The sequence below is a fragment of the Lepidochelys kempii genome, chromosome 4, assembly GCF_965140265.1.
Source record: "Lepidochelys kempii isolate rLepKem1 chromosome 4, rLepKem1.hap2, whole genome shotgun sequence".
NCBI lineage: Eukaryota > Metazoa > Chordata > Testudines > Cheloniidae > Lepidochelys > Lepidochelys kempii.
In genome coordinates this window covers 35437574-35581752 of record NC_133259.1, presented here as the reverse complement: position 1 = coordinate 35581752, position 144179 = coordinate 35437574, and the positions used below count along the sequence as shown (strand labels likewise).

The 144179-nt window shown below is 40.1% G+C and overlaps 2 protein-coding genes across 3 annotated transcripts; one reads left to right on the top strand and one right to left on the bottom strand.

Moving 5' to 3' along the window:
• The first annotated feature begins 33715 nt into the window (after positions 1 to 33715).
• Positions 33716 to 40848, top strand: LOC140910322 (EF-hand calcium-binding domain-containing protein 14-like). The gene is made up of 5 exons (XM_073340977.1): positions 33716 to 33765; positions 34123 to 34300; positions 35568 to 35684; positions 37658 to 37834; positions 40764 to 40848. The coding sequence occupies exons 2-5, from the start codon at positions 34204 to 34206 to the stop codon at positions 40766 to 40768; spliced, it is 396 nt and encodes a 131-aa protein (XP_073197078.1). The 5' UTR covers positions 33716 to 33765; positions 34123 to 34203; the 3' UTR covers positions 40769 to 40848.
• A 4723-nt stretch (positions 40849 to 45571) lies between these two features.
• Positions 45572 to 117205, bottom strand: UGT8 (UDP glycosyltransferase 8). 2 transcript variants are annotated; one of them, XM_073340974.1, is made up of 6 exons: positions 116617 to 117205; positions 91493 to 92316; positions 62796 to 62938; positions 54814 to 54890; positions 50663 to 50882; positions 45572 to 47854 (listed from the first exon to the last, which is right to left on the bottom strand). In XM_073340974.1, exons 2-6 carry the CDS (start codon positions 92312 to 92314, stop codon positions 47491 to 47493), a joined length of 1626 nt encoding a protein of 541 aa, XP_073197075.1. In that variant the 5' UTR covers positions 92315 to 92316; positions 116617 to 117205; the 3' UTR covers positions 45572 to 47490. The 2 variants fall into 2 exon arrangements, with proteins under 2 accessions (XP_073197075.1, XP_073197076.1); XM_073340975.1 differs by lacking the exon at positions 116617 to 117205 and adding an exon at positions 102034 to 102119.
• Between the last annotated feature and the right edge of the window lie 26974 nt (positions 117206 to 144179).

Below are 144179 nucleotides of genomic sequence, written 5' to 3'. Positions count from 1 at the left end.
GACCCAAGAGGGGTTGGCAGTGGTGGGGGGGAGGGATTGGGGAGGGTTGGGTATTCCTCTATACAGACAGTGTTGCTCTTAGTCAGCTAGTATAACAGCACTCACCATGCTATGAAATTTGGTAAAAATCTCCTCTAGAATCTTCAGAGACCTACGAACAGCTGGGCCTCCTCTAGGTTCGTAGGAGCCTTCCAGTCCTTTATAACAGTCCGTGTCTGGGGTTAATGCACCAACCCATCATCACTGACTACATCTCTCAGGAAGGTGATGCAATTATTTGCAAACCGACTTTTGTTTCCTGCAAGTTTAAACCCTGACTCCTCAAAAAGCTTTACAATCCTTTCCATTCCTACCAAATACTCCTCTCATGGTTTATGAAAACACATGAAGTCATCTACATAGATGAGGATTTATCTAGTTCTCAAAACTTTGGTTAGATTATTTACTACCCTCTAAAACATCCCTGGTGCAGTCATGAGTCCAAAAGGCATTATGCAGAATTGAACTGTTCATAAACTGTCACAAAGGCAGTTTTTTCTTGATCTTCAGTTGCCAATGTAATCTGATGGTATCCAGATACCAGATCAAAACAACTATAATATTTTGCTAATTACATTTTCTCCAGTGTCTCTGCTATATGGGAAAGTGGCTGATAGCTATCTTGACCTGTCTGTGAATTATGTCTACTCTAGTCAACATACATCCTTAAGTCCCTTTGAATTTTTCACAGTTACAATTGGAGATGCCCAAGGTGATGGCGATTTCTCAGTCAGACCATCCTCCTGAATGTTATTTAGCTTCTCTTTCACTCCTACTGGAAACACCAGGGGAATCTAATGTGGGGGCTGTCTCACAGGAACACTCCCGGGCTTAAGCACATTTGGATATTGCACGGAAACATATCTCCCAAGGTCTTCCTTATTTCTGGGGGACACAGTGGCACATTGTAAGAGCAGCTGTTATAATCAATTTCTTTCGTTGCCTTTTTGCAGATGCTTCTGTTAGGTCAATTCCTAGCTTTTTTACTGGCTCTGCTGCTTCATAGCTCTTGACTTTTGCCCCATGAGAGGCTTTGAGACACCAGCTGCATTGGACATTGTCCCTCTGGTCTGATTTTTCCACTAGCTGCTGCATCTCCTGGTCAGTCACATAAATTACTGTTACCCAAAATTCCCCCTGTGGTTCCATTTGAAATAGAATGTTGATAAAAAGTAATCTAGGCTGGATACTCATAGCATCAAACACTCCTACAGGTTCAATGCAGAAGTCTTCTATCCTGGGGTATTATTGAACATTGACCTGGTTTCACCACAACTTTATTTGAAGACACCACAGGAGCAATTCATCTCTGTCATGCTGCAGACCTCCAAGGCCCCAAGAGTTGCTCCCTATGGTCCATACTTACCACATCCAATAGGGATATCTGTATATTATTCAGGAAAAAGTTTGTTCTATTAACGCTCCATGAATTCTTGTGATGCCTTTGGATGAAATCCTCTCCCAATACATCAGCACTAGAAATACTGGTCACCACAACAAAAGTCCATTTAATATGCAGAGACCCCAAGTTCAGTAGGAACTAAATTTCACCTGTCATCTGCAGTGGCTGGTGATTAATAGTTACTAATTTAACTCCTGCAGTATAAATATTGTTCTATTTCAGCACTGGATGTTCTCCGTGGATCAGATTTATTTTTTATCCTGGAGTCCAACAGCTTTGTGGTTTTCCAGCCGTCAATGTCTCCTGTCACATAGTAACGGGTATCTGGGCAGCTCTTAACATGAGCTATTGTATAAATTGCTGATGGTGGCCTTACTGTATCAGCAATTTCTAGTTTCTCTGATGAGGCTTCCCTCTGGTTCAGCAATTCTACACTGCCTGCAAATATCATCTGGTCTGCAACCCACTCAAGAAACAGTCTTGACAAGGGATATCTGTGAATAGCTTGCACCTGGGCCTCCTCCAATTTTTTAGCCACTTCCCTAGCAATCATTTTTTTGAATTGCTGCATCTGGTATAAATGAGTCACTGGGGGCTGGGAATTAACAGATGATTCCTTTAAGGAAACCCCAATTTCTACTTTCACATTTGTAACTCTGCATGTAATCTGGTTCATAGGTTTTTCTAGTGTGTTATCATCCTTCACCAGCAGTTTCTGAAGTTTTCCTGTTAAACCATTTATAAACTGACTTTTCGCATTGAATTCTGTCATAGTTTGCCCCTAGGTATAAGGCCCACTCTACATTGCCAATTCCAGATTTGGTGCAGCAGGTTCTTCTTGACTCACACCATCAAACAGCCAGTATCGTGCTAAGCACCATGCTGCTTTCTCATGAGGCTACTTATTTACAAAGAGCAACGGCTCAAAGTCTGTCAAATACTCACAGATTCCAGTCTCACCTGCATAAACAGTAAACTTCTACTCAGGCAAAAGTGCCTTTGCCATCTTGGATCCATAGCCACCAGTTGTAATAGTTGCTTTTAGAAATCATGGGGATGTAGTGAGACACTGCAGCAAGTACCAACTCAAGCTCACATAAGCAATACTTAACTTCTTCCTAACACCCTCACAAACTAACACAACAACATCATCTCAAAACAAGACAACAACTTAACACTACAATAAAGATACAGGAACATCTATTGGTGGAGACACTGTCTGCACTGATCATTACAATATTTTATACAGCCCTCTGGTAATCCAAGTTGGAGCCACCGGAATTTTGCTTAGGAATGGTGAGCAGGAGTTGGTCTAATGGTTCCACCTTGCAAGGTGTAAACAAGTAAGCACACATATTGATGACATGAATATTTAGCTCAATCTCTTTGGTTTTATTACTCTGATGCCTTGTATCATTAATTCAGAAGATGTTGAGAACCTACAGAAAGAAAGTACCACTACAGCCTACTGTCTAGATGTAAGTGCAGATGTTTCAGGCAGTTTTATAAATAACACATCAATGTATGTTTTTGTAGGAAAACACGCTTGAAAAACAGTAAGGAGTTTCCAGCCCGTTTTCACCCACAGAGACTCTGTCATGTTTTCTTTATCGCACTGCTGCTAACCTCCCAGGTATTTCTGAGTCTCTTTGTTCTGAAATTGCATCAGAAGTTGGAGACAGTAAAACAGAAGCAAGTTACAACACAGAAAGATGGTAAGAAAGGAAAATCATGCTATATTTTGGATTCACTTCAAATGACGGTTGTATAATTTTCTACTCAGAGGTTGAAGGGGGCTTCAAAGCAGTCTCCCATTGATTTCTTCGGGCATTATATCAAGCCCTATGTAAACTTCAAACCCTACTGCTGTGTTATGAGGCAGGGGGCTCTTTTACTTTTACACTCTGGACCAGTCTGATACAATTTTCACTCATCCTTTAATCTGGGCTGTTCTTTCTCCCCATTAAAACATGCACTACTTTCCTCTCCCCATGGGTGATCTATAGCCAAGGCCTGTGTGCTCAAGAGCAGAGAACCTTCTCCAAGGTTGCAGGGCGGTTCTGTACCAGTCCCACAGAAGCTGTGCCACAGAGCAATGCAGTATGTATAAACCACCCAACAGGATAAGACATCTCTGCATAATATCATCCCCTAAGGGTGCCACAACCTGACTCTGGATTTACAACCTGATTCCTACCAGGCACAGCCACGTGCTGCCAGCTAAACTGTAAGATATTCAATGAATGGCTTCCAGATGATAAGTTTAGCACAGTGTCCACTCCCATGGACCTAGTACTTCTCTCCCAGCTTCAGACACAAGCACTCTAGCGTAAGACACAGCTAATATGTGGGACATACATTTAGTGGATTCTGGAAGGAGCCCTCTGTATAGGGGATTCTGATGACTTAATTGGTAAAGTCCTCTGTAGTGTCTGGTCACTAGGTGGTAGAAACAAACCCGGCCTATGGTTAAACTTTTAACAGTTGAATTGAGACCACAGAAAGGACATGGTAAAAAACAGAAAGCAGCATTCTGCAGCATTTATCATTCTGAATATTATTTTAAGATACAGGATAGAAGGTAGCAAGTGTTTATGTGTGTGTGTTTGGTATTTTAGTATTTTTGGGTATCTTTTGTTTGGTATTTGAAGTTCCTAGCTACTGCACATTACATACACATGGCTCTGTGCAGACAGGGCAGACAAGTACAAGAGTATCACACAGTCTTGTTTATAACATTTGAAGAAGTCAAATGCTGAGATAGAAGCTTGCATGCTAAATCAGGTAGTCAATTCTTAATACAAAAAAGGTCAACTTATTACCATCAAATTCTGGGGTGCTAACGCTATTCTATAGCAGTTTAGCACCTCTTGTCAATGTGATATTTATCCAAGAATTTTGTCTTCAAGACTAGAGATGTTATATTTCTCCCTTACATTTTTATCAGTGAGTGTATTTCCCCCTATTTGAATACACCTTGCTTTTCATTGGAGAAAAAAACACTCCTCTATAAAATATTTAGCAATGCTTAAGAAAATAAATTAAACCCTTAGGGTAATTTTTTGATAAATTTTATTGCTTGTACACACATGTCATAATCAAAGCACAATACAAACTTCAACTATAAAGCCTCGCAGCACCCCTGTGTCATAAGTAAGAGTCATGTTATCCACATTTTTCAGATAGGAAAGCTGAGATATCGCGTGACATATTTTTGAAACTGGAGGTAGGAGGCCCATGTGCAAAGAAAATATGTGAGAAAGTTACAGTATCTGTAAAAAGAAAAGGAGTACTAGTGGCACCTTAGAGACTAACCAATTTATTTGAGCATAAGCTTTCGTGAGCTACAGCTCACTTCATCGGGTGCATTCCAAACGCATCCGATGAAGTGAGCTGTAGCTCACGAAAGCTTATGCTCAAATAAATTGGTTAGTCTCTAAGGTGCCACTAGTACTCCTTTTCTTTTTGCGAATACAGACTAACACGGCTGCTACTCTGAAACTTTACAGTATCTGTGAGAGCATTTATCACACTTAGAAATCAGAAAAACGCACACACACAAACAATTTAGGCATCTAACTAAACATTTATATGGCCAATTGCAGTAAGTGCATTTCTGCATGCATAATGTGAGCCACTGCATTTTTAGAAGTTGGGAGAAAGAAATTAAATATCTTGCCCAAAGCCAAACAATGTGTCAGTGGTGAAGCTGGGAGCTCCTAGCCATACAATGTTCTGTTATTGGATCACATTGCTTCTCAGGGGTACATTCTATAAATAATGCATCCTTTTACTATAAAAGTCATATAGTTCAGAAATACCTTATTGCTTTGTACACTCTGTTCTAAGCAAAAATAAATTCCATAGAATCTGCAGCTGTAATTTTCTGATGAATTAGCAGAATACCTCTCAAAGTAGTACAAACCAAATGCAATGTAAAAGGTGCTTAGGATCTGAGATACCAGTTTGTCGTTAGGTCCTGAAAATTAGTGGGATTAGGCACTTCACCCCCCTATTTTATCAGTTTCTCTGGGAGACGGGACCTATTTTTATTTTCTATTTCATTTGACGCCTCTCTTATACATTTATTATTTTAGTTGCTGGTATGAAGTAAACACAATTTTTATTAGGTTATTAATCTCAATCTATGTTACTGCTATTGGACTAAGTTTTATAGGAAATCTACAAAATGTGATGAGTTGCTCCTTGGAAGTCCAACTCTTGTAGCTGATGAGAATGTGAACACTACTTTTACTGCAAGGATAGAAACAAACAGCTGATTTAGCTGCATAATCGAAAGGGTATCTGTTAGAATGTTCAATCTATATATATATATAGTGTGTAGGCCTTAGTACTATGGGAATATTCTTTCCAATCAAGATGCAATCTATAGTACATCCAAACGTGCTAGGAGCATTAATTAGATGTTTCCGGTATTTATTATAGGCAGAGTTGGTAGAGCTTCCAATATGTAAGGATGCCCAGCACTTCCCATTTCAAAACTCTGTTTGCAGTTGCTGATAATTTTGCCAAACTGTAATTATACAGACTGAAATTCCCCATACTGGGTGTCTGTCACAGACTGAATTTTTGGGGTGTTTCAGCAAAAATGGATGAGCCAAGAATGAAATTAGAGATATATGTGTTTTGCCTACAGTAAAAAAAAAATCTTAAAACCGAAAGGCTGGTCTCATGATTAAGGCAGTTGAATGCTATCCTGGAGAGTTGGATTCTGTCTCTGCTCAGAATTCCTATGTGATGCTGGGAAAGTCACCTAAATTAAACTTCTCACAGGTGGCCACTAACTGTGTGCTCCTCATTTTCTGGGTACCCTACCTGAGACCCTGGTCTCTGATTTGAAGAAGAGCTGAGCACTCACAGCTGCAACTGAAGCCATTGGGAACTGTACTTTGAATACATAACATGCTATATAAAGCTAAGGACTGTAAAGTCAGACCCAGCTCATCTCAGATCAGGCCCCCCAAATGAGTGGACACTTTTTACCTTAATGTCTCTGTGCCTCAGTTCCCCATCTGTAACAATACCACTACCTCACCTCAAAGTTGTCTTGTGAAAATAAAACAATTAATGCTTGTGAAGCACTCAGAAACTATCGTGATGAGTACCATAGAAAGCCTATGAGGAAATTAATAATGTGTCTTCAGAGGATGGTTGGATGGTGTACTGGGATCACACATGGAACAATGAGGAAAAAACAAAACATTGAGTAGCTTCTCTTTCAATAAGCACTGTCCATCCTGGGCATAGACTAAGGTAGGGTCCTGTGGAAAAAGTAGTATGTGATCATGTAATTAAAGACTGGACTAGAATGCACACATGCTGCTTATCTGAACTAACATTGCACAGGCAACCTTAAATCTGGCATTTCTTAACTTCTGAGTATTGGACTTTACAACCTGGACATTCTTTTAGCATAGATGTTTATGTATAATTTATATACCACTACATTCAGTTCCGTGCACATTAATTATTAGCACATACTTAGCTCCAAAAGTATGCTTCATTTTTACAGAAAGACTTCTGTTTTCCAAGATTCGAGTCCAGCTGTATTTTCAGCACCTTCTCTTGTTATAAATGGCCTATAATTTTGTGGTCTCATCCCAGCCCTTAATCCACATTTCCAAACCACTACACATGTTGGCATAATTCTGCAAAATTAGCAGGACTCTCTCTCAAGGAAAGGCCAGGAATGGACAGAATAGGCAGTGCAGGCCAGGACTAAGGTGATTTATCAGAGCTGTGCTAGGAAACTTCAGATCCTCCACTTTGCTTATCTCCAGCGCTGATTGTGTTCTCTCACTTACACCATGCTAAATGAATTCACAAATTTAAAATAATAACAGCTGCAGACTTTTAGTTTGCCCCTGTAAATAACATTGATAAATGTGAAGTGTATATTATGAGGTGTCTGACACACTTCCAATTACACCAGAAAGTGCTAAATAGTTATGGATTCTTTGGCACCTTCAAATTCATTTAGAAGAGACTGATAATTTGTAAGCAAATACAAAATAACTAACTAGCACGTTCTGGATGAAGAACCAAAGATCTTAATAAATCAAGTTCCTCTAGGACAGTGACACTTAAGGCAATGTATGCTGAATAATAAGAACCACCAAAAAAACCTCAGATGGTAAAAACTGTCAGTGCCAATGGCAAAGCCAAGGGTTCTCAACTTAATGTCCCAACACCGTGAACATCAGCAAAACATCTATGATATCTCCTAAGCCACAAAACACCTCATTAATATTATTATAGCACTCCCCAGTGAAGTTTGTAGCCTCCATTGAACTAGGAATATGTCTGCCAGGTCAGCTGGCCACATGGTCTGTTCTAGGCTCTATTCCAGCTCATTAATCTGTTTCTGCTCCCTCTGCTATGAGGGTCTACTCTGATTTCATCCTTGTCTTCTCTTTCCTTGGTCTTAAACTAAGATCATTCCACCTCAAAAGCCCAGCAAGCATGATGGTGGACTCTGTATTCAGGGTAATTCTGAGCACCTGGTCAAACTTCTCATAGTAGGGACAGGTAGATGGGGAGTTGCAAGGTTTGCTGTTCACATCCTTTGCCTTTTGGTAGGTATCCTTGAGATTTTTAATTCTCCCCTGACACTAGATAGCCATTTGCACAGTCACCAGCCTCTTGAAGATGCTCTTGTACAAATGCTGGTTTCAGGTACATCTCCTAAAATCATGCTCTTTGCTGTACTCACAGGAGACAGCAACCCGTACCCTAGTGCGACCCTCTAGCCAGCTAGAGCACGCTACATGGAGGACCTCCTGGACAGCAACTTCTCATGCTATTCAGATGAACTAAGCTGAGCAAAAATGGAGCAGGCTGCATGAAATGAGGGGTTTAAAATGCCGACCAAGTGTATATAACCAGCAGATGGCTTCTGGCACAAAGGAGAAGAATGGGAATTGAGTAGGTAGAATGGCTGGGAAATACAGCCTCAGAAATTATATGATGGCTTTGGAGGACTGTCAAAATCTGAGCACCATATCCCAGGTTTTAGCTGCATCCTTCTAACAGAAAAACCTGGGCTCTAACCTATACCCTCAGCCATGCAAGCAAGCTGAGGTGCAAAGCACATATAAACCCAGATTTACAGGGTCTGTGTGTGGCTGATAGGTGAGTTTGGGCTAACACACAGGCAAAAGCCTGGGTTAACTCAGACATACCCAAAGTAAGAGACAGTTCCTGCCCTGAAGAGTTTTCAGTCTAAATATCCCCTCTCCTACAGTGCAGCAGTTCCTGCTTTTGCTGCTTCTGCAGCTACTCCTGCTGGCTGGAGCCTCTGACTTGTTCAATTTATAATACCCTTAATATAAAGCATGACCAAAAGGGTAAGAACTATGCTGTGGTCCTGTGCCTGCACTGAACACACCCCTTGAAGTCAGTGGGTATGTGTACACTCCAGCTAAGAGCAAGCCTCCCACCTTGAGTAGACAGACTTGTGCTAACAGGGCCAGAGCTAGCATGCTAAAAATAATAGTGTGGACATTGTGGCTCGGGCTACAGCTCAGGCTCTCAAACCCACATGACTCCCTAGGCTTGAGGCTCTGTAGAGGTGCTAAGGGTGCACCCATGTGCTTCTCATTAAAGGATTGAGACCTTAGAAGTAAGGTCAATTTTCCGGGAGAAATGCAACAGCTAACTTTTAGCAGGGATAAAACTCTCCTGTCCTTTAAATTTTCATGCCCTTTAAAATTCTCCCCAACTTTGAAAGCCATAAAATCTGGAACTTATTTAATGATGAGGTCTGGATGATAGGATACTAAATTAGTGAATTGCAAGATTGTTAATGAATCCTAACACACATCCTGAGGACCACAAATGTATCTAAGTGCTCATTATTAACAAATAAAACAAGAAAATCTTGCTGTGTAATTGTTGCAATGGCATTTTCAGCTATTATTGTGGACCCGCTCTTTTGAAAAAGAAACATAACTCTTGAGAGTTTATGGGAATATTTTTTTCTGGATTTATTTGCATGGGAAGTTCCACATTACTGTGTTAAAAAATGAAATGTTGATTATTTTTTACACTGATGTTATACTTGAAAATTCCTAATGTTCTTAGGTAGTCCAATTCAAAAGTGATCCTTGAGTTTGATACTGGATTTCTACAAGATTGTGCATGTGGAAAAAAACATATGGGTTTACTTGAGTAATGGGGATGGCAAACCATAATAAAAAGGGCCATAATTCATTTGTATAATCATAATCTTATAGGACTCCTATAATTCTGTAGTCTGCCACTTGAACAGGCACAAAGGTAATAGGCAGCAGAGTCCAATGTATAAAGACATGAGACTGGCAGTCAAGAGACATGGGGTCTAATTCTTATCTCTGCAACTGCCTCACCATGTGACCTTGTGTATCTCTCTGTACCTTAATTTTCCTATCTGTAAAATTAATATGATGAAACTTGCTCTCCTTTGTAAAGTGCTTTGAGATCTCCGGTGAAAGATTTGCATAAGAGGTAATTATAATAATAAAAATATAAAGTTTCTATGCATAAACAACTGATGTGGAAGTGCCATATATACACACCGTAATACATCCAAGGGATATGAAGAGCAAAACATCCACTCTTCTTGGATATTAATCTTTTCTCAAAGTCTGACCACGTGGCATATTTTATGTGGGTTGGTGAGAAATACAATAGCTCTGTCTCAAAAGAAGTACTATTCACACACACACACACAAAAGAGATTCTTATGTAAATGGCCATGGTTTATATTTGGTTGATTAATATAAAAACATCTTCAATAATAGATTCTGAAAAAAGACAGTATCTGGGATTCTGTTTGATGTGTCATGTCTTGGCCCTTTATAGATAGTAAGGATGTAAGAATTTTAATACCTTTGCTGTTTGAGTGCTGTAAATTTAGTTGTACTTTTCATTCTGTACAGTGCCATCTTGTGGCTGAATAAATTTATCTTGTATTTCAGAAGAAGTGCAGTGATCATTAAGACCAACATTTTTAAATGTGGGTGCCTAAAGTCATGCACTTAACTTCATATTTAAGCACCTAAATCAACTTGGTTTTCCAAGATACTTCCAATGAAGTCAATGAGAATTATAAGCTCTCCGGACACTTGAAAATGGGACATATTTATTTAAGTGTTCACCTTTAGGTACCTACGCTTGAAAATGTTGGCTTACGGGGCATGCTAGGAGCATTAACCATGTAGCATGAAGATGCAGTGTGTGACTGGGAGACGTAATGAAGAGTTTGATCATGCAATCTTTCTCTCTTTCCTGTTTGTGCAGCATCTGTGCCTGCACATTCCCTGAAATTATCAGCACACAATATCATCAAAAATACGGTTTTCCAGGCTGAAGGCCTGGCTCTGTGGTGTGCTAACTACACCATGTGCTGCCCAACAGTTGACTCCAAGTGAAGAGAAATATCAGGATCAGGATACTTGTTGATGATTGTCCAGGAAGAAGCTGGTGGCGCCCCATCCCACCCCCCATCAGCTCCTATAGAGTTGAGTGGCTGTTCGGTGAGCAAAGGAGTCAGTATCATAAAGAAAAAAATGGTTGTGCAGCATTAAGGCATAGATAAAAAGTTAGGCTTAACCTGTTCTAATATGCCAACTCATAATAGAGCCCCATAGGCATAAACCTAGATCCCCTGCCTGTACCGAATGTGCTGTAATTGCCGAGGACTGTCAGGAGATCATTTTAATTGATAATCAGATTGTGCAAGGTCACTCTGGGGGTTCTCTTGGGAACTATCCAAAAACCTTTCAGGAAGTCGCTGTGCTAAGAATCTACCTGCATTCAGATCACTGTCAGGGACAGAACGCTCATCAATTTATTCCTGGTAACGTCAGACTAGGCCAAGTTACTTGGTAATATCATATAATATCTTAAATTCACTAGGCCTGACCCTGAGCTTATTTACTCAAGTCTGATATAACGGCATTGACTTCTTTAGAGCTACTTTTGATTTACGCTGACAACTGGCTCATAGTATCATTTTGGTGTAAAATTCCAACCACTTGCATGCCAACAAATAAATAATGAACTCTGTATTCCTATTAAATGGTTTTAAAACAAGAAAAACTGCCTTGGGCTAATACAAATGGAGCCAGATCACCCATTGTCTTGTACCGCATGAGCCTAATGTGTGTGAAACCTACTAAATCAGAGTGACAACAATTGATACCTACTTTGCATTGAGCGTAAATAACTGTCCAGGTACAGAGCAACAGAAAATCTGAACCCTGGAGTTCACAATCACCCCTTTTTTCTCTGAATACTCAGAATTAAATTTTTTTGATAGATAGCTTCCCTTATGTTATAAGCTTTACTTATGTCATAAAGAGAGTTAGGTTGTATTGACTAGAAGACTTGTCAACTGACAGGGAGAGATCCAGCTTTCACTTTTTATATACTAATATGCCCTACTAGTTAGAGGGTTTTCATATTGAGAGGCTGCCCACCAGCTCATGGCTCATAGAGAGATCTGATGAACCTTCCACCCAATGCAGTTTTCTCTATGTACCCATATGTGTCAGGACTTGTCAAACACGATAGCCCTAATCCTGCTCTTACTGATAGCAGTATAAGTCCAATAGACCCGATTCTACCCCCTCAACATACAAGTAACTGCTATTGACACCAGGCTCATTGACTTGAATGGAGTTACTTCTAATTTACATTAATGCAAGAGCATAATCAAGCCTATTATGTTTCTTCTACAATGATTAGTTAAAAGAAAAACAGAGGACAGAATTCCTATGCTCTTTTCCATCTTGAACTCCATCTGATCACCGTACAGGGCCAACCACCCTGTGGGAGCCTGACCCAGGGAACAGCAACTGAATACTTAAACTGGTCAAATGCAAATTCTGAACAATCTACATGAAGTTGTTATGAGTTTTCAGAAAACCTGTAAACGTTGTGGGACACCTTCCCCACCCCGCCCTTTGCCTGCAATATGTGTAGTTTATAGGTTCACCCACTGGAAACATATTCATTCTGCTTTCTTCAGCTACAGCATAATTTTAGTCTGCCAGTGAAGTTAGCCATTTGGAAATACGTTAGTGTGGGGTGAAGTGTGGCATGGGTTGTATAATTCTTCTGCATCATCACAAGACTCAAAATAGTACCAGCTTTCAGACGTAGCCGCAGTGAACAGGTCCAGCAGTCCTTCTCTACTAAAGCCTGCTTCCCGAGATTCTCATTGTTCACTGACTATGACCAAGCAGAAATTCAAGATGGACTCTTAGAACAAAGTCAGCTTTGTGGCTCTTGTCAACAGAGCTTTATTACTGTTTTGATCCTGATGACTCTAGAAAAAAGGAGAGATCCAAGTAAATCGCATAATGAATGTAATTTAGGAAGCAGTCTGCAAAATTGCCATGAGCAAGGGACAGTGCTATTATTTCTTCTTTCCTTTTTTTGCCTTTCTGAATTATTAGTTTCACATCCCTTGCAACTCTCTGCATTAATTCCCATCAATGCAACCGCCACCTACAGAGCGGATAAAAGGGTATGAGGAAAATCCACCATTACCTCTGTTCCTGCTGTGGTTCACAGAGGCTATGAGTTCATACATTTGTCTTTCAAACTTCATAAAATCTTCCTGTGCACTTCATGGGAGCAAATTAGCAGAGGCTGAGCATGTATTTAATACTCTTTTAAAAGAAAAAGAAAAGCTTCACTGAAATGAGATGACTTCATTGAAAAGGGGGAGAATTTTTCCTTTAATTTGGAAAGAATAATGAGCTTTTGTGAGATAATTGGGTTTGTTCCAGTTTCTTATCTTATTGTACCCATTCTCCTTTATACTTTTGCCAGGTGATTTTGTCCGACCAAATCTTGTTGCCCTTACTACTTAAATAAGCAAAATTCCCCTTGAAGTCAGAGGTGGTTTATCTTGAAGAGCCACAGAATAAACACTTGAGAGTTTGGTCCTCTTTACAAAGTAACTTTTTTCAAAATGCAAATTTGTATGTTTTTTCTCCATTTTCCAAACTAGGCTTCAGTTTCAGGAAAGTAGTTTTGTACCTGCTTAACTTAAAGCAAGTGGTTGCTTTATGTCAATAGGAACACACATGTGCTTAATATTATGCACATGTTTAACTTCCTTTGTGAATTTGGGCCGAATATGAAATATCAAGAATTTTTTTTGCAACTAAGAACTGTACTCTCCATATGTATTTTCTGTGTTATATATTCCTCCCATCCCCAGCATGTATCAGTGCAGCATGGAATTGAAATATCTGACAGGTTAAATTCACATTAAAGAAAGTGTTGTCTATCCTTTCCTTACGGTGCCATCAGAACACTACACAATTTCTGGCACACAAGTGTTAAAAACAAAGGACAAACAGCTGTACAGCCTTCCTCTTAATAGAAGAGAATGTGTTAGAGCTTTAGCAGTACATATGTTTTACACAGTAGGTGGTATCCTGGGGACAATGTTAAGGAGGTTTATAACACACACACACACACACACACACACACACTGAATGACCCAAGACACAGCATTTGGATGTGGATCCAAATTTTATCCATGCTGTCAGTGTTCAGTGGTTTGGGATCCGATCCATACTTATCACACCTGATAGATTTAAATCTAAGTACTCTCCTTAAAGAGAGATTTTTTTCCAGGGGAAGTCTCTGCCAATACTGAAATGAACTATCTTTTGCTGCCTCTGCCTGATATTTAAAACATTGCAGATGATAAGCATGTTTACAGTTGACCCCATTAGTTATGTATTAACATACAGGGACAAATTCACCTAGACTCCAATTTGAAAAACACTTAAGCATGTACTTAACTTCAAGTATGCACTTAAATTTCAATGGGATTTAAAAGTCAATGGGTTTAAAAAATTAAAGTTAGAAATAGGCTAACTTTAGACATATGCTTAAGTACCTCACTGAATCAGGGTCTTAAATACTACAGTGATTGGTATATTAGTAATAAGTAGGTAGAAAGATAAATAGTACTTTTTTCCTGCCAGACCACTCAGATGTTGATAAACATTCCCTAAACCAGTGGAGCCCCTTCAAGCATGTGATAAGGGAACATGCAGTATTCTCTCTCATACTTATGTGCTGCTTTTAGGGTCTGTCCACGTTTGTCTTTTCTCCCCCTCTCTTTCTTTCTCTCTTTGTTAGCCCACAGGAGTACATAGAAACTATGCTAGCACTGAGGAATGCTGAAATCTGACTGGAAGAAAAGTTATCCCATGCAGCATTTGTGCTGTTGTTCCTTGGTGAAGTGAGGGTTGAATAACACTGTTCTGAGCTGGGTATAATGTTGTGCAAGGCCTACACAACTTTCTCTACATGTTTCTGTCAATGCATCTCAGTCCAATAAGTTATTTGTGTCCTATGCAGTTTTTTGTGATTTTTTGTTTTAAATCAGCCACACTCTATAGGGTCCTCTCACACCCTCAGTTCCAGTTTATCTGACTTTGACTTCTGCTGTGTCTAATTATTTCCTGTCGGGATCATTGATGATCATCATTCAATGTAATGTGTAGCAAAGGCTATTTTAAATTATTGTGGGAATTAAATTACTTTGGTCGGAAAAAGTTTCTGATGTGTTGGATGTTCTGTTTATTCAAGGAGAAATTTCCATATGAATGAAAGAAAAATAGATATAGTCTCTGTTACACATATGCACATGAAATTGTAAAAGCACCCTTCTTTGGATGTGAACACTTGGAACATATTAAGCTGTTCTCTCTGGTTTATCTCATATCGTTCTAGCTATAGATAAAGATTAAAAGGCTTAAATAATTCCACATGTTTATATCCATCTTGTATGGCTTTGAGAAAACATTTCTAGCTCATGCAGCATCCAATTTTATGAAAATTATTTGAAACATATTATTTTCCTTTCTTAAATAAAATATCCCCTCTAAACAACATTTCAGCTGAGCAGAAGGAGATGGAAACAAACAGCAGAGGAGAATCCAAACAAAAAGACTTGAGCCAGAAGGTAAAGATGAATTCATGGTTTTCGATACTAGATTTCTACTGGGGAATAGTTGGTTGCACAGAAGACATAATAGATGGGTGGGAAGTGTGAATGTATTTAATTAATGTAAAGGGCTTGAATCACTATGCTGGTAAAAATAATCTTCAAAAAGATCTTCAGTCTCACATAAATCAGGGTAAATCAAAGTCAAATGAGTAAAGTCAATACAGCTGCCTCTGATGAATGGAGGAGAATAAGGCCTTGCTGTAGTTGCACTGGTGATTAAAACATAATTTGAAGATATTTTCAAGGGATAGTGTATAGTACTTTGCTTCTTTCATTCTTACTGTTGGTTCTACTTTTCATTGTTTCTTAGAAGCTTGCAGATTAAGGGTTTAATTATATCTATAGGCCAGGCCGATCTTGGTGCAGCATCAAGAAGCCTTAAGGGAAGCACTAGTGGGCATTCAGAGTGATAGGTATGTAAAGGCAATGCTCTCCTGCTATACCCTTCACTGGGTGCAGCCTTGAGTGGGTGTCTGTCTCTACAGGCCAGTGCGCAGATGTTGGAGATCCAAGGAGCATCAGGAGCATCCTCTGGATTCATCTGAATTAAATTTACTTTCAGGGAGGGTAAACAAAAAGGGTTCTGTTTTTCTTATTGATACACAGGGCATTGTTCATGAAATTCCTATCGTTAATGGAAGCTACTCGACCATGTAAATTCTGTGAGTCTATGGGAAAATGGACCATCACACATACACATTCCCGCTCCCAAAGAGAGTTTAACACAGAACTCTCTGAACATCAGAATAGGAGCTCTCACACACTCTGCAAAACTGTGAAAACACACCCATGATGATCTCTGTTTCCACTGAGAAGGCCTCCATGCAATCTCAGAATCTGTGACCCTGTCTACTGCTGGCACTGTGCAACAACTTGTGTGTTGATGAATCCATCTCTAAAATTGAGAAAAGCACAACTGCCTCATTGAGAGGGACATCAGAGCCGTTAGCCCGCTTTGATGTTTCATAACAGGGAAATAATGGCTGGTAAATGTTGTTGTCAATTAGGTTGATGAATTGAAACCATCACCATCCACTCCTGAAGCCAAAGACCCCAGAAGTGACATTTCTCTTGAGGACACTGTCTCTCTGAGACAAAGAGTTGATGTGTTAGAAATGGTAAGTGACTCCAGAGGTTAGCTGATGATTTCCTCTCAAAGGACAGAAGAATCCCATGCACTGCTACAGACTAGGGACCGAGTGGCTAGGCAGCAGTTCTGCAGAAAAGGACCTAGGAGTTACAGTGGATGAGCAGCTGGATATGAGTCAGCAGTGTGCCCTTGTTGCGAAGAAGGCCAATGGCATTTTGGGATGTATAAGTAGGAGCATTGCCAGCAGATCGAGGGACGTGATCATTCCCCTCTATTCAGCATTGGTGAGGCCTCATCTGGAGTACTGTGTACAGTTTAAGGCTCCACCCTACAAGATGGATGTGGAAAAATTGGAAAGAGTCCAGCGGAAGGCAACAAAAATGATTAGGGGGCTGGAGCACATGATTTTGAGGAGAGGCTGAGAGAACTGGGATTATTTAATCTGCAGAAGAGAAGAATAAGGGGGGATTTGATAGCTGCTTTCAACTACCTGAAAGGGGGTTCTAAAGAGGATGGATCTAGACTGTTCTCAGTGGTACCAGATGATAGAACAAGGAGTAATGGTCTCAAGTTGTAGTGGGGGAGGTTTAGGTTGGATATTAGGAAAAACTTTTTCACTAGGAGGGTGGTGAAGCACTGGAATGGGTTACCTAAGGAGGTGGTGGAATCTCCTTCCTTAGAGGTTTTTAAGGTCAGGCTTGACAAAGCCCTGGCTGGGATGGTTTAGTGGGGGATTTGTCATGCTTTGAGTAGGGAGTTGGACTAGATGGCCTCCTGAGGTCCCTTCAACCCTGATATTCTATTATTCTATTACTGTAATTTTGATCCCCGGGAAATCTAGTCTTCATTTGAATTATTCCTCAAAGTGGGCTTCAGGATACAGAGGCACCAAGCAACAGGAGTTCTCTTTCTTGAAAACAGATTTAAAAATTAAGGGCCAGTTTGAGACCTAATTTCTAGCTTTATAGAAGGAGCAGGAACAGCCCTGAGAAGGAATTATAAATCAGGGAGTTACAGTTGTTTCTCTTGTTTCCCCTTGCTCCAGAGAGAAAGTTCCATACTGCAGCCATTCATTTTCTGCTTTTCTGACCAGTATCTTAGGGGAGGAGAATAGATCCAAGGCCATGGGGAGATCAGAAACCCTGTGGAGCTTTCTCTTTCCTCTGTTTTCAGAGAACTGATCCAGGCAGGCTGTGCACTAGGGCAGAGTTTGGGGCACATGTCTTCATATTCCAGCATAACCGCCTAAGGGCGAATGACAGTCTCACAGTCAGTGTTTGTTGATTGTAGTGAACTGGTGATGGAGTAGCTGAACTGACTGGAAATTATATCAAGAAATTTCCATAGTTATGAGCAATGTTGCTGATTTTTTTTTCCTTCATGTTTTTAGAGTATAAAATCCATAGAGATGATTGTTTCCCAAAAACCTGAAGAAATGAAATTAATGCTGGCTCAGCAAAACAGTGAAAATAGCTCTGAGGAAGAAATCCAGGTATTTCTTGGCATCCATACTGATTCCTTCATTAGGGGAATTGGGATTTCAACAAAGTGAATGATGTGGTTAATCCTAAACAGGCGCATAGCTCCTGCAGGATCTCTGGCTTCTCAATCGTTACACGGCCTATTATTTGCCCATCATTTATTCTCAGAGCAAGGACCTTGATTAAAAAGTGCTGGCCAATAGCTTCACATTAATGGTATTAATGAGATGTCTGGTTACATTTAGAAAAATTAAAAAATACATCATACAAAGTGCAGAGTGTAGGAAAATAAGCCTCACCTGGGAACTGATTCTTCTCTGCCTTGTACCCTAGAGTCATTTATACCTATGCTGAGTGAGCCAGGTCCTGGACCTCACTCCAGGCCTTCAATGCCATTCCAACAGGATAATGGACCATAAAACTGGCCTAAAAGGCTAACTGTGGGGTCTCCTGGCATGAGGAAAACTACACGTGGTGTAGCCTGTTCTCTTAGCCCCATACCTTATTGACAGTTCAAGCCAGGGTGCTGCTCCTTGGGAGCCATGGTTAACCAGTGTAACTTTGAGCCAGCTCAAGATGTGTAGGGGACCAAATTGGCCCCCCAAGATGGCCCTAGGATCAGATCAGGGAACTACAGATAAAGTATACAACACTTTAGTTGCCTTCTCCCTACAATTCTGAGTCAAGTACAACTCGACCAGGCTTCAGAATTGGGGCCAGTGAGTGTAGGATGCTATTATAGCAACATCCCTGGTACATGATGTCCCGATGATGTTCCATTTGTTTGGATGTGCTTTGTTACTGCTGCCAAGGCACAAATAGGCTCTGGCAGCAGACTGGTGACCTTCTTTGGCTATTGGATTACTGCTTTGTTTATATAAAATGAAAGATGCCTTTGGGTTGCCAGCCTGTATGTGTATCTTATGTAACAAAGATCAGGTCTCTCCCCAGCTCACTGCTCTTTAGGGCTGGAGCTGGGTGAATAATTTGCAGTAAATAATTTATTTAACTTATTTAGTCCTTTTTCTGTTTGTAAATTATCTGCAAACAGACTTGGATTTTTATGAATTTCTTTGTTACTCTGAATTATTCAATGACTGGTTTAATAATTATTCCTCAAAGTGGGCTTCAGGATCCACAGACCCCAAGAAACAGGAGTGCTCTTTCTTGAAAACAGATTAACACATTCAGGGCTAGTTTGAAACCTAATTTCCTGCCTTATAAAAGGGGCAGGAGCAGCCCTGAGAAGAAATTGTGACTCAGTGAGTTACAGTTTTCTCTTGTTCCCCTTTACTCTAGAGGGAAAGTTCCTTACTGTAGCCACTAATTTACTGCTCTGACAGCCTACAGATTGTTCACAAATGTCTTTCCCTGACTTTTAGTTTGCATATTCATTATTTGTGCTGTGTGATTGGTCACTTTAGTCACATACTATTATTTCTACTTCCTAACTTAGATGACTCCTAGTTTTCTAGATGGTAGTGCAAAAGCTTCCAAGAGAAAGTTATGTGAACACATATTTGAAGGAATAGTCACAAAACTCTCTAGCTACATTTTTTTATGAACAAAACTTTGCATGTGTGAATTCTTTTGGAAAGGGAATACACAAAGTTGTTTTCTGAGCCAGCAGAGCAAGTTTGACAATTTGTTTCAAATGGATGGTAACAAGTACATTATCAGCAGTACATCTAAGTCTGTTCAGCACTGCATATTCATTGTTGAGTTAAAAGCTTTCTTCTTTATTGTAACCTCTAACCTTTAAGTACACAGACTAATTCAGAAAACAAGGTCATATGCTCTCCTTATCATAACATTTGAATGTGCGATATAAAATTAATGAAGTAAATAAACTTAATTATTATTAATAATAATATTAATTACAATAATACCTAGCTCTTATATATGATGTACTTATAATACTTACCTCTTATGTATGTGAATGACACCAAAAAAATGGAAGCAGTTCAAAGATGAGGGACAAGAATGATTTAGTGGTATGGAAAAACTTGCATATAAGAAGAGAATGAAAAGATGAACTGTTAACTCTATGGAGGAAGTAGGTAGGAAGGGATATGATACAAATGAATAGTATAGAGTAGTTAGGTAGGGAACTTCTATTCACTTTCTCATAATACTAGAACAAGTATAGATTCAATTAAACTGAAAGGGAGAAAATGTAAAACCAATAAAAGGAAAAGCTTTTTTGCATATGTGGAATTCATTGGCATAAGATACCATTGAAGCCAAAGGCTTAGCAGGGTTCAAGAAAGGAATGGACATGTATATGGATAACAAGAACTTATAGTATTACAAGACTCAGGATTAACCAAAAAAAAATTGCAAATGTTATAAAACCCTCTTGCTTCGGAGCATAAACCAAAGTGTAAGTAATGAAGAAGAAAATTTCCCTGTGGGTAGATTATCCTAGAAATGCTGATGGAAGGATTCCAGAATATTCTTCTAAAGCAGCTGGTACTGGCCACTCTCAGAGACAAGACAGACTAATCATGAGGGTTGATGTGGGGTCTAGTCCCAGTTTATGTAATCTCTCAGTGGGGCATGAATCCTCATTCTAAATAGAAGATAGGAGTCTAGAATTCACTATCTCCTGCCTCCCAGCACAGGGCATTTCCACTAAGCCAAAAGACAGTCTAATGAGGGAAATTCAGCAGGGAGGAGATAAGCATTTCCCTCCTTTTTCCCTCCATTTTGTCTATGTTCTGTCTGGAATCTGTGCTGTATGAAATTTTGAAGCAAGACACCAGGGGGTGTATGTGCTGTACTAAAAGCAAGCTGTGCTATGCAAACTTGAGAGAGGAAATTGTGATTGTTGACAGCTTTTGACTTGGCAAAATCTGAATAGATTTACATGAGACTCGCAAAAAGTACCTCCCTTGCCCAGGTTTATCCCCCTGCCTGATTTTGAAGTCCCACATAAAACATGGAGTCTTTAGAGTGCTTCAAGAGTTTTTAGAATGGAAAGTGCCATGCAGATTTAACACAGATATCACTGTTCCTCCTCCTGAAGTACCGTGTGGGATTCATTCTGCTCAAGATGAAATCAGTGAAAACAGGTGCAGTCCCTATACAATGAACATGATTTTTAAAGTGTGTTTTCCCTGAAATATTTACCTTTCCCATGATATTTACAATATTGCCTATACTTAGAATGGGAATTATTATGTGAAACTTAACTATATCTGGTGATAAATGCACAACTTTTAGTGCTGCCACTTTATATATTTTCCCTTGAATCTGAAATCTTAAGACCATCACAGAGAACACCCTTCTCTGAATTCTTAATAGTTGATTATTTTACTTCCTGCAGCAGGTGGCTGTAGGGGGCAATGAAGGGTAGACACATATTGCAGGAATTTGTAATGTAAACATCTGTCACACTAGCAAACAGTGGATACTTATTTCTCTGCAAACAATTATTTGCTGAAATATCAAGCTGGCCATCCATTGCAACAAAACACCCATTTCCATTTATGTTACTTTCCCCTATTTTCACGTTAAATCTTTTTTTAAGAGAAGATTATAATTTTTTCCGGACTCAAAACAATTTAGGTAGCAATTGAGAGTGTACGCCTTTTTCTGCTTGAATTATATTTATTCATCATCGTTTTAGTTAAGTCTAGTTCCATTCAAGTGTGATAGCATTCTACATCTTCTAATTTCATAGAGAGCCACACTGTTCCCAGTTATCTAAAAAACACACAAGATGTCAAAAATCTACATTTAGAAACATATGTTCCATTTTGCTATTTTCAGGAGGAAAGGCATTAAGGAATTAGTTCAGATGTTTGCCAGTGTCCTTAACTAACGCAGATGGAAGTCTTTGGCTAATGAGCACAAAATGTTAGTAGGTAGAAGAATATTTATTTTCTGTAAGCTGTCATTAGGCATTCATTGCAGGAGCACTGATAATATTGTGAGTGTTTGGTATTCATAGAGTAGTTCAGCGCACCTCTGCAGACATTAGGCATTTGCCATCTGCAGTGATTTTTGCAATTAGAATAGTATTCCTTACATATCCCCAGTTTATTATGGAAGACGAATTCAACACAGTTCCTTTATACCATCTGTGGGGCTCTTGACAAGTAAATATACTACAAAGTGAAAACAGTAGGAAGATTGTAGCCCTTGTTCTGCTGTCACCTCACTTAGCATTTTTCATTTTCTTGGCATGTTGAGTACTGGCAGGCTCAGTGTAATAACAGGCAGGCAGTGTCATCTTCTTGTCACCATTCTTGGAACTGTCATTTCAGGTATGAGGAAACTGATGTCTGATAGAAAGTACATCTGGCACTACCCAGTATGTTCTCTCCAGAACTGCCATGTGGGTTCTGTTATCTATATCAGAAGTAGTATTGTCTCCATTTTTACAGATGAATGCAGAGAGAAGGAGAATAAGTGACTTATATAAGATCACAAAAGAAGATGGTGGCAGATCTAGGAGCTGAACATAGTTTGTTTGTTTGTTGTTTGGGGTCAAATGAAACAATTAGTTCAGACTGAAACATAACTTTGAAATTTCATTTCATTTCTGATAATTTTTAACATTTTAATAAAAAAAATTAAAGGAAATTTCAAAACAAAACGTAGTTCTGAATCAGAAAGTTTAAACATTTCATTGCAGAACTATTGACGTACTGACGATTTTTTTTTTAATTTTTATTTTAGAGTTTGGGGGGTTTTGACTGAAACAATAAAGCAAAATAAACATGAATTCACAAACTGTTTTGGTGGCACATTTTTCACCAAAAAAAAGTTTCTATTGAAAATCTCTAGTCTGGAACCCAGTCTCTGACAGTGGCCAGTACTAGAAGCTTCAGAGGAAGGTTCAAGAACCTATATAATGGACATTGGCAGCCCTAGCTGAGCTTTGCTTTTGTGCATTTGGGTCTAATCCTCGTTATTCTTTTCAAGCAGATGGGTGTTTTCCCCAAGACATCTAACAAACCCATTGGTTCAATTCACATTTCCATTCACTTTAATGCTTTCCCCCACATTTTCATGGGGTCCACGCTGGCAACTTGGGATACCTACAAAGTTATACTGTAATACTGAAAAGAAATAAATTGTTTCAGTTAATTTTGTTGCTTTTCAAAAGAGAAAATATCTAGTAAGTGCCATCTTACAGATATTTCTCTGAGGCCCATACTACATAGCAATGCCCCATTTAGTACATTAGTGCCAAAAGCCCCTACGGATCTCATCCATGACAATGGGAAATTATCATTGCAGTACCTGCCATATACACTTTGATAAATACAATGCTAAAATCTTATTGACTTAGGGCTTGATCCTACAAGCGCTCAGCATTCTGGCCCAGGCCAGAAAAAGGTGTAAGCTTGTGTTTAAGTGTGTGAGTGTTCCCAGTAAAGACAATGTAGCAACTCACATGTTCAAAGTTAAGCACTTGCTTAAATGTTTGTTGAAATGAGGCTCAGCACCTTTTAGGACTGAGTGTCAAAATGGTGCCATCTTCTCTACTGTCTTTAGGGTAGCATATTCAGATGCAGATACCCAAGATCTGGTGCAAATCTATTTTGCTGCCAAAGGTACAACCTGAGGCTTTAAATTTTGGGAGAGCTTTTTGCACTACGGACTGAATCAACCAGTAAGATTACATACTTATGATGGATTTAAAGGGGAACACCACAACTTCTTTCATGGTAAGAACTGGCTATAAGCCTCAGTGGCAGAGTATGGATCTGGACTGGGATCTGAGTCTAAACTTTCCCAGGATTTGTGTGTGTTTCCACCATTCCATTTGAGCCCACCTCCACTAATAACAAGCCCAAACCAAATGAACGTTGAGACATTGTATGCCAGGGAGATACTTTTCAAACATTTGTATGAGGTGATGAGTGTTAAAGGTACAGATAAACTAGCTACAACACATGAGATTTCTGTCATCTTGAAAGACCTGTCAAGACCTTCAGGTAGAGAAGTATGGATTCATCCAGCTTGGAGTTTTTCTCTACAAGGTGGCATCTATGTAAAAATGAAATCTATCTGATGACATTTTATTCTAGAAAGTGCTATCTATCCAGAGTAAATGAACAATTTCTTTGTAATCTATTTGGTTCATCTTGTAGACATGAAAGTACACCTTGTAAATGATGATATTACTGAAAACATCTTATTATGTTGGAACTTTTGCATTCCCTCTTGATTGTATCTGATGTGAATGCCAATGTGTCCCATTTCTTGAGAATTAAGATATCTGTTTGCCATTTATAGCCTGTTATTATCAGCAGTCTTCCTGATGACTTCTTCAGAAAGGAGCATGATGTAAATTACTAATGGAACTGAGAAGTGAACATGTCAGGGAATATGCTAGATTTGTTTTAATCAGGAATACAACAAAATATTTCTGAAAAGGTTTTGACCGCTGGAATTAATTTGACTAAATCCACAGAGGGTGCACTCAAACCAGTGTCACATAGGTAGATCCTCTAAATATTCCTATTTCATCTCAACAGTCTGAAAGTACATAGAGTATGAAATATTTCTCATTGGAACAGATTGTGCCCTGATGATCTTTGGGGACTGCACAAGGAGCTCTCATCTTGCACCCATTGTGGTGTACCCCAGGGCACAGTTTAGCCCCTGTCCAATTCCAGCTGGTTGGTGGCTGTGAACGTCTACAAATACCAAAGCCACAGAAGATACCAAAGTTGCATTAGTTTAATATACTTGACTGACTGCTAAGCACAGTGAATATCTAACTTTTGCAAATGCACTTTTTCTTCCCATCTTGACTGTTACACTGCCCTCCATCAACCATACCATTTATCTCTTGATTCATATCTTGTTTACTGTCTAAATCATAGATGGTGAGCTCTCGGGGGCAGGAACTATTTTTGTGTTATTTGTGTGTACAGCTGGTAGTAAAATGGGGTTCCAATACCTGTTTGGGGTGCTTAGACATTACTACAGTATAGGTAGTAATAATAATAAACAAAAATAATTGAAACATTTATAAAAGGGGGGAAAGGAGTTCTCCAGTTGTGCTATGCTTTATTAGTGACTGAGCAACACAGTGCAGTCTAAGGAATCAGCACTGTCTTGAGTATGGGGCTGTGAAGAGAATGACCACCTGAGAGGGAGCTGTAGGAATGACTATGCATGAGAAGGCAAAATTCCTCCCTCAACATCCCAGCATACAGAGGAAGTGCATATTCTCCAGCATTCCATTGAAAGGCATAGCATGCTTGTACTAGCATGTCTGTCCAGTTTGAATGGGATGGTACAGATGGGGACTGGGCCATGATACTCTGTGATTTGCATCCACAATATGCTAGGGGTTATGCGGAGACTGTGATTGTATCTGGCCCTTGAGTGGAAGGTACAAGAGGGAACGAAACTTTGGGCCATAAAGAGTGCCTGAGTTCACACAATGCCATTTTGCTGCAGACTGGTGTTGTACTGAGGCAATGCTTAGTTTAAATGGCTCATCTCCAATCATTCTATCATTTTCAGCATGAAATGAAGTGAAATTCCTATTTATTTTTCTGTTTAGAAAATGTTGTTAATTTTTAGATAATATAAAAATACAAGATTCGGCAAAAAGATACCGTGATACACAATGAACCAAGAACTGAGCCTTAAAGTACAAAACTGCCATGAGAACGTGAGAAAATGGTGTAAGCATTTCTTGTACAGCAAGAGCAGGATTATATGAAGTGAGATACTTAGCTGTTGGATTCAAATGCTGAATAACAATTTCCATCTTGTGCTTGAGAAGAGAATATCTCTGATATTTAGCAACCAAGAAGATAAAGTGGATCCAATGCTTCATAGGGCAATTGGGTAACATCTGTATTTCTCAAAGGATTTCCTAAATTAATGATAGAATTCCATATTCTTTCATTTAACCTCCTTCTTTCCTCCTCCCCCTTTTTTTGGTCACAGGAGACTTCTTATCTACTTGAGTGTGTTCGTAAATTGAATATGTCTACAGCAATGGAGTTCCAAGAAATGAAAGGCAGAATAACGCAGCTGCAAAACCACATGCTTAATTTCACAGGCCAGTTCCTCAATATGGAGGGAAGAGATGATTCTCTGATGCATTCTCTAAACTCACAGGTCTGTATTGTTTAGGAATGTATGCTTGAAGAATTTGACAAACATTTTTGCAGTATAATGTTAAACCCTTTTCCAGCTTGGAAGATATTTAAATTCCACACTGACAGTGCAAAATTTATTATTGATTTTGTAAATGTAAATTGTGGTTTACCTTGTACCCTGTCATTGTCCGGCTACATGAAAGGAGGACGGGAGACATTTGGTAAGGTTTTAATCAGGCCACAACTTTATTATTAGATGTCTGGGACTACCTGGCAGATAAAAGTCTACAGTGCAGTAACCCCATGTTCATTCAATAACTTCTCAGGACGCTTCTAGCAGCTCCTCCTCTTTTTCCATCCAGGACCCCTAGCCAATCCATTGCTGGGACCCATCCACCCCCACTCGTAGGAGGGCTAAGGTGGGCTATAAGATAGATGAGTTGATTGCCTGCCATACCAGTCATAGGAACCCCAAATCTCCCTCCCCCCGGGTTCCATTCCTTTAACCAACACCTCCTTTTTAAGTTCTTTACCAAGCCATTTATCTGGTCACTGTATCCCTTTCCTGTGGGATACCCACACTTGACATCTGCCCCACACTTACATAATGAGTTGTGACATACCGCCTAACTCCCTTTATGCCACATGTCAACAAAGCCCTCTCTAAACCCACTGTGGGGAGGGGGAATAAACCCCAACTCCACCTAGACCAATCTGGTGGTAAGGGAAAAATTCCTTCCCAGCCCCCCTAAAAGGGGTGGTGAGCGCAATGCCCACAACAGGTCTAGACTAAACCTGGTATTTCACCACCTAAAGGGGAGGGAAGGTAGATGCTACCTCAGCTTGCTCCATGCGAAAGGGGTCTTCACTGCATGGGCTATCCCTTTTAAACTCTCCCCCCAGCCATAAAGCACTGTTCTCTCCATTCAGCCACCCAGACAAATTCCCACCCACCCCACCCCCCGGCCGCTCAAAGGAGCAATGTGATCATTGCCTTATCCTGTACCATGACACCACAGAGAGCTGAAAATTGCTAACCCAAAGTTACAATAATAATTTAAGAATCTGTAACTAACAGACTCAGCAGGGAATTCCCATTGACTTCAATGGGGCCAGGATTTTACCCCTAAGTCTCATCTCACACCAGTGTATTCAGAAATAACTCCCCTGAAGTAAATAGAATTATATGAGCGGAGAATCAGGTCCTTTGTCTTTTCTAACCTTGATATTTTCCCCCCCGAGTGTAATCCGGGTAATGGAGCATGCTCAGGAAACATTGTTTTCTATTTGTTCTATTCTCTGATCACATTGATTGGAATGGTAAATTCTCCTACTCTCACACCTTTTGCCTTTGCTCAGGCTTGCCTTTCCATCAGGTTGTCTTTGTTTTCACCCTGTGTGGACGCCATTATACAATCTCAGAATTATAGAAATGTAGGGCTGGAAGGGAACTTAAGAGGTCATCTAGTCCAGTGCCCTGTGCTGATGCATGATGAAAAACTTCTAGACTATCCCTGATGGGTGTTTATGAACCCTGTTCTTAAAAACCTCCAGTGAGAGGGAGTCCACAACCTCCATTGATATTCCAGTGCTTAACTATCCTTCTAGTTAGAAAGTTTTTCTTAATATCTAATCTTATATGATATATGTATTTATTTATCTATATGTTAATGCTATTATGCTATAATTGGGGGTGTTTCGGTTTATTTGAGACCATGACTCTAATTTAAATAATGTCGTATTTTTCTAGTTTTTGTAAATACCCCTGTGGCGGTGTATATGTAACCCATACACCTTCTGGGTGTGGTGGTCTGTCCCATCTAGTGGCACCAAGACCACTTAGAGAGAGAGAGATAAAATGAGTCTGCTCTACGGCCTTAGCTAACAGCCAGTTGGCTTTTAGCTCATGCGGTAGAGGCTCATGCACTAAGCTCCAAAGGCACCAGGTACGATCCCACTCACCGATGACAAGGGTCTGTCAGCATTACATATGCACACCCCATCTTGTGTTGGGGTGGACAGTGGGTATACTGTCTACCAGACTGTCTTGGGCCTCACCATGATGAAGTTCAAGGGTCAGAGTCAAAGCAGAGGCCCTTGGGTTCTGGTCTCCATAGACTAATGGCCGGAGTCAACATGGGGACCCTTGAGTTCAGGGCAGCATAGCTAGTGACCAGAGTCAATACTACAGCCTCTGAGTTCAGGGCAGCATAGCCCAGTGGCCAGAGTCAATATAGCAGCCCTCACATATAAGGCAGTGTGGCCTAGTGTCCAATACCCAAGGGGCCACCACTTGGGGTGGTGGCCCAGGTAAAGCTCCCAGTACCACCCAACTCCACCAGGTCCCAACCCAGGGCCCTGACAGTGGTCATCCACTGAGTCAGTGGGGAATCCCACTGAAACGCACTGACCTCACACTGGTGGGAGATACCACTTGCTCACCCTCCCTGGGTCACTTCCTACTGCACTTCCTGAAGCTGGAGTCCATGGGGCATCAGGGTCTCTGTGCTCCTCAGTGCAGGTAATTCCCTGGGACTCCTTTGGCCACAGACCTCCAGTCTGGAACTCGGGATCTCTGGCTCCCACAGGCAAGGGCTGTGACAGCTCCTTATCTGGACCCTCCACCAAAGGTCCTTTCTCTCCAACGGTCAGCCCTGACTGAGCAGGGCTGCTCCCTTTCATACAAGCATAGCACTTGGAGCATGCCCATTATGGTCTGAGGGGCGGAACTTCCTCCACCGATACTGTGGGGTTAACCCCTTCCGGCCTGGTGAGGAGTATGCACACCCCATCACAACCCCATTGTACTAACAAACATCTGATATAGAGAACAATCATAGTATAACTGCATTTACCACCAAAAATGCAGAGACAATTGTACTGGGAGATCCTGTCTGTGATGTGAATTGCTGCAAAATTGTGTCTCAATTGCACAGTTCATTGTAATATGACTTTCCAGGTGGTTACTGTTACAGATGAACCAAAATAAGAACTTTGAATAAAAAATCCATTTGAATTGTGTGGAATTCAGAATTCAACTCCCCTGATTCAAACCTAACCCAGGTTGGATCCAACACCTGAACTGGCTACTTGTATAGTGCTGGCTTGAATGTGTCTGAAATCTCAAAAGAATGACTGATCTCATGAGACTTCCTCCATTTTTGGTTAAAAACTCACACGAAGGTCTCACGGATTTTGGTAATTCAAGTCCAGAGCTGAACCTCAGACCTCTAGCTTAATTCTACTCTGGATCTAAACACTGCGAATTGGGTGAAATCTTGGTCCCAGTGAAGTCAATGGCAAAACTTCCATTGATTTCAATGGAGCCCTTGTTTCACCCATACAATTTTATTCAGCATGTCATCTTTAAAGAAGAAGCAAACTTGGAATGTACCTCTAAAAATTTAATTTGGCTGCCCATTAGATGTCAGTATTGTTCCAATGCTATTACAGTTGCTTTTCTTGTGATATAAAGAAGCTGCACCTTACAAGAATACCTCAGAGATATATATAACCTTTACAAGAACTTTCTGAATGATTGGGAATGCTTAATCCAATGGATTTTTCCTTACCTGTAACTTTTAAAATATTGCTTAAAGGTTTTTTTTCTTTAACTCTTGCAGAATCTTTCTGAGTCTAAGATGAATGTTATGGAAAAACAATTTAACTATGCCACTGAGGCTTTGAACAGCCTTCAAAACCGCCTTGAAGAGGTTAGTTTGTTAATTTTTCAGAAATAAAATATCATTTGCAGCAGACAATAACTTCCTCTACCCAATGATTTATTTGTAACATTGCTATTTAGGAGTGGAGTGTGGGGCAGGAATATATACGAAAGTCTCAACACAGCAACTGTCATCAAATATTTATGTATGCAGTGTTGTTGTAGCCATGTTCCAGGATATTAGAGAGAAGGAGGTGGGGGAGGTAATATCTTTTATTGGACCAACTTCTGTTGGTGAGAGAGACAAACTTTTGAGCTTATGCAGAGTTCTTCTTCAGGTCTGGGAAACTTAATCAGAGTGTCACAGCTAAGTACAAGGTGGAACAGATTGTTTAGCATAAGTAGTTAATACATATTCTAAGGGACCATTCAAGCTGAAGTGACCCATTAATACCACTCCAGTTATAGTGAGGAAAGTAAGATTTGGACCCTGGGGTGTTACCAGAACATAAATATTCATTAATAATAATGCTTAGATATATTTTAGCGGTTATATGTTTTTTGTCTATGGATGAGGAATTATAACTTTAATTGAATCTGTATGTATTTCTGGTCAACATTTCCTTAAGAAAGAACCCAAAACTGTACTACTAATAGCCTAGGACACTGAAACGTGAGGATATGTCTACACTGAAGGAAAAAAAAAAAGAACAAAACAAACCCTGTGGCATTGAGTCAGAGCCTGGGTCAAATGACTTGGGCTTGCAGGGCTCTTGCTATGGGACTAAAAACAGTAGTAGACATTCCGGCTCTGGCTGGAGCCCTGGCTCTTAAACCCAGTGAAGGAGAGAGCCTCAGCTATAGACCAAGCGGAAATGCTATTTTTAGCCCCATACTGAAAGCCCTGCAAACCAAAGGCATGTGACCCAGGGTCTACGTTTCAAGGCCACTCGTTGTTTTCTTTTTCTTTTTTTTTCCCCCCTTGCAGTACAGATGTACCCTCAAGCTTCAGGGGCCTGGACTATTAGCAGTATAGGTTTGGATATGCATGATTTTGACCTAGCAAAAGAGTGTGACTACTTGCATGAAAACTTTCAAATGAAATGGCATGGATTCTGAACCCAGGAAAAGAAAATACCATTGCTCTCTATCCAGTCCCAGCCAGTCTTTTCTTAGAATACACTGGGGATATGTTCAAAGATGCTTTTATGTAAAATGCAGGGTAATACTGAGCACTGTCTGTGACTGAACACAAGGCAGCAATTCAGTGAAATGCTTCTGTGGATGTCATAAAGCACAAAAGCCCAATTCAAGTAGAGCAGCTGAATCTCTGGGCTGAAATTGTAGCCCTTGTGTTCTGCCTAGGATGGGGGCTTGTTTTTCCAATATACCGCAGCACCATAGTGTTTCACATTTTGGATGCCAAGAGAAGGAAATGTGGATATTGTGAATGGATACTCATGACAGAGGCAGAGGATATAGAAATAAATACTGGATATTCAGGTGGCGATTTATTTTGGGTAGGGAAATTGCTCACACACACACACAGTTCCCTGTTCCCAGTACTTCACATTATGAAAGGAAGACAAACCTATAGGGAAATTTCATCAAGAGGGACAGTGGCTAAACAGGCAGTAGCCCCCTCCCTCCCTCTCCCCCCCCCCCCCCCCATGTTCCAGCTATGGTACTTTCTGTAAAATGTCCACATGAGTGATGGTATACATAGAAAAGGAGCTGTTTCCCTAGAACATAGCAACATGTTCCCCTGGACAAAGAGCATGTGCTAAGCAGAAAATGATAGTAAAGTTAAAGTTGCTTAAAGCTCTTGCTGAGTACTCTGTCCTACTGTCAGAAGAGTCAGAGTACGCAGCAGTGCAATGAATAGCAATGACTTGGGCAGCCTGGCCTGGCTGATGGAGGTATCAGAAGGGATTAATTTCAGATTAGTAATTCCTAAGGTCTGGTCTACACTATGGAGTTAGGTCGACGAAAGGCAGCTTACAGCGACCTTACTATGGAAATGTCTACACTTAAATTTTGCACCTGCTCCACTGCACCGACTTAATGACTCCACCCCCACGAGCAGTGCAGAGTCAAGGCTGATGTCATTATGCTGACGCAGTGTCAGCGTAGATACTGTTATGTTGACTGTTACTGGCTTTCGGGAGCTATCCCACAGGGCCCCACACTGATAATACAATCAATACAAGCACTCCTGGTGAGGCCACACACTGCCAACACATGGAGCAAAGAGTAGAAAAAGCTCTTCCGCTGACATAGCGCTTTCTACAGGTGGGTTTAGGTTGGTATAACTGGGTCACTCATCGATGTAGTTATATCGATATACCTCGGTAGTGTAGACCAGACCTTAGAGTGTTTTAGCTAAATACAACGTGGAGCAGATCAGTGCTGTATATGCACAGAAAATACACAATCCTTGCCCTGAAGGGATTAGAATGTCTAGACACACAGATGAAATCCAGGGGATGTGGATACAACATAAAGCCAATGAGTACGGTAGAGAATTAACACAACTCTGTTAGTTCCATGGATTGTAGTTTATGTTTTCATTGGAGTTGGGAAGGGAGTAGGAAAAGGACAGAAGGTGAAGAAGAATAGTCACAGCTGGTTCCCAGAGTATTTATCATAAGCAGACCGAGCTTTGCAGAATTAGCTTGTTCTGCGGATGAGGTACGTGAGTGAATTTGTTGGCTCAGATTCTGTTCCCTTATGTTGTTAAGTTTACATAAAACATATGGAGAGGGGGAGTTTCTTGCCACAAAAACAATCGATTAAATAGACCCACATGGGCCTGACAACCAGCTCACTTGGAGCCTGTGCCTGATTGTACTTAATTTCCAATCAAACAAAAGGATTTGGAAGATGTTCTCCTTTGCAGTTTAATGAAATCCAGTGCAAATTTAATGAAAAGGCAAAGAATTACCTTCACCACTAGATGTCACTGAAGCCCTAAAGATTTTTCAGAACTTGGGACTTGTAGCCCTTTAGTCATTGAAATTAGTTGTGCTCAAAATACAAATTCAAGACAGTGAATGTTTCAATCATTTGCATTCAGAAGCAGCAAATAAACTAGTACTATAACATATTGTCTGCAGGAAAAGGCTCAGTCCAGTTGTTGCATCATGCCCACTGTAAACAAACGGGGACAGATCATTAGCGGGTATAAATTAGCCATACTTCACTGAATGGAACCACATCACAGTTGTCTCCCCTGTTGGCAGTCTGAACCAAGAGGTTAAGGACTGAATGGGCATGATGACTGTCACTTGCAGAGGTGGTCAGGATTGAGGAATACGCCTGGCTATGTAAGGAACTTCTGTTAGCCATGCTGTATTCGTTCTGTTGATAAATTAAGTCAAGGCATTCAGGTCATCACTCAGGCAGTTTAAGAGGCCTTAGTGTAAATGAGAATTGGGCTCAAAGTCTCCAGAACTTTAACCCAGCACCTTCTGTGAGCATTGAACTCATGATATAAAGATGTTTAAAGTCTACTTTTGGGTAATTCATTTTTCAAAATAAAAAGAGCCATGATTCCAGCTCTCTAGACTCACTACGGTTTGATTTCTAAATAGTTTGTGCAGAAGTAGGGTCTGCTTTATAGTCACTCCAAAACTGCTCAACAGAAAAATCCCAAATAAAGTTACTATAAGTGCAGTGAGTTTCTTCATCCTATTAAACAGGTTTCACCATCAGGCTTGTTAGAATTACACAAGGAAATAGAAGTATGCCCTAGTAGTTGATGACAGAGTCTCAGTACCTTTCACTCAGTAGTTACAACCTAGCTCGACTGCCTGAATTCAAACACTGCAAGAGGTTAATTATTCTATTGAATGAAAATGGGGACTAAATTTTGTGTCTGCTAAACTTCTTTGAACTTGCTAAGAACCCTGTGGGCAAGCAATGATCCTGGGGTCTACACTGAGTCAAGCCCATTCAGGAAGAGGTAAACCAAACAAAAATGGCAATTGTCAAACTGTAAAAGAAGTACAGTAGAGTGCAACACCACTTTAATATTAATCTCTAGTGAAAGTCTATTGAAATCAATGTACTTACATTACAAATTTGACCACAACATTCTATTTGTATTTGATGGAATAATAAGGAATAGTTTGGGGAAAATATAATATTTAATTCTGAGAGGCAAAGTTTTCCTGATTTTTTTTCACTTTTGCAGGGCACAGTCCAAATAATTTTGCATATGCATAAAAGAAGCCTTTGCATGATATGTTGTTTTAGAGTTGGTAAAGTATTTCATGGACATAATACATGGCCTATCTATTAACGGTCCTTTATTTGACAGGGATTGGATTCAGTGTTCCTTCAGATCTCTCAGCTTAAAGATGATTTCTATTTTATTGAAAACTTCTTGAACCACACAGATATGGGAAACTCAAAGTCTTATGTGTCCACATCTGAACTCTTAAAAGAAACAGAAGAAGATACACTTTCAACTCTGTCTCCATCTTCCCAAAATTATGGTGGGTCATATACCTCAGTCCAGACTAACATTTAAACCCATTATTTATACTCACTATAGAGATACATTTGGAAAGATAAAGATAAAGCAGATTGACAGGAATTGGATGAATTTCAGGCAACCTTGTATTGAGTTATTGTACATGCTGATACAATCTTTAACAGAGGAATGCACTTGGTGTTTTGAAGGAAGACAACAACACTATAGAACGTACCAGTGTAATTTTGCTTTGCTGTACATGGGGGAGAAAAAACTCTTTGATTTCCAATTGTAATTGGTTTATGACTTGAAACTTGAAGTTAAATTACCCATTACATTATTTTAACTTCATAGCTACAAAATACAGTTTGTTGTTCAGCCCTTTAAAAGTATTTCACAGTATTTGTGTTAGTGACTCTAACTGGTTAACTATACATTGTGTCAAGGGATGTTTTCTTTTACTGATTCTAACTTTACTTCCCTTTCTGTTCTTCTATTACTCACCTAAACCTCTAATTCAATGTGGAGACTTGTCTTGCAGAAGCTATACAGTAGCTAATTAATATCCTCCAAGTAAGAAATATACAAAATACAACCCCACACACATACACACACAATTGCTTGAAAGAGACATAAAGATACTCAATAACTTTTCTTCATGAGCCCTATGCTTTTATTTCAGCATAAATGAGTAGTCAACACAAACAGTAAAGAAAAGAGTAACCCGCCTTGGTCTGTTCCAACATGCCAGCTGGATCCATAGTTACTACTAATATCTTTCAAAATACTGATCAAGAAAGTTACAAGCCACTGAATGGAAACTATGTTTCATATTTTGACCAGCATGCCAATCATCTGAATTGCCATTAGTTTCACATCAATCTGCATGTCATTATTATGAATTACAGGCCAGATCCTCAGCCATTGTAAATGGGCAGAGCTCTGTGGACTTCACTGAATCAAAGATTATTCATATCTGCTGAGAATCTGGCCCTACTGTTTTAATGCTTACTGACAGCTATTAGCAATAGCCACATACCACGTTGGATGAAGAATAAAAGAACATAGTAGGGTCAATGTCCCTAAACAATGATTGAATAACTTCAGAAAACAAAAAGAAGCTGGTGAGAGTGTACACTGGGTATAGTTGTTTTTCAGTATCAGAATTATGTCATTTAAAATAAATTATGCAACAGTTGTCTTTCTGCCATTAGTGATAATAAGTAATAAGTAATAATTTCACATGAGTTTTGATGTAATGAAAGAATTTGCTATTATGTCCACTGTAGCACCAGTGAAAGACCCAACACACCCAGTTCTTCTGGATCATCAGACACAAGTCATGGAGCCAGAGACAGTGGAAGAGAAGCACAAAATAAACATCCCTTTCATAAAGAAACTTACAGGTGAGATCCTTGTTGTTGGAAGACATTATTTGCAATCAAGCAGAAAGAAAAAATGTCAGGAGCCTACAGGGATCCCACCTGGAAGGTATTCACCAGGGCTGAAGTTCACCCGGACAAAAGGCACAAAAACACCTCAAAATAGGATTTACGTGGTGCATAGATCTTGTGTAGGCCCTACCTCAACAAGCGTGAATTTCATTCCAGATAAGGAGGTAGTGTCTGGGTGAGTTACATCCCCAGCAGCTCTGCACAATGCAATTTTATTTTGAAGATCTATGTATTTGAGTTTCAATGAGTTAATGAGTTTCAATGCAAGACAGTGCTTAGAGTATTCCTGTAGATGGTATAAATGACCTTGAACAACAATGAAAATGTTGGTGAGGTCATATCTTTTACTGGACTAACATACTGGTGTAAGAATATTGTATATTGTGAGAATGTTGTTGTAGCTGTGTTGGATCCAGGATATTAGTTCCAATAAATTCCACAGGTCAATTATATGTTGTGCAAAATATTTTATTTATTTTTAGATTTTTAAATTTTAAATTTGTGGCTTTTTAATTTTCTTGGTTGTTTCTTTGTTCTTGTATTATGAGAAAGGGAACATGGGCAAGTTCACTTTTGCTTCCCTACACCATTCATATTTTCAGATTTCTTTTATCATGTCAACTCTTTGTTATCTCCTTTCTATATTTATTAGATATTCCTGATTCTGATATCAGGTCAGTTTTACACTGGTGTAATGTGATTTCTTCAATTCTAATACTAAAATACTATTTTTAAAAATCTTTCCTCAGATAGAATTCCCTCCATGCTTCTAAACCTTTTATTTGTTCTTTTAAGGGCCTATTCTGTTTCTGCTGTATCATTTGGGGGTGGCCAGAGATTAATAGAGAAATCAAAGTGAGCTCATACCACTGATTTTATTTGGTTCTTGATTACTGCTGTGCACTGAGCAGATATTTCCATTGAGCAGTCCACAGTGATGCCAGGGTCTTTTTCCTGACTAGTCATAGTTAATGTGGAAATCATCAGTGGTTCAAACTTTCCATTCTAATGTACATTGCCTTGTACTTGCCATGTGGTATATTGAATATCACCTGCCATCTTGTTGACCAAAGTCCTAGCTTTGTTATTATTTGCTGTAGTTCCCCACAGTCATCTCTAGTCTTAAATAACATAAATAATGTAATGTCATCTGTACCTTTTACCACCTCGCTGTTTATGTTGACAGGAAAAATGTGTTAATACCATGCATATGTCTATAGAACTCATCATTCTATAATTAAGATAATGTACATGATCCTGAAGTGGCTTTATTTCATCATATAGTAATTTATCCTCTCTCATAAGGACACTAGAAAGTAGAACAGATTCATTTATGTTCTTTTGGGGGCTGCATCAACCAGTTGCAATCAGTCATTTGCAGGAGAAAACCTGACAGCTTTGTTTTATTTTTGTTGATTGTTCTTTTATCTAATTCAGTAAACTACCTGGTGACTGGTTTGTAGAATGGAGAGGATATTTATTAGGAGAATGAAACAAAAGAGGGATATGATAAAGATGGATCAGAAGCCATATGGATGGTGTAAATGGCTAGTGTGTTTACTCGGGTTCTTTTAACTCATCATGCATGGAGTTACCACCAGCCAGTGGACTCCACTCGACATGGGTAGAAATGCACAATCCACCTACTGCAAGGGTAGAAGAGCTGCTGCAATAGTATTTGCTCCACTGGAGCCCTGCAAGGAATTTTGGTCAAATAAATGTGCCCTATCAACAGCCTGGACTGTGGCTATAAAACCCTAACCTTAGCAACATGGTTATCTATTGCATAATGATAACTGAAAAGAGTGATTGGCTAGGAATCCTTTGAGGCTCCATCCTTGATTTTGAATGGATTATTCTGGTGTAAATTCTAGGTGAAAATGTAAAAGATTGCACATTTTGACATACTGTTTTGATTCAAATAGACCTCCAAGTCTTTTTCTATGGTGCTGACAAAAATGCAAATGGATACCTGACATTAACTGAGATAGAAAAGGTCCTGGGAGAAGATGCACCTCAGAAAGAGGAATTGGAAGAATTTGATGATGATAACAATAAGATGTACTCCTACCTTGAATTGAGAAAAGCCCTTGAGCTGACAGGTAAGTATTTTTTAAAAAACAATGAGGTTTATTTCTTAACTAAACTTTTTTCTCCCTTCCATCCAAACACTTCTTCCTCTTTCTGAAAGATGGAATTAGGGCTTGTCTACAGTTCAGAATTTGCTGAAATAGCTATTCTCCAATAATTACTTCAAAATTAGCCCTCATGAGGACACTTTTATTCTGGAATAATCATTGCAGAATAGCTATTATAGGCCTGGTCTACACTGTGAGGGGGGATCAATCTAAGTTATGCAACTTCAGCTATGTGAATAACAGAACTCCTTAGATAATTTGCCCTCCAAAAATCATTATGCTCATCAGGGGGCAAAGATAATAGGATCCTTACTATAGTTTTTGCTTTAAGATTCTCCCCTCCAGTTCTTACTGCTATAAGCATTTAATTATTTTGTTAACTGACATATAATAATAAGGATATTAAATAAAACCAATAACACGCTGCAGGTAGTGCCATTATACCTCAGACCTACATGTATAGCTTGCTGCCTTTGGCCTTCTTTTTCACAACACATTGGTATCTTAGTCATGTGAATATTACAATTCTGTTGCCATTTATGATACATATGGACTACTCCAACTCTTAGTCAAGTGATCCTCCATCCAAAATGTTCCAAATTCCCACTGACGTCAGTAGGGCTATTTATGTAAGTAGGAATTGAGGAGTTGGGCCATAATGATGCTCTAAGGCCATCCTAAAACACAAAGGTTTCCTATTCTCTCAATGTTGCTAGTTTCTGTTTATTACAAAATGATATATAGTACTACAAATTTGTCTACATTGTTCTAATAATAATGTCTGTTATGATAACTGTCTCACATGACCATCTCATGAAGAAATCAGGGAAAGATAGCCCAGATGAACCTAGTATAAGGTAGATGCACGACAGGTTGGAAAACCATTCCCAGATGGTAGCTATCAATGATTCATAGTCAAGTTGGAAGGGCAAGTGGGGTCCCCCAGGGATCTGTCATAGGTTCAATTCTACTCAGTACCTTCCTAAATGATTTAGATAATGGCATAGAGAGAACGCTTACAAAGTTTGCAGATGATAGTAAGCAGGGAGGAGATGCAAGTTCTCTGGAGGACAGGATCAGACTTCAAAATCATGTCAAAATCAGAAACTGGAGAAATGGTCTAAAATAAATAGGATGAAATTCAAGAAGGACAACTGCAAAGTATTGAACTTATGAAGAACTAATCAACTGCACAAATAGAAAATGGGAGATGACTGCCTAGAAAGGAGAAAAGGATCTGGGGCTTTGTGATGGGATGTACTGGCCCCACACTGGAGAGAAAGGGGTTAAGGCAACACTCTGAGCAGCAGAAACCCTGCCCCCTCACCTCTGCTGGGCATGCTCCAACTGCTGCTGCAGTATAAAAGGGAGTTGCACAGCTCTGTCAGGGCTGACCACTAAGGAGGGAAGATGCACCTTTCTGGCTCCAGATGAGGAGCAACCAGGAGCCCAGACCAAGGGAGCAGGAGATGCTGCAACCCAGGCAGGCACCCATAGAGTCCCCAGAGAGATTATAGGTATCTGCAGCACCCTGAGACCCTGAAGACACCCAGACTCAGCTACAGGAATCAAGATAGGAAGCCCAGGGAGGGACCAGCCAGTTTCCCTGCAGTAGTCGGTGTGTTATGGGTGGATTCTCTGATGAAGTGAGCTGTAGCTCACGAAAGCTTATGCTCAAATAAATTGGTTAGTCTCTAAGGTGCCACAAGTACTCCTTTTCTTTTTGCGAATACAGACTAACACAGATGTTACTCTGAAATCTGATGACTATGTGGCAAAACCTATAGCCACTACCAGGGTCCTGGGCTGGGACCTGGTGGAGCAGAGAAGGCCTGGGTCCCCCTACCTGGCTGCCCTGCACCCCCCGGTTCTGGGGAGTGGCCCACCAACTCTCCCCCCCCCCGCCCTCCTTCTACTGCCTCTGGCCATTGGACAGTGCTTCCCTGCAGACAATGGGAGCCCTCCTCACTCTGGCCATTGGGCTGTGCTTCCCTGAAGACAAGGGGAGTCCCACTGACTCTGGCCACTGGGCCACGTGACCCTGAGACAGGGTGCAACCCTAGTGGCTGTACTGTGGGGCTATCATGCCCTCGCCCCACCCCAGGATACTGGCCCTGTGACAGGGCTATAGTGTATCACAAACTAAATCTGAGTCCACAGTGTAATACTGTTACAAAAAAAGTAAACATCATTTTGGATTCTATGAGCAGGAGTGTTGTAAGCAAAACACAAGAAGTAATTCTTCTGCTCTACTCAGCACTGATAAGGCCTCAGCTGGAGTACTGTATCCAGTTCTGGGCCCCACAGGTCAGGAAAGATGTGGACAAGTGGAGAAACTCCAGAGGACAGCAACAAAAATGATCAAAGGTCTAAAAAACATGACCTACAAAGAAAGATTGGGAAAAAAAACTGGGTTTGTTTAGTCTGGAGAAGAGAAGACTGAGGGGGGACATGAGAAAAGTCTTCAAGAACATAAAAAGCTCTTATAAAGAAGAGGATAAATTGTTCACCTTAACTACGGAGGCCCGGACAAGAAGTAATGGGCTTAAATTGCAACAAGGGAGATTTAGGTTAGACATTAGGAAAAACTTCCTAATTTTAAGGGTAGTTAAGCACTGGAAAAAAAATTACCTAGGACATTGTGGTATGTCCCTCACTGGAGGTTTTTAAGAACTGGTTACAGAGGGATGGTCTAGATAATACTTAGTCCTGCCTCAATGCAGGGGACTGGATTAGATGACCTATCAAGGTCCCTTCCAGTCCTACATTTCTCTGATTCAGAATAGCTACATTAAGCTGAATTCACCATAAGAAAAACTTATAATTCAAACTTCTGTGTTTCAATGTGCTTAAGATATGACCCCATCTAATAGTGAATCTTTTTGTATTACAGAGTAATTAAGAAGACTAATTACAAGGCTGAGAGATGCATGCAATGTTCTGGATCTTTATTTTATTTTACAGGAAAGAAAATCACTTACAGGTTTATTTTTTAATTGGTCATTCTTTTGGAACAGCAAAATATCAATTATATAATGATAAAATGCCCCTTATTCCAATATGCACACCATATTTACCATAGATGCCATGTATTGCAGAATAGCTAGAGAAGGAGACTTCTCAAAATGTTTAACTCACTTTGTAATTGTAAGTACATAGACAAAAAAGGAAGACAAAGGAAATATTATTGATCAAAATGTTTTAAAACCATGGATTTAGTATTAAAAATTGTTATGCAACTTAAGCATGTCTTTTTAAAGTTTTATTTACTTCAGTATATAACTTCTACTTTATTCTTCCTTAAGTGCTCTAACAGATAGTCGATGATTACTCGTTTACACCCCCCCACCACCATCAGTTAACACCGTAATACTATTTACTTGGCATATCAAAGAGTGAAATCCTTCCATCATCCACATAATAGATCTGGGATATGGAACAGAAATTACTACATATTTTGATCACAATGTGTCAGGTGTGGCTTCTTCGGATGTTTGCATGTTCCAAATGGTGATTTACCAACACCCAGTGATGTGCTAGAGAGGACTCTCAGAGAGTCCTTGCGACTCCGGGTTCAAATTCTGTCATTATCAAATTGAAAGGAGTTGTGGAATGATTTATTTGCCTCTGATGCATTCACCCTCTTTCTGTATACAGCTACATTACTCCTGCTAGAGACTGCTTATCTATATGCTTGTAATGTTGTTTCAGTCAGCATGTTTCTTTTCCTTTGGAATGGACCAGATTGCACCAAATATAATTAGCATTTTAAAGTCTTTTCCTGGGGTAGATACCTACAGACTGCATTACTCCTATGAGTTCTTTAATACAACAGCTACAAATTGAACTCTGTGCTTTACTATCAGCTTCCACAGTATATTTTTCAGAAACAAAATACAAATATTTCAGCCAAGTGCAGTATAGTAGGTTTGGGCCTGGTAGTGTGTCTACAAAAATGTCCATACCTGACTTGACTCACAAAAACGGTTGCATTAACTTCAGTGGGACTTCTGATATGTTTTCGCTGCTGGGCCCTTTGTTGAGATGTTGCCTTCTTCCTTATTTATGAGAGAGCATTTGCATTTCAATGAGAAATGAATGAATATTCGTCAGTCCATCCACCGCAATGCACCCATACACCCTAATATATACAGGAAATTCTGGGGATCCTCTTGTTAAAATATTGGAAGAACATCATAGTATGTACCAAATCATAGAATCATAGAATATCAGGTTGGAAGGGACCCCAGAAGGTCATCTAGTCCAACCCCCTGCTCAAAGCAGGACCAATCCCCAACTAAATCATCCCAGCCAGGGCTTTGTCAAGCCTGACTTTAAAAACTTCTAAGGAAGGAGATTCTACCACCTCCCTAGGTAGCGCATTCCAGTGTTTCACCACCCTCCTAGTGAAAAAGTTTTTCCTAATATCCAACCTAAACCTCCCCCACTGCAACTTGAGACCATTACTCCTTGTCCTGTCCTCTTCTACCACTGAGAATAGTCAGTCCTTTACTTTCTAAGTGCAGGGTACTGCATTGTGATTTTATTGTACTATTGTGATTTTATTGTACCTGTACTATTACTGAATACATTTGACCAAATTTGGCCCTGATTTATGTGCCTTGCAACCCCCAGGAAATCAGTGGAGGATTTGAGGGCAGAACCCTAATGTAGTCAGCGGGACTCTAAACAGGCAGACGCAATTGCAGGATTGGGGCAGGAATGCCCAATCCTTCGAGGTACTGAACACTTCCTAGAAGGTTCTCAGTGTGTGCAATACCTGCCATCTACAGTGGGTACACTTGAAAAGTTCATGCTTGTTCTGGAGGTATTACTAGTTTGAGACGTATTCTCCTTGTTAAGCAAAGAGAATATCGCCACAATCTATAGTATTTTGAAAACTGGCAAAAAAGTGAGGCCACTGTATATATTGAATGGTGAGTACTCAGCATATCTACCAAATCTGGATACACATACTTACCCATTTTAATGTTCTCTTCATTTTAGATGTGCAGATTTGACTAATAATAATTAATACCTTACACTTGTTTAAATATATAAACTCAAATCAGAAAAATAAATAGACAATAGTTCATGGAATTCCAAATCCTTGTAACTTGTATGTCAAAAAATGTCATGAACAGGAATAGATGAGAGAAACAATATGGTGCACTTTTAATTTTCTAAAATAAATTTTGTGGGGGGGAAATGGGCAGTACAGTTATTTTCTATTTCCTCAAAGTTAATATATTTTAATATCCATCTTCCAAAGCTACTTCTATGGGAGATCTTACTGGAAAGAAAATCACTTACAGGTTTATTTTTTAATTGATCAAACAGCCACATTTTAGGCAAGCAATTTAGCCTCTGACTGTTTTATTTATTTATAACCAAGTATCACTGGGATTTTTTAAGGCACCTAAGAGAACTGGTTGCTCAAATCCCTTTTCAGTAGGATTTGGATAACTAATTCTCCTAGGCTTCCTTGAAAATCCCAGCCCACGTGAATACCATGTGCTGCTGTCACAGTGCCTACCATGACTGTTGCTAATTCTACCAATGGAGAATTTGTAGTGGGTTTCCCACCTTGGCCACAAAGTGCAAGGTACCTTTTACCCTATACAAGTATTTAGAAGGTGCTCAAATGTGGGAGGAGTTCCCCCCCATGAAAGCCAGTATGAAACATTTTAATTAAAAAATAGGCAAAACATGCACTTCTTAGGGCACATAAAATATCAACAAACACAGAAGCATATAAAGTTCAGCATACATATACCCTGTATTTAAAATTGAAAATTCTGCTGATGCCAGGAATGCCTCTAAAATTAAAGTGAAATTTCAAGTGCGCCCTCTATCTACAGCAGGTACTGAGCCCCCTCAACTCAGCTGTGACATATATGGCAGTTGAGGCCACTTACAACCTAATGACCAAAGTCTGCCCTTCAAAACATGTGTGTGATCACTACAGAAGTCAACGAGAGTTGCTTGCACATAAGCAAAGTACATGTCAGAAATAAACAGGGGGAACACATCACAGCAATTTCAGGGCTGAACTCATTCTTGGAGGATCTGCAGTTTTTTCTGACATCCTCAGAACCTCTCAAGTATGGTATGTGTTCATATTCTCTCGAGGAGCGGGAAGGGAAGTAAGGAGCAAACTCTACAGATGGCAGTATGTCAGTCCCTGTCCTTCATTAGCTCAGGTGGTATTTCTTTCATTTATTTTTTGCCTGTAGGATCTCCTTCCCACATATTCTGCCAAGTTATGGTAGGAGGCAATCAAACACTTTGGAAAGAGATTTAATTCCTCAATTTCTTTTGTCAGCCTATGCAAATATCACCACTGGTTAGCATAGTAGCCAAAAGAAACTCAAATACAGTTTCCATCCAAAGATTGAATAATTAGCTATTTATTTGTCTTTCAATCTCTCTACTTCCTTTTTAAGATTTCCCTCCTTCCCCTTCCTTCTGAAAGCTTCCAACTTCTGCATCCCCTATATATCCTTCATTATATATAGACATTTGCCTCTTTTCTCAACTTCCCTCTAGATAATACCATGTTATTTCTGCGTAATGAGTTTGGTTCTGATTGTCCACAACCTGAGAGCTCATGTAATTATTTATACCTATGCAAAGTGAATGTAAAGGGCTCCAAATAAGAAATCTCCTTAATTACATGGATTGTAGCGGTTTAAACCCACTTTGTACTCACTTTGTATAGCTGTAAATACTACACAGTATGCAAGGCCAGGGAGGGCCAGACCCTTTTTACTACCCTGTGCCAGCAAGAGCTGAGAAGAAAACTGATTAGACTCACACCAGTTTCACACTGTTACTATTGCCAGAGCTGCTTTCTGGAAGAATAGTACAACTGGTGCAATCAACCACTAAGAGTTTGTCTGATAGGAAAGCTTGTAATGGGGGAAGATGGGTGTATGAGGAAATGCAAAATACCTTCAGCCTCAGACCAAATGTAGACTCCACACTGAAACACTGTTTAGTTAATCAGAGAGCAACCCCTATACATTTTAATAAACACCTCTGTAAAACAAATATATTTCCCCCTATATCTTGTTAAACTTTATAATTTAACATAGTCAGTCCTACTCAGTGCAAAAGACTAGTTCAAAGGAACACATTAGCAGTGGTTTGGTATAAAAGTCAGTATTAAATGAATGTCTACACTACAATAATAAATTAAATGTGTTGATATATGAAGACTTTGTTATTTAGAAAATCAATATCTGATTTTATATATTATTATCACTCTTTTTTGGTTTGCCCTCCCCTACAGATGGCCAAATAAAACCAAGTTATTTACAAATAAAATATGCTTCAGAAAAAAAAAAACACCTCTTTCTTGCAAACTCTACATTATTGGAGAGTTTAGTATAAATGTTGGAAATTCTTAGGCTACTGCATTTTTAATCTGGCAGGGGATTCAGTTAAAATCAATGCTATAATCTTTGTCAGTATGGGCTTTTTACTATGAGGAAACAGAATAATGCTCACAAAACATTTATGTTTGGAGTTTCACATACATACCATGCCCTTGAGTGTACATACTGACCAGTGCAGTATATATGTATTTTAATATACATATATACAGTTATACATACACACATTGAGTGAGTTAATGCATATACACAAAACCAGACAAATATGAATCATCTGATTAAAAATGTACTTCCAACAACAGTATTTCTCTATTAAATCCATGTTTATTACATAAGTTTTATCACAGTGAAGATTAAATTATGCTTAATCATCCAGTAAGTGCTTTTGTACTTTCACTAAACCAAAAACAGTAAAAGCAACTCATCATACACTCAAAATCCTGTTACCATCCCACCATTCATCGCCTCGATGTGTTCCTTTAGTTGCCATGTACTGATAAGATTGTAAAAAGATATATGTAATTGGCTTATTTATAACACCATTTTCTTCAAGTATTCGGAAAGCAGTACAAATGACTGTACCATATATTAGAAACATTTTTGTAATGTTATTTATTGCTATAGAAGAGAGGCTCCTGATGGAATGATAATGAAATATAATGTCACTGTGTATGAAGATGATCTCAGCATTCTGTCATTTTCACAGTTCTTCCCATGTTAGTGAACAACACAAGATAAATGGGCTTCTTTCCTTCCTCTGTCATTCATGGGATTTCAAACTATAAATAAACAATGCATACACTCACAACATGTGTAGTACAAATTCCAAGTAAACAGAATGACATGGAAATAAGACATAGTTGCCAACTGTGGTTCAGCAAGACAGCTCTAATTTCATGACCAGTGCCCTGCATCCCCACTCTTCATTCAAAAGACAGAGAAGTCGCATGTCAGCTCGATGATTGACAGAGACTGCTGAGGGGTGGGGCCATAGTGGGGAGCAGAAGAGACAATCTCTATGAACTGTGTTTGGTTTGCTAGGTTTAATGTCATACATGACATAAAACCTCTAAACATGCATTGGTTACCACCCAGAGAACCCATCCCATGTTCAGAGACTTTAGTGTTGGCAACTATGTCAGGAACGGTGTGGTCCAGACCAATATAAGTTAATATTTTTTCCAGATAGAACTGTTTAAAGAGAACATCTACAACACTGTGATTTAGAAAAAACTTAATAATATAATAATAATTATTAGGAAAGACATTCAACTTTTCTTAAACAAACCCTACATAGTGGTTTGATTCTGCATTGCTCAAGGGCCATAGCAAACCTTCTACACTGAGCTCAGGGCCAAAACATTTTTTTTCTGAGTTTCATTTATTTTTCTTAATTATGCATTCTACACACACAGCCATTTTATTCATTTAATTAAAACTCCCCTACATTTCTTCCAGTGGAATAAATTATTTATGTAGGGAAAGGCAAATAACCCCACAAAATAAAATAAAAATAAAACATACATAAATATAAAATTTACAACTTATCCCAGATTGATCAAAATCCCTTTCTCTAAAGCAACGGCAAAGAACAGAAGAATTATGTAGCCTATTGGGGGGGAAAGCAGTACATATTTTTACCTTTTTTCTTCAATGTTCAGTTTTGAGAAAGTTCTTTTTTATGGCTGCATTCTCAATCTGCAACTTAATTGCTGCGTGTCAAACACTGGGAAAGATGACTTTATTGAAACATCATTCTTAAGCAACATGTCAAACCTTTAACAAATAGAACACAGAGCTAGCTCTAAAATACTCTCAGCTAAAAGAGGGGTATATATATAAAATAAAAAAAGAAAATCTTTGCAAGTTAAAGGAAACCTTTCCTTATCTGGGACGCACACATTCAGGTTTAAAAACTGGAAAATCATAAATACGGTCATTTAATTACTTCAGAGAATTAAGGCTTCTAAAAATGTCAGTGCCAAAATACCCTCTCTGCATCAGTATTAAGAATAAAATACATTTTGCATTTTAGGTTGTGTTTTTTGTTTTGTTTTTAAAGATGTTTCTTAGTTCTGTAGAATCTCATCATATAAGGTTACATACTGTAGGGGAGTGTTAGAACTGTTTACTGATGTTTTACTTTAAGTAGTTGTTAGATTAAGTTACAGCGATAAAATTCAATTATTGATCTGATTCATTACTGTACATGGGGTAGTTGGCTCATTTCACCTTTTTTTCATGTTTAATATGACCATTTCTTCTATATTTGCCATTTGGTATCCCGTTGTGGTAATGTCCATTAATGGTGCTATGTTCATCATTTGACCAAAGACGTTTGCTTTGTTTGTGGATAAACTTTGCTATCCTGGCCAAAATGTAATAAAATAAGGCAGCACCAAGTAGTACAACAAAGACAATATCCAATAAGAAATACTGATAAAAAGAGATGGTGTAAACAGCAGCACGTAGATGTTGTGCTCCGTTGTGTCGGAGGATATAATTAATCCAGTACACTGTCCGATTAACAGGATGTCCGGGTTGGTCCTTGTGAATTTCAGACAGCTTTCGGGCCCGTTGCCTGTAGCTGCAGGAAAGAAACAATGTGACAAATTAGGAATATTATCTTGCTCTCAAATGACAAGTATCCATGTGAACACAGAAATGTACTTGAATTTCTCCATACTGAGTGGGGTATTTTGGTAGGAAAATGACAAAGAACAGCAGCTGGCAGGTGTTTGAGATGCACTATAGGACAGGTGAGTCCTCTTCAATGCAATAGTAAAAGTATTCAGAGAAAAATAAATATTGACAATAGTTGTACCTACATTTATATCTGTACATATGTTAATATGGGGTAAAATTCACCCCATGCAGAGAGCCAGCAGAAGGGTTTAAATGGGACTTTAGTGATGCATTGCTCTTCTGTTGGCCTTCTGCATGGGGTGAACACTGAAAATTAAACATAACAAATTAGAGACATTTTCCCCTCCCACTAAACTAGGCACATTCTCTGTCCAACATATTGTTCATTTATACTCCTGTCCAACGAAATATGGAAAATAATGTTGCCTATTATCAGAGAGGTGTAGAATAAAGTGATATGCCCTGTTTCTAATATAGTCTGAACAGATTTTTATATTGTTTGACACTAGATCTTTCGTGTTTGGGATGCATTTTTTAAATTTATTTTTTAATATCAGAATGCCCTGATCATGGGGATTCCTTCTTCCCTTTATTTCACGACAAACAGATTACTAAAGCGGACCTCCCCTCCTCATATCAGATAATTGTACAGTGGAAGTCTGATGTAAGTGGGGTTCATGAGATTTCCTTTGCAACTTCCTACATAGGTATTTTTCCTTCATTAACATCCTACTCCTACTGACTGTTTCATTTACTCATAGCATTATCCTGCCCTAAGCCAATAAAAGTGTCACCCACAGACACTGTCCCTATCAACCCGATAAGTTGTGTCCAAATCTCCAACAGTGTAATCCACTAGACAACTAGCTAGAACATTGACTTATTTAATTTAGGAATAGTCTATGTGCTACAAAGGATAACATGCATTTGGATTAAGGATTTAATACATAAATATTCCTCCTCTTAAGTACCATGATTAAATACACTAATCACTGGGTTTAGCAGTTGATTTTCTTACATTCGCTACAGTGTGAACCCAGACACACTCCATGAGAATGTGTGCTGTCACCAATGGCAATAGTCCTGATGACAGCATGAATTTGTCACTATAACAAGACTAAGTGAAATCTCTCACACAACCATATGCTATAAAACCAACATGCTTTTGTTCACCACAGGTTGCTAACAGCTTATAGTAATTTATTATCTGTTAATGTGACTTCTCCAGGTTCCTTTCTGCAAGCCCAGAGTGGGTGTAACTTCTTCTACCCTGCAGATGGAGACAGAATAGAAGCCATATGCTTGGTGGAACCCCCAGATATAAAGGTCTCTAAAATCTGGAAAAGAATACCTCTCCCTTCCTGTTTGTTTGGGAAGCCATTAGGGCCCTTTCACAGATTCCACATTTTTGACAAATCATCACGGATGTGAACTGATGATATTCCCGTCCTCCTGACTGGCAGTGACTCTGAATCAGTCAGTGTGTCTTAGAATGCAACAAGACTCACTCAATATAAAAGGTCAATAGGAACAGTTAATTCCTTCTGTGCACAAGAGACAGGGTAGTCTTTGGCTGCCCCATCAATGTTCTTCATGCCACTCTGTTTACAGTGTGCCTCTGTGGTGCTATTATGTCTTTGGATCCTTAATATCATGCCCTTCATCCTGCCACTGAATAGTAATAACATGCCAGACCATCCAGTCTCCAGCCTGTCAAAAGAGAAAGCTCTCTCTGCTACAAGACTAGTGGACACTTCATCCAAAGTGTCTGTCATGACAAATTAAGGGGACATCCAAGAGCAAATTCAGCCATAAAGACTTGTCCTCTAGCCACGCAGTGAGAGAGGACTTCAGATATAAGAGTAATGGTAAGCAAACAGAATCAGACTGAAGTGACTAATACATGTGCCAAATTAAAGTGTCTGCAGATGAAAACATGACAATTGTAGTTCCAGACATGCCAACATAGAAGCCAGCTTATGAACCCAGGCTATTATTGAGTCCAGGTGAATTATGAGAGAAACTCAAGACCTCAGATTCATAATCCTTTGTAGAGATGATAATATTTTACTGATCAGCCTGAATGACACACCTCTGCACCAAGATAAATCTGCTTCTGGGATGAGAAAAGAGAACTTTGTGTTTATTCTAAACCGAGCAGACAAGACAAGGTTACTCTTTTGTATCCGTTATACCATAGGACCCAGACAACAATTTTGGATCAGCTACAATTTAAATATTCCAGCTGCTGGAGCCACGTATATGCATAAAATATATTTAAATCTTTCTGTCAACACAGCAAAAAATGACCATTCTACATGTTACTACTGATTCATAGTGATTCCATCAAGACAGATATACAGATGTTTTGCTTTACAGAGAAGGATAAAGTGTGTGGGGAAAGGGCCTGTTGTTGTCCCTGAGAAATATAGGATTAATGGTCATGGATCTTCACCTGGTGACTGAACGTGCTAACAAGAAAAGTAAATGAGGATAATGATTTTTAATATGGCAGATAGAGTACTAATTATTTGAAAGATTTGTCTGCATTATGTATAGGGCCACGTTTTAAAGGATTGACTTTTTGTGTATCCATGATGCCTACATTTCTTTGTGCATACTGGACAACCAGGCAGGAACACAGCTGTGTGCAGAAATCTCTATTTGCATAAATATTTGTGCATTCAAATCCTCATCTACATAAAGATTTAACCTACAATGACAATTCAGAAAAAAAACATTTCCTTACCTGGGATCATTAATGACTTTCACCAGTGCTTCATATAGTTCATCCTCAGTAATTGTCTTCCAGTTTAATAATATTCCCATGCCTTTCGCCTGTACTCGGGTCATAGTATCATAGTGGTCTCCAAAGAGGGGAATTCCCACCACAGGCACTCCATGGTACATGGTTTCAAAAATACTGTTCAAACCACCATGGCTAAGGAAGGCTTTAATGTTAGCATGACCTACAGAGAAGAGAAGTGAAGTAAAGGAAAGAAAATGCTTTACAAACATGTATATTATGTATCATAAAATTACTGAAATTAGAAATAGAAAAGACCAATTACCACATTCAGCAACTCTTCCCAATCAAGTATTATTTGAATAGTGTGCTGTTTTAAACCCTTTCCCAGTTCATTGGTGAAATGAGTACACAAAACCAGCTCCCTGTTAGATGCCTCTCTCTGCCAAATTAATATATTGCCATTTATCATTATCCTTTGTTTCCAAGCCTCTGTTTTTGTCTAAACCAATTTGAACGATTTTTTCAAACAAGATTTTGTGAGGCACAGTATAAAATGGTTTAATAAATCTGAGTATATTGCAGCTCTTTTCAAGTTTCTATGACTTCAGTTCAGGAAAGCGCACGCAATTGCTTGAAGTTACATGTGTGTTCAAGTAACTTCTTGCATTTAGGCCTTAGAAATTTTGCAATCGATGTTTTCTCATTCCTTATAGTCCAACATACAAGATGGGGTATATTCAATAAAATGAAAATCTCATTTCATAACATGGTTTTAAATAACTAATATAAATGGTAAGTGTGATATTGAGGAATTCTGACTAAGTCAACTCCAGCAGACCCTGAAGTTATGTTCACATGGTAACCGCAGAGCAGCACAAAGATGCACATTCCAGGTATCCTTTCCTCAGATTTCTGTTTAGAGTGGAAAGTATTACTGAGTGGTTTCAGGTTACATTGATTTGTTGGAAAAGTTGAAGGAATAATAGGATTGAATTGGAGCATCCTGTAAAGCCTTGTGTTTATTTTTAACTAAATAAAACATCAGTTTCATGAGGGACCAAAGCTGATTACTTTTAACTGACTGTTGTTGATTATTACCATTGGTACATACTAACTTAGCATTATAACCGAAACAAGGAGAGAACCCTTATTCCCAAGAATTCATAGAATCATAGAATATTAGGGTTGCAAGAGACCTCCGGATGTCATCTAATCTAATCCCCTGCTCAAATCAGGCCCAACACCCACTAAATCGTCTCAGCCAAGGCTTTGTCAAGCGGGCCTTAAAAACCTCTAAGGATGGAGATTCTACCACCTCCCTAGGTAACCCATTCCAGTGCTTCACCACACTCCTAGTGAAATAGAGTTTCCTAATATCCAACCTAGACCTTCCCCACTGCAACTTGAGACCATTGCTTCTTGTTCTGTCATCTGCCACCACTGAGAACAGCCGAGCTCCATTCATAAAAAATAGGAGTCTTTAGTGTCAGAATAATTAATTTCTTTGGGGTAAAATGGTCTGACTGTAACAGTAACAATATATTATTGTATTAAATAAAAGAATTTGACTCACTCAGTGCAATGTGGTTACCACAATAGAACTACTTTAGTTAAAACTCATTTGCCTCATCACTGCATTATAATTAATACTCTCTCTCTCTCTCTCTCTCACCCACCCACACACACTTACTTACTTGCTTTTTAATAAGTTACTCCTCAGAATGAATCTTTAGACTGGCATTGTTTTGAAAACAGCTTCTAGATAACCTAGAAGCAACCATAAGCTTTGACTGGGTCCTAAGCTCACCAGGGTTTCATACACTGTTGACACAAAGTGAAAAAGCTCATGGGAATAAATCTAAAACATTCTTTACAAATAAACTATTATGTCTGAGATACAGTTGTTTGACTTCTTATTTCTCAGGTGCTTAGATAACCCAGCAATGGTTTAATATCCTGATAAATAAACTGAGAGAGGTTATCCATTTGTAATCCACATCCTATGCCTGAAAATGCTTCTGTAGGAACAAGCAGCAAATATATAACTATATTGCCACACATACACATTCCTGAGGTTTCAATCAAGTGTGTGTGTGTGTGTGTGTTTCTGAATTTTCACTGAAAACATCAGCAAAGACTGCATATTTGAAGTGTTTGCTGGTAAAGCAAATATCATATAGTACTCAACTTACTAATAGTTATGGGTCAGCAGTGTTCCAAGATAGCATGATTGTAGCAAATTTCTACATAAGTAACTTCTTTTTTTAAAATATTATCTCATGATTGCATAGCTTTTGCAGTTATAAAGCTTTCTTCAGTGCAGTTGTCCCATTTATGAAGGCCACAAAGTATTGATTTTTTTAAAATCAGCTATGAAACTAAAAGAAATGTGAAATAAATCCTCTCTCTCTCAGCCCTCTTGGAGGTGGACTAATGAAGTTCTATGAATGATCTATAGTTGGCCATCTTAGTTTTAATAGAACCAACCATTAGGGAAAGAAATAGAGCTGAGATTGGGGAAGGAGAGAAGGACAATGATCTTAAAGACCTCAGCGACTCTGACCAAGAGGATGGTCTGGACTCAAGACAGAAGCTTTAAAGCAGACTCCACTGGGGTTCTCTTTCATCCCAACTTAAGGAAGGAATCTGTGTCTTCTCTGTTATATTATGTACATATAGGTTTCCCCTTGCTCAGATGTGGCCTGATCCACAGCCCATTGAATTCAATAGGAGTTTTTCTACCAATTTCAAAGGCTTTGGATCAGGACTATGTTTCGTTGGAATGATAAAGGGATTTATACTGAGCTAAAAGGAATAAAGCAAGTAACATATTATAAGCTCTTTGGGGCAAAGAATATAATTTGGTTTTGTGCTTATATAGAGCCCACCTCTAGCCACTACTCACTACCACAATACAAATAATAAATGCATAAATAAAATTATAATAATTTATTGATTTTCACTTTATCTGACTAGGGAAGACAGTGAACAGCCACTGTAGATACACCTGACTTAGTTTAGCCCTTGTATTTAAGAAAAATAATTGTTTAATTTTGAGGAACAGCCATGGCCACGTAAAGGGTGGTGACTTTATACAAGAGTCCAGGCACATGCATTTGGGGAGGAGTTAAAAAACATAGGAGATGGGGAATGTTTTATGTAAGAGAAACTGCCAGCTGACTGAAAGGATGAATTTAATGAATTCATCAAATTTTGTGTTTGGGTATTCCTGGGTGGTTTTCCAAGTGGTACAAATTCTCTTGCAGAATTTTGGCCAATAAAAGTCACTGACTGAGTCAAAGCCATGACTTTTTTCAGTTGTTGACCTGTTCATTGGGAACATCATTACTATCTTTGCAGCAATCCAACTGTCAGACACCACAGATGTTGTAAGTGCTTAACTAAAGATGACACAGTCTTTGGTTCCTTTGGAGTCCCTAATTTCAAATAATTTGATTATTTAACCAAAAATGAATAAGCCTTTCAACTATTATGACAACCAAATTATAATAATAACCAATTTACCTTAGTTAGCACTTTATATACTCAAAGAGCTGTACAAACATTAACGAATCAATTACCACTTTAGTGATGGGGAATCTGAGGAAAGATAGCAGGACCTTGTCTTTAGTGTCATAGTGTTCTGAAAAAGATTTCCTTGAGATTTTAAACACTGAAATCAATTAGGTTTTGGTTTGTTGTAAATTATTAGCACGAGAAGTCCTCCAGATAAGTGGCATATTTAAATTTTCAAATTTTAAAGATTTGGATTTTGTTGAAACTCCCCCACCCAAAAAGCAAGCAAACATGTAAAACAAGCAAACAAACCACCATGGAAAATTTACAGCTGGAATGGAGAATTTTTCAGAAAGTTGTAAGCAACTGAAAATGGAAGTCTTCAGTTATGTTCTTAATACATGACAAACTTCACTAATTAGCCAGGATTATTACTTTTCTTTTGCACTCAGAGCATAAAAAGTGGCTTAATTACCTTCAGATTATTCTGAGTTCTACATTCTTGCAGCACTATTTCTGGTACAGAAGTTTATTGCTTTAAAATAACAAATGTTACAACACTGTCAACTGCATATACCTTTTTTTTATTTTTTTATTTTTTTAAAAAACAGGCTTTCACCACATTGTGTACTCACCAAGGAGGTCATTTTGTGGTAACCATTCTCTGAGTTTTGTATTGTTTCCTAAATTCCTTGGCTTGCTTCCTGAAAACCTAAAATGCACAGCAGACAGCAATCTTTCAAAATAAATTCTCAAAAGTTCTGAAATTGATAGACTTGAAACACACATCCAAACCAAATGATCCCTGAATATTACAAAAAAGTCAGTCACATGGGGAAAGGATTTATTTATGTACCATTACATGGAATTGGAGTTGTGTCAGCAGGTCAGATAGTTCCAATGGTACAAAGTAATGATCAATAACTACAGAGTAATTTCACAAAAAGAAAAGGAGTACTTGTGGCACCTTAGAGACTAACCAATTTATTTGAGCATAAGCTTTATTATTGGCTTTAAGCTTATGCTCAAATAAATTGGTTAGTCTCTAAGGTGCCACAAGTACTCCTTTTCTTTTTGCGAATACAGACTAACACGACTGTTACTCTGAAAAGAGTAATTTCAGTGTGGGGGGGTGGAGGGTGAGAAAACCTGGATTTGTGCTGGAAATGGCCCACCTGTTGATCACTTTAGATAAGCTATTACCAGCAGGACAGTGGGGTGGGAGGAGGTATTGTTTCATGATTTCTGTGTGTATATAAAGTCTGCTGCAGTTTCCACGGTAAACATCTGATGAAGTGAGCTGTAGCTCACGAAAGCTCATGCTCAAATAAATTGGTTAGTCTCTAAGGTGCCACAAGTACTCCTTTTCTTTTTGCGAATACAGACTAACACGGCTGTTCCTCTGAAACCTTCAGTTATTTAGTTTTCCTACACTCTGGCTACCAGATAGATATGTATGTCTGATTTGCGTAATGGCAGTATAGTTTTTTATTTAATACCCATACAATCGACAAATCCCTGTGTGATGCTGTATGACTGAAACATGTCCATTTATATAATTGATCTTGCCACTGTTAGACAGTTGCAACAAATCTTGTACAAAGTACGTCATGTAAGGTGTCAATAGAAAAGCTATGATCTGCTAAAGATGACCTGTTCAAATCCATATATCTTCTCTGTATCTGAAGTTATGAATATTGGCTATAGATCTATATCCCATATGTGTTTGTTCCAGGGGGAAGACCCACCAGGTAAAATCTTCATTGAAGCCAGACAGCTTTGTGTTGATAGCCATTCAAAAGCAATTGACTCTCACAAGGTGCATAGGAGAAGCTCATCCAACCCAGCAAATCTTCCTGTGGATGCCTTAGCCTCCAAGTGGGCAATGGCTGCTCCTGTGAGCCATCAAAGCAATGTAAGAGTATGTGACTTGACATGTGACCTTGGACTCCATCTTTTGCCTGTAATTTTCGGCGAACTGAGACTGTGAGCTTTGTTGAGATAGTAAAATTCCAGTCACAAGGGATAGGGTATATAAGACCCTGGAAACATCTCCATTTTGTCTTCGTTTCCTGCTTCATTTCTCTGAACTGGATTTCTATCTAACAAGGAAGCTCTAAACAAGGATTTGATGACTCCCAAGCCATTTGAGTAATTTCCAGAGAGACTTTTGCAAACAAGCACTTTATTCCATCACTGCTTCAAATCTGATATAAGAACTTTGCACTCACTTGTGTGTATGATTTCCATCACCATTTTAATTCTCCTCTTCTTTCTTTACAAATAAACCTTTGGATTTTAATTACTAAAGGATTGGCAACAGCATGATTATTGGGTAAGATCTGAGTTATATATTGACCTGGGTATGTGGTTGATCTCTTGGGATCAAAAAAACCCTTTGTTTGATTAAACTGGTTATCAATAGTCACTCATCATAAAATTTAGTGTCTGGGTGGTGAATAAGTGCTGGAATGCCTAAGGAGACTGCATTTTTGACTTCTTGTTAACTGGTGTTAACTGGAGACAGAAGTTTACTTTTTTTAATGGATTGGTATAATCTAATGATAGAATAACCACCAGTTTTGGGGGTGAGTCTGCATTATTTCTCAGCAATTTGTCCTGAATCTGGTATTCTCAGGTGTGACCCACTGAGCCACGCTGTATCCCTAATACTCTGATTAGCTGAAGTCTATTATTAAATAGAGCAGAAGGTTTGTATAATCTCTCTATGGACATTTTGTTGAATAAGAAAATATTAATAAAGCTATATGGACTGGCTACTACTATATAAATCCCTCTACTCAGAACTCCCCATCAACATATCCACAACAAACACAGCTCAATGTGTGACTTCCCTTTGCAGTCATGCAACCTCCCCTAGGTCCTGACAATAAAAACTATTTAAAAGGAATTACTATCAGTGGTAAGAGGGGAGAGAGGGCTAAGTCTTCCCCCCGGGGCAAAAATCTAATACAAAGACTTGTGGCGCATACAGGGAATCAGAACTAGAGGGAGCCATATTTACTGTGGCTAAGACTTTCAATGGCAGTTGGGTGTCTTAACTCCCTTAAACTGATTTGCAAATCCCAACCTGTAGGAATATGGATTGGGAATTATGAAGGTGCTTAGGGATTTATAGCAGTCAATCATAACACATTTAATAGAGGGAAGAGAGAAAGCACAGCATAAGAACTACTTGGGGAAGCTCCACGTTTGCTCAGCCACGTCTTGGATTAAGGACCTTTGATTTCAGAGTTTATTTCACCCAGAATATAGTTATTAGTTGGAAAAGAAGGAACAGCCTCATGTTATCAGTTAAATAAATAATACATCATTTTATGGCTTACACTATTTAGGCTGCACATTCTGTGCATTTCTTAAAAAACTATGCTATTTACCAAAATATATATAAAGTAAAAAATAAACTATGTCATGGTCTTTGGCTACAATTTGATGGGGAATATAGGGAAGCAATAAAAGAGATTTACCTAACAGTAATTTCATTTATCATGCTTCTTCTCTTTTCCCATTTAACACAGAAAAGAATAATGACAAGCAGAAGTATGTTTCCACTTAACAGGAATTAAAAAGCTCAGTTATACAAGACACAGCTTCTTCTTCGGCTATCCCTTGATGTGAAGATGATATCTGCCGAGGGGGTTCATTGGTGAATTTTTAAGTGGATGAGGAGCCCAATTCTTGCCCTGCAGATTTTCCCACAGGAGTGACAGATGTAATCTTGGAGGAGACATAGTTGTTGGCTGGACTGTTGTGCCCTTTCTTTCCTCCTTTGTCACTTCTCTGTCTCATGAGCATGTCTGTTATCCTCAAAGTGAGCTGTGGCTTGGTGTAAGGTGTGGTGCCATTGTGTTCTGTTCCGCACCAAGTCCTCCCAGTTTGTTGGGTTGATGCCCCCATTTTTAAGATGTACTTTCAGTACGTCTTTGAAACGCTTCCACTGCCCTCTGCACAGCACACCCATTTCAAACTCAAGAAGAGATTTCCATAGGTGAATGATCAGAAGAACATGGGTATGTAAAGTAAAATTCCTCAATTTGTATTTAGGCACATAATTAATTAAGTAGCCTGATTTTCTAAAGTGCTGAGGACTTAGCAGCTCCCAGTAAAGCCAGTGGGAGCACCTGGATGTTCAGCTCTTCTGAAATCAGTTTACTTACTTGAGTGTTAAAAACTCAAGTGGAGACCATGACAAACAAGAAAACAGTAAATAATTTCTCTTGCTATTCATCTCTTTTTCACCCATCCCACAAAAGAAAAAAAATTACTGGACCAGCACACTTGTAATATTGCACCAAAAGCCATTTAGTAGAGATTAGCTTGTAAAAAGATTTGGTCAAAATAGTCTTTTTTTTCACCCTGCAAAAATGTTGATGAAAAATAGCAGCAAAATCATTTTTACAGACCTTTTCAACTGAAAATTTCAACTTTTCATTAAAAAAATTAAAACCAAAAGAATTTCAGTTTTTGACCTATTTTTTCTTCATCTTCTAGTGAAAACTAAATATTTGACATGGAATGCAGGCACCTTACATACACACATGAGTGTAATTGAAAACCCAGTTTTCTGTTGAAAAATTTTTTTGACAGAAAGTTCTCTATCAGCTCTACTTGTAAAGCTTGTGAAAGGATAATGATGATACCCAGTTAGTAGCCCTGAAAATTTTCTGCTAAGAGGACCCAGTCCTTCTCTTCCCAGGAGAGGATACCCTATCCATAATGAAAAGACAATGTTCCTATTTGGAAACACCTAAAGCAACCATATTCACCCTAATCTATGCAACTGTGAACCCATAATAAAGGTAATTATATTCAGACTACCAAAAAATTCCCCTTCAGTGTCAGTTGGTTAAGGTTTACTTGTTCACCTCCTGTCCTAAACTATTGCATAGTGTTAAGTTGTCATATTTCACTCCAAGAGCTGATGCATTTCTTTGGCCGGAGGAGTGATTCCAATTTCTAAAACATTTAATCTATCCTTCTGTCTGAATGATACTGTGTAAACTTTAGTATTTTTATTATGGACTCATCTGACTGTTGAAAATAACAAGCAAAAGCTTGTATTTGGTTTTCAGTTTTTTTAATCTATAAAAATTGTATTTGGAGAGTGTTAACTCCTCTACAATAAAATTCCCAGGAAAGAGCAATAAAACCAAAAGCTACTGGTGGTTAATGAGAAAATGTGAATGTAAAGGATGAAAGGAGGAGGCAGGAGGCAAAACAAGAAAAGCATATCTGTTGAAAAAAGGTAAATATAAGAAGACAGTTCAACCAACATCACAGATTTTGTACGGATTTCAACACTATTAAATATTCGGTACCGGTATCTTGCTACCCTGAAAGAACAATAGTTGAATCCCTTGTTAAGACTACCCAATAAAACATTGTCTGGCAAGGCTCAAAGAGAATCTTCCATCTGTAACTTCTTGCAAGAAGTTGTCCTTCAGAAATTGGATTGCCCTGACCACAATGCTGACTTCAGATAAAATGGGTTCGCTGTCCCAACTCTGTGGACTCCAAAAGATGCAAATGGGGATGAGAGATGGAAAAAGATGAGTGAAAGACTGACAAGGTAAGTACTACAGCAATTTAAGTTCTGGATCTGCTGTCAGGACAAGTAGCAATCATTCCTAAGAGATAGGGGGCAGGTTATGTTAAAGGCCAAGAGGGTTTTGCAACCACTCAGTAGAATCAGAATCCTAGTGGTTCTGTAATATATGTTAGGCAGCTACGATCCACATACAGTGAATCAAGCCATGATCCAAGCCCTGTAAAGCCAATTTAGGGGAAGCCCTGGCTTGAGGCACTCTCCCTTCCATGGATAAGATACTCTGCTATAGATTCTTATGCCTGCTGGGTTTTCCCTTCTCACTTCTCTCTTTTCTTTCTTCTAGTTTTTATCCATGAGGTCTAGAAACAAAGACATAAAGAGAGAGAGGACAGGTGAGATGGGTGACAGTGGATCTTTATGCTTGCAGGCAAAAAAGAATGAGGAAGAAGAGAGTTGTCTAGTTCAGTGATAGCAGCCTTGACTGACAATTCATTTGCCTCCGACCTTCCCTCATTAAGATGAATGGCAATCAGATATGCATGTTCAAAAATGCATGATAATATCTGCCTTGATTCTAAGGGCTGGTGTTTGTATGTTCTGAACAACAAAATGTTTTATGAGGATAACAGTAGCTGCTACTATGATTGCTCCCCGGGATATGACCAAAATGTTACCTTTCAAAACACCAATTCGTATCGTCATATAAACAATTGATAAGAACATTTTTGGAGGAGAATAAGGATGGCCCTTGCTGAAATACACTGGACTCAGATGAAGCCTTTTGAAAGGACAGTATCAAAAATATATACTTTTGTTTTTTTAAGAAATATCTTCACTACACTGCAGTCTCTGGTTCCCTTGAGCCAGGTGGACAACATCATAAATACTTTCCTCCCATGATTAACAGTGGGCCAGTGGGAGCATAAATATCCTTTTTGCAGGACTAGGGCCAAAATAGTGTTTTGAATAATGGTGAGTAGTAAGATATGCAGAATCCTGCAACCACACTTCACATACTATACTATTTTTACCGTGCTTTACTCTTTGATTATTCTGTAATTACAGATGTGTGTGTGTGTGATGACTTGCAGAATCTGTTTATGTACAGCTGATGAATTCTGTTTGCTGTTGGGTACGCTCTCTATGTATCTTTATCAAGCTGAAAAATCCATTTTGAATGTGGGGTTTTATCTCCATGTTGGGCTGAAATTCCAAGGGCAGTGGCTCAGGGCTAACAATAGAGGATTATTAAATCTTGATGGTTCTTTATACAAACAGAAGAACCCTACACAAAATTCTGGCCCCTGCCCAGGAGAACTAATTTGTCAGGAAAGAGGTCACCTGGCAACAAGTCAGCTGGTAGGGGTCTGTGATCACCTAAGGAGGCTGATCAGGGAGTCTCCTGACATAGGAGACTGGGAGGTTTCTGCCCTGGGAGAAAGGGCAGAGCTGGTCTATTCTGTGTCCTTGTCCATTTTCACCAGCTCAAGCTGAAATTGACTGCTGCAGGAACCTCCAGCCTTCTTGAACACCAACAGTTCCCAAAGGGAAGGGTGAGTTAGAGTGATAAGCATTATGCTCCGGCTGTTTGTTGTTTTCTAAATAATCTGTGCCCTCTTGGTGTCTTGTCTCTTACGGGCAATTATGTTTTAGAATACCGTGCAGTCTGTCACTTTTGAGACAAAAATAAAACTTCAACATAAAGAAAGGGACGGGGAGGGGCCAGAACACTGGATCACTGTGTTCAATGCTGTTTAGTAATAATAATAATAATTAATAATACATAATACATAAAGCATACATAACTACAAATGTTCATTAAAAATGACAGCAGGAACAACAGCTACCAGAAGACAATGAAATGTTCCACTCCTAGAGAAGGGCAATTTGATATATTTGAAATAAAGTGCTGCTCCCTCATCCTGAGCAGACTCCAGAAAGGAGATTCAGGATTATTATTATTAATTTCCTGTTCTAAATTGTTGTGTTGCATTGCTGTGAGCTGTTAAACTTTTGCATTCAACAAAAGTGCTGTCACGGATAGTAAAGGAGTGGCTCTCTAGCTCAAACCAGGAGATGCTAGAAATGCAGAATTTCTCACCCACTCCTACCTAACTATTGTTACACAGCAAGCTAAGGAATTCAAGTACCTATGGGTAAGTCTGAGATCTGGGGGAGATGGTGAGAATGCCTTATGCTTAGACAGAGGAATCTCCACATCCATGGGATCTCCTAATCACTCCAGTCAAGCAAAGGGAGAGATATTTCTCTTTCCTTCTTTGTGTTTAACAGGCAAGATAAAGACAAGGATATGGAGCAATACAAACAACAGGGACCTGCAGGCAAGGAAGACAGACAGATTGAAACAAATGGAGACAAAGGAGAGAGAGAGAGAGAGAGAGAGAGAGAGAGAGAGAGAGAGAGAGAGTTCAGAGAACAGGAATTTCCTACCTTAACAAAGATTCTTGTTCACACACAGCCCCCCTTTCTCCTTCCTTCCTGTCATGTTTGTTTCCCTGGCCCCATCCCCAACATGAAGTCAATAGGATAATGTCATTCCCAATTCCTAATATGAGGTCTTTAGCTAGCAGTGATGTTTAAAAGCCTCAAATGTTATACATACCCTCACAAAGTTCCTCATATTGCTCTATCTTTTTTCTAGCTTACATCCCAGTGCTTGAATATAACCTGAACTACACTCTGCTAGGAGACTGCTGTGTTTCTGACTACAAGGACAGTGCTGCAAATTCTGCTTCTGTGAGAAAGTGGGGAGGGAGGTTAAGAAAGGACAATAAATATCACCTTTCATGAAAGAATTAATTGCCTCCTGCTATCCTGCCTATCTACATTGTGTGTCCCAAATTCAATTTGCCTCCAAACCAGGACAGCCCAAATAGAATCATAGAATCATAGAATATCAGGGTTGGAAGGGACCCCAGAAGGTCATCTAGTCCAACCCCCTGCTCAAAGCAGGACCAATTCCCAGTTAAATATGCGGTAAGAAACCTTCAAATCTACCTCAAACACATATTATACTGTAGTTCTTACCTCCAGATAACCCTCTGAGGAAGTCTTGCCAGGGCATATGCTAATTTATTTGCTATGTCTTCTGACAAATATTTCACTCCCGCTCCAAATGAGACAAGGACAAAGCCATTTTCATTAGCACCATTCACCCATGTTTGAAGATCCTGTTGAAACAAAAATTTGCACTAAGCATCGTAAAACAAGCATCAGAATAAAATTACCGTTGCATACTGGAAATTTGTCTGTCAGTCACTGAACAGCTTAGCAGTGCTTCACGAGGCATTTGAATTTTGGAAATTAGGTGGTATAATAACCGAGTGATTCAGACTACATAACTGATATTTTGAAAGTTATTAATATTAAATTTCTCCCCAGTCTGGGTTTAATTAAAGCCTTCATATTAACAGCCAATATCACAGGTCAAGAGATTCTTTCCTAATTTGTTAAGGTAACAAATATCGTTTACATATAGAAGCAGACTTGCATCTGATCTCAGATAGACAGGTACACCTAGCTGCGTATTTTGAAAAATCAGCTCAGGTGCATGCAAATGCATAAGAATAAGATATATGCAACATATGAATAAAGCCCTAAACAAAACTCCAGAATACGAGGTTTGGCCTTAATCAAAGAAGGGAAGGAACTGTAAATAGAGGGGGTTTTTAAAGGGAAAAGATATTTTATTAGGTTGCTATAAGTACAAAAGAGTAGAGAACTAGGGATTTGGCGAAACAGATAATTTCTTCTTATAAAACTGGCGTTAACAGTACTGAACAACAAAATGTTCACTTCACAAGCCATTTTATTTTTGGTAATCACTAGGAATAGCCAGATCCTAGGCTTAGATACTTCTTTACCTTTGAACTTCACTGAACGCCTCTTTAGTTTATTTAGATAGCCATGCGCAGCATTCCAAAGACATAAAATAACAATATTATAAAATAACACTGCCCCAAAACAAACAAACAAAACCTTCTACACAAGTTAAAAACCGAAGCTGAAATCTTGACACCACTGAAGTCAAAGGCAAACCCCGCACTGACTGCAATTAAATCAGAATTTCACTATGAAGACTATATTAAAATATACAAATATACCAAAGGCAAATTTCTTCAGTTCTGTCACTAAAGTACATATAGGATACAAGATATATAATATGTAAATAGTCAGTTTTCTTACACTGTACTCATATGTTTTACCACTGTTTCTTTAGTTCCTCTAATGTTCTCTAAACAGCAAGCCGCTTGTAATGCACTTCTGCAGAACTCCTTCATGCAAAAACTATATACACCTCTAATAAGCAATGTAACAGTGGAAGAGGTGAAAGTGCACATAACTTTTATCGCTTAGGAATTTAACGGGTTTTCAGATTCACCCTGCAGTGTAAGCTAATAAAAGTTGTGTATCTGCAATGAATTACATGAGGAAATATGCTGTCAGATTAAAAAAAATGAATTATCCTAACATTACCTACTGAAAGAACAGTAGCACAGACTGGGATGCCTTCTCTAGTACATAGCACAATTAAAGACTTGTAATTACTGCACAAGCACCCATTCATCTCCAGGTTAAGCCAGATTCTGCCCCTCAGAATTTCAGGGCACAGGGCTTCCAATAATGGAAAGTATGTCCATGTCTCCACACAACACCTCTCCACCAAGGGATGCACAGATAATCTGCCCATCCCCCCAAACAGGTGGCACTGGCAGGGAAGAGGGCATGGCCCAGTTGCCTAAGGGAATGATTCAGTACCTCCATTAATGAACCCAAGTTAAACAAGCCCTCCCCTAGGCATGGCAGTAGCTCAAAAACCAGTGAGGTAATCTGTGCCCACTAGGCATTAGACATGCTTGTTTTACTGTGGGACATTCATCTGCCTACGGAGAGAGATATTTACATTTTGAAAATGTTTTAGGTAATAACACTGTCACATTCTCAGTCAATGGAGAAGCCAGTCTCCACTAGTTGTATCAAATAAATTTAATTTGCTGATCACTAGAGGCAATTAGAAGGTGAGGAGAGAATGAACAATACAGCACATGCTACTTTTTATTAAGACAAGGTCATTTTCACTTTCCAGTGCATTGCAAGTAGCAGTCCATCTGTAATCTACTGTGTAAGGAGGTGACGGTGACAGTACTTCTTCCACAATCAGCAGAACTTTATGGCACTGGCTGGAACTTTCAATGGTTATATTTACAAAGCAGTATCAAAACTTTTATGAAAGATAATATTTCAATGGCTAATAATTGTATTGGATGCTACATGAAATGTTAACTGCTACTTTTCAAATATAATATATTACCATAGAAGCATGTGACAGAAAATACTACTGATATTAAAGAAGAGCCTGCAATAGAATGTTCCCCAAACAACTCATCATAATGGATATCAGAATGGTTCCACAACACATCAGTCACTTGCTGGAAAGAATTTAGTCATAAGAAAAACAGCAACAGTATTAATGTTTATTTTCACCAGCAGGTAAGGTGAAATCATTGCTCTACTGAATTCAGTGCGAGGTTTGTCATTGGCTTCAATAGAGTCAGGATTGCACTCTTTGTTTTTAATACAATAAGCAAAAACCTGTTAGCAGCTTCAGATAATTAATATTAAAAAAGTAATTTTAAAATATAGCTGGTGTGTGGAGTCACAGAAACTGTCAGATTTTTTTGGATGGAATTTTGTGCAGAAAGTCTTCCAGAGTTCAGAATAGGACACACTCCTCCCGAGAAGAACACAAAAGAGATATTAAGTAATTTGTCCTGGTCTTGTTATAGTCAGCAAAAAACTTATAAGGTCAAGCTGGTGTTTGTATAAACAAAACGAAGGAAGCACAGGAAAATTCCTTATTGATTGATCCCGGTTTTTGATGCACGGTGTAAAATAATCAAATGAAATGTACAGTATTAGTTTTCACTGGAATTCTTTTTTCTTCCATTACAGGTCATCTGCCTATTTACTGTAACAGTTAAACTACAAAAAAAGAGACAGCAAAATTTGAACCCCTCAGTTGACGTTGTTGAAATAAAGTTTATATAACCCCAAGCCAGCAGATAAAACTTCCCAAGAACACTGTGATAGCAAAGCCCTGCACAGTCAGAGTAAAAACATCTCTGTAGATCAGAAAAAGAAGAGTTGCTAGCTAAACAGAAATCCAAAACAAACTTGAGAACAATGTCATCAGGATATCAAGAAAAGAAAGACCAGGAGGCCAGTGTGCTAAATAGACTTGCCTTTTGCTTTTGGAAACACGAACTCAAATCCTATTGAGATCCTAACTGATGTCAGGCAGTGCCTAACTGATGTCAGGCAGTGCTATAAACTGATACCAATGCCTTACAGGTTTCAGAGTAACAGCCATGTTAGTCTGTATTCGCAAAAAGAAAAGGAGTACTTGTGGCACCTTAGAGACTAACCAATTTATTTGAGCATGAGCTTTCGTGAGCTACAGATCCTAGTCTTCAGAATGCTATTTGATTTCTTGGAACCATGATTCATTGCTATTTTCATACAGACTTATTATAAGATCCACAATTACAATTCCCACACAGCAATAGGAAATGGGCATGAGAATTGAGTAAAAGGAAAATCAAGTGGGCTGTTTACACTCTGCAGCTTGTTCTGTCAACAGCAGCCCAAACGGTATAAATATAATTTATTTTCATATTAGGACACAAGACCACAAAAACTAATATCTAATAAAATACAAAATGTGTACCAGTGGCCAGTGAACTGCCTCCTGCTACACAATACAAAAATTATTTCAATTTTCTGAAGAACGCCTCTTTGAGTCACATCTTGCCACTTAACCATATTTTTTCCCTTGCCGTCCTGATTCATTTTTGTTTGGGGGGGGTCTGCATTCCTTCCGCGACTGTTACTGTATCCATTAGCCTCCACGCTGACTCTAACACTTTTAATTTCTATACTTTGATCTTTTTGACTACTTTCCTCATTTTTGGAAGCCATCCTTTTTAAATTTTAGTGTTGCAGAGCTCATTTTTGGTATAATTCTTCCCTTGAAAATGTTGAACTTAATCAAATTGTGGTAATTTTTATATAATGGCTCAACTTAACCATTTCCTGTGTGTTGTTTAGGGCTAAATTGAGAATAGCCTCTCCTTTGTGTGTGCTCTACAACAAGCTGTTCCAGAAACAGTAATGTGAGGTGTTGTGTAAGGTGCATCTTTAAACCTGGCCAATTGTGACACATGACCAGTTCCTATATTGTTAGTTGAAGTCATCCATTGTTATTGTTTTATAAGACTTAGAGGCCTTTTTGACTTCCCTTGAGATTGTGCACTCAGATGGCCTTTTTCTGATCAGGAGGCCAGTGATATAACTCTATTAGTATATATGTATTCTTATAATTGGGATTTTTCTAAGTACCCAAAGTACAAGACAGCATGTCAGAGGATCTCTGTTCTATTTTTACCTCAGCTGGTAATTTAAACTCTTTATGCCTCAGTTTCACCACAGAGAAAATGGACATTAGAATACCAACCTTACAAAGATTTTTGAGGCTTTATTAAAGAATTAATTAACATCTGAAAAGCACTTTGAGATCTTATGAAAGGCCCTAGAGAAATGCAAAGTATTATGTTCAGAACTAGAGAGAAAGAGAGACCATAGGAACTTTGCATTGCTTATTCTAAGGGCCCTATAGAAGTCACAGCCCATTTTGGTCAATTTCACGGTCATTGGATTTTAAAAATGGTAAATTTCATGATTTCAGATGTTTAAATGAAAATTTCAGGGTGTTGTAACAAAAAGGAGTTGTGGGGAGGTCACAAGGTCATTGTTGGGGGGGGGATAGAGGAGTGGCCGTACTGCTACCCCTACTTCTGTGAGGCCGGCTGGTACCCCAGCTCTGAAGGCAGAGCGGCTGCCAGCAGCAGTGCAGAGGTAAGGATGGTATGGTATTGCCACCCTTCTGCACTGCTGCCTTCAGAGCTGAATGCTCCATCAGCAGCCGCTGCTCCCTGGCCACCCAGCTCTGAAGGCAGCAGCGCAGAAGGATGGCATGGTATGGTATTGCCACCCTTACTTCTGCGTGGCTGCAGGTAGGGCACTGCCTTCAGAGTGAGTCACCCAGCCAACAGCTGCCAATCTCTGGCTGCCCAGCTCTGAGAAGCACTGGTCTCCCCTGTGAAATCTACATAGCATAGGGTAAAAACACACAAAAGACCAGATTTCCTGGCCGTTAATTTGGTAGGGCCCTACTTAACTGCAGTACACAGTGTCAACCATATCTCCATAGTCTTTGATTTAGGTGTTACAACTAGGCACCCTTGTGCTTCTCCCCTTCAATCCAATGCCATTACACAAACAGAAGAGGATGGTGTGGGACACAGACACTGGCACTGAGTGTACTTTAACTGTTCTCACGCAACAGAATTCCAAACATGGCATGCTCCCCTTGTAACAAAGACAACACACACCTTAGCTGGCACTACTGTTCACTTATTTTTCACTTCCAGCAACAGGAAGTGAAAATATCCTTGAGGGAAATCCTGAAGAGTTTATCTTCTGTAATTAAGCAGCTTCAAGGTAAATAAAAGAAACATTAACAGTAGCAGTATCTATGCTAGGCTGAATTAAACAGCTGGCTCCTATTGGATAGGATGCATGACTTCCAATATGTGAATAGCAGTTAACAGCTACGGTGTTTGTTACAAGGTAAACCAAAGGTAAGTCCAATGAGACAAGACGGATAATACAAGTGGTGTTAGATGCTGTACAAAATTTTAGAAAGACAGTCCCTGTGCTGAATTGCTTAAAGCCCAAGTAGACAAGACAAATGATAAATTTTGTTTGTACCTAACTCATTATATGGCTGCTTTGCCTTTTACTCTGTTTAAGGCCTGATCCAACTACTAGTTAATGCAATAAAAAGCTTCCCACTGATTTCATTGGAAACTTGGTTGGTCCCCGAAGATGCCAAATTATAAAGAACCATCTTATTCTTTTAGGCATAGCTCTAAGGGGCTGCTCTTACCTGTGGCAGCCCAGGAGAAGTCCAGGTGACCCTGAATCCGGTGAGCCTGAATCCTGGTCTCTGAATTCAGATTTACCTTAATACCATTTGCTTAAGGCTTACATAGGCCTCTAGCTAAGGAACATACTCAGGGGTATTGCTCTCCTACTTTCCTGAACTGCCCATATGCCCAAGCTGGTGCTGAAAATTAGAAGTACTGTGCATGGGTTGCAGATAATAAAATAGATAGTAAACTGTTGAGTGCAGGGACTATGTCCCTGAATTTGTTTGTACAGCGCATAGCACTATGGGGCCTTAACCTTCACAGGGGCCTCTGGGCACTATTGTAATATAAATATTATGTAAAAATAATAATCAGACTATGGGCTGAAGAAGTGCACAACCAGAATTTACACACTCTCCTTGAGAAGTTTATAAATTGTAATAGCTTTCCCCTAGATTTTCTTTTTTTATATATAATTTTTCCCATTATCTCTTTAGTATTTTTATTTAAAAAGTAGGAAATTAAATCTAAACAATTAGTGTTAACACACCATTAAGGTTGCAAAATGAAGCATGCAAATCAGGGTGTTTTCTAAACATTAACAGAGCCACTCTGCACAAATGTCATATTTTCTAGTACTCTGTTATTAATGCATATTATATAAAATATATAAGATGTGCAACTTGACACTTTTAGAATTTGAAAAAACAGAATATGAAATGAGCCCTTAGAACGTGAAAATCAGTGCTTTACCAACATAATTACTGTGGCTCTGCAGTCACCGCCTCATCTTTAGAAATTTTCTCTTTTGAGTTCTTGATCTTGCACCCCTAACACAAGTCTCGTGCAAGATTACAAGTGTAAAATACAAAATACTGAGCTGGATCTTGTCAAACCTTGGTCACACAAGTAATCCCAGTTGAATAACTTGCATACTTAAGACTGCAGCATCAGTGCCACTATTTTATTGATACACCCACTTTTGTCATTAATGTAAACTTGCAGTCCCATATCTATGCACTTACAAATATGCTTTGTGGGGCTGGTTATAGACTTGGACACAGAAATGCCTCTACTGTGTGTCTTTCCTTCCATAATCCTATATGTTTGTTTAATAAAAACAGAAATATTTGTGAACATTAAACAGTAATGACATGTTACCAAACAGGAAAATTCACTCTTACAAAACCAGTGTTTCTTCTCCTAAGATGTAAACATTATTTTTCAAAGTGTTTTCTTGCTTTTCACCCTGCAACCAGAGAGAGAAATGCCCTGAATGAAAACCAGACCCCACTGAAGTCAATGGCAAAATTCCCATTGTCTTCAGGGCAGCCATGATTTCACCCTGTTTCCAAGTTCAGTTAGGTCTGCCTGATCCCTGACCTGGCTTGTCTGCCATTAAAGTCTGCAACCATTTTTACCTTGATCTCATTTTGGGCATTTTAAAGTTCCTTTATTCAAGTGCTTTCCAGAAAAGGGACAAATGTCAGTTTCAAATGGGCCTTACGCAACTGGACAGAAACCAGTAAAGTAAAGCCAATTTCCCTGCACTATCCCTGAGTCCCCTCTCTCTCCAGCTGCAGTTTCTCCACATTTCACTAAACAGTCTTGTCTGGTAAAGAGATGATACATGATAAAACTCTTTCTGGCATTCTCTAAGAGGAAACTCAGATCACCAACCCCAAGAGCACACCGTAAAGGCCTGTATATGCCTTTTACCTAATAAATCCTAAGCCATTACAGAGAAAAACGTTCTTTGGCTTTTGGCAAAGCTTTTCCACTGGGAGGTATTTTCTGGTGGCTTACAGCTCCTTCTCTTTGCTTCTTTCCACTAACACCACCAGCACTTCCAGGATGTCTCAACTACTTTTCTATCTAGCGCCATCATTTTTTTTTTATTGTTTTTTCGGTACGTGCACGGGTCCCAACACCTTTTAATTGGCAGTCACTCCCCTCCTGTGTCAGTCCAGCCTGCAGGTCTCAGTTGCTGCTCTCCAAGTTTCTTTCTAATTTTGTGAGGTTGCAGGCAGTCTAAGAGCAGGTCTACAGTGGTGCAGTATCTCCCATCGGCATAGTCAATCCACTTCCCACAAGAGGCAGTAGCTATGTTGATGAGAGAAGCATTCTCATCAACATAGCACTGTCTACACTGGGAGTTAGGTCAGTATAACTGGATTTTTCACACCCATGAATGACGTAGATATACCGACGTAAGTTTATAGTGTAAACCTGGCCTAAGAGTCTTAAATTGCAGACACTCAGCCAGCGTGAGTCACTGGACCAGTGTTTCTGCAAACACTTAGCCCTGATCTACACTACAGAGTTAGGTCAATGCAAGGCAGCTTATGTCGACCTAACTCTAAGTGTCTACACTAAAATTTCACGCCCGCCGACATAACTCACCTGCTACATTGACTTAATAACTCCACCTCCACAAGAGGCATAGCGTCAGTGTGGATGTATTGAGGTCGATGCAGTGCCAGTGTAGACAATGTTGACTGTTGCTGGATTTCAGAAGCCATCCCACAATTCCCCACACTGACAATTCAATCGGTGCAAGCACTCCGGGTGAGGACATGCACCGCCAACACAAGGAACAAAGTGTATACATGTACAAGTGATGTAATTACTATGGCAGCTGTACGCTGATGTAAGTTAGGATGACTTAATTTTGTAGTGTAGACATGTCTTTAGTTCCTGGCATTCAAAATCCATTTAGGGTGGATCAGCATACTTTTTTCCCCCTCTTATCCCATTTAAATGGTATTCATGTTGTCCTGAACTATCATAAATTCAGTGATCTGAGTGCTTAATCTAGGTAGTGCAGGAACTATTTTAGCTCAGGAGAATGTGATGCATTTTCTTCTCTGCACTCTTCAGGTTTCTTCAATATCAGTTCAGACATCCTTCAAACACACTGCATTCCTTTGTCTGCTTTAATTTAACTCAGTAACATTCTTGAAGGGTCCTGTGTACAGTCCTCTTTACTCCAGTGAGAGTTTTATGGGCATGAGATCATGATGATATCCAGTCAGCAGAAATTGTTTTACATACAAATCTGCTTCCAGAAACCCTCATCCCATTCAATTTGTAACAAAAAAGCCTCTGCAATACCTTTTGAGATTTTCAGCGCAGTATCTTTTTACTGCGTTTTAAGTTTATATATATTACAGATAGTCAAATAATGAAATAAAGTTTAGTATGCAATAAAAAAGCCAAAACATGCATACACACACAAATCCCAATGAATTATTCAACCAACTCTAATAAACGTCAACTTCTTTCATTTTATTATTATGTCCACTGGTTTATCAAGCCCTACAAGTTATGGGCGCAGTGTATCATAAAGTAATACTCAAATTTTCATCACTTTTGTGATTTGACATAGAAGACAGATAGAGAAAGATATTATTTCATTGTGATTCACCTGCCCCCCACTGTGTGATAGTGCAATAATAACAGTGGTGACTTTTTGTCCACATCTGCAATGTACTATCAGCTATTCGTATAGTTTATATTTATTTTAACTTGAGATTTCCTAATGCATTAAATATATCAACATCTTCTTAAGAAGAACTCTAAAGACTGTTGCTTTCATTAACAAGTGCGGTACATCCCAAATGGAACATGCCCTTTGGGTGCACTTGATTGCTTTTCAAAGAACAAAACAAACAAACAAAAAATCCCATCAACGTATTTCAAAAGGTCTTGATTGTCATCGCTATCAAATGATTTCTCATTCTTGGGAAAACAGACAAACAGACAGAGCTATTTGTGCAGTTGGTGTTTTCTCAGCATCTTTATGGCAGAATCATGATCGTTATTTCCTGTTTATGGTATAACATATAACACATTTTACATGCACATAAAAGCACACAGACACTAAAGTAATGGGCACCTTGTACGATAGACACACAGAGAGAGCTACATAGAGAATGGACATGCCAGGATCCTAATTCTAGTTATTCTCTCACTCTCTTCCTTTCCACATTTTCCTCCCGACATGAGCAAAGACTGTTCCAGGAGGCTGAGGTGGAGGAAAAGAGCAGTACGCTACAAACAGGCATCAGTTATTAGGACTGCATTCCCAGCATTCCCTATTCATCACACACATACTCTAACTCTTTTCAGCACTCGCTTATTCCTACTTCTCCCACACAAAGAGTCTTAGAGCTAGGCTGCAAAGCACATGATTTTTTTACATCAAGATAGACATCTGCAGTAACAGCTACAATAGCTCTAGTCCCACAGAGTGCTGTTAAAACAAGCTTTGTAAAGTTAGGTTAGTGGAGGAAGCTGACAGGGACAGGGAAGAGGTATCCATGTGTCTCCATAGAGATTCATATTTTGTTCTTGGCAATTATGCTTGTGTTTTCTTATTATTTATTGTAGAATCTATCTAAGTTTTACAAGATGAAAGCAAAAGTGTGTTGGGAAGGAAATGTTTGTTCCTTTCTCAATCTGTTTGTCTGGCATATGCAGGGACTGAATAGATCTGGTACTCTATGGTACTGGAAAGAAACAGAAAACAAGTGCGAAGAGCATATTGGCAGCTATTTGAAAACTGTATGCCACTAACTTTTGAAATCATGACATCTGTCATGCAGAAGCATAAAATGGATGGAACAAATATTTTAAAGAGCACGGGCAGTCGAGGACTGATCCACAGCCCACTAAAATCAACAGAAAGACTCCTACTGACTTCACTGGGGCTTGGAAAAGGTCCTCAATAACAAAAAAGCAAACACTTTTTGCTATTTTGCCTGATGGTACTGTGCAAGTTCAGTAGTATTCTAAAAAAAGAATCTTCTCATAGCATCATGTGAAAAGTATGAACAACTGAAACTCATGTTTTCTCTGGTGTGCACACAATGATTTTTCAAGTTCTTCACATCCCATTCCAGTATATATAAAACCATATCTCTTGTACTACTAAAGTACACATTCTACACACCAAACACTTTACACAATGCTACTGTAAGATCATATACTAGACTATGCCATGTAGAAAAGCAAGCATTCAGTTACACTTAGATTACACAGTAATAATGAACAATGAAAACCCCTTTCTTCAGTTCATACATATCTTATCCAGAGGACTCTTTCTTTCCCTGGCTTTGGTTCCAGTCACCTCTCCATCCACCAAGATTTCAACATTCTGGAAGCTCCATCCACCAAGACATTCCACAATTACAATCAGTTGGGGTTAAATCCTTCATGGAGTAATTATCTCTCTCCAGAACTGACATGTAGATCACATATTACCTCTCCCTGAACAATGAGGAAGACTATTAGCCGCCTAACTTTCTGGCATTTTCTCCTGGATGTCTCACAGACAAATTAAGCTAAATACAAATTACTCATTTACCTTCCTCAACTCTCTCATTTACCCCACTTCTTTAACACAATTCTCATCACCACTCACTTACCCAGTCTTGCAACTTGAAGGAAATCTTTGACTGCTCCCTGACTTTATGCCATCACCTCCAAATCTTGCAGTTCTTTCCCTGACAACAGATCAAAAATTCATCCATTCTTCTCTGTCCTGGAAACTAAACACTTGTTCATGACCTGGTCCATTACCACAACCGCGTCCTCTCTGTCTTTCTGTGAGTGGAGATGACCTTCCCTGCCTAGTGGCTACAGTCTGCAGCACCACCTAGTGGTAATGTGGTAGGGAAATGCAAGCCCTCCCATTCCATTCGTTTTTGACCCATGGACCCTCTTTCACTACCTGCAATCCGGGCCTCTTCCTACTGCTCTATTCCTCTCCTTAGGGCATGTCATGGCTGGTAGTTGTCCGTGGTGATCTGGAATTGAGTCAGCAGAGGGGTGTGTGATCTGTAATCAAGAGGAAGGTGTTTCCCAGTAGGTAATACCTTAATACTACCCCTAGCCCTACGCTGGAAGCCATTGGTGAGGTTATGAACCATCGTGTGAAATCAGGGTGGAAGAAGAATGGTTCACTTCTCAGGCGGTCTTTCAAGGTCCTGAAGACTCAGTTGCCGGCTTCAGACTAGACAACTTTCTTGGGCCTACAGTTCTTCACCAGGTCAGTGACAGGTGTGGCTATCATGGTGAAGCTGGGTATGAATCATCTATAGTAGCCAGACAGATCCAGAAATTGTCTAACTTGCCTCTTTGTTGATGGGATAGGGCACTCTGTCAAGGCCTGGAGCTTCCTGATTAAAGGCCTAAGTGTGCCTTTCAATGGTGGTCCCAGACACATGAACTCATGAAAACCCAATCGGCACTTGTCTGGGTTTGCCATGAGGCTGACAACCTCCAGAGCCTGTAAGACTGTCACTGTATGCTCAAGGTATGTCTCCCAATAACCACTGTAAATGACTATATCATCTACGTAGGCTGCTGCATACTGGCTGTGCAGTCACAGGATTGTGTCCCTCACTTTTTGGAAGGTGGATGCAGCCCTGTGAAGGCTGAAGGGCATAGTCTTGAAGTGTTACAGGCCAAAAGGTGTTGCAAAGGACACTGTCACTTGAGACTCCTTGTTAGAGGGATCTACTGGTAGCCTTTGATCAGATCTAGGGTTGAGATCTATTGTGGAGGCTGCCAATCACTCTAATAACTAATTGCCTCGGAGCATGGGGATATGCATCAAATGTCAATGGGGGAGGCAACAAATGTGGATATCACATTTACCTTCCTAAAGTCAATACAAAACCGAGTCATTCCATCAGTCTTGGACACTAGGATGATGTCAACAATGCTCTGCCAGCCATTATGAGATTCCTCTTCCACACCAAGGTCCGACGTTGTCTGTAACACCTGAGGCCACTGATTCGTGGAGGGCGCACCACCGGCCCATCTCACCCGCCCCGTTGGGGAGGTGGAGCATGAGCGTACGTGCTAGGACCCGAAAGATGGTGAACTATGCCTGGGCAGGGCGAAGCCAGAGGAAACTTTGGTGGAGGTCCGTAGCGGTCCTGATGTGCAAATCAGTCGTCCGACCTGGGCAGCTCTCCAACACCACTTTCTACAAGCCATTACCCTCTGATCCCACTGAGGGTTGCCAAAAGAAACTACACCATCTGCTCAAGAAACTCCCTGAAAAAACACAAGAACAAATCCGCACAGACACACCCCTGGAACCCCGACCTGGGATATTCTATTTGCTACCCAAGATCCATAAACCTGGAAATCCTGGACGCCCCATCATCTCAAGCATTGGCACCTTGACAGCAGGATTGTCTGGCTATGTAGACTCCCTCCTCAGGCCCTACACTACCAGCTCTCCTAGCTATCTTCGAGACACCACTGACTTCCTGAGGAAACTACAATCCATCGGTGATCTTCCTGAAAACACCATCCTGGCCACTATGGATGTAGAAGCCCTCTACACCAACATTCCACACAAAGATGGACTACAAGCCGTCAGGAACAGTATCCCCGATAATGTCACAGCAAACCTGGTAGCTGAACTTTGTGATTTTGTCCTCACCCATAACTATTTCACATTTGGGGACAATGTATATCTTCAAATCAGCGGCACTGCTATGAGTACCCGCATGGCCGCACAGTATGCCAACATTTTTATGGCTGACTTAGAACAACGCTTCCTCAGCTCTCGTCCCCTAATGCCCCTACTCTACTTGTGCTACACTGATGACATCTTCATCATCTGAACCCATGGAAAAGAAGTCCTTGAGGAATTCCACCACAATTTCAACTATATCCATCCCACCATCAACCTCAGGCTGGACCAGTCCACACAAGAGATCCACTTCCTGGACACTACAGTGCTAATAAGCAATGGTCACACCACCCTAGACCGGAAATCTACTGACCGCTATTCCAACCTACATGCCTCCAGCTTTCATCCAGACTATACCACACAATCCATCATCTACAGCCAAGCTCTACGATACAACCGCATTTGCTCCAACCCCTCAGACAGAGACAAACACCTACAAGATCTCTATCAAGCATTCTTACAACTACAGTACCCACCTGCTGAAGTGAAGAAACAGATTGACAGAGCCAGAAGAGTACCCAGAAGTCACCTACTACAGGACAGGCCCAACAAAGAAAATAACGGAACGCCACTAGCCATCACCTTCAGCCCCCAACTAAAACCCCTCCAACGCATCATCAAGGATCTACAACCTATCCTGAAGGACGACCCATCACTATCACAGATCTTGGGAGACAGGCCAGTTCTTGCTTACAGACAGCCCCCCAACCTGAAGCAAATACTCACCAGCAACCACACACCACACAACAGAATCACTAACCCAGGAACCTAACCTTGCAACAAAGCACATTGCCAACTGTATCCACATATCTATTCAAGGGACACCACCATAGGGCCTAATCACATCAGCCACACTATCAGAAGCTCATTCACCTGCACATCTACCAATGTGATATATGCCATCATGTGCCAGCAATGCCCCTCTGCCATGTACATTGGCCAAACTAGACAATCTCTACGTAAAAGAATCAATGGACACAAATCAGACGTCAAGAATTATAACATTCAAAAACCAATTGGAGAACACTTCAATCTCTCTGGTCACTTGATTACAGACCTAAAAGTTGCAATTCTTCAACAAAAAAACTTCAAAAACAGACTCCAACAAGAGACTGATGAATTGGAATTAATTTGCAAACTGGATACAATTAACTTAGGCTTGAATAGAGACTGGGAGTGGATGGGTCATTACACAAAGTAAAACTATTTCCCCATGTTTATTCCCCCCCTCCTCCGCACTGTTCCTCAGACGTTCTTGTCAACTGCTGGAAATGGCCCACCTTGATTATCACTGCAAAAGGTTCCCTCCCCCGCCCCCGCAGCCCCCTCCCCGCTCTCCTGCTGGTAATAGCTCACCTTAAGTGATCACTCTGGTTACAGTATGTATGGTAACACCCATTGTTTCATGTTCTCTATGTATATAAATCTCCCCACTGTATTTTCCACTGAATGCATCCGATGAAGTGAGCTGTAGCTCACGAAAGCTCATGCTCAGATAAATTTGTTAGTCTCCAAGGTGCCACAAGTACTCCTTTTCTTTTTACCTGATGTACAGTGTCTCACATATTCCTGGGCATGGGATGGTGGCTTTCCCATACCTTCACTTGACTAACTTCAGTAAATACTTCCTTAGTATAATACATGAGTTAGGTTCAAATACAAAAACATGTTTTGATAAACTTATTTTTTTCTTATGTTTTCCAGCACATTTAAGTCGTTTTTTTTAACTAATAAAAACAATTTTAAAATGCTGGGTTTGTACATTTTTAATTGAATTTTACACTCTGTCTAAATGCAGCTTGACGCAAATCTTAAGTAAATATTATTTTCTACTAAGTAAGAAATGCATTCTAACCTAACAGATGTAAAAATTAAGAATGTACATACATATAAGTTAAACTCTAGAAATGCCTAAATAAATACCTATATAGTATATCCTATTTAGCAAAAAGAAATATCAAATTTAGTATAAATGTTATATTTGATTGCATATCAACATGTTTTATGGTTATCAGCTAATGAGACTGAACCTTTATTTAGAAAAATAATTAAAAATTACAAATGCAAAACAAGATTAAAAATCAATTATTTAAATAAAGGTTTCCTGCTTGCTGACTAAAATCAGTGATGTATCCTGGTCTCCCATGTTTCAAAGGAAATATTAGCTCCAGCAGAAGCCAGATATGTTTTTTTAACTCATTTCCTCAAGGTTCACATATATTCTGTTCATAGAGACTGTCAAGGCAGTCCTCTCCTTTCCCTATATGAGTAGTATTTATTATAGCCAGCATTTCACAAAGAAGCAGATATTATGACCTTGCTTTGCTCTTTTTTATATTTGTCGATGTTCCTGGTTTCTACACAAGACTATATTATTGAAGAGTGAGGAGTTTAAGTGTGTAATAATCCTTTACTAAAGTTCTATCTGTACACTTGGAATAAGCACTTATGGCTCCAACCATTATTATTATATGGAAAAAAAATCTTTTTTATCCTTCACAGACAAAAATGGTATTGTGCTGACACTACTGTGTGAGCTTTGTTCAGTTTGATTTTCTAATTAGCTATTCTTAGCTGGTTTAAATGTTAAATGCACAGCTGTGACTATGGGGTGAGGTCCCAGCTGGCAGTAACCAGTGGTGCCTAATACTGAGCTTTGTTTCAAATAAACAAAGTTCACATATAAAAACATAACTGAGTTTAAATATCAGAAGCTTTCCCTATTCAGCTCGTAGATTCAAATGTGTAGTAGCAACAATGTCTGCTCTCTGAATACGGCTGTGGACAATCATTCTTTAACGGAAACACATACACACTATGTGATATTTTATATAATTTTAAAATGCTAAAATATTGTTTACAGCAGAGGAAAAAAACAGATTTAATTTAGAAAGTACAATTAAAGTAATTTTCAGTAACAAGTTGTCAGTTAATCTATAGTTATTTTATTTTTATCAATTCCTAAGCAAAGAACAAGTAGCACAATGGAGGAGGAGGGGCTACAATAATACAAATAAGAAACAATAATAAAGAAGTATATAGATGGCTGTATTTTTTTTTAAGTTTTTCCTAGTGTCCTAACTTTCCTGGTGTATTCTAAATCAGTGAAGCTTGCATTTGTTTAAATGCGGCACTGTGAAATGCAAGTTTTTCCACTGGTTGCCTGGGTGTTGCTGAACAAAACTGGGCCCTATCGTGTAAGCCAAAAGAGGAAACCATTCCTGATTCAAAATAAGCATGAGCTACAAAAAGAATAGTGGCTAAGGGTCCAGAGTTTGGGGTATCTAAGTGTTCAGGAAAGTGTTATGATTTCAAGCACATTACATACTCAGAGGTGGTATATCATTTGACTATGCAGAGAAAGAGGGGCATTATTCCATTATTTTGTTATTGTGAGGCGGGATGTGGAAAGAAGAAAAGGTCAGGAGAAGATGGTGTGTGTATATGGTACCTGTGGTCAACGTATGAATTTCTCTCCACATCCATATCCTTCTATCCTGTTTTGATGATGTCTCCCACCAGACATCTTCAGAGGCTAGCATTTTGGGCACTTCCATCCCACTATAGAAGCACACAAAATACAGCAGTAGAGGAGTACAACAACATCTGCTGTTCTGCCTCTTGTTCCCATGTGCTACTTAATTTTTAAGTATCAGTGAAATTAATACAGTCTGCTTTCTTTTTTTATTTAATTCTTGCCAGTCAGGTCCCTCCGGGACACCCTATTTCCCAGGAGGATATACTCTTGTCCCAATTAATTTCATAAAGTAAGTTAAACTCTGGAACCTTTCATCTTTTCCCACAGATATTTAATCAGTCTTAAACAAAAACTGAAACCACTTTTCTGGGTGTACTTTCTAGTTTATAAGTCCAGGTGCAGAAACCAACAAGGCCCTACACTTGGATGCTATTCTTCAGTGATTACTCAGTACTAACTTGTTTGGACCTTGATTTGCACCAGTTTTTCCTTTTTTCATCCCTCTTCCCGTTCCCTTTTCTCACAAGCACCTCACTGCCTTCACCCAGCCTTTGCAGCTCCTAAAAATAAAATCAAGGACCAAAAGAATTTATGTTTTTACAATATCATTGAATGTGTTTCTCTCAACCAAGAATCTCATATGACCTACTACCCTGCAGGGTTTGGTGCTACTCTTGGACAAGAAAGGAGACACCATTAAGATGTCATTAATTCCTATCCTATCAGTGGAATTTATAATTAAATTCAAAAAATAATGTTAAAATGACATTAAACATCCAACTTGACACAGAAAAGAACTCAGCTAAAACTTTTACAGTACCCTTAACAGTTGTTCATTGTAGTTCATGTGAGGTGTAACAAGTCACTGTTCTGAAAGCCATTCATTAGGCACACATTCAGTGAGCACCAGATTGGAGTCCTCTTGTCTTTTACAAATCTAAGACAACTCATATGTAGTATTATGCTGACATTCATTTGTATGGAGTAACTGAAAATGGTTTGAAACAAACGTTAGATGTTCAAAGAAAATGTTATTTGTAAGGACTTCTGTGAGTACTTATATTTTATCTAATAATGAAGTTGGAGGTGAAGTACTTCTTTAGAAATGCTGGGTGAAATCCTGGACTCACTGAAGACAATAGGAAAATTCCCATCAATTGTAATGTGGCCAGGATGTCACCCACTATATTATCAGTGTTTCTCAAACTATGGGGCAGGACTTCCAAGAGTGGCGCAGGAATGTGTCAAGGGAGGGCTGTGTGCTTTTTACATTTTTTTTTTTTTAAAGAGCTCTGGCTGTTAGCCCTGGGTGGCTGGGGCTCATGCAGAAGGGCCATGCACAGCCCGGAGGCAGGGAATAAAGGGGACAGCTAGAGCCCTGCCACCCAGGTTCAGGCTCTCCTTCCCCTCCCGCACGCCATTCCCTCACCAGGAGGCAGCTCAGGCTCAGGCTCTCCTTCCCCCGGCCCCCAAGGGAGGTGGTGGGGCTCTGGTAGCCCCGGTGTGGCAGCAGCAGAGCAGAAGTTAAGGGTAGCAAATGTGGCACTAAGTCTGCTGTGAAAAGTGATGACAAATACCAGTTTTCACATTGTCTCCCATACTTCTGCACTGCTGCTAGCGTAACGCTACCTTCAGAGCTGGGCGCCTGGCTAGCAGCCCCTGCTCTCGGCTCTGCCTTCAGAGCTGTGTGGCAGTATATGTACTTGGGGGAGGAGAGTAAACAACTACTGACACAAAGAAGGAGGGGCCTGATCAAATAAGTTTGAGAACCACTGCACTATATTAATCTTAGATGTATCACTATTTAATATGCATTCTTATTTGTATATCTGTTATATTGAAAATGTAAAAAAAAGACTTTTTTTAAATCTAATTTTACTTTTTTAATCTCTAGACCTTTTATAAAAATGGTTTTTCACTGCAAAATTAAATAAACCATTTTTAAACAAAAAATAAAAATGGAAAAACAAATTCTGTCATGTGTAACCATAATGAATTTGACCCACATTGAGCATCTGCAAGTTTGAACCCTGAATTTTCAGGTCTCAGCACAGATCTCTACTTCTTGAGCTAACGGAGTACCTATTTTATGCTACTACATATGGACCAGCTGCCACAGGGATACTTTATGAACAAATTTGCCAGTGGCTCACATGACTATTTGCTAGACAGCAGTAGAGTACTAGAAATTAGGAATCTTAAATTCTGTTCCAGGGTTTCACAGAGGATTGTGGTCTATTGGTTAGGTCATTAGCTGCAGCCATCATAGCCAAGCCCATATTACACGCATTCACTTGGAGATGCAATGTGGCTGAGAGGACAAGAGATTAGTCTGACATATTAGAGATACAGGATCTAGTGTCAGCTTTGCTTGCAGTAACCTTGTGCAACCTCTGTCAATTTATCTGTAAAAGAGAGGAATGATATTTGAGTGCTTCTGCAGGTAAGGCTTGAGGCCTTGTCAATAATAATGTATCTGTAGTGCACTGAAATATAAACAACAGTCAGTAGATTTGATATCAGATTGGGTAGACTTCTGGTGCCTAACTCAGGGTACTTTTTCTTTAGGCCACAGGTTATTTGGACAGGTGTTGGACTGGTCATCTATGGAACATTGCCTGACTTAGCAGAGCAGTGGAACAGACAGCTGAAATGCAGATATCAGCTGAAATGCAGATTTCCCACAGCAAATTTAGCTGAAATGCAGATTTCCCACAAAATCCATAAACTTGAGAACTCTATTTTCAAATGACAAGTGAGAAAGGAGTATCTGGAGACATGGAAATTATGACAGCAAGGAAGTGATCGTATTAAGGTTCTGGGTTCTAAGATTAAACCAACAACCAGAACCAGTGAGTGCAGCAGATCAGAATGGGACAATTGGTGGGGAGATATTTTATATGGAAATTTATTTTAAGAGGAGGTAATGGGGGGGGGCACATCATGCAGTACAGCACCTACAATGTCTCCATAAGCTTCCATCAGAATTCTTATAAAATCCTTATTTCAAGTACTAATTCCCCCCGCCCCCTCAATTAATGAAAATCACATATACATCTTGTTAAACCACAGACCAGGGGTTCCCAAACTTGGTTCGTGGCTTGTTCAGGGTAAGCTCCTGGCAGACTGCGAGACGCTTTGTTTACCTGAACGTCTGCAGGTACGGTCACTCGCAGCTCCCAGTGGCTGCGGTTTCTGACTATAAGGATTAAGTATTGGAAAGTGTTTTTCTGAATGGATTCCAAAACTACTGATCTACAGGTAAAAAGAATGTTAAAATAACAGAGCTTATTAGGCACAAAACATCCTTCATCCTTGATATGTAGTGATCCTCCTTCAGAAATGTAAAGATAGGCACTCAGTTTTATAAGCTACAATAGAAATGAGAGATCTTACTTACTCAGATAAAAGCTTGTCATTTTTCTAGGATTTTTCCTCCCTCTCACAGCAGCACATAACTGCATTCAACCCAACAAGAAAGCTACTTCAAAATCAGCTAGTTTTATATATATTACTTTAGATTCAGGAACCTTCAGGATCTTTGAAGCTCTAAAATTTAAACTCAGATTAAAAATATTATTTTGTGTTAAATTAATGCTGCTATATAATTAAATGGCAAATTTATGTGTTAAATGAAATATATTTAAATAATTCATTTTTTCTTTTTTGATGTATATTGATATATATGACTGTAGTTTGTGATTATATGTTAGTTAATAGAGATCATCTCATAATGTTAATAATATGAAAACCTAAATTTGGGGACTGCTTGAGAGAAGCCTGCACTCTCCATATAATCTACAGTCTCTGTACACTTAAGTGAGCATATATGAAATCCATTATGATCCTTTAGCTGTAGATAAGCTCCCTGACCATTCTCAATGTCCTTTTCTTTCAGTATGAATTTGATACTTCTAATTAGTGGTCCTTATACCTGACTAAGAATACTAAAGAGGAGTAAACTTAGACTCCTACATTCATTCAAGGACATCTCTTATCTTACTGATTAATGGATAACTAACACAGTCTGTTTTAAAAGAATGTCATAATTCAGAATTTTCCATTGTTTATTTTATTTAATATTAACCAATGTCATTGAACTTAAGAAGTTCCCCCTGAAAGAAGTAGAATGAGAGTGAGAAAAGGGGAAGGGAAAAGGTTATCTATTAGTTTGCCACACTGTATTACCATTATCAGCATGGAATCACTATATGAGTATTACTGTAGAGATCCTGTTGATTCAATGATGTCTTTAATGACTGGACTTTTTTTTCTGTCTTTAGCTGTGATGATTTAAGAATGAATCTACTCACATTGCCCTCAACAGGATACTCTACTGTACGTGTGATAATGTAAGTTTATGAACGACTCTTCCCACTATACAACCTGTTTATTATAAAAAAAAAGAATAGCATATGAAGCAATTTTATATGGTACAGAATGAGATCAAGAATCAGCTTGTTGAGACTCCTAAGATAGACAACATAAGGGTTAACCTCCAAACTGGAGGTTTTATAAATGGGCATCTGTAATTCAATATGTTTAGAACCGGTTATATTTTACAGAAATTCAAATCAACCGCTCCACATTGCAAAGCAGCAAAGGTATTCTGTACGTAGCTACAAATTAGATATTTCCTAGACATACTTAAAAGAAGACACAACACAAGTGGAGAAGAACCAATTAGAATGTATAACCCAGATAATACTCTATCTCTATTGCACATCTTCTTTAGTCTATATTCTGGACTCCAGATATTAAAATTCCTTGTACGGATAATAATTGACGAAAAGTATTTGAAAATCCTTTGAAGTGTCTATTTGCAACAATTACAAAGAAATACTTTGTGCAACATAGATTTTTCTGTTTTCAGCCAAATTAATCCAGATCGATATTTAAGACAGTTTAAATGCCACTATTAATCAGACTCTCTCAGCATTACTTATGGAGCTGTCAATACATGCACTGGGCATTGATCCACCTTATATGTTCTAAGATAGTAATTCACACAGGTGGACCATATAACTTTCACTCACCTAGGTCAGTGGTTTTCAATCTTTTTGCATTTGTGGACCCCTAAAAAAATGTCCAGTAGAGGTGTGTACCCCTTTGGGAATTTTAGAAACAGTCTGCGGATCCCCAGGGGTCCACGCACCACAGGTTGAAAAATCACTGACCTAGGTGAACAGTCACTTACATGAGCAGTCTCACTGACTTCCATGGGACTGCTGTATCAGTAAGTGCTCACCAACATGAAGGAGGATTGAAAGATCTAGCCCTCAGTGTTTAACCCTTTATTATACATGCTGGCCAACATCCCTAGCTAGTAAAATCGAGCACAGCTTCATTGCAGCAAATTGATTTTTAATTACTATCTTTAATATTAATAATTTGTAAAATGAAAGACCAAATTAAGCACAGTGAGGGCCAAACTGGCCTTTCCTGCACGGGGCAATAATGTAGTATAAGGCATGGCAGGTAGTAATGCTGAGGGGGAAAAGCAGCCTCTACAGAGCTACTACTCATTTCCCATGGAAACTGGACAAAACCTGGGGAGACAGACATGGTGATAGATAGGGGGTTAAATCAAGGTACAGAGGAAAGATTGAAAAAAATGGATTTGTTTAGTCTGGAGAAGAGAAAACTGAGTGGGGACATAACAGATTTCAAGTACATAAAAGGTTGTTACAAGGAGAAGGGTGGGAAATTGTTCTCATTAACCACTGAGGACAGGACAAGAATCAATGGGCTTAAATTATAGCATGGGAGGTTTAGGTTATACTTTAGGAAAAACTTCCTAACTGTCAGTGTAGTTAAGCACCGGTACAAATTGCCTAGGGAGGTTGTGGAATCTCCATCATTGGAGGTTTTTAAGAACAGGTTAGACAGACACCTTCAGGAATGGTCAAGTTATTACTTAGTCCTACCTTGAGTGCATGGGACTGGACTAGATGACCTATTGAGGTTCTCCTTTCCGTTCTACACCTCAATGATTCTACTCCCCCAGCTACAAAGAAGGGGAAAATCAGATAGTAGATTGTGATTTGGAGTTACACTCGGCTTACAGTGTTACTCTTGGGATAGTGCAGTTGTAACACAGACAGATCCCGGTCAGCAGCGGGCAGGATTGAACCGGGGGCCTCTAGAGCTTAGTGCATGAGCCTCTACCGCATGACCTAAAAGACAAGTGGCTGTTAGCTATGGCTGTAGAGCAGATTCATTTAACTCTCTCTCTAAGTGGTCACAGCGCCACTAGATGGGACAAGACACCACATCCTGGAGGTGTGTGGGTTATACAGTGACATGCTGCCCCACAAATGGGGCTTGTAGCAACTAGCAAAGTCACAATGTAATATAGCTTTTTCCTTTACTTCAGCTACCTCATAAACATTTGGTACTTCTGATTTCCATGCAACTTTTTTTGTTTTGTTTGTTATCTTGAAAGCCATTTTTTTAGTAGATGATAATTGCACTGGCATTAAATCAAGGACTGTAATTACATGAACCAAAGTAATGAAGGTTTATATTAATTCCTGACCAAGTGCAAAATGAACTACTAGATCACGTGGAGTTAAGAATAATGCTTCTGTGATTACTTTAATGACTAGACCTTTGTTCTTTCTTTAGCCCTCACTATTTAAAAAATAGTCTACTCCTTTTCCCCTCCACAGGTTGTTGTAAATTGTTTTTGTGAGTTTAAAAGCACTGTTACATTTATTAGTTTTTTTCTAACTATTAAATGGCAGCATATTGATCAACCAATAATTTACTTGTGGCCCATATTCTAGGCAGTAGCATTATGTGGAGAAGAATCTATTTAGATAAGAGAATATTAAACACGCACATTAAGGAAAACGCAACCTCCCAACTTTGTGTTGCTTTTGCATTCTTTAATATTCTATACATGAAATATTAACTGCCCAACAAAACTCAAGAAAGAGAAGATGAATATTGCTTTAGTTCACAAAACTAAATATATATGAATACAATAAGTATTTGCTACATCCTATACTACTCATAGATTTATTATAGTGTTTCCAACTCTCACTATTTTATTATCAGTTTTGTCATATTTGATGTTTGCCTTAATGCTCCTGTTCCTGAAGTCATGGAATACCAGCTTTCTTTTAAAAAATAGTAATTTTTTAGTCCTTATGGTTGCAGAATAAAACTTGAAAATGTGACCCAAGTGTACCAGAAGACAATCAAAAAGAACCTCAAATGTACCATTAAAATGACCCCCCTCATTATTTTAAGCTAGTTTCATGATTTTGAGGAGTCCGACTCATGGTTTTTGAACATTTTAGGTTGGCAATATCATATTTATGCTTTGTGGTTACTTCAGTCACTGCAGATCAGAAAGCACATTATCTCTTGATTTCTAGTGTGTCTGGTAATATATATATGCTCTTCCTCATGAATTTCTCAGTTTCCCATCGTATTATCTACCAATCAATCACATCTTATAAATAACAAATTATTTCTTGGGGAAATCTTTACTTCTGTCTGAAAATCCAAATTGGAAAAAAATCTCACCTCACTTTCCAAAGAAAAAAATTTCTAAAGCTTCAATTTTATCCTCATTGAACAAAATTTAGCTGTTTTTTGGAGTCTGCTAAACCCACATTGTAAATGCCAAAATGCCTCCTCATCTAGATTATGTTTTATTTTCATTAAGGCTGAAACAATTCTAAAACATTTCTGTTCTAAGGTAGGGTTATGTTTGTCTCAGATTAGTGCACTTGTGTTTCTCTGGCCAGAAGTGTGGGATGTAAAAGACTAGATACTGTACCTACCTAGAGATTTTTTTAAAAAGAAAGCATTTGTTTAATCCATGTAGATATATGAAAATGAGGAAAGAATCCCAACAGGCCTTGTGGAAAGCATTTAACGTACGTATTAAAAGATTATCACTAGTAAAATACTGTGTATAACTCTGGTGTCCACACTTGGAAAAGCATGTTAAAAACTGGAGCGTGTTTTAGAGAAGAGCTACAAAAATTATTTGAGGACTGAAAAATATACCTCACAATAGAATACGATAATCTATTCAGTTTATCTAAGGAAATAAGGAGGCAAACTTGATCATAGTCTGTAAGTACCTACTCAGCCAGAAGATAGCTGATATTATTAAGCCAGCTGAGAGAGGCATTAACAAATGAAATGGCTTGAAGTTGAAACTAGAAAAATTCAAATTTGAAATAAGATGCAATTTTTAACAATGAGGGTCATAACTCATAACAAATTACTCATGAGAATTCATCATCACTTGGAGTCTTAAGACTGAAACTGGATGTCTTTCTAAAAGAAAATATTTAATTCAACCACAAGTTATTAGACTCAATAGTGTTCACTTAATCAATAGAGTTCACTTACGTAGAAGAGAAGAATAGTTTCCTTCACTCCAGGAATTACTGGATGAAACTCTATGACCTGTGTTGTGCTGGAGGTCAAACTAGGTGACCATAAGGGGCCTTTCTAACCTTACACTTTAGGACTTTATTACAAATTTAATTCAAACTCAAAAGATGCCTTTTAGCACAGCAACTGATTTTGGAAAAGAAATTAAAATCACATTAACGAAACCTGATAACTAATGCCCCCCTCCCCCCCAAAAAAAGTTCAAGGTGAATAAATTCAATTGCAACATTTACAAGCAAATGAAGTACTGCACACGGCATAAACTTAATATTTTTCTTTGGTTTTAGAACCAAATAGATCCAGACCTACATTTAAGATGTTCTATATGCGATTAGCAATCACCCTCAGTTTTCACTGTTTGTAGAGCTGTTTTTACATACCCAATTTTGGGCACTGAGTCACCTTTTTACATGTTGCAAGCTGGCCATTCATTCAGTTTTAAACCATTATTGCACACAGTGGGATAGGAGCAACTCAATTGTATTGACTTAGACAATCCTGTAGGGGGCAAGAGGATTATCCTAGGTCTATTAAATATGCCAATGAAGCCCACATTACTTATGTGGCAACATTAAGCCTATAGCTGCCTTTAGGCACACAAATCTCAAAATTCTGGCCAAATTAAATAAGCTTCACAACTCTCCTTTTCCCTCCCTTCCAATATTGCATGCAAACATGCCCATTTTTCTAACTGACGACTGGTTCAACATCAGACAGCTGAATTCTGTAACATCCAGGTAATGGTCTGTTCCTGTAGGCCTCCTATATCTCTGAGCAGCACAGAGGCTGTGAGATAACATGATCAGGACTGTAATGCACATGTATTATTCTTTGCTGCATGAAGTTCCGAGCTCACAATTTAGTGCTCCCCAATATAACAGATCACAAATGAGTTGGTTTCACTATACAACCTTTCCACCATTAATAAAACAAACCTTGTCAACTGAATTTCCTACAGCTGTGCAACTAATGTTAAAATGTATATGTCTAAATTGGGATCTACACTTGAACATTAAAAGTGGTATTTGAGGGGGTAAATAAGTGCCTATTTTAAGAACACAGATTTGGACACTGGACCCAACTATAAGGCCCACAGGTCTAGAAGCCACACCTGTAGTGCTACCAAGCAGCTGACATCTCTAGCCTACCACCCAGCAGCAGCTGTAACTAGTTTGCATGCCACTTCCCATGATCCACTGAGGACACAATCCATGGGCAGTTCTACCTCAATAATTTGACAGACAGCAGCCCCATGGCTCCTGATTGGCTCCCTGCCAGATATAAACCTAAGGAGCATCCCAGGAACTGTCCAGGCTACAGTGTGGATCTCTGGGGCTTCCATGACAGTTCCTTGCTCTTGAATTCCTGGCTTGATTTGGACTTCACCTCCTGACTTGGACCCTGAAACCTGACTCAGAGTCAGACCCTTAGTATTGGCCCTGGCCTGGACCTGACAATGAACTCCACTGCTACTTCCAGCCTCAGGTTTGCCCTTGCCCCGGACTGCCCTTATTGGGATCCTGACTCCAACTCTCAGGGCCACTCTAATGCCTCAGAGCCACTGAGAAGCTGATATATGATAAGTGACTCCTGGAGGATTCCTCAGGAATCACAGGTGGCACAAATCCAAAGTAGCAGCTCTACACCACTACCCTCCCAACATCCCACGTAAAAGTTCATTCTAGAAGAAATTGCCAGGAAGTTCCTATATCCAATAACTCCGCAGGTGCGTGCCCGGTTCCTTGGAGTTATGGGCATCTGTGCATACTTTACAGAAGCTTTGAAGCTACTGTAAATTATGCTAGAAATCAGCCTCGTCACTGGAGTAGAGCTACCTCTGCCCCCGGCCTTATGTTTTTGCTCTGAATGTATCTCAGTTGCAACAGAGGATCTAGATCTCTAATTTAGGTATCCAAGTTCTTAAGATGGACTATATATTATAGATGTTTTGCAAAAATGTATGCCGAGGCATCAAAGAGACTTTCCCTATTTTCAGTTGGTTGCCTTTCTTGTGAATCCAAAGAGGTGCTGGAGTCTTTTTCTCTCACTCTCTCAATCTTTGAATACATTAATAATTACTAATGGAGTTCAAAATAACTCTTTAAATCAATCATGTGAAATGTTAAAATAGTTTACATATATGAACTTCAAAGCAATATTAAAAACATAAAGGATTATTTCATTAGTTTTCACAATATCCATAAATTATAGTTTGTTTTATGCAGGGCTATTACACAGAATCTTATCAACAGAAACGATTATATAAGGCTCTGTTTTCAATCTAGAAATCCTGAACAAGTTTCCTGTGCTGTAGTCCCATCTTTCCATATACTAGTTCCATGGGAGAAGCAACTGAGGGTGGTAACAGGAACATTAAATTCCTCTACCGCAATTCTGTATCCTTCCAGATATCCAATATTCTCTCCAGGCTAGCCAGCAGAATCCATTAACTGAACCACAATGACAATGCATGACAATGGTGACAATGCATATGTAAATCATTATATAAACAACAGCTTGTTGAAAAGTTTTGTTCTGCCTTTCAGTCATCCTGGTGTTACTAAACAGGGACATTCCTAGATATCATGTGTCAAGAGCACATGATGCACTCAAGTAATTACATTTAATTGCGAACTCTCAGGTCTCTGCGGCCAGTTTGCTAAAAATGATATTGGCTGTAGCACTGGCACTGTTTCTGTACGAAGTTTAGTTTTACTGTGTTTTGTGGCTGTATTTTATTTTATTCAGACTTCAAACTTTTACTCTGTCACTAGTTCTCACTTGTTTGGTTAGCTGTTCTGTCATGTTACCAACTTTTCTGATTCATACTTATATATATATATATTAAAAAAAAAAAAACAGGACATCCTCTATTCCCCTAGCTAACAGAATAATGTATAATAGATGACATACCAGCATCATGAAATTGGGAATAAGATGAGGTAGGATATTAATGAAATCTCTGTATGTAAAATTGTCCATCTGATCACATTTATCTCTCTGCTACATTCATTTCACTCAGTTAGGACTTCAGTTTCTAGCAGCCAAGCTATCACACATTGTGGTCCCTCTGCTGGATCATGAAACATCTACTTCAAAGCAGGAACAAGCATAAGAGAAGTGGAGAACATCTACATGAAAGAACAGCTTTTATGCTCAGAGTTTCTAGCTACAAAGTATTTTCATTTACTGTTATTGTGTATTTAACACAACATCAAAAACAAGTTTTAAATTTTTAAGATATTAGGTCACCATTTAACTTAAATACATTTCAAATTCATTAAGAAATAAGACTAATCCAGATATTACAAAAATGACCATAAAGCTCAGCAAACCTTACTTCTGGTAGAGGACTGGCCGGTTTGGTGAGGATACCTCCCACATAAACAACATTTGGTAGCGTGGGTCTTGGAAACTCTAGTGCTATATCTGTACACAGCATCCACAGGCTGGACTCATGAACCAAATCATACATCGACCGCTCTGGCACCACCTTGTGTTTCTGCATTATCCTTTCATATTTCGGCAGAACCAAAAAATTGACTCCAAATCTTGAAACCAGATAAATAACAGTGTTTTTAATCCTCTCTAGAAGGTTCATACGATCTGTGAGAAGTGAGTTAAATTCTGGAACGTAAGATAAAGGAGCCGGAGCACCTACTTCTGCTGGATACCAAAGGCCAGTGGAAAAAACAGCATATTTAACACCTAAAAGGTGAGCTATAACAAACCCACACATCTCATTAGGATCCACCAGCAACAAGTCAAATTTTTCCTGTTTCAAGACATGCATTAGGTTCTGGTTGCCCACAATCATGTCACAGTTTTTAGAATAATGATCCAGGATGTCAAACAGTTCCAGGGCTGTCAGTCTTCCAGAGAAAATACGCCTCATTTTGGACTGAAGAAAATCATCCGAGGTGCTGCTATTAAAGATCCCTGGGTAACGTTGGAGTCTATAGTGATCAGATGGAGGGATGTGTCTGCCCTCAGAGAGGAGGAACACTGTCTGGTGACCTTGCTCATGCAAGGCTGAGGCCAGGGCCTTGAAAATATATAGATGGCTTTCGAACATAATTGGCGGCACAACAACGATTTTGGCAGCCCTTGCTATCCCGACAGCGCCCCACAGGAGAATGAAAACTGGAGTGTAAGACTTCATAGCTGAAATGATAAAAGAAAAAAATTATTTCAACAGATTTCAATCCTACTTGTTTAGAGTTTGATAAACAAACATTACATGATTACATTTTCAAGGGTTTGCCATGATAACCTTTAGTATCATTTTATCCCAAAGTCTTTTTAGTAGCATTCACTGGGAACAAGATAGCTACTTAGTTTAAAAGATTCAGGTATTGTGTTTAGTTTCTTGTTAGGCTTTAATTTTTTTCTCTCTCTCTTTTCCCCTTCCATCTGGTTATACAGGTGAGCAAGCAATTTCTTCTGATATTGATACAGCTCCTGTATTATATGGCAGGAATGCTGATGAGGACAATGCAGCTGGTACCCTCCTGCAAGATACTGTGTGCATGGCTTCTGAATTATACATGGTATCCAACAGCAAGGGGAAACAAGAACTTAGTGTCCTCTGTAACCCAGATTGTCTGAGGCTTTGGAGCACTAGCATGCCTGCAGCCAGTTCATTTCAGTATTTTGGGTGAATTTAATATTCATAAAGGATTCAAAGACCTAGAGGCTAAACTCCTCTGTTTATCTACATAACAGGCACAGCTTGTGTAGTAGCACTACAGCCTTCCCCACCAACGTGCCTCAACCCTGTATCTAGAAGCACCATCTCTGCCAATGCACTCCTGACTCTCCCAGTTGAGAATTCCAACAATTGGGATGGCAGATTTTGAGATGCGCACTCATTACCATGAGAGCAACAATGCCTTTTGTGTATTTCCATTGTAAGCTCTTGGTGTCACAGTTGCCTGTAGCCTTCAAAAACTTTCTCCTGCATTTTCCAGGCCTGACCTCTGCTGAAGCTGACTTTATATTTTTTAGTTTTTAAGTTTGAGACAAAAATGGTTCAAGCTTTTCTCAGTAGGTGGAGAATATGAAAACTCACATACAAACTTTCCATACATATATTAATGTTATCTTTTAACAATGTTATAGTCCAAACAATAGCCCTCTCTGAAACAGAAGTACCTGTGAGTGTTGCAAATCAAAACTGATTATGATATGACTGAATTCTGAGCCTTTGAAAGTTATACTTTGCATGAATACAATTGTTATGCTTGTTTGAAATTTGCAGTAACATAGGAAGTTGATATGTACAAGTTTGCATTGCTAATTTAGTCCTTGATTCAACACATCTCAACTCCCCATGTTACTTCACCCTAACTCCTGGCCAGACCCTCCACCCCTATCAGCCATTCTCTGTGCAGACAGCATCACACCTGCCTAGGGCTCTGCAGCAATCACACATCCTTATCCCACCAGCTACATACTTAAGAAATGCATAGAGGAAACTGAGGCACTCACACAGTATTCAGAGAACACATTAAGAAGAGTCCCACTTCGTCACACTGGAGGAGGGGCAGCTCAGTGCAGAGAGAGACAAAAAGAATGGGCTAGAACCAGGGAGAAGGTAGGTACCCGCTGTGTGGGCATGGGCTTGGGGGGGGATCTTATTTACCCCCTCCCCAGCCCTGCTGTGCTTGCAGTTTAGCCCCAGCCCCTCCCTGCTCCAGGGACCAACCCTAGCTCCCGGCCCGCTGTGCTTTTGCCCCCAGCCCCTGCCTTGCTCCAGTCAGCAGGGACTAATCCTCCCCCGATGCCCCACTGTGCTCATCTTGCCCCTGACCCCAGCCTCGCTCCAGCTGGGGACCAATCCTTCCCCCCCACCATGCCCCACTGTCAGGGTGGATAAAAATCAGGGATTTAAAAAAAAATCAGATTTTTTTTTATAAAATGCTTTTTGAGGGGAAAAAACCTATCTAAAGATAGTTTTAATTAAGATACATTATATCTCATCATGCAATAGGGATTATAAATTCTAATTCTATAGAATGAGACAATATATTCATGTAATGTTTAAGAAAAGTTTTGTAAATGAGTTCTAATAGTTCATGGATTAGGGACCCAATTTTATGGGGTTCCACAGGCTTCTGTGTAGATTATTTAGGTTAATCTTTCTATCTACCCAATGGGACTCAGTGCTCAGTCCAGAAGATACCATCAGAGATGCTTCATTTTATAGTTCTGACACTGTGGATTTGTGTCTCCAGAGGTAACATGCTTGTTAACAGCAAAAATGTTTTAACATAAATAAATAATATATAGAGGTGAGAAATAACAGACCTCAACTCTATTGTCCCTCTGCAAATTTGTCAATCCCTTACCTCTCTCTAAAAGTGAAAAGTTTCAAAAAATTCAATGAATAGAAGATTTTGGGGGTGGAATAGATCTGGACAAGGAGAAGAAGTCTGGAGATAAATGTGAGAAGCTTTTCACATAGGCTTTTTTGTTAAAATATTATATGTTTGCTGTTGAAGAAAAAAATCCAGAATACTTAATGTTGTTGTTTTAGTTAAATAAAACAATTTAAATGTCTGTTTGGTGATGTTCTCCTCCTAATACAGCATGGCACAAAAATTCTCCAAATATTAATGATTAACCTGTTGAATTGGATAGTTGAATAGTTGAATAGTTCACCTCCCCATAACTTCATAAATATCTGCTTTAATTACCTTTGGTAAATGAAATAACCAAACAAACTCATCTGAGAAGTTTTCCAAATAAATCACTGTTTAAATATATAGTGTGTGTACATTCTAAAAATGAAACCTACATCATCTCTGAGTTGTGAAGAATATGTATTAAGGTTATAACAACCAACAAGAATGCACTTTTATGTAGAAAGCCATGATTAAATCGAGTCTTCCTGACTGGTGATTTAAATCATGATTTAAATCAAATCCACCCTTCCCACTTTGCTCTTGCCCCTGGCCCCTTAATTCCCACAAATATGTTTGGCGCCGGGCCCACAAAAAGTTAATCCGGTCCTGGAGAGAGAAGGTGTCACAAATGGGGAAGGACAGAGAGAGTGCCACTCCACTCATTTGATCCTCTATTAGCAGAAGGCTTTTGAATGCTTAACAGTGAGTAATATTACTCACTGGATGATCGAGATGCCAAATGCGCACTCAAGGACCATAAGGCCATTGTAGAGAAACTAAATGAATTCTTTGCATCGGTCTTCACGTCTGAGGATGTAAGGGAGATTCCCAAACCTGAGCCATTCTTTTTAGGTGACAAATCGGAAGAACTGTCCCAGATTGAGTGTCATTAGAGGAGGTTTTGGAACAAATTGATAAACTAAACAGTAATAAGTCACCAGGACCAGATGTTATTCACCTAGAGTTCTGAAGAAACTCAAATGTGAAATTGAAGAACTAACAACTGTAGTCTGTAACCTATCATTTAAATTAGCTTTTGTACCAAATGACTGGAGGACAGCTAATGTGACGCCAAGTTTTAAAACTGCTCTAGAGATGATCTCAGCAATTACGGGCCAATAAGCCTGACTTCAGTACCAGGTAAACTGCTTGAAATGACAGTAAACAACAAAATTGTTAGACACACAGATGACCGTACTTTGTTGGGGAAGGATCAACATGGTTTCTCTAAAGGGAAATCATGCCTCATCAATCTACTAGAATTCTTTGAGGGGGTCAACAAGCATGTGAACAAGTGGGATCCAGTGGATATAGTGTACTTAGATGTTCAGAAAGCCTTTGACATGGTCCGTCACAAAAGCTCTTAAGCAAAGTAAGCTGTCATGGGATAAGACGGAAGGTCCTCTTATGGATTGGTAACTGGTTAAAAGATAAGAAACAAAGGGTAGGAATAAATGGTCAGTTTTCAGAATGGAGAGAGATAAATACTGGTGTCCCGCAGAGGTCTGTACTCGGACCAGTCCTATTCAACATATTCATAAATGATCTGGAAAAGGGGTTAACAGTGAGGTGGCAAAATTTGCAGATGATACACAACTATTCAAGATAGTTAAGACCCAAGCAAACTGTGAAGAACTACAAAAAGGATCTCACAAAACTTGGTGACTGGGCAACAAAATGGCAGATGAAATTCAATGTTGATAAAAGCAAAGTAATGCACATTGGAAAACATAATCCCAACTATACATATAAAATGATGAGATCTAAATTGGCAGTTACTACTCAAAAAAGAGATCTTGGAGTCATTGTGAGTAGTTCTCTGAAAACATCCACTCAATGTGCAGTGGCGGCCAAAAAAGCGAACAGAATGTCGGGAATCATGAAGAAAGGGATAGATAATAAGACAGAAAATATCATATTGCCTCTATATAAATCCACGGTCTGCCCACATCTTGAATACTGCATGCAGATGTGGTTACCCCATCTCAGAAAAGATATATTGGAATTGGAAAAGGTTCAGAAAAGGGCAACACAATGATTAAGGGTATGGAATGGCTGTCATAAACAGAGATTAATAAGACTGGGAGTTTTCAACTTGGAAAAGAGAAACCGAAGGGGGGATATGATAGAGGTCTATAAAATTATGAGTGGTGTGGCGAAAGTAAATAAGGAAGTGTTATTTACTCCTTCTCATAACACAAGAACTAGGGGTCACCATATGAAATTAATAGGCAGCAGGTTTAAAACAAACAAAAGGAAGTATTTTTTCACACAACACACAGTCAACCTGTGGAACTCCTTGCCAAAGGATATTGTGAAGGGAAAGACAATAACAGGCTTCAAAAAAGAACTACATAAGTTCATGGAGGATAGGTCCATCAATGGCTATTAGCCAAGATGGGCAGGGATGGTGTCCCTAGCCTCTGTTTGCCAGAAGCTGGGAATAGGTGACAGATGTATCACTTGATGATTACCTGTTCTGTTCATTTCCTCTGGGGCACCTGGCATTGGCCATTGTCAGAAGACAGGATACGGGGCTAGATGGACCTTTCGTCTGACCCAGTAGGGCCATTCTTATGTTCTTATAATTCCCTTAAATTAGGCTAATTTGTTTTTTAATGTTATACAGGTCCTCAAATACCTTTGGGTCACTAAAATATGATGTTGTGCATCAAGAAAGGTACCCCAGTTGTCCCTTCTCACACCTAAATAAGTGGCCTGATTTTCAAAAGTTGTGAGCACCAAGTAACTTCCAACAAAGTCAGAAGACTAGCACAAGGCCTATGCACTACTTAATTCCGATTTAAACACTGCCTTGAAGATTTAGGTGGAATCTAAGCTTTGTACTGCTACCCATGTAGCCTTTGTGTCCAATATTACCTCATGGATGCATCTGCCATTGATTTAGGTTTTCCTTGAGAGGAAAAGAGCCTCGCACAATATTTATCACCAGCAAAAAACACAAGAATTTTTTTCTAATATTCAATTACAGAAACAAATGTAAAAAAAAGTGAGTAAATTGCAGTAACTGCTTCTAGAATGGAAATTTAAGGCACTTATCTTTTCCTCTTGTTTGCTTTTAGCTTGAAGAAACAAATACACTTTCCACACCATCTAGTAATATAAACCATAACAAGCAGCTTGTTAGCATTCTTCCTTCCTATGGGACCTTGGCTCCACAGATTAAATAAATACTGAGACCTGCTCTCTGCTTCCCAGGAAGACAGTGATACACAGACGATTGTCAGTTTTATGCCTTAAGTTTGAGCTCTTTTTAAAATGTTCCCATTTGATTTGAACTGTCCACCAATCTGTCATCTAGAAATTTTAAACTCTGTTTATGTACTATGAGGTCTAGAACATTTTGCACATTGCTGCTACACCACCTTCCAGCTAGAACAACAAATAGAAATTTACTAGAAAAACCTATTCCCAGCACTGTTTAAAATATCATTGGTTCTGGTATAGAAGCAACAAAGTGAATAAATGACTGAATTCTGCAAAAAATTGTTTAGATGTAGTTTTATGCTTCATGGAAAAAGTGAAAGTTCCATCTGCACTGGGTTTTAAACTGAATTAGTGGAACCACTTTACAAAAAGATTTGTCAACAGTTCCTGCTAACCCGTATTAAATACAGTTTGCCTTTTGATCAGCTGGTGTACATTGGTGTAATTTCACTGACTTTATAGAACTACACCAAGTTACACCAGCTAGTTAGCTCGCCCCATGTCTATAGTCAAGAACAATTTTTAAAACAAAATTTGAAACTAGATCTGCCCAAATCCATAATGTCCAGGCAAACTTTTTAAAATCCATTTAAACTGGATCATTTTTAATCCATGTTTTGAAAAAGCTCCATTAGCTTCCTTTGGTCTCAGAGAGTACCTTTAAATCCCACTATACACATCAAAATCAGCAAAGACTACAGTTATATTTGCAAGCTTCTAAACAATGTAAGTATTTTATTTAAAAACTTTAAAAATACTTCAGAGTATGACTTTGAAATCAGATATACCAGCAGCTATTTACACACAAGTATTATGACTGCTGGTGCTGAAAAGAAGAACAATTCAGGTATTTTAAAATGTTTTTGGATGTTGTCTTATATTTCAGCTTTTTCTTCCAATTTTATGCAAACACAATAAAACTAACTAAATAAGCTACACACACAAAGGTGAGTCAAAGTCAATCTAATTCAAATGTCATGCACATTGCCTTTTTGTTCCTCTGGAGATAAACAGATAACATTTTTCAAAATGAATAATATACATAAACTGAAAGAAACTATTTGTTTTTGTTAAAAGCTGACATACAGCACCTTTACATATGCTTGCAAATGTGAATTTGCCTGCACAAACTGAGTTGTTAAACATATCATTAGCTGATCTTCTATAAACAGCTGCACACAAATTCTGCTTGTGAATAAATCTGCAATATTTTGGGCTACAGGTAGAGGAATCTCTTCTTTCAACCTCAGTTTCTCTGCTTATCACACTATGAATTATTTCACTTTCTCTGGAGCCCCAATCTTGACTAAAAATAATACCAAGGTCTGCAGAAGGTACTGGATATCACTTGGGAGATCACTGACTGAATCTCAAAAAATCACTCTGCTGACAGGGTTACTGTGTCCTCTGTTAACTGCAAGATCAGCATATGACTGTATAAGAGAGGTTGTGTTTGTCAGTGCTGATGATAAACCTATGTAATTGCAGTGTGAACAGACAGATATGTCAAAACTTTTGTGGCTGCTCAGGTGCAATCCAGGACAAAGATGTAGTTTAGGAATGGGTACATGTGCCTACCCTGGTCTTGCAATTGCACTGTGTCCAGGTCTGTTGTCCACAATTCAAAAAGGATGCTGATAAATTAGAGCGGATTCAGAGAAGGGCCACAAGAATGAATAAAGGATTAGAACACCTGTCTTATAGGGATGGACTCAAGGAGATCAATCTATATAGTTTAACAAAGAGAAGATTAAGGGGTAACTTGATTACAGTCTGTAAGTACAAATATTTAATAATAGAGTCTTCAGTCTAGCAGAGAAAGGTTTAACATGATGCTAGGGCTGGAAGTTGAACACAGACAAATTCAGATAGGAAATAGGGCTAAAAATTTTAACGGTGAGAATAATTAACCCTTGGAACAATTTACCAAGGGTCATGGTGGATTCTCCATCACTGATGATTTTAAAATCAAGATTGGATGTTTTTTTCTAAAAATATCTGCTCTAGGAATTTTGGGTGGGAGGGGAAGTTCTGTGGCCTGTGATATACAGGAGGTCAGACTAGATGATCACAATGGTCCCTTCTGGTCTTGGAATCTAGAAATCTGTTAATCAATTCTTCCATAAAATAGCCAATAATAAAATCAGTGATTAACTGAACTGCATCTAATAAAATTATTATAAACATTTAGCAACTACATCTCCTCAGGCTATAAACATTCTTATAGTAATAAATTACAACCTCGGTTAACAAATATGATATTACACATAATACATGACAGCATACTATTCTTGTTGAGAAATAAACGGTATTTACATTCTTAACATCAATACAAAAGAAATGTAACAAAAGCTGAAGGGCTGGTACAAGGTAGGAGTGTTCTAAAGAGATCCCCTCTAATCTCAGTGAAGAGGTAAGTATACTACGTAGCCAAAGGGAATATTTTTCATTGTATTACTTTACCCCCAAAAGCTACATAAATTAAGGCTGTAATTCCATCTGAGGGTTATGGTAACACAATGTCACCAGAACTCCTCAATTAAACTGCAGTATTAATATATGCAGTGTAGAGTACCTTAATTCTTATAATGTTTTGTTTACTACAAATAGTGTTATATTTCTTTTGCAGCATAAAAAGAATCAATGAAAAATAAAATAAAACGTAATAAATGTCCACAGGTTGCTCATTCACATTTTTGAGCAATACACATTAATATTGCAGCAATGACATGATATTCCTCCTTTGAAACCATAATCCAGTCAATACAAATGCAGAAGAAACACAATACTTTTACTATTAGTGTAATGCTTCTTTTCAGCACCTATACAATGTTTCAAAATGTATTACAAAAACTCCCGTTGCAATTGATGAGTTTTGTATGCTAACAACAATACATACATAATCCCTAACAGAAACATTAATATTATACATAAAGGGCTATAGTCTTGATCTCAGAGAGATGCCTTACTGAGGTTGGTGATGATTTCCCCCAACAGAGGGGAATTATCAGGTAGCACAGAGCACAGAGTGTACCAGAACCATGTCAGATCACAAAGGGTTCTGCCTGATCCTCTGAGAGCATAGATGTCCCAAGAAGACTGTTACAGCAAACACTACTAATATCAGCTCTTGGCTTCCCTAAATTACAGTAGAGGCCATTTCAGTCCATAGCCAGCTCAGGATTAGGGGACTTGAAAGGATTACACTCTGGCACAGCTAAGGAGCTGCCCCAAGACATGTAATAACACTTAGCAGTTTGCATACTAATCAATCCTCACAACATCACTATTAAATATTATTATTCCCATTTTACAGATGGGAGAAATTGAGACAGAGGGGGTTAAGTGATTTATTTAAGGCAACAAAACAAACCATTGATAAGACTGAGTTAAACCCAGCTTTTTGTCCCATGCTTAATCCATTAGATCATGCTGCTTCTCTTCAAGCTACTTGTATCATTAGTGTTCCGTGAGAAACCAGTTTTGGAACATGCTGGGCATTTCCAGCAAGTTCCACAGAGCCCTCAATACTCGTTGACTTTGATGGGAGTCTTTGAGGGGTTTCAGCACCTAACAGGAGATGTTCGGTATCTGCCAGGGCCAGGACCTAAGGATAGACACTGGGTTTCCACAGGTGTACATGAAGGCAGAATTCTATCCTCTGATGTAACTTACAGTAGCCCAAAGGCTAATCGTAGTTGTGTTTGCTGCAGAGGTTCCATCAGGACATGTTCAAAGTTAGCTAGTCAGTAGTAGAATTAGAAACAGAATCTAGGAGCTTCTAGCGCCAACTCTAGGGTTGCCAACTTTCTGATTTCAGAAAACCAAACACTCTTTCCCTGCCCGTTCTCTGAGGCCCCACCCCCACTCACTCCATTTCCCCTCCCTCCGACGCACGCTCTCTCCCTACCTTCGCTCACTCACTCATTTTCACCGGGCTGGAGCAGGGGGTTGAGGTGCAGTAGGGGGTGAGGGTTCCAGCTGAGGGTGCAGGCTCTGGGGTGGGGATGACTGGTTTGGGGTGCAGGAGGGGGCTCTGGACTGGGGGGGGTCGGGCCAAGGAGTTTGGAGTGTGGCTCTGGGCTGGGGCAAGCGGGTGGGGTGCGGGGGTGTGAGGGCTCCAGCTGGAGTGTGAGCTCTGGGGTAGGGCCAGGAATGAGGGGTTTGGGGTGCAGGAGGTGGCTCTTGGCTTGGGCAGAGGGGTTTAGAGTGCGGGGTTGGGGTGCGGGCTCCAGTCGGCACTTACCTCAGGTGGCTCCCGGAAGTGGATGGCATTTCCCTCTATTTCCTAGGCGCAGGGGGCTCCGCAAGCTGTCCCCATCCACAGGTGCCACTCCCACAGCTCCCATTGGCTCCGGTTCCCAGCCAATGCGAGCTGTAGAGCTGGCGTTCAGTGTGGTGCCTGTGCTGTGGGCTGACCAGCACCTAGGAGCTGGAGGGACAGGCTGGTCACTTCCAGGAGCCACACGATACCAGCCACTGTAGCCAATCAGATTTTTAGTGGCTCGGTTAGCTGTGGTGACTGGAACTACCAGGATTCCTTTTCGACCAGGCATTCCAGTCAAAAACCAGATGCCTGGCAACCCTATCATCCTCAGGCCATCAGCCTATGCCTCTTTCTCAAAAGATAATTTATCTAATCAACAAAGCAGATTTGATCTAAATGTCAACAGGCTGTTATGCCAGGTTGCTGAATACAGCAGAAAATAGGCAAAACAAAAAACCGCAAACAAGTCACCGATATTTCTGCTCTTAATTAAAAGACTCCATGAAAGCACACACATTTTTCTTCAAATTAATTTTTATAATTATTTAAAATAAAAGATTTCTTTCCAAGATTTTGTCGAGAATTTCCCTTCAATAAAATAAGGAAAATTTGTGAGCCTAAACAGATTGTCAATATCCCTGTAAACCAGAAGATTGATAGGTTTTTTTTAAATTAAAGTTATTCAGAAACCTAGCATTGAATTTAAACGCTTACTGCCCGCAGCCAAAAGGAAGCAAGAAACCAATAGGTTTTTTTAAACTTGGAGTAGTACTTATAATTAAGTGGCTTGCATAAGGGGGTGCGGAAAGAGAAAGTTAAATATTGCAAAAATCAAAAGGTTAAACATTAAACCCGTTCTAACAACTGCACATAAAGTAAATGAACTACATGCGGACTTTTAAATGGAAGAAAATGTGAAGATCTTAATGATCTGCTAAAGCAAACTAAGCACAAGCATAGATGACCTGTAGATGAACACATTTTTTCTGTAGACCAGAAGAATTCCTGGATTTCTGAATACATTTCCTTTATAACAACATGCTAAAAACAATGACTTTTTGAAATTATAAAAAACAAACAAACAAACAAAAACATTACTCCACACCTCTCCCCCTCCCCAAACTGATAAAGCAAGAGCTAGAATTGCAATAACAATTTCACTGTTCTTCAATCCACTTGAAATCAAACTCAACCTCCAGACTTACAGCTTGATCCACACAGGCCCCTTTCACCTGTATAGAGCCCCACTGAAATCAGTGCGGCTTTACATATCACAGAGGTCCAGCTCTGTAGACCATCTTGCAAAATCTGGACTTTAGATCCTGTTCTTACACTTCAGGTAAAACCCCCCAGAGAAATCGATAGGGCAAAAAAAGAAGTGTCTTTCATGAACTAAAAGTGGCCTACTTGTAAATATTACCAGCAGGCAAACCAGGGAAAGCATTGTTAATATTAATACTATTACCTTCTATCCACGCATATTCACTCTTCAAACACATTAATTTTTTTGTTTATTTCTTAAATCTAGTCAGTAAGAAGTGAAACCATGGATAAAAAGGTGCCCTTCATATTAAGCAGTAGGGATGCAATGGCAGCAAAAGAGCGATCTTTCTAGCCAGAGATGTCTTGTCAACCTACAAAGAGATATTGAGTTACTTGCTACAACTTAACAAATACCAGAGCACATAAGGGAGCTCAGCAAAGCAGCAGATTAATAAACTAGATTTTCACCTCTAGAGATCTGGATTCAAATCCTAATTAACAATGAATTTATTAGGCTCTTCTTAAAGCTACTGGACATGTATCACAAGATACTATTCAATTACAAAACAGAAAAAATTGAGATTTAGGTAGGTTGCAAATTACAGCCACTGAGATTAACTATTTGAATCTTTCCACCCACCCGCAATGTTGTTTTTTCTCATTACCCTATAATCGCCTAAATAAAATCAAAACTTCAGAACGAGAAATATAAATTGTGTTTGTGGAGCTGTTAAAATCTTTTGGGTATTTTTTATTTAAAATATTAAATTGGAATGAAATCAAATTATATTCCCTGATTTGCAGCAGATCAGAAGGGGGAAATAGTATTGATGGGCAACTGGGGAAATCATTAATGTGTTTATTAGACTTATGTTTTTCTCAGCCACATATATACATATCATTACAAGACTGTAAATCTGTAATTTCCAAACATGGAGAGTGGATCTTCATCATATCATTTGGTGTGTGTTATAACATTTGCTTAAGACTGGCCCAGGGCTGGAGTACTGCAGATCAGACTGTTTTGTATTACCCAATGGGCACACACAATCAGAATCAACATCAGTAAATATGTCTGCTAGTGCTGCCATCAGAGGTCACCCTTCATGCTACAAAAAACAAAACTGTAAGCAGTACAATGTCATCCCTGCTGGTAGACACACTTTCTATGGCCAGTGACCGCAAATGCTGCTTAGGGAAGTACTATATACTAGAGCAGGGGTTGGCAACCTTTCAGAAGTGGTGTGCCGAGTCTTCATTTATTCACTTTAATTTAAGGTTTCACGTGCCGGTAATACATTTTAATGTTTTTTAGAAGGTCTCTCTCTCTATAAAAGTCTATATATTATATAACTAAACTATTGTTGTACTGTAAAATAAACAAGGTTTTCAAAATGTTTAAGAAGCTTCATTTAAAATTAAATTAAAATGTTGATCTTATGCCACCAGCCTGCTCAGCCCAGACCGGCAGCAGGCTGTGTGGGGCCGGCGGCCGGGACCCCAGACCGGCAGTGGGCTGAGCGGCTCAGGCCGCTGCCACTCAGAGGTTCCATCCTCCGGCTCCTGCCAGCCGGGATCCCGACTGCTGGACCCGCTCAGCCCCCTGCCGGTCTGGGGTCCCAGCCCTGCCCACATACAGTGGGTACCTACCTTCTCATTGGTTCTGGCCCATTCTCTTCCTCTCTGCACTGAGCTGAGGGTGGGAGTGCACTGAGCACAGGGCTGGGGATGAAGGAGCAGGCTGGGGATTGGGGTGTAGGGTGGCCAGGAGCTAGAATGAGGGAGGGGGCTCAGGGTTGGGGCAGGAGGTTTGGGTGTGGAGAGCTTAGCTGGGCAGCTCCCATTTGGTGGGAGGGGTGCAGGTGGGAATGTGGGGTGGGGGGTGCAGGCGCTCCCGTTTGGTGCTCAGTGTGGGGGTGGGGATGTGGAGGGTGCATGGGGTGTGGGGGGGCGGTGCAAGAGTCAGGGCGGGGGCTGGGTGTGTGTGAGGGGGCTACAGGGCTCAGGGCAGGGGCCTGGGGGGTGTGCGGGACTGCAGGGCTCAGGGCAGAGGGCTGGGTGTGTGTGAGGGGGGGTCAGGGCAGAGGGCTGGGGGTGTTGGCTGCGGTCGTGGGGTGCTCACGGCAGGGGGCTGGAGGGGTTATGCCCCGCTTCCACCACCCCCCTCCAAGGCCCTGCCCCTGCTTCTTCTCTGCCTCCGCCGAGAGCAGCGAGCACGCTGACCCGGCTCCTCCCGCACCCCTTGGCAAGGGCCATCAGCTGATCGGCCAGCAGGGAGGGACGGAGAGGAGGAGGAGGGGCAGGAACCCAGGACACTGCAGGAAGTGGCAGGGGAGCCAGCAGGACCAAACTTCTGCCCCCTGTCCCTGCAGGTGGGGCGGGGGGCAGAGAAGAGCAGGCTGGGCCGGGCCAGGATGGGCAGGGCAGGATTTTTAATGGCACGCTGCTGCTGCCCCAGCAGGCAGCAGCGTGCCATTAAAAATGGGCTCGCGTGCCATCTTTGGCACGCATGCCATAGGTTGCCGACCCCTGTACTAGAGGATATACACATCACTCTGTAAAACAGATCATAGGTAAAATGTTCAGAAAGTTGCTAATAATGTTGATGATAATGCTATTGACCTCTTTTGTAAAGCACTGTGAGATCTACTGATGAAAAGTGCTATATAAGAGCTAGGTATTATTCTCGTTATTGTGACTACTACTAAAAATATTTATACTGCTAGAGTTTATATTTGAAAAAGACTCACAGAAAAAGAAATGGAAACAAAACAGAGGTAGGACCTATCAATGAATTCATAAATGACAGAGAAACAGGGAGGTGAAAACAGAAATCAGTTTTAAACAGAGCAGTAGAACAAAAAAAAAATTAAAAAGCTGAAATGGATTTCAATATCACAAGTTTTGTCAAAGGCCCAATACTGTACTCTCTCTACTCTGGTCAAACTCTCAGAGAGGTCAAGAGGAATTTTGGCTGAATAAAGCAAATTAGGCTAAACTCTCATTAAGCACCACTTTATTAAGGAAATACAGGTCAGGTCTTTATGGACTTACATGTTTTAAAAATGTGTTTTCTTTTCATATTTTTAAACATCAGAAACAACTTGAAGGTCACTAATGAAGGTCATTACTGTAGTTAAAACTGCTGAACTGAAGTAAGGGCAGGATGCCAGTCATTTTATCGTACCTCAAATACCTTAGAATTGTGGGTGAGGAGCCAAGTTTAGACTTGGCCCAATTCCACTGACTTCAGCAGAGGTGCACCCACTTATAGCCTGGCTTGAATCTGATCTAAAGAGTTTGTATGGTGTATATTTTATTGGACAATGATTCTGACACACGCTTAATTCTCTGCTATGTTACTGGTAGAATAGCTTTATAGAGGCACTTAAGGGAATCATATGCCTACATTCCAACCCAAAGGTTAGGTGCAGCAGTCAAACAGAAAGCAGGTGACAATTCAAAAGGTTACAAGTCATATACCTCATGCAGAGGACATCAAAAAGGGGGAAATGAACGGAAAAGAAAGAAAAGACTTACTCTCCATTTTGATTCCAAACAAAATACCTTTGAAAAAAAATCAAAGAATTGTAAAGTATGTTTGGGTGGGAGGGTTAGTTTCAATGTCAGTCATGCAGCATTCATATTGGGAGTGTTACAAGGCAATGCCACAAAGCCACCAAATTAGCATTAATTAGACCATATATCACCAGTCTTAGAAGAAAGGAAAATGACTGAATGAACAGGGAGAATGACGTACTGTCCTGCCATTACAGGTGGTCCCACCAGGTCAGATATGAGGAAAGGCCTGGGAAGGTTCTGATATTGCAACTGAATAAGTGCAGCTGGACTGCTGCACCTGCAAGCTACCATCTGCAGGTTTGGAACCTATGCCTGTAATGATGTTGTCTGTGTTCTACATGTTCTATAGGTAAATCACTTTAGTCACTCCAGTATTTTTTGTGAGCACTAAATTCAGTCAGAATCACTGAGAGTAGGCTTTAAAGAGAAAGTTTTAAATCCGCAGTTTGGGGTAAGAAACAAACTTGCTACAGAAGTGTAAAGAAAATGGGTCACACTCATGCCTGGTGTCATTCTACAGCAGCCAGTGAAGTTCTAACAGGGATGACGGTACCAAAGGTCTACAGACCCACAAAACCTCGGTGTGTAGAAATAATACACTGTCCAGTGTGGGGGAGGAAGATCCTAAAGCAACTACAGCAGACATCTGGATTTATATTAAGGTTTTCATTTCATGTATCTTGTTTGGGATTATTGAAACAGTGTATTATTCCGTCTTGTAATTTTTTAGGTACGAAAATGAATAGGTACAAACTTTGGCCTTGACTGCAGCTATGGGTTCCTATTCAAGTCACTGAATGAGCCTTTTATGAAGTCAATGGGAGCCCTGCACGTACAGCTGAAGACAGAATATTGCATTTACTCTTTATTCGTCTCATTTTTAATAATAACAGCTGCACCCCAAATCCATCCATGGAAGCAGCATACTGCATTTGAGAGCATGATATAAAAAATATTACATCTGCTGGGTGGGAAGTGGAGAACAGATCTGATGGCTTCAGTCAAAGCACTGAGTGGTTTGTTCTGACTGCCAAGGGGGTTTACTAAGGGAGTCAGTTGATTTTGTATAAGGATTTGAGATGCCTGCAGGACAATTTATGGCAGTTTTGGGGGGTAGACAGTTGTTTATATAACCGATTTTACCTGACTTCATCTAGTACAAATTTAGAGGTAGATTAAACAACCTTTTACATTCAAGAAGAAAATAATGAAGAAGAATCAGTATTAAATGCACCTTTCTTAAAAGGGGCTGTAATGGAGTATGTGGCATTCATAGGTAATTAAAAGGTTAACTGGAACTGGAGAGTCAATTCAGGCACCTGATTGCACCTGGGAGGTGGGCCAGAGCCAAATAAAGAGGAGTCCCAGCTGGGTAAGGAGGTGTGTGGGTAGAATAAAGAGACGAAGCACAGAATAAATGGACAATAGGAAGAAACTCTGTAGTCCCTTGAGAATGGGAGCCTAGGTAAAAGGAAAGAATCTGGACTTCTAAAGAGACAGAGACCTGGAACAGAACAGGGAACACTTAACAGAGATGAAAGGTCAACCTCAAGGAGGGCAGAGTTCATTTGTTTGTATTTTGGGTTTGGGATTTGTTGAGGGAGTCCAAGGGAGAAACACGAATCCCACCCCTGACAGAGGGGTGAATATAGAGAGGCTGTGGGGGATGCCTGATAACAGGTATAAGTGACAGGGAGCAGGTCTGAGTAGATAGACCTTACTTGCCTACCAAAGGGTCCTTAGGCTGGGATACAATATAGTGGGAAAACCTAGGTTTCTCTATCAGCCTTGTGAGAAGATGGCGTGAGGCCCCCCCTTTTCCACCCCCCGCACACACAGATAGGGATAAGGACACTAGAAAACCCTGAGATGCATGAGTGTAAAGATGTTGGGGCTTAGAGCTGTGGCTGAAGACCTGATGCAATGGCATTGGACTCTATTATCTTGCAATGGGTAAAAAGTGGATTGGCTGGAGGGCCAAGTCATGAGATGAAGCAGATCACTGAAGGACTAGAGCAGCTGCAACAGGGTGCTGTAGTCAAGGAGAGCCTGTTAAAACATGTCCAGCCATGATGGGGCATGCCAGTGGTGACATTACTCTTCTTAGAGAACAAATTTATCTTTCTCTTCCAAAACTGTCAGGCTTACTTGTAACATGCAACCCTCTTGGATAACTGCATCCAAAAGTGCTGGTATTATCTAAAACACTGTTTTAAGAAAAGTTCTTAAACATACTTTAGAATCAAAATTTTCTGAAGCATGAGATAGTCCTAATATATAAATGTTTAATAGTAATTGAGATACATAATTTCTGCTATCATTACACCAATGACTCTCCGAAACAGATGCTTAAAATGAGACTTCATGCTCTAGAATTATAGGGACTGAAGACAATGTTGGAACAGCCTAAGTGGGCTACTACTGCTATCAAAAAGATTAAAGGTGTGTTCTGCTATAGTTTCAGTGGATCTGTACACACACGGTAAAACTAATAATCAAGTCAATGGAAGATTTATGAAACTGAGGATCACAGGTTCAGGGGTTCAGGCTAATGAGTTTATTATAACATCAGGTGTCCAATGTCTTAATAATGCCAAAACATATTCACCTTCATTCAAAATATTTTTCTTGTGAAGCTTCACTACTACCAAACAAATACAACTTATCTTCCGTTTAAATTGGACTTTCTTTTACTAAATTTAAACACCGTTAAGTATCAAGGTACAGTCTAAGAGGTTGGGTCAAAATAGGGATTCAAGCAAAGGTGTACAACCTAAATGAAATATTGACAGGAAAGCTGCATTCTCACAGAGCCTGCCAGCAAAAGTTACTCAGAATGATTCAAAATAACTGAAGAATTCAACTGTAATCACACCAACAATGTGCAGATGTGGTATCGCAGAGAAGGGAGAGACTCCTGTTAAGTTTTGCTACATAGTTTGGTAACTGAGATAGGAAATCTTGATATAAGGTGTTGTAACATATTGGAGTCTTCACCATATAAAACATGAGAATGTTTGCAAACTGAACAATTCTTACTTCAATGTACTGTGGAGTCATAAAAATCATGTAGGGAATGGAGGATATCACACACTCTTATGTTATATCTTGGCAGTGCCCATTCCCCTTCTGGGGAAGCTTCTTGACAAAGCTACCGGCTACATTTCTCACACTGCTCAGCCATCTTGCACAAAAGTAACCCCAAGCTATAATCTTGTCCTATCAAACACAAGGGGGAAAAAAAGATATAAAATATGGATAGGCACATAGTCTACAGCACTATCCGTGTTTAATAACAAACACTTGAGAATAGTGGCCCTGCTCCCATTGCTATACTGCACTTCCACCAAAAATACAACCAATATAATTTAACAACCGAACAGAGCACACAAGTCAGTCACCATTAACCACCATTTGCTTATCAGACACCAGGGTAAAGTGGAGGAATGAGAGTAAGTGAGGGGGACGAGAGGAAAGCCTTTTACCTGCAGGGAGAGAGAGAGAGTGTATTGCGCTCGGTACCGTATCAGGAGACGGTGAGAGAAGAGACTTCTCGCCAAAGATCTCTGAGCCACTCCTGGCGTGGGGGTGTGGGCGGGGGCCGGGGGGCAGGGGCGGGGGGGGGTACACAGAACCAGCTCACTCCCTGTCACTCCTGGCCCACGCAGGCAGAAACACGGAGCGAAGTAAAGAACCAGCAGCCTGTGCTGTAGGCGCAAGGGGAGCATAGGGACATCCAAGGGTAGATGGCAAACCCCAGAGCCTTAGAGGGTACAAGGCCTACCTCAGCTCCCAAGGGTCACAGGCATTAAACGGACCTTCATCCGCCGGAGGCTGACAACCAAAGTGGCACATGTAATGAAGATGATACCATATTGAAGCCTCAGTGTTTTGTCTCCCTCTGGAGGGAGGGAGGAAACATGTCTCATGCCTGTAGACTAGCATAAGAAGACAGTATAAAACAAGGAACTTTTTCTTAAGTATCAAAAGATGCAGTTCATTTAAAACATTTCCTTCAATGATAGGTCTTTCCACGGCAGCACTGCTCTGTGGGGAGTGGCAGAGGAGAGAAGTTACAGTGCAGTATGATGAACAGTGGATGTATTTTAAAAGGCTTGATTATGTCTTTGAGAGGGCTGAAAAGAATGCAGGCTATGTGCTCCTGGATACTTCAGTAGGATTCTACAGGCCATAGTGCAGAATCTGACCAAAAGGATCAGTGTCAGAGTTTGAAAAAGCAATGTTTTGGTAAAAAACAATAATAATTTTATTTTACTCAGACTGGGGTTTAATTTGGGGGAAGAGTGATGCCCTGATATTTTGCTTCTAATATAGCTAGCTCCAGCATTGTACAAGCTATCCCCATTTCACGCCACGCCATCGTATGACAGCCAAGCATCTAGAAGGATTAAAAGGGCAATAAAGAATTCTTTTGTTCTGCTTCATCCTACAAGTGACCAACTGTAATAAATCATATTATTAAAATTGCAAAGTAAGATATATCAAGTATGTCAAATAGTGCAGTGGAAATAAAACTATATTAAAATACATGTTTTAATTACGCTTGCTGGCAAGCTTGTTCAATTCAGATCAATTAAAGTAACTTTATTTCTTAAGATATGCTGCGTAGGTTACTTTTTTCCAGAAGACCATTTTTGAAATGCATTGGTTTACACAACCCTTAAATCACTGATCCTGTAGGTCATTTCAAAATGATGTCTCTTATAGCTTGGTCATACTTGATTTGTCTTTGTTTTAGAATTTATACCCTTAAAGGTATTTTTCTTAGCATGAAGGATAAAAATCAGCAGAACTAGTTTAGTACCATACTCCTTCTCACTTTCCTATGACAAAGTAAAAGTAATTAGAATGACTCCCATCAGTTTTACTTCAGATTATCAGAGCTTGGATTTGAAACTGCCCCTTTCTCAGAATAAACTTGCTTTCCTGCCTTTTTAAATATTGCTTCTCAGTGTTTTATATATTTCATATAACAAGTACTAACTTTAAGGTACACTATGTCCATTATTTTTCAACTAAGCCTTCCATATTTAAAAATACTTATTTTTTAAATATGAAAATGAATGGGCATGAAGTACCTAAAAGTTAGTACTTGTTATCTGAAATATATAACATGTTATGGTTTATAATAATTAACATGAATGTGCAAACAGTAATATAGAAATATCAAGCTTGAGTAGGTTTTCATGACAAGAGAGCAGACTTTAGAGACATCTATATTGATGCAGTGCTGACTAAGGCTGTGTGACTTTTGAAATATTTCTTTTCTGAAAGGACAATTGGGTTCTGGAAAAAATTAGTGAGCACAGAAGCATATTGTTTTCAAAAAATTGAAGACTTTTGTTGTTAACATGTCATTTTGAACCTGGGTCCTTGTCTTGCAAATTTTAGTATTGAACTCATGTTCATAGTTGGCCTATACAATTAGTATAGACAATTACTGGGTGCCACAGTAATATTACTAATTACTGCTCACCCATTCTAGACTAAGCAACTGTAAACCCCATGGGCACTTGGTCCAGGAGACTCAGCTCCCACATCAGAATGACATATAAAGTAGGAGCCCCAACAGTACCCTTCTGAAATACAGATTGCACATCAGCCTCCCCAGTCGAGAGCTCAGGCAGGCCGAATGTGGCCCGTGGGCCGGAGTTTGCCCACCCCTTTAACAACCGGTTCTAAACCGGCTTCAACATTTAATAACTGGTTCGCACCGGCTCCAGCTCACCACTGCCTCAGCCCCCATCTTTTCTTCTTTTTTCTTCGAGGGTGAGGGTACTGTGCTTCTCCAGAGTTCCTTCTCTCTCCACCATGGCCGATTTAAATGAGGCCTCATCAGGCAGGAGAATCTGAAGTGGGTGGGTGCCATGCCTTCCCAACAGTAGACAGATGAACAGCCGCACATGCTGAGAGAGAAGATATCCCATCAGGGAGTCTCCTGATCATTTCTTCTCTGGTACAGGAAGAATTTTCCCTCATGCTGGCTTCCCCCTTTCCTTTTAACAATGACAAGAGACTAAGAGGGTAAGTGAATTCATAAGAGGAAAGAAGAGAAAATGGGGATCACATGGTAACCAAATGGCCGTATCAGAACCGTCTACCCTCCCAGTGCTCCAGGTCCACAGTGGGGACTATGCGTGGTATGCTTGTGTGGATGGGAAGTGAATTCAAGAGAAACAAGTGGGAAAATGGGAATGATATGAGGAGCACAGAAGGGGACTGTCCTGGTGTGTTTACCCTGCACTGGTGGTGAAAAGGTTAGCGTGGGCCGGAGGTCCATTAATAAACCTGACTGGACCTGGAAGGTGGGGAAGGCCTAATTAAAGAGGAGTCCGCTGGGGAAGCAGCTGAGTGGTTCCTGTAAAGAGAGGAAGCCCAAAGTAGAAGGGAGCTGCAGAAAGAAGGAAGAACTCACTAATTGTACTCAGAGTATAGCAATGGGAAGCCAGAGACATACAAAGAAGCTACTGGGGTGGAACATGCTCCAGGGATGAGCCTGATAAAAGGCCAGGACCTGGGCCTCATGGAAAGAAGCCCAGTCAGGCTATCAACTGAAGAGGAGCTTTAGGAGGGAGTTTACATCTTGGGATGGGCCCTGATAAGATAGTTCAGCAGAAGTGAAGGAAACTCCTGGAGTAGCCCTGAGAAAAAGCCAACCAACAGCCTTAGAATAGATAGAGTAGAGGCAAGACTCCAACAAGTTAACCCTGTAGAAGACTACAGAAATGGAGGGCCCTGGATAGATTAAAGGTTTAAGCCTGAGGAAGGAGAACAAAGTTGTTTTTGTAGTAGTTCCAGTTTCACTTTTGAAACTCATTAAAAAACTTCCAGGGAAAGCCCTTGGGCCACAATTCTGCCAGAAAAGGAGCCCTGGAGGGGCAGAAGGCATCATATTAGTGACTAGAGTCATGTAGGTTGCTGTCTGTTTGAGACACTGATACCTCAGTAGGGGAGAGACTTTCAAGGGACTTGTCTGAACCATGAGAAGAGAGACTGCTGGAGGAGCCCTCAGCATATGCTACTAGATAAGAAAACATCTGCTCACATGCCCAGCCATGAGAGGGCATGTGCCACTCTTCAACAGGGACATATCTAGGAAATGGATGGACTGGAAGCAGAGATAGGTGGCTTGTCTGGACCAGCTTTGTCATCAGGTAAAGACAATGAAGGCATATTGGCATGCCAGAGAGATAAATAAAGCTATCAAGCTAACAGGTGCGGGGAAGAAACAGCAAGGTTACACCCAGCAGCAGAGAGAAGCTTGGTCTGGGTTTACTTTTCAAAAGAATCCCTTTCAAAGGTTTACCAGTCTATAAATACAGGAAGTTGAACCTCAGGTGATAAGCAATTGAATCAACTGATCATATATAATATTACCGTATTATATGGGTATACAGAGTGATGTCTTTTCTGAAAACTAATGACGCACTCAAGTATCAGGGGGTAGCCGTGTTAGTCTGTATCCACAAAAACAACAAGGAGTCCGGTGGCACCTTAAAGAATAACAGATTTATTTGAGCATAAGCTTTTGTGGGTAAAAACCCCACTTCTTCAGATGCATGGAGTGAAAATTACAGATGCAGCCATAAATATACTGACACATGAGGAGAAGGGAGTTACCTCACAAGTGGAGAACCAGTGCTAACAGGGCCAATTCGATCAGGGTGGATGTAGTCCACTCCCAATAATAAATGAGGAGGTGTCAATTCCAGGAGAGGCAAAGCTGCTTTTGTAATGAGCCAGCCACTCCCAGTCCCTATTCAAGCCCAAATTAATGGTGTTAAATTTGCAAATGAATTTTAGTTCTGCTGTTTCTCTTTGAAGTCTGTTTCTGAAGTTTTTCTCTTCGAGTATAGCTACTTTCAAATCTGTACAAAGAGATTCCAGAGGCGAACAGGACATCCCAGAAGCAAGAACTGCACAAATCCCTGAGGTCCTTGAATAATTTCTGAAGCAGATTGGCGATGACCACCCAATATTTTACTGCCATTTCAGTCCCAATTCCAAACTCCTGGCTACAGCCTGCTGGAGTGGCCTGTGCAAGCTTCGCACAGTGGCCTCGCACGGATACAGACAGACATCATCTTCCTCTCCAAGTGCAAACAGATGGACATCATACCAAATGGACTGAAGGTAAAAAATCCATTGCAATCGACATACTACTCTGACTATGGTGAGAGACTGTGCCACACACTCTCAAAGAAACTGAGGAACCACCTGATCAGCATCCTGTACAGGAGACAGGAGAATATCAAGAATGAGCTCTCAAAACTGGAGACTCTCATACAAAACCAACCTTCCACCTTCCATGTGGCTGGACTTTACAAAAACGAGACAAGCCATTTCCATCTCTATTACATAGCAAGGCATTTTTGATTAAATTGAATTTATCATTCAGTGAAAGTGCAGCACACATAGGAGATGTTCTCTGAGGGCCAAATGTTCAACTGTAAGTACTTAAAGGCACCTAAATCTGTTTAGGCATTTAAATATTTGTGGTAGGCCCCCAAACAAGGATTTAGCTGCCTAATTTTATGTAATCAAGCTGGAATATTTAGTACTGTCAAAGCAACTGGCCAAACCACCCCTGCAAATGTTAATTTAAAATTCCAACCGAGCATGATTGTCTCATTCAGGGACATTTTATCATATAAAACTGAAGCGCCTATAAACCTAGACCTACTGCACAATCTCATCTAATGCACATTGTTCCTTAGTGAGTAAAGCTAGGATGAAGGCAGCCATAGAACAGGGATAGTCAGGGACAGACCCAAAAACTTTCTTTCCCCTCAGCTACTTCTAGCCCGGGATTTATTCCCCAAGCTCTCCAGGCCTAGCCACCCTTGGCTGAGAAATGGAGCAAGCGGGCACCTGCCTTTGTATTAACACTGCCGAGGGTTCCTCCAGACCAGCACAGATGCATCCACCAGCATCTAGTCCATCTACAGAAGAGTCCAGGGCAGACACCCAGTGCAGCCCCCTGTCCTCCAGTGGGGATTCCACTGGTGCCAATAAAGTCAGTTTCAATTTCCTTCCTACCCCCATCCTGCTTATTCTGCTGAGACAAGTCACCCAGCAGCAGGACAATCCCCATTTCAGACTTGCATGCCTCCCCCAGCCACTGTGCCCCTCTCCTCTGCCTGCCAGCGCCAATGGGCCACTTGGGCACTGGCCCCAGCCCAGTCACCTTCTTCCCGTGCCCCTGGCCCCCCTCCGGTAGCATATGATCCCTGAGGGGGGTCACACTTCCACAAGGAGGGATAAGAGCCCCCCCCCCCCAGCCCGCTTCGGGACCAATACCCGGCGCTGAACCTGCAGTAAATCGCCGCACCTTGGTGACCGGCCGCGGCTGCAAGGCCGAGCGCAACACCGGCGCGCACTTACGCACGGAGGACACCCCTGCTCCATTGCTAGGGCTGGACTTTGGAGCGAAGTTGTGCGGGCTGTGGAGAAGCATCAGAAGAAGCTCCCCTGGTCTACCCCTTCCCCACCTCGTACCTGTCCCTCAGGCCCACCCACACCCCGTCCGAGCCATTCCCGGCACGTCCCAACCCCACCCCCTATTCCCTCCCGTATCCCCCCTTCTGCTCCTCTCCAGCCCACCATGCCCCGCTGACACCCCGCAAACCCCTCCCCTCCGAATGGATGTCCAGCATAATCCAGGTCTTTTTGCAGCCCTGCCTCTCCGTCCCTCACCTTGCTTCAGGACTGTTCCTCTGGCCGCTGCCGCTGGACTGGGCGGGAGACAGCGGGGCTTTGTTCCCTGCTGCCCAGGTTTCACTGGCCGCTGTTGTCACACGGAGAAACAACGGGCTCGGGGAGGTAGGTTGTGTGACTCTTCCCAGGCCACTTCCGTGTCTGATACAAATGGGGGACTTCTTGCAAAAGCCCGTTGCTGCTCGCCAGGACAGGCAGAGCCCGGCTGCCCGCCTCCTCTCAGTCTCCTGCGGGACTCTGCTGTCTCTGAAATCTGGGGATCGGCAAGGGGACACAAACTCAGCCACCCCTCAACGCCTCATCACGTCCTTCTACCTCCTCCACGCCTCTCCCTTCAGCGCTGTGCCCCAGACACCCTAACACACGCTGTGCACATGGACTGATATTCACATATGTCCAGAGCCTATGTCCACACTCTCCACGGTGCTGATGCAGCTTCCAGGTCGGTCTGTCAGCCAAATCGAGTATGTTTTACCCTCCCCCCCACTCTGAGATCTGCTCTCCAAATCAAGCGCCTTCTAGTTCCATACACTGCCCAGACTCCCACTACAGCAGGGATCTCTCAACGGGGCAGCCCCTTATCTCCGCCTCCAGCAGGCGGGACCGTCTCTCCTGCTCTCCAATCAGCCTGTCCCGTTCCCCCAGCAGCCCTCTGGAGAGAAAAGAGGTAGGTATCAGGTACATGGAGGAAACTTCTATGTTAGGAAAACAAGATTTGAAAGGGAGAGTAGAATTGCTGCTGGACTTTCTGTTGCTACTCTAGGATAAAGTCCAGTCCCCAAAATTCCACTTCTTAAATGAACAAGCCTAACCAATTAGTGTATCAAAAAAACCTAGACCCCCCCCCATTCCCCCTGGTGCAGCAGTGCTGAAAAAACAGGGCTCCTTCACCTCCATCCTGATGGAGCCAGACAATTTTTGAATCCTCCCCTCCTCAGCTCCCACACCTCAAAATTCCAAGTCCTAGTGCACCAGAATTATCTGAATTCTAGGATACAGAACCAATTGGCTGCTGGACCATGGTGTTTCATGTCCCTGTTGTGCTGGTTGCATTGTGCTCCAAACTCCTGATGGTTATACATGTAAGATTTTTTAAAAGTTAGGAATGTAGATAGGAACAGAGGAATTACTATTCTGAATCAGAACAGTAGTCCATCTAGTCCAGTACTTGTCTTGGCTAGTATCAGATTCTGCAGAAGAAGATGCAAGAAACCCTATAGTGAACAATCATGGAAGAATGGATGTAGAGGAAGTTTCTTGAGAGCATCTTGAGTTAGTGGGTGGCTTATGTCCTGAAGCATTTATTAGACTCAATTTTTATACATCTGATTTAGCTGTGGATATTTTCAAGATAAGGATAATGAGGTGGATGAGACATTTCCAGAAAAAAATAACAGAAATATCCAAAACACAAAACCTGGTAGTAATGAGGGACTTTAACTAAGGAAGAAGTGAGCGCAGCAGAATAAGGATAATGGACTTTAAAAAACTAAGAGAACTGGTACGGTATGGTACCATGGGAAGAAAATCAAAGGGAAAAAGGAGTTCAGGATAGTTGGCAGTTTCTCAAAGAGACAATATTAAAGGCGAAACACCAAACTATCCTAATGGGAAGGATAGATATGATATGGATATGGCATAACTGAGATATACTTTATGCAGTATGGGTCTTGTAAGGTATCATCAGAAAGGTTATAGTTTACTGAATGGTTTCAGAGTAGCAGCCGTGTTAGTCTGAATTTGCAAAAAAAAAAAAAGGAGTACTTGTGGCGCCTTAGAGACTAACAAATTTATTTGAGCATAAGCTTTCGTGAGCTACAGCTCGCTTCATCGGATGCATGAATGTGATTATCCAATGTGTATACATGTATTGTTTCTGTATATAAAATTAGGAATATTGACTATGTAACAATTAAAACTGTGAGTGTGTTTGGGAGACACCCACCAGACAACAGGCCATCAGCCTTGATGGGCCATTAGGAAGAAACAATAAGACTTTGAAGATACTAATCTCTCTCCTTCCAGAGAGACGTCCTGGGATGTAGCTGTGACACTACTAGGTCACCTGGTACTAAACACCATCTTGGACTTTTAGTAATTTTCCACTAAAAGGGGTGGGGGAGGTCAAGACTAGGAAACAAAAGGTTTGCACCTTATATAAATTCTATTTCAGGCTGGGGAGAAAGGCAAACAGGTCTCTTCTCCATTGTCTTCCTGCCCAAGAAGAAAGTACCTAAAGAGACAAAGGAACTGAGCAGTGGGAAAGGCAAGGGCTGAACTGAGGCTAAGACAGAAGTCTAGTCTGTAAAGATAAATAAGTGGAATTCTAAACTACAGGAACTCTGCAACTTGCCTAAAACAATATTTAGGGTGAGATATTATTTCTTGAAACCAGTCTCTTTAAGATCTTAAGCTTAGTATGCATGTTTTGTTTTATTTGCTTGGTAATCTGCTTTGTTCTGTTTGCTATCCTTTATAATCACTTTAAAATATAATCATTTAAAATCTGTATATCTTCCTCTGCATTGCGGGAGGGGGTGAATTTATGAGCTTACATTGTATAGATTTCTCTAGAGCGCAAGACAATACTATTTTAGGTGTACTTTCCAGAGGGGAGCTGCACTTGAGTGCTGGGTGATTTCCTAGCTGAGTCTTCTCATAGAAAGCTGTTTGAAGATTCTGTGTGATTCTACAGCTGGTGCGTCCCTACCTGTGTGTGTGTTTTGCCAGAGGCTAGATAGCCTAATTCAGCAAAACAGGGAGAGGGAGCCCAGGCTAGTGGAGCAGGCAGGCTCAGTGAAATCCCAATACATCAGATGGCATCCCGGACAGGGGGTCCAACCCGTCACACTATTGCTAACTGGTTATTTGATATTGGGTAACTGTCAGCATGTGTTTTATTTTTGTGTATTCTAAATGATTTTCAGGGACATCCATAGCTTTGGATGGAGCTCATTAATTGTAGAGCAGTAAAAGTCTAAATAAATACTTAGTCATTCCTTTTGTAAAGAGTTCCTCACATCTTCTCAATCATCTGCAGTGAATACTTTTTGATTTGTTTTAGATTAGCAAGTGCAGAGACAGCAACAGCATTTGAAAATGTTTATGCTGTTTCAAAACTATTTTTGTAGCAAACCTCATAAAAATCATAACCCAAAATGTTTTAAAATTACAAGATTTTAAAAATATTAATTTTTTAATTCACGAGATCTCTTTTCCTTTATGTTTTAAATAAAAGTTCTATAATGGTCCAGAAGAGAACAAAAATTACCAAAAATTACCTTGTAACACAAGGCCTATAGGCTTGTAAGATTTTTAACTTAGTCTTACTAGGCCATAGGCTTAAGAATGCTTGACATGCATGGGTCACCTAGGAATAACTCCATGCACCAAAAGTCATAAGATTACTGTAAAGATGTGCCAATAGGTGATTGCAATGCACCACAATGTATTGTCTGAGACCATGAGACACCTGATTATAACAGCTTTGAACGTCTGTCTTGACTGCAGAATACCTATCATGCATAGATGCTAATGAGAATAAGAGGAACTACACACAACCTATAAAAATGGGGCACCCCAATATTCATGGGATGTAAAAGTACAGATAAGGGACAGAGGGTTGACACTTCCTTGAATATGCATTAGGTGTTAGGTATAGTTAGAATTACAATATATAAAGGGTTCCCTGGTTGAGTAAAAGTGGGAATACCCACAGGAAAAACCCCAGCAGGAACTGTCCTTCTACAGATGATGAATTGGTGAGAGGTTCTTCAGACCCTAGAATATCTTTGAGGATGTGAGTATGACCACAGTTATAATTATTGCATAGGTTTTTGTAGGATTTCTATATGTATAGATAATTGTAACTGTATTTACAACTGCTTTAATAAAACTTGTCATTACAGATAAGACTTTGTACTTGTGATTGTTTCTGTCGTCATTGTCCTTAGACTTCGTGTGTTCTTAGAACCTCCAAATTTGAGAAAAGCACCAAGGGCAGTTTCACTCTGTTAAGCTTGAAACTGTAGAAACCGGAGCCAAACCTAGAGTGGTGTAATATAACATCACTAAATTTACTTTAAATAAATTAAAAGGCTACAGAATGGTAATCCTGATGAGATTCTAGTGACTACAGGGAAGAAAAAGGAGAGAAAAGACCACCTTTGATAATAGGGGAATGGTTTGTGTACCCCTACTTGAGAAAATCAATTGATAAAAATCATTTCATGCAGGTAGGAGAATCATGTCATGCTCACAGTAACTGTTTTGCTTGTTCCTGGGTTTTGTGTGCTATCTATTGCATTATTATGTGGTTTTGTTTATCTGTCTATATGATATTGTAAAATCTGAGCTCCCAAGGAAAAATGTAAAGAGGAAGTATCCTCTCACTGATACTGCAGTTATTGAAATTGATTAAGCTGTCTTATTGATGAGTAATGTTTAAGGGGGAGATTATCATATAGTGGTACCAAATAGATAAATAGCTCTTGTGTGTGAGAGAGCCAGCACTTGCATATGGGAAGAAGGCCTTATCAAGCATGGCAGAGTGAGTTCGATGGTCAGTTGCCACTGGTAATCTCCGCAAAATTTCCTAATAAGCTCCCCAAACCATTAGGCTCCTCTGGATTGCACCACCAATGATGGATCAAGGAAAACTTTGTGGGGTTACCTTCATCTCCGCCCCTCCTCTCCGTGTATTCTGTACTGCGGCTGCTAGCAGCTGAAGGGGAAGAAAGCCCCACAAGCGCTTCTCAGCCTGGCTAATATGCCAGAGAATATTTAGTGATAATATGGAGAAAGGGAGGGAGGGACGCCTTCCTAATAGAGGTTTCAGAGTAGCAGCCGTGTTAGTCTGTATTCGCAAAAAGAAAAGCAGGACTTGTGGCACCTTAGAGACTAACCAATTTATTTGAGCATGAGCTTTCGTGGGCTACAGCTCACTGAGAACTCCTAAGAGAATCATTGAACAAGGTCAGGTGCCAGTTCAGGTAGTTGCTGCAGTGGCCCCACAGACACCCCTTGAGGCCTCTGTGCGGGACTACATTGAAACCTATCGTGGAGGGTTAGCAAAAATTCTGAATAATCAAACCCTCACAGACCACCCAGATCCATGGAACTTAAGTTGTTCCATTTTTAAGAAAGAAACATTAAAGAGAAAACCTCAGAAGGTGAAGGGAATATCAATAGGTTGTGACCATATTGCATGTAACATTTTAGGAAGGAAAACAGACCAGTTGAATCGGGCACAACAAGCCTTATCCCAGGAGAAAAGGATTAATGAGGCATTGAGAGAGCAGCTTATTCAGACAATGGAATAAGAATTCTATTCTTATTTATCAGAGAGATGGTCTTGCAAAAGAACTGACTTGCTGCAAGCAGCAATTACAAAGAGCTGTTTATGAGATTACAGTGTGGAGAAATCAAGCAACAGTGGGCCAGGAATGTTTGTTTGGGCAAGAAGTGAAAATTGCAGAACTAGTTCTGAGAATTGAAGAGTTAGAACAAACCTGTGATACTCTGGAGGGCATATATTTTCAGGTAGTAAAAATAGATGGTGAGACTGGAAAGGAAGCCCAAGATGTCCAAGAGATGGAGAGTGAGATGGAGAGTGAGGAAGATATGTGTACAGATATGCAGCTGCCCCCATGTATATTTTGTTAATGTAGTACCAATCCAACTTCCTATACTCCAGGAGCCATGGTGGGACCTTGGAAAGACCAGCCAGCATTAGGACATAGACCCTCACTCCCACTTACCTGGTCCAGGACTAGATACAGACAGGAAGAGAACAGAAAGGGACTTGTGAACACTCTGGAGAGTCAGAAAAAGAGGAACAGCTAGGCACAGATGATTTCAGGGGAGCACAGGGTGGATTTGAAGAGGTTGTCAGGACTAAAGAAGGGGAAAAAGGAAAACAGACAGGCAGTGTCAGTGAAAGGTCAGATAAGGAGTTGGATGTTGAATGATTGTAACAGGATATGAAAAAGACAGAGAATTTCAATCTATGAATTTGGATTGCCAAGCCACACCAACCCATTGTAGTAGCTAGTACATTATCCTGGACATTGACTTCACTTCAGAGCATGGGAGCCAAGAAGGGGAGGAGAATGAGGATCCACAAGGACAAAAAGCATGAATCGAACAGGTCCTGTTCAGGTTCCCCCCCCTTCCTCGCCCCCCGGCAAGGGAAAACATTGCAGAGGGAAGATCACATGTGAAGCCATTAGTGGATAAACATATAGATGCTTTTGCTAAGCATAAGCATGAGTGTGGAAGAATGGCAGTGACTATTGTAATCACAGGAGGAAATTTTCCCCCACAGAAGTTTCTTTTTTAGCTATTATCTTGCCTTGAGGGGATAGAACACCAGTCCAACAGAAGGGCTTCCATTACAAGTCCACTGTATAAACTTCTGAAGAAAGGGATTGGTTGGGCCTGGACTGATCAGCATGTGAATACATTTGTAGAACTGCAGCAAGCAGTAATGCAAGCACCTGTGCTAATCACTCCAGAACCCAACAAACGGTATCACTTAGAGATCTCTACAAGTACAACTGCACTTGCAGCAGTAGCTTCTCAAGAGAGGCGTGGGAAAATCAGGCCAGTAGCTTCTCAAGAGAGGCGTGGGGAAATCAGGCCAGTAGCCTATGCCCCTAGAAAAATGAGTCCAGTGGAACTCAAATATTTCATCTGTGAAAAATATTTATTGGCCACCATCTGGGAAATCAAGCATGTTGCATTTTTAATTGGTTTAAACCCAATAATGCTGCATTCCACACATACACAGCTCCAGTTTTTGCTCTCTAATCCAATCAATGATGGACAGGTGTCTAGTGCTCAACTGGCACACTGGACCTTGTTGTTGCAGGGCAAGGATATAACAGTGTCCCCAGTACAGACCTTAGCTCTGTTATTAGGTGCCCTGTTGTATTCTGGGAACCATCATGTGTACCCAGATGTTGATCAAGGGAAACCTTTGACCCAGTTTTTCACATTAATGCCTCCCCAAATAAAAATCACAGAAGCATATTGCTTTTTCATAGATTGGTCCAGCTACTATGATCAGGGGAAACCAATACCTTCCTGTTGTTATTGATCTATTCTCTAAATGTGTGGAAGCATTTCCCTTTAAACACTGCTTTAGCCAAAGCAAAGATCTTGGTAGAACAAGTCTTCTCTTGTTGGGGACTCCCTGGTACGCTAGACAGAGGAACAGACTGACAATGGGCAAGTGTTTCAAAGGTGTTTACAGTTGTTGGGAATGGAACAAAAATTGCATTTTCCATATAGATCTTAATTATTGGGAAGGGTATAGTGAACAAATTGCACCATCAAATTAATTCTGAGGACGCTGGTGGATGCAGTTGGGATACCATGATTCCAAGCATTTTAATGGCACTCAGGGCAACTCCAGCTGCCTTCACAGATCGTACATCCTTTGAAGTGATGACTGACGAATGCCAGAACACCTTTTGTGGCATATCAGTGGCATGCAGCAAGAAGGAGTCAAACTAGAGACCTATCTGCAAGCATTAAAGAAACATCTTAACCAAGTTCATTTGCAGGTAGCTGTTGAATTGGGAAAGTCTAAATGGAAGGTAAAAGCCTATTTTGATAAAGGCCATAGAGAGAATGCTTGGGAAATTGGAGATCAGGTTATGCTCCTAACATAGGTGGTACAAGAATACAATTTATGTAACTGATGGAGTGGTCCACACTATATTATGGATACAGTTCCTCTGTTACAAAATTAGCATTAGAGGAAAAGGAAAGGTAGATAAATTCTACCCTGCCAATTGCTTAAAGCTGTACCAGAAAATAAATATTTCTCCATAAACAGAGGAACCAGCGATGTTGACCACAAAAGAGGAAGTGGAGGACCAGATACAGCCAGCCATTTTTATCAGGGAAAAAAAATGCATGTTTGACAACACAGATTCTATATTATTGCCTTAACACTGCACTTCAAACAGAATAACAACAGACTGTTCCAGAACAACAGGAAACAAGAATAGTCAAGGAAAATTAGGACTATTTCCATTCCCTTTTTAGCTACTGTTACCTCACCAGTAGCATCTATAGCTGATGTTAGAGAAGGAGGTATTTATGGAGTGATGCATAGCATAAACCCACATCAAGTTCCAGAATCTCCATATGCTTCTGTACCGAAGTCCAGGAGAACAGTAGATCCACCACTTGAGGTGATACCTGAAGAAATAGCTAACCCTTAATAAGTATAGAATTAAGTTACATGTATACACCTAGATTTAAGTTACATATAGGTTTCAAGTACATATAAGTGTTAAGTTATGAATTACAGTGTTTGTTATATAACTGGTGTAAAAGGGTTTTGGGGTTTTTTTCAACCTGTCAAAGGTGGGGGGGAACTGTAGCCAATTAATTAACTTTATCATCCATTTATCATTGTACTATGTGATGTTATGGTCAATTTATATGATCTTTCATATACATGTATGCTAAATAGATTTAAATTGTGGGATCATAGAAATATAGAATTGATCAGTATTTAGGAGTGATGAGTGTATATTAGGTGTGTAAGTAAAGCATGGCTGTAAAACAAGGCCTATAGACTGAGACCTTTAAGATTTTAACTTAGCCATACTAGGCCATAGGCTTACAAATGCTTGACATGAGTGGGTGACCTAGGAATAACCCTATGCCCCACAGGTCACAAGATTACTGTAAAGATGTGCCAATAGGTGATTGCAGTAGATGGCAATGTATTTTCCGAAACCACGAGACACCTGCTTGTGACATCTTTAAATGTCTGTCTTGACTGCAGAGTACCTGTCATGTGTTGATGCTCATGAGAATAGGAGGAACTACAAACAACCTATAAAAATGGGGCACCCTAAGATTTATGGAGCATGAAAGTACAGATAGGGGACAGAGGGCTGACATCTTCATGCCATATGCATGAGGTGTTAGGCGTAGTTAGAATTACAATATATAAAGTGTTCCCTGGTTGGCTAAAAGCGGGAATACCCATGGGGAAAAAAACCAGCAGGAATATCCATCTAATGATGATCAGTTGGTGAGAAGTCCTTCAGACCCAAAAATATCTTTGAGGATATGAATATGACCACAGTTAAATTATTACATAGGTTTTTGTAGGATTTCTATATGCATGGGTAATTGTAACCGTACTTATTGCTTTAATAAAACTTGTCATTGCAGATAAGACTTTCTACTTGTGATTGTGTCTGTGGTCATTGTCCTTAGACTTTGTGTGAGCCTCCAATTTGAGAAAAGCACCAGAGGCACTTTCATTCTGTTGAGCCTGAAACTGTAGCAACGAGAGCGGAACCCATGGTGGTGTAATACAACATCACTGCATTAACTTTAAATAAAATAAAAGGCTACAAAAGCTTACAAATTCAAGTGCAGGCATATCGTCAAACAAGACTTTATTTCAGTGGGGATTCACATGGGCCAATAGATTTTCTCCAAGGAACATGATTACAGCATTGGGGCCTTATGATATATTTTTGTATGCAATTTATTTTTGTAGAAGTGTTTTTAATAATAATTATCATGATCATCATTTACAAAAACAACTGACCAATTTCCAGTGTTTACAACAAAGTGACTCTTCCAGCAACCTTTGTTATTAGGATGAAGTAAGAACCACCCCTGTAGCTCAGAACTCACAGTCTAATGCAGAGCTATATGACATCAGGAGATGGGTTTATCTTTTTGCATTATGATGGTGGTCTCTTGTCACTTACAAATATTCAATTACATTGTGAATTCCCAAGGACTCTAGGGCTGTTGCTGCACAATCAGCTTTCCTCTGTCATCCTTTTGACAGTGATGACACCAAGCAAACTGTTGTTCTTATTGGACATACACATATACTTTTAGATAAAAATATAAATATTCTTACTGTAAGGTTGCAATGCAACACTACTTTATTTTGTGGAATTCGGAATGATAGTACCTAACACCTACAAAGGAAAGAGAAAAACAGGCTGCTCCCTAAGGCAGGAAGTCACAACTCACCCCACCTTCCTTTAAACTGGTTCTTTTCAAACAGACTCTTCTAAGAGACCCCTGAACCAAACCCTCAACTCCTGCTCTTAAAGCAATAGCTTGCAATTCCAACACCGTCCTCAATACACCACACAAACTATCCTATGTCTCTTACACAAAAAGAATAGGACACAAGATCCTACTGTGAAAGACAGGAATCAGACTTAGAAGCAAAAAGGAAGTCCTTTTGGAAACATGAAATGGAAGCATTAAATCCCAAGCCAAACTGCTCTAAGTTACTTCTTTTAGCTGGTTTATGGACCACACATTGAGCCATAGTTTAAAATGTAAACACAAATAAGATAAAAGGAAAAATAAGTGCAACAAGATGGGTGAATGCTTCACAGCTTTGCTGTTGTGGTTTCCTTATAGATCACATCAAGGAGTTGTAAGGCAGTGTTGCCTAGTGGATAGGATTGGGGACTGGAATGGGACACAAGAGACTGGGTTCTATTCTTGCCTTTGCCACTGACCTACTGTGTGACCTTGGGCCAGTCTCTCTGCACTAGATTCATAAAGGAACTTTGGTACCTAAAGTAGCAATTAGGCACCTAAATCCAATATTTAGGCACCACTTGCATTCACAACATCTTTACTCAGCTGCAACCTAACCCTGGATGTGCCTAAAATCCAGATGCCTAAGCCGCAGTGTCATTCATAAATCAGGGGGTGATAGGTGAGATTGGCGGGAGAATTGGGGCCCAGTCCAGTTCTTAGAGGCTATTGGTTTGAGTCTCATTCAAAATCTGGCAGATTCAGTCCTATTAAAATAAAATCAATAGCATGTGTACCAAAGGGTCTGATTCTCTGCATAAGCTAACCCAGATAGTTCCACTTTTTTGTCGATACAGAAAAATAACCAGTATTTTACATGACCCAAATATATATTATCCCTTTTCTTCAACCTTCTAGACAGGCATCATGTCAGAAGTATGGCCTCTGGTCTCAGGTGTCTCATGTCATCCTTCCTCTCTCACTCTCTTCCTTCTTGGGGTTCCTGCATTAACCCTTTCAGATTACTTTGTCTGCATTCCCCCACCCCATATATTCATAAATGTATTTATCCAGATGTATTCTCCTAAGTAGAAAATTAGTCTCTAGTCTTTAGTCTAGTGTTTGTTTGTGTCCCAAATCCATTCAGGATTATATCATTGCTTTAGATAAACAATTTTGGTTCCTGTTTTTCCTTCGTTGTCATTTCAACTTAAGAGTTCTTTTGACCTGTAGCGGTTTCCTTCTTATCTTCTACCTTATGCTTTAAAGTGAAAGACTCTAGGAGTTCTATCTTTTTATCTGATCAAACAGAAGGTTAATGGGTGGCTTGATCACACTCTATAAGTACCTACATGGGGAACAGAAATTTGATGATAGAGGTCTCTTCAGTCTAGCAGACAAAGGTATAACCAGATCAATGGCTGGAAGCTGAAACTAGCAAATTCAGGCTAGGAATATGGCACATTTTTAACACAGACAACAATAATCACTGGAACTACTTACCAAAGGCTGTCTTCATCACTGGAAATGTTTAAACCGAGACTGGATCTTTTTCCTCAAAGATATGCTGTAATTCAAACAAAGCTAGTGGACTTGAAGCAACAATTAATTGAGGGAAGTCTTATGGCCTAAAGGAGGTCAGACTAGATGTTCACAATGGTCCCTTCTGGCCTTAAAATCTATAAATGTATGTTCTTTAGGTCTAGCTTAATTACCATGTTGTTTGGAGATGTTTTGTCTGGTTTGGATATCTACCTGGAGATAGCCTTATTCTCAGATTCCAGACATGGAAACAAGTTTTGAATAATAGCTTTCCCATCACCACAGAGTCCTGTATTCTACCAAACCATGAAGTAATGTTGGGCAAGATCTCCATATTTCATTATATCTGCTGTGGTGTTCTCTTAATGATCCTTCTTGTGGGCATTCATATTCAGCAAGGTAGTAGCACAGAATCATAAAAATGTAGGGCTGGAAGGAACCTTGAGAGGTCATCTAGTCCAGCCCCAATGGACCAAGTAAACCTAGACCATCTTTGACAGGTGTTTGTCCAACCTGATCTTAAAAATCTCCAAAGTCAGGCAGGTAACCTCCATTTGTAACCTATATTCATACTTAACTATCCTTATAGCTAGAAAGTTTTTCCTAATATCTAATCTAAATCTCCCTTGCTGCAGATTAAGCTTATTATTTCTCATTCTACCCTCAGCGGTCATGGAGAACAATTGATCACTGTCCTCTTTGTAACAATCTTTCACATATTTGAAGACTGTTATTATGTCACTCACAAGTCTCCTCTTCCCCATACCCAGGTTTTTTTAACCTTTCCTCATAGGTTTGACTGTTTGATGGTGTCCTGGCACTGGCCCTTTTTTGTTTCTTCTTTGTAGCTGTTCTGGATTATGCAACAGGCAACCTTCACAGGGCATGAGGAAATGGATGTGAAAGGAGAGCCAGGGTTAGTATGAATGAGGGAGTTTGTTAATTATGAAGGAGGGGCAGGGCATGATAAAGGAGTAAAGTGCAGGGCAGAGTGTGGCAGTTAAGAAGATGACCATGAAACCAACTGAATGGTAGACAATTGGCCATGCCATCTACTAGCTGACTTTCCCTGGAATTAGGCTTCTAATGAACCAAGTTCTGAAGAGCAGGAATGACTCTTCTTTCTTTTTTTCCTGGTTACTTGGAGGCAAGCTGAAAAGTAAAAGTAAATGAATAGTAAACATTGCAAGAAGAGAGTCAGGAAAGTAGAAACACAATCTACATTTCTCTGAAGTAGCATTTTTATTGATGGCAGGGGGAGGAGTCATTCACTGCTGAGCCACAGTGATGAATAATGAAAAGCTTAAACAATTAGGCTGTGTTATAATAAAATAGTCATTTGTCCAAACTCTGACTCCTGATCCATCAATATCTCTTTGTGAGAGGTACAATCCCTAAAATAAGCCTTTGTCTCGAGTGGAATGCAACCAGAGGCGTGTAGTGCAAGGAGTCTCAGTAGGGAAGGCTGAAATAAACAATGGGACTATACAAAGACGAAAATTAAAATGTATATATTTTTTTTTGTGCAATGTTCTATTCATTACCTGACTAAAGCCAAAAGTATACAGTTTAAACTTCTCTCCAGACTGGTATCAATATGTGTATACAACAACATTAAGAGATTTTACAACAAAGTACAATGCATTTTTATAAACACCATTGAGAAGGAAACTGCTAATCTTTTTCTTTCTATTTTGTTTAAATCCTTTTTGTTTGTTATAGCCTGGGAGCTTAAAAAATAAAAATGGTTTCCCTGATATTACCTATTTACATAGGCAAATAAAATCAGTTTCTACTCTTCTCCTTCTGTCCTATGAATCGAACTATAATTTACTCAGTTCCTATGCTTGGGATAGGCATGAAAGTGGGGACCAAAGGTAGATTTAGATCGCCTTTGCAGTCTCCATGTTCTGGGACCATTCATGTGCCTATCCAGCCTGTAGCTGCACTGATTTACATTTCATAGAATCATAGAATCATAGAATATCAGGGTTGGAAGGGACCCCAGAAGGTCATCTAGTCCAACCCCCTGCTCAAAGCAGGACCAATTCCCAGTTAAATCATCCCAGCCAGGGCTTTGTCAAGCCTGACCTTAAAAACCTCTAAGGAAGGAGATTCTACCACCTCCCTAGGTAACGCATTCCAGTGTTTCACCACCCTCTTAGTGAAAAAGTTTTTCCTAATATCCAATCTAAACCTCCCCCACTGCAACTTGAGACCGTTACTCCTCGTTCTGTCATCTACTACCATTGAGAACAGTCTAGAGCCATCCTCTTTGGAACCCCCTTTCAGGTAGTTGAAAGCAGCTATCAAATCCCCCCTCATTCTTCTCTTCTGCAGGCTAAACAATCCCAGCTCCCTCAGCCTCTCCTCATAACTCATGTGTTCCAGTCCCCTAATCATTTTTGTTGCCCTTCGCTGGACTCTCTCCAATTTATCCACATCCTTCTTGAAGTGTGGGGCCCAAAACTGGACACAGTACTCCAGATGAGGCCTCACCAATGTCGAATAGAGGGGAACGATCACGTCCCTCGATCTGCTCGCTATGCCCCTACTTATACATCCCAAAATGCCATTGGCCTTCTTGGCAACAAGGGCACACTGCTGACTCATATCCAGCTTCTCGTCCACTGTCACCCCTAGGTCCTTTTCTGCAGAACTGCTGCCTAGCCATTCGGTCCCTAGTCTGTAGCTGTGCATTGGGTTCTTCCGTCCTAAGTGCAGGACCCTGCACTTATCCTTATTGAACCTCATCAGATTCCTTTTGGCCCAATCTTCCAATTGGTCTAGGTCCTTCTGTATCCTATCCCTCCCCTCCAGCGTATCTACCACTCCTCCCAGTTTAGTATCATCCGCAAATTTGCTGAGAGTGCAATCCACACCATCCTCCAGATCATTTATGAAGATATTGAATAAAACCGGCCCCAGGACCGACCCTTGGGGCACTCCACTTGATACCGGCTGCCAACTAGACATGGAGCCATTGATCACTACCCGTTGAGCCCGACAATTTAGCCAGCTTTCTACCCACCTTATAGTGCATTCATCCAGCCCATACTTCCTTAACTTGCTGACAAGAATACTATGGGAGACCGTGTCAAAAGCTTTGCTAAAGTCAAGAAACAATACATCCACTGCTTTCCCTTCATCCACAGAACCAGTAATCTCATCATAAAAGGCGATTAGATTAGTCAGGCATGACCTTCCCTTGGTGAATCCATGCTGGCTGTTCCTGATCACTTTCCTCTCATGCAAGTGCTTCAGGATTGATTCTTTGAGGACCTGCTCCATGATTTTTCCAGGGACTGAGGTGAGGCTGACTGGCCTGTAGTTCCCAGGATCTTCCTTCTTCCCTTTTTTAAAGATTGGCACTACATTAGCCTTTTTCCAGTCATCCGGGACTTCCCCGGTTCGCCACGAGTTTTCAAAGATAATGGCCAGTGGCTCTGCAATCACAGCCGCCAATTCCTTCAGCACTCTCGGATGCAACTCGTCCGGCCCCATGGACTTGTGCACGTCCAGCTTTTCTAAATAGTCCCTAACCGCCTCTATCTCCACAGAGGGCTGGCCATCTCTTCCGCATTTTGTGATGCCCAGCAGAGCAGTCTGGGAGCTGACCTTGTTAGTGAAAACAGAGGCAAAAAAAGCATTGAGTACATTAGCTTTTTCCACATCCTCTGTCACTAGGTTGCCTCCCTCATTCAGTAAGGGGCCCACACATTCCTTGGCTTTCTTCTTGTTGCCAACATACCTGAAGAAACCCTTCTTGTTACTCTTGACATCTCTGGCTAGCTGCAGCTCCAGGTGCGATTTGGCCCTCCTGATTTCATTCCTACATGCCCGAGCAATATTTTTATACTCTTCCCTGGTCATATGTCCAACCTTCCACTTCTTGTAAGCTTCTTTTTTATGTTTAAGATCCGCTAGGATTTCACCATTAAGCCAAGCTGGTCGCCTGCCATATTTACTATTTTTTCGACTCATCGGGATGGTTTGTCCCTGTAACCTCAACAGGGATTCCTTGAAATACAGCCAGCTCTCCTGGACTCCTTTCCCCTTCAAGTTAGTCCCCCAGGGGATCCTGGCCATCCATTTGGCTTCTCATAGCCCCATTTGGGCTCTCAGAAGCAAAAATAGGTGAAAATACAGAGAAAGGCTATAGTACAATGCACTATAGTACAATGCCCCAATGTGCTGCCAGTCTGTCATCTATGCTATACACCAGTTGTAGAGACCTTCTGAGAAGGGATATTCACAGAAGGCTGTTTCTGCCCACTTTAAGCTCCTATTCACTGCTACAGAATTGTAAAGATTCCTTAGTGTAACTGATAATTAGACTCTATCCTTTTAATCAGGCATAAGACAAGATTCTATGTTAGTTTTTGTTTTTTACTTCCTTCTTTTTACACCGGCCCCATTTGGATGTCATAGGGGCAGCGCACATCTGAATTAGTTTTTGCTATTAGACAACTGTTGCTGCTGCAAGTTGATCTTGGATTATCCCCACAAAAATAGGTGCTGGGTTTTTCTTTTTCTAATTTGTTTAAAAAAAAAAAACAAGCAAGTTCAGTCATTGGAATGTTCTGGGACGTAGGGGAGCAGGGTTCTGTTCCTAGCTCTACTACTTTCTCTCTGTATGAACTTGGGCAAGTCACTTAGACCCAGCTCCACAGAGGTACTGAGGCACCTAATTCCCAGTTTTAGAGACCACTGCAATCCACAAAACCCCCACTTTGGATGCCGCCAAACTGTAGATGCATCAGTTCACTTGGTGTCTAAATTTTTGTTGTAAAAGTTCCCCGGGTGCCTGACATTCTGCCTCTGGGCATGTGCACTGCTGTCTCATTCAAAGTATCCAGATACCTGTCTCACACCTAAAACCCAGCATGATCCACAAACATGGGGAAGATACATGCTCACTTGCCTACCTTGCCTGTGGGGTCTGATCCAGTAGGCATGCTCAGAAGCTGCCTACCAGATCAGGCTCCAATTCAAAATTTGGAGGAGAAAGAGACGTTGGTGCCACCACCCTCAGAACCTTTAGTCCACTGGCTTTTGTGGATCATATGTTAAGGCTCATCTTTCCCCATTCCCCCATCACTCATCTTTCCCCATTCCTTGTGTAGGAAGCCTATGTGCCTAACTCAGGCGTTGTGGATCCCATTGTTGTTGACTTGCCAAGTTTCTAAAAATTAAGCTTCGCAACACTCAGCATTGCAATGCTTAAAATCACTTTGTAGATCAGGGCCTTGCTCACTCTGTGCCCCAATTTCTCCTTATTAAAATAGACATAATGAGGGGTTTTGTTTTATTTAATGAATAATTTATGGAACAATTTAAGGTCATGAATTAAGTGCACATAAGGTTGCAAAGCAATATTATGTTTATTTTTCAGCAGCTGAAGGATTTATTTATTAAAGAAACAGACCTAAAGGACATAGCTCATGTGAATTTTGCTTTTTGGGGAGGGAAGAAGTAGGAGGACATTTAGATCTATTCCTGTACAGAGTTATGTATACCCATTTGGAATTGCATTCCCCTCATGGAGTGCAAGAAGGCTTTACAGGATGCATTTCCACATCTAATGCATGTTTGCATTGAGCAGAGCTGCCTCACATCTTCCCTCTGTGTTCTTCATTATTGCTGCCTTGTGCATAATCTTAAAAGGAGCAGTAGCTAAGGAGAAGAGTGAGTCTACTTTAAAAAAGTTACATCGTAATTAGGTAACAAGGTTGTTGCAGCAGCCAGTGGTACCATGAATTAGAGGAATAACAGTATCAGAGGTAGATGGGCAAGGTCACCCTTCCCACCTGGACATACAGAGATCGTAGTGCCCTAGAAAAATATTTTTGGGTGAAACAGATCTCTGACATGCACCTTATTTGCTCATTCTGGACAAGGAGAGCGTGTCAGCAAAGACAAGAGAAACACTGTCAATAGGAGGCTGCTCTCCGTACAACACAGACATCCCCCACTGACACAAACACTTTCTGTTGCATACACTATAGAGAAGCAGAAGGTGAAATGAGGATAAGGAAGGCAGGAAGAGGGAAGGCGGCTCTTAGAGACTAGTGGTGACAAGTAACAAACACAATAGAAGCAGAGGAGGGAGAGGAGCAGGAAGATTCCTATCAGGAAGCTGAAAGTGGGGAAATGCAAGAAGTGAAAGACCAGGGAGAAGATGGCTCATGGAAGTAGGAAAGTAAGGAGCAATTGAGGAAGATGTTATGTGCTGGGTATTAACTAAGAAAGGGGACAAAAGTGGTCAGAGGACCAGATAAAAGGCTTATATAATCATCCCACTAAACTGCATACCCAGGACAAGGATTGTGATGGCTGTTTTGTTGTATCCAAATGGTCACCATTGCCCAAATGGTAATCAGACATGTCAGTCTGATCATCATGCCATGCATAAAGGATCTAAAAGGGAGGAAGTCATAAACATTCATTGTACAGAAAAAAATGTCGTTGTGGATACAAGTGTCAAAGCTTTTTGTTTCAGGAAAGGCATCACATTATGAAAAAATATATAAACCTTCCTCTGTCCATATAGACATGGGATGTGGAAACTATTCATTTTTAGCACAGCTAGTCATTGTTAGCGCAAGGAACTTCAATGAGTTTTCCCATCTGTGCTGTGAGATTACATTGGCCATACCTATGACACAGCTGGTTGCAGATGTGAAATGGCATGGAAATGAACATAGGTATCCTGTCGTTGTTCGAGTAAGATATGATGCTTGTGCTGAAATTCCTCATTGGTTCATATATGTGAAGAGACACATCATCTGTGAGACGGTTGCTAACTGCTTCATGACACAATTACACAAATGTTTCTCTTTGCATGGAAAATAGTGTGTCCTAATAGCGTGGAACTTTATGGACCATCACTAGATGTTTACTCGTATTTTATTTCCTTTATAAAGGATCTGCTTTTGCATACTCAGCAAGTATTACCCACAGAATACCCACAGTATTCTTGTCAGCAAGTTAAGGAAGTATGGGCTGGATGAATGCACTATAAGGTGGGTAGAAAGCTGGCTAAATTGTCAGGCTCAACGGGTAGTGATCAATGGCTCCATGTCTAGTTGGCAGCCGGTATCAAGTGGAGTGCCCCAAGGGTCGGTCCTGGGGCCGGTTTTATTCAATATCTTCATAAATGATCTGGAGGATGGTGTGGATTGCACTCTCAGCAAATTTGCGGATGATACTAAACTGGGAGGAGTGGTAGATACGCTGGAGGGGAGGGATAGGATACAGAAGGACCTAGACCAATTGGAAGATTGGGCCAAAAGGAATCTGATGAGGTTCAATAAGGATAAGTGCAGGGTCCTGCACTTTAGGACGGAAGAACCCAATGCACAGCTACAGACTAGGGACCGAATGGCTAGGCAGCAGTTCTGCAGAAAAGGACCTAGGGGTGACAGTGGACGAGAAGCTGGATATGAGTCAGCAGTGTGCCCTTGTTGCCAAGAAGGCCAATGGCATTTTGGGATGTATAAGTAGGGGCATAGCGAGCAGATCGAGGGACGTGATCGTTCCCCTCTATTCGACATTGGTGAGGCCTCATCTGGAGTACTGTGTCCAGTTTTGGGCCCCACACTTCAAGAAGGATGTGGATAAATTGGAGAGAGTCCAGCGAAGGGCAACAAAAATGATTAGGGGACTGGAACACATGAGTTATGAGGAGAGGCTGAGGGAGCTGGGATTGTTTAGCCTGCAGAAGAGAAGAATGAGGGGGGATTTGATAGCTGCTTTCAACTACCTGAAAGGGGGTTCCAAAGAGGATGGCTCTAGACTGTTCTCAATGGTAGCAGATGACAGAACGAGGAGTAACGGTCTCAAGTTGCAGTGGGGGAGGTTTAGATTGGATATTAGGAAAAACTTTTTCACTAAGAGGGTGGTGAAACACTGGAATGCGTTACCTAGGGAGGTGGTAGAATCTCCTTCCTTAGAGGTTTTTAAGGTCAGGCTTGACAAAGCCCTGGCTGGGATGATTTAACTGGGAATTGGTCCTGCTTTGAGCAGGGGGTTGGACTAGATGACCTTCTGGGGTCCCTTCCAACCCTGATATTCTATGATTCTAAGTCCACACCAAAACAGATAGATTCATAGATATTTAGGTCAGAAGGGACCATTATGATCATCTAGTCTGACCTCCTGCACAATGCAGGCCACAGAATTTCACCCACCACTCCTAAAAAAGACCTCACACCTATATCTGTGCTATTGAAGTCCTCAAATTGTAGTTTGAAGACCTCAAGGAGCAGAGAATCCTCCAGCAAGTGACCCGTGCCCCAAGCGACAGAGGAAGGCGAAAAACCTCCAGGGCCTTCCAATCTTCCCTGGAGGAAAATTCCTTCCCGACCCCAAATATGGCGATCAGCTAAACCCTGAGCATATGGGCAAGATTCATCAGCCAGATACTACAGAAAATTCTTTCCCGGGTAACTTGGATCTTACCCCATCTAAAAACCCATCACAGGCCATTGGGCCTATTTACCATGAATATTTAATTACCAAAACCATGTTATCCCATCATACCATCTCCTCCATAAACTTATCGAGTTTAATCTTAAAGCAAGATAGATCTTTTGCCCCCACTACTTCCCTCGGAAGGCTATTCCAAAACTTCACTCCTCTGATGGTTAGAAACCTTCGTCTAATTTCTAATCTAAATTTCCTAGTGGCCAGTTTATATCCATTTGTTCTTGTGTCCACATTGGTACTGAGTTTAAATAATTCCTCTCCCTCTCTGGTATTTATCCCTCTGATATATTTATAGAGAGCAATCATATCTCCCCTCAACCTTCTTTTAGTTAGGCTAAACAAGCCAAGCTCCCTGAGTCTCCTTTCATAAGACAAGTTTTCCATTCCTCGGATCATCCTAGTAGCCCTTCTCTGTACCTGTTCCAGTTTGAATTCATCCTTCTTAAACATGGGAGACCAGAACTGCACACAGTATTCCAGGTGAGGTCTCACCAGTGCCTTATATAACGGTACTAAAACCTCCTTATCCCTACTGGAAATACCTCTCCTGATGCATCCCAAGACGACATTAGCTTTTTTCACAGCCATATCACATTGGCAGCTCATAGTCATCCTATGATCAACCAATACTCCAAGGTCCTTTTCCTCCTCCGTTACTTCTAGTTGATGCGTCCCTAGCTTATAACTAAAATTCTTGTTATTAATCCCTAAATGCATGACCTTACACTTCTCACTATTAAATTTCATCCTATTCCTATTACTCCAGTTTACAAGGTCATCCAGATCCTCCTGTAGGGTATCCCTGTCCTTCTCTAAATTAGCAATACCTCCCAGCTTTGTATCATCTGCAAACTTTATTAGCACACTCCCACTTTTTGTGCCCAGGTCAGTAATAAAAAGATTAAATAAGATTGGTCCCAAAACTGATCCTTGAGGAACTCCACTGGTAACCTCCCTCCAACTTGACAGTTCACCTTTCAGTAGGACCCGTTGTAGTCTCCCCTTTAACCAATTCCCTATCCACCTTTCAATTTTCCTATTGATGCCCATCTTATCCAATTTAACTAATAATTCCCCATGCGGCACAGTATCAAACGCCTTACTAAAATCTAAGTAAATTAGATCCACTGCGTTTCCTTTATCTAAAAAATCTGTTACTCTCTCAAAGAAGGAGATCAGGTTGGTTTGGCACGATCTACCTTTTGTAAAACCATGTTGTATTTTGTCCCATTTACCATTGACTTCAATGTCCTTAACTACCTTCTCCTTAAAAATTTTTTCCAAGACCTTGCATACTACAGATGTCAAACTAACAGGCCTATAATTACTTGGATCACTTTTTTTCCCTTTCTTAAAAATAGGAACTATGTTAGCAATTCTCCAATCATACGGTACAACCCCTGAGTTTACAGATTCATTAAAAATTCTTGCTAATGGGCTTGCAATTTCTTGTGCCAATTCTTTTAATATTCTTGGATGAAGATTATCTGGGCCCCCCGATTTAGTCCCATTAAGCTGTTTGAGTTTCGCTTCTACCTCAGATATGGTGATGTCTACCTCCATATCCTCATTCCCATTTATCATGCTACCATTATCCCTAAGATCCTCTTTAGTCTTATTAAAGACAGAGGCAAAGTATTTGTTTAGATATTGGGCCATGCCTAGATTATCCTTGACCTCCACTCCATCCTCAGTTTTTAGCGGTCCCACTTCTTCTTTCTTTGTTTTCTTCCTATTTATATGACTATAGAACCTTTTACTATTGGTTTTAATTCCCTTTGCAAGGTCCAACTCTACTTGACTTTTAGCCTGTCTCACTTTATCCCTACATATTCTGACCTCAATAAGGTAGCTTTCCTTACTGATCCCTCCCTTCTTCCACTCCCTATATGCTTTCTGTTTTTTCTTAATTACCTCTCTAAGATGCTTGCTCATCCAGCTTGGTCTACAACTCCTGCCTATGAATTTTTTCCCCTTTCTTGGGATGCAGGCTTCCGATAGCTTCTGCAGCTTTAATTTAAAATAATCCCAGGCCTCCTCTACCTTTAAACCCATAAATTCTTCAGTCCAATCCACTTCCCTAACTAATTTCCTTAATTTTTGAAAGTCAGCCCTTTTCAAATCAAAAACCCTAGTTGCAGATTTATTTTTGTTAATCCTTCCATTCAATTTGAACTGAATTAGCTCATGATCACTTGAGCCAAGATTATCCCCTACAACCATTTCCTCTATGAGGTCCTCATTACTCACCAAGACCAAATCTAAAATGGCATCCCCTCTAGTCGGTTCAGCAACTACTTGCTGAAGGAATCCATCAGCTATCGCATCTAGGAAAATCTGAGCCCTATTATTATTACTAGCACTCGTCCTCCAGTCTATATCTGGGAAGTTAAAGTCTCCCATGATCACACAGTTTCCATTAGTATTTACTTTATTAAAAACATTAAAAAGGGCTCTATCCATATCCAAATTAGATCCCGGCGGTCTATAGCACACCCCAAGCACTATCCCAGGGGAGGCTCTAATAGTTTTCTTCCCCAATTTAATTGTTGCCCAGACAGACTCAGTCATATCCATTTCATCGCTTCTTATTTCTTTACATTCTATCTCATCATTGATATACAATGCTACTCCACCACCTTTACCTTTATTTCGGTCTTTCCTAAACAGCACATACCCTTCAATACCTGTAGCCCAGTCATGACTACTATTCCACCAGGTCTCTGTTATACCTATAATATCTGGTTTCACTTCCTGCACCAGTAACTCTAGTTCCTCCATTTTGTTACCTAGGCTCCTTGCATTAGTGTACAAACATCTTAATTTTTGCTGTTTGGCCTCACTCACATTCTGTACCCTATTAGGCACGGTTATTTTACTACCAGTATAACCTATTAGACTTGTATCTACACTGCCCTTCCTCCTACCTACAGCTGTATCCACTCTTACTTCATTTTCTTTCCACTCTATGCTAAATTCTGGCGTGGAGATTACCTGGACATCTCCAGATGTTCAAGAGCTGGATGTGCTGCTGGAACAATAAAGTCAGTAGAGCAGAGAGATACAGGGACATTATCTTTAGAATTGTATGACTAGTTAGGACAAGATGTTTGAGTCAGAAATAGTCAACAATGCACATTTACTGTATTACAATCTATGCTGTGCTAGAAGTATTAATTATAAACGGATCCGGAAACCTGGCTGCAAAATATATGTAGGCATGAATTTATAATGTAACCGTCAGTAAGCAGTTGTGAAACGGTATGTGATTTATCCTGATGTAGTGGCTGTATAATGAAATTTATCCATCACTACATTGGCAAAGTTGCTGAGATGTTCCAAGATGCACAGTATAAATGTGAAGAAATAAATGTACCCTGTGCCGTTAATGATGAAGCAACTACCATCTTTGTGATATACATTATGTTGGCATAACTTGCGTGGATCAGCCCGTGTTTATGTAGGAATGGGGAAGTAGTGCCAAAAAAGGAAAAATATTTACATTTGTTTCTTGAGTGTGCTAATGACAAGATACTCACCAAAGAAGTGTACCATGTTGTGATGATTTGAGGAATCTAAGTAAAACTGATGAATTCTGGCTGATGTTATAAAATTGCCTCTGTGTGGATGAGAAATACACCATTTGTAAAAAAGGGCTCTAGCATATCTCTGTCAGACCAGGGGAAATAATCAGTCATTAAACCTTAGTGGTTGCCTGTTAATGTGGAAACACCTTGGGACAATGGGTTGGCCAAAGCTGGGAGAAGTTATTCCCTCCAACTTCTCTGCAGGAAGGGGAAGTGGAAAATCCCTAGCAGCAGAGCAAAGAAACCAGGAGTAGATAAGGGGGCAAAATACAAGAAGCTTTGTGCAGGGTTGTCCTCTTCAGCCTCAGGACCATCCAACGTCGGAGAATGCTAGCTGATCTGGAGAGAGAGAGAAGCTCTATGATTCTGAAGAGAAGCCATGAACTGCAGGGGAAGGATCCTGGACATCCCAGAGGACTCTGCCCAAGCCCAAAGACCTCTCCAGTCCTCAATGTTTGGTTTGTTTCATTATGAAAAAATTCATTTGGATTTTTAGGCATTTTGACAAAAGGAAGCAAAGAATTCACAAAATAGGGTGGTGGTGCCTCCCTTAAGGCACTCACTGAGGGTATGGGAGACCTGTGTTTATTTCCCATCTCTGCTTGATGGGGAGAAGGGATTTGAGTCTCTTGCATTACAAGAGCGTTGTCTGGTCACTGCATTATGGGGCATTCTCAATCTCCTCCTGAAGCTGTTCCACTTGTTATAAATAACTAAATAGTCACTAGAGCAAGTACTTGAACTTAGGTCTCCCACATTCTAGGTGAGTGCCCTAACCACCAGGCTGTAGAGTCATTCTCACTTGCTGTTTCTCATCCAAGGCCAACCCTTGCCGTTCATAGTGGCAATTCATAGTCATTCATGATGCTATAAGTCACTGAGCAAGAGAAAGAGTGTGAGAATGAGTCAGTAGCCTGGTAGTTAGGGCACTCACTTAGGATGTGCTAGAAAGAGGAGCTATACCCCATGACTGTGCCTAGAGACCTCAACCAAGGCCCACACTGGGACTGTGTTCAAACTTAGGAGGCTTAAAGAGCAGATGGGGCCCAGTATGGTGGGCCTCAAACACGACAGCCTGGTGACTGCCCACCCAAGAGGTGCTCTGCCAAGGGTGTGTGGCTGTAAACACGTATACATTGGAGAGGCTGCAAGCATGCACACAAGCATTACTTTTCATGAAGGATTGTACTGGCCTAGTGGGCAAAGGCCGTGCCTAGCAAAGTGGACGCAGGCAAATACTTAGCATGGGAAGAAAGTCACAAATATAACATATATGGATCTCGCATGATACTGGATTAGGAGGGAAAGAAACGTAAGTGTCAGTGCCACCTGATCAATTAAAGTGTTACAGAGTCATAGAGAATTGCACAAATTGGGCCTGCTATTGGCCACTGAAAATGAAAGTTCAGTACTTGCATTTGTGCTGGAGTGGTATCGGTTGCCGCTAAACATAATTTCTCCAGAAGAAAATTGATCTCAAATTTCTAATGAATTTGTACATTTCACTAGGGCCACTAAAGTTTCCATCTGAAGCAAGAGCTGGAAGCTATAGAAATCCTTCACCAAAGCTACCTCCTAAATCTTGCTTGTAGACAGATAGCTGGAGAACTATGCTGTGTTACTGATAAGAACATAAGAATGGCCATCCTCGGTCAGACCAAAGGTTGATTCAGCCCAGTATCCTGTCTGCTGACAGTGGCCAATACCAGGTGCCCCAGAAGGAGAGAACCTTAATGATCAGGTAATGATCAAGTGATCTGTCTCCTGCCATCCATCTCCACCCTCTGACAAACAGAGGCTAGGGACACCATTCACATAGTTCACATCCATTGTTATGTGATTAAAATATACACAAACAGACAATGTGGTTATGGTAGTTTCAACACTTATTTAATTTAATCATCAACATGGAAATAGACATCAAAGCTAAACAATTTGCAACAAATACTTTACTTGATGACCTTTGGCCTCTATTCTATTTTCAAATTGCTTCCCCAATTGTAAAATGGTGATAACATCCTTTTTAAAGCTCTCCACATTAAAAGGCCCAAGAGTGATTTTATTATGTGTTACAATGTGGCTGGGTTTTGATGATACTGATGTAAAAAAAAGGGTAGCCTTGTTAGAGGCACTAGACCACCACTATGGGAAGGGCCATAGACCTGTATTTCCAGAGTGGAGGCCCATATTCTTTTCTCTTTATACTACCAAAAAAGATCCAGAGGTAGTAAGGTCATATTGAATCTGAAGTTTCTCCACAAATTCCTGCATAGATTCAAAATGGAAACCCTAAAATCTACCGTAGCTGCCTCTTACTCAAATAGATTTCCCCTCATTCACAGAGCTCAATGAAACCTGTCTAATCTTCTCACAAATGGTCCCTACATTATTGTTACAGGGGGCGGAACTCCTCTGTTAAGGAGATTGAGCCAATCCAGATCCACCTGCAGATAATTAATTGCCTAGGTAGTTGGGCAGCAATTAATTAAGTGAGGAGCACCTGGACCAAATAAAGGTTTATGGGGGGGGAGTGGGGGGTCAGCACAGAACAGAGGAAGCTCCTGAAGAGAGAGGCTCCTCAGGGGAGCCATTTAGGAAGCTACACTTGGTGGTATCTCACTGGAGAACAGAGGCTCACAGATAAAGGAACAGGCTCAGAGAGAAAGTGCTCCCAGGCAAAAGATTGGAGCAGCCCAGGAGAAAAAACTGGGTATGGCATCTACTGGACAAGTACTAGAGACTGGCTCAACAAAGAGAGATGCACTGCCCTCAGAATGCCCACCAGAGGGCCAGGCTCCAGGTAGGTAACTCAGCCTCAGAGTGCTATGGGCCTGGAGAAGCAAGAAAAGACTTATTAGCTGAGGGTGAAGAGCTTCCAGAGGAGTAGCTGACTGAAACTTTTGTTTATATGTGTGTTGCCCTTTTCTCTTAAATAAATGAGACCCTGTGAAGAGAGTACATTTTTTAACACTAAAAAGGCCAGCCTGGACTTGCTTATACGCCAGATAAGGGGAAACTGAGGTGATAGTCCCCTCCAGTGCTCTGCCTGACCACATGCCAGGGTTACCTTCATGGCATTACAACTTCATTTATGATATTGGCTTCTACCAACTGAAAGCTCCACCCTTTGGCATGTCTACAGCTCTAAGATTATTTACAAAAGTTCTGGTAGCACAACTGACACAACAAGAAATATGCATGTCTCCTTTCTGCCTGATTTAGACCCCTAACTGAAACAGGCAAACAAGGCCCATCTTTGAACAGATACTTACTGTTAAATCAAGGTTTTATTATGAATTTGGAAATGAATTGGCTCCCACCCTGGTACAGAGGATTCATCACCTAAGTGTACGGATAGATACCATACAATATAGTCTTTGTTTCCCTAGAGTAGTGGTTTTCAAACTTTTTTTTCTGGCTACCCAGTGGAAGAAAATTGTTGATGCCCATGACTCAACGGAGCTGGGTTTGGGGTGTGGGAGGGGTGAGTCACAATCAATAATTCCAGATGGTAGCAGAGATGTAGTAATCTGCCAATTTCCCAAAAGTCTCTCAGAGCTACCCAGAATAACTCTGGGGATCTCCATCTTCTCATTAGGTTATTCTGCCCAGTTAGAATCCAAATAATCCAGACATGAAATTTTTTTCCTTGGGTCCATATTTATAACTTTTTCTCATAGAAAACAACCTGACAGCGTAACTATCCATAGCAGAGAGAGTGGAGTGCATTTAAAGTCTTTGATCATCACACACAATGACCACTTGCCTTCAAACGCACAAATAGCACTTCCTGTTAAAGTTTTTCAGTTGCATTACACAAGGCTTCTTTCTTGTTTGATGGGTTATTTAGTTATAGGTGTAAATACACTGAGA

What these genes read in the sequence shown, in the direction of transcription:
- LOC140910322 (XM_073340977.1), top strand. Translation starts at nt 34,204, where the DNA reads ATGGGAAACTCAAAGTCTTATGTGTCCACATCTGAACTCTTAAAAGAA. An exon ending in TCCATCTTCCCAAAATTATG is followed by an intron (nt 34,301 to 35,567) that starts GTGGGTCATATA and finishes TGTCCACTGTAG; the next exon opens with CACCAGTGAAAGACCCAACA. An exon ending in TTTCATAAAGAAACTTACAG is followed by an intron (nt 35,685 to 37,657) that starts GTGAGATCCTTG and finishes TGATTCAAATAG; the next exon opens with ACCTCCAAGTCTTTTTCTAT.
- UGT8 (XM_073340974.1), bottom strand. Translation starts at nt 92,314, where the DNA reads ATGAAGTCTTACACTCCAGTTTTCATTCTCCTGTGGGGCGCTGTCGGG. An exon ending in ACCACAAAATGACCTCCTTG is followed by an intron (nt 50,883 to 54,813) that starts GTGAGTACACAA and finishes TCTTCTCTGTAG; the next exon opens with GTCATGCTAACATTAAAGCC. An exon ending in AAAGTCATTAATGATCCCAG is followed by an intron (nt 47,855 to 50,662) that starts GTAAGGAAATGT and finishes TCTTTCCTGCAG; the next exon opens with CTACAGGCAACGGGCCCGAA.